This window comes from Kogia breviceps, chromosome 3, assembly GCF_026419965.1.
Source record: "Kogia breviceps isolate mKogBre1 chromosome 3, mKogBre1 haplotype 1, whole genome shotgun sequence".
Classification (NCBI taxonomy): domain Eukaryota; kingdom Metazoa; phylum Chordata; class Mammalia; order Artiodactyla; family Physeteridae; genus Kogia; species Kogia breviceps.
This window is the reverse complement of record NC_081312.1, coordinates 150,527,312-150,668,597: the sequence shown is the minus strand read 5'-3', so window position 1 is coordinate 150,668,597 and position 141,286 is coordinate 150,527,312. Positions and strand designations below refer to the sequence as shown.

General features: G+C 46.5%; 4 protein-coding genes and 1 pseudogene across 21 annotated transcripts; 3 read left to right on the top strand and 2 right to left on the bottom strand.

Moving 5' to 3' along the window:
- Nucleotides 1-4,953: 4,953 nt before the first annotated feature.
- ARPIN (actin related protein 2/3 complex inhibitor) lies at nt 4,954-17,126 on the top strand. The gene is made up of 6 exons (XM_059056643.2): nt 4,954-5,203; nt 7,752-7,827; nt 11,171-11,303; nt 14,443-14,649; nt 15,030-15,193; nt 16,048-17,126. The coding sequence occupies exons 1-6, from the start codon at nt 5,112-5,114 to the stop codon at nt 16,054-16,056; spliced, it is 681 nt and encodes a 226-aa protein (XP_058912626.1). The 5' UTR covers nt 4,954-5,111; the 3' UTR covers nt 16,057-17,126.
- A 3,935-nt stretch (nt 17,127-21,061) lies between these two features.
- On the top strand, nt 21,062-79,301 carry AP3S2 (adaptor related protein complex 3 subunit sigma 2). Of its 2 annotated transcripts, none has more exons than XM_059056642.2 (6): nt 21,062-21,269; nt 24,770-24,861; nt 25,267-25,378; nt 48,372-48,443; nt 76,604-76,711; nt 78,325-79,301. In XM_059056642.2, the coding sequence occupies exons 1-6, from the start codon at nt 21,090-21,092 to the stop codon at nt 78,451-78,453; spliced, it is 693 nt and encodes a 230-aa protein (XP_058912625.2). In that variant the 5' UTR covers nt 21,062-21,089; the 3' UTR covers nt 78,454-79,301. The 2 variants fall into 2 exon arrangements, with proteins under 2 accessions (XP_058912625.2, XP_066886011.1); XM_067029910.1 differs by having other exon boundaries at nt 21,095-21,523.
- Nucleotides 79,302-83,298: 3,997 nt separating this feature from the next.
- On the top strand, nt 83,299-124,178 carry ANPEP (alanyl aminopeptidase, membrane). 17 transcript variants are annotated; one of them, XM_067029895.1, is made up of 26 exons: nt 83,299-84,819; nt 85,410-85,610; nt 89,801-89,902; nt 90,356-90,439; nt 92,335-92,518; nt 95,494-95,577; nt 104,771-105,742; nt 106,289-106,431; nt 106,541-106,677; nt 107,105-107,231; nt 107,319-107,473; nt 107,736-107,849; nt 107,949-108,092; nt 108,273-108,338; nt 108,462-108,527; nt 110,109-110,284; nt 110,548-110,627; nt 111,927-112,060; nt 112,180-112,235; nt 113,155-113,302; nt 116,451-116,542; nt 117,000-117,110; nt 117,238-117,405; nt 118,139-118,279; nt 118,703-118,784; nt 123,567-124,178. In XM_067029895.1, exons 7-26 carry the CDS (start codon nt 105,129-105,131, stop codon nt 123,714-123,716), a joined length of 2,904 nt encoding a protein of 967 aa, XP_066885996.1. In that variant the 5' UTR covers nt 83,299-84,819; nt 85,410-85,610; nt 89,801-89,902; nt 90,356-90,439; nt 92,335-92,518; nt 95,494-95,577; nt 104,771-105,128; the 3' UTR covers nt 123,717-124,178. The 17 variants fall into 17 exon arrangements, with proteins under 17 accessions (XP_066885996.1, XP_066886003.1, XP_066886000.1 ...); XM_067029902.1 differs by having other exon boundaries at nt 83,299-85,610; nt 105,023-105,742; XM_067029899.1 differs by having other exon boundaries at nt 83,299-85,610; nt 104,902-105,742.
- Nucleotides 84,881-85,277, bottom strand: LOC136793845 (large ribosomal subunit protein P1 pseudogene; annotated as a pseudogene).
- Nucleotides 124,179-130,773: 6,595 nt separating the features above from the next.
- MESP2 (mesoderm posterior bHLH transcription factor 2) lies at nt 130,774-132,703 on the bottom strand. Its single transcript, XM_067029893.1, has 2 exons — nt 131,879-132,703; nt 130,774-131,043 (listed from the first exon to the last, which is right to left on the bottom strand). Exons 1-2 carry the CDS (start codon nt 132,701-132,703, stop codon nt 130,774-130,776), a joined length of 1,095 nt encoding a protein of 364 aa, XP_066885994.1.
- Between the last annotated feature and the right edge of the window lie 8,583 nt (nt 132,704-141,286).

The window sequence follows — 141,286 nt, the reverse complement described above, 5'->3', positions numbered from 1 at the left end:
GAGATGTTTGCTACAAAGGCACATCACAGATTTTCCTTCCAAACTAGGTTTACCCCATTTGCATGTATTGATGTAATGTGATGGATAGGTTTAGTTCTCATTCTGGCATCATGTTTTATGTTATGCTTTCTCTCTTGAGTGCTTCCTTTGTTTTGCATCTTTTCTCTGTGGTGTGTATGTGTGTTTTCTTCAGGCTATTTCACTGCATTGGTGGCAATTTAGCACACTATTTCTTCTGAAACCACCAAACTTTATCAGGACAAGATGTGTCAGATATGCTAAGATATGATCTGATGCATAAAAGCTAGGAGTTCACATGCATGCCTGCTCCTGGTTTTTTTACTGTTATGTATTCGTGCCTGACAGAAATCCTGATAAATTCTATTTTGCTTTCCATCAAAAGAGAAAAAGAAGTTGGTATGTTTATAATTACGTGCACAACTTTAGTGAGAACACTCCTGAAACTGCTTCCATTTTGACTAGGCTTTTTTTTTGGTCGTGCGGCATGCAGGATCTTAGTTCCCCAACCAGAGATTGAACCCAGGCCCCTGGCAGTGAAAGCATGGAGTCCTCACCACTGGACCGCCAGGGAATTCCCTTGACTAGAGTTAACGAGAATCAAATCCTCTGCTTACAGGTTTACCTGTCTGGTAAGCGGAAGAATTTTCTTCATAACAGCTTCGGCTCCTTAGTTTCACACCTTGTTTCTCCTATACTCCCCACACAGTCCAGGCACTGGGCACTGCAGGGCACGTTTCTCCTGTGATGTGACCCCTTGTCATGCTCTTCTGTGTCGCCCACTTTGTGCCCTACAACAGATAAGCCATCACAGAGGGTGGTAGGGCACTCCAACACCAGGATGGCTGGCGAAAACTGAATTATAGGTGGGAAGGACTACAGACCACATAAATCTATTCTGCGAGACCCAAACTAAATGTATCTCTTGTCAGCTTTCCTTCGCTCAGGTTCATTCCAACATCATCTAAAATGAGGCAAAGGAGAATTTGGGCAAAATAAGATAGTGGTCTGAATTGACTGCACCAAAACTGCCTTACCTATGAAAATTTTACAAAAACAAATGCCCACGTGAACACATTGTTAGGGACATTCAACCCCATCTTTAAAAGGGACCATGGAACTGAGGAAGCTTTAACTGTCTCCATGTTGTACCTCATGGTTTATAATTTAATGTAGAGACATCAATAATCTGCAAATAGGTGTAAGAAAGTCCAACAAAATTATATTTTTTTCCCCATGATGATTGATGCTTTTCTAGGAAACAAATATCAAAACCTTAAAAAAAAAAGTTTTCTTGTTCTTTTTAGTTGCCTGTCTTGCTGGTGCCTGGTTGGCCAATTGTGCTGATGGGGTGAAGTCACAGAGCCCAATAAGCAGATTACTCTTTTAAGAAAGGATTTACAGCAGTGCAGTCTGATAGAACTTTCTGCAATGATGGAAAGGTTCTTCTTGGCACTGTCTAAACTGGTAGCCACTGGCCACATGTTGCTAGCTTTTGAGCTCTGGAAATGTGGCTAGTGAGACTTTAGAACTGAATTTTAAATTTTATTTAGGTTTAATTAATTAAAATTTAAATTTCAATAGCCACATATGGCTAGTGACTGCAATTAAAGGAAGTGAAGATTTGGAGCCATTTGAGGGGAAAGATGACACAGAATGGTGAAGGAGGAGCAGGGTGTGCTGGCCATGAGGCTGTGACCACCCTGGGGAGTATTTTGGCTTGTTTTTGTTGTTGTTGTTGTATTTTAATAAATTTATTTATTTATTTACTTATTTATTTTTGGCTGCGTTGGGTCTTCATTGTTGCACACGGGCTTTTTCTAGTTGCAGTGAGTGGGGGCTACTGTTCGTTGCGGAGCACGGGCGCTAGGCACGTAGGCTTCACTAGTTGTGGCACGTGGGCTCAGTAGTTGTGGCTTGCGGGTTCTAGAGCGCAGGCTCAGTAGTTGTAGCACACGGGCTTAGTTGCTCCGCGGCATGTGGGATCTTCCTGGACCAGGGCTCGAACCCGTGTCCCCTGCATTGGCAGGCAGATTCTTAACCACTGTGCCACCAGGGAAGTCCCTGGCTTGTTTGTTTTTTAAACCATTTTATTCAGGTATAATTGACATACAAAAAGCTGTACATATTTTAAATTTATTTATTTATTTATTTTTGGCTGCATTGGGTCTTCGTTGCTGCGCGTGGGCTTTCTCTAGTTGCAGTGAGTGGGGGCTACTCTTCATTGCGGTGTGTGGGCTTCTCATTGCAGTGGCTTCTCTTGTTGAGGACCATGGGCTCTAGGCACGGGGCCTTCAGTAGCTGTGGCACACGGGCTCAGTAGTTGTGGCTCACAGGCTCTAGAGCGCAGGCTCAGTAGTTGTGACTCATGGGCTTAGTTGCTCCGCGGCATGTGGGATCCTCCTGGACCAGGGCTCGAACCCGTGTCCCCTGCATTGGCAGGCAGATTCTTAACCACTGCACCACCAGGGAAGTCCTCAAAAGCTGCTTGGTTTTTAATGTATACAACTTGATGAGTTTGGAGATAAGTACACACCCATGAAACCATCACTACAATCTATGCTGTAAACAAATTTATCATTTCCAAAAGTTTCTTCAAGCCTTCTTTTTTTTTTAATACTTTATTTATTTCGTTGGTTGCTCTGGATCTTAGTTGTGGCAGGTGGGCTCCTTAGTTGCAGCATGTGAACTCTTACTTGTGGCATTTGGGATCTAGTTCCCTGACCAGGGATTGAACCCAGTCCCCCTGCACTGGAAGTGCAGTCTTAAACACTGTGCCACCAGGGAAGTCCCAAGCCTTCTTTCTTTCTTTATTATTAGTGTGTGTGTGTGTGTGTGTGTGTGTGTGTGTGTGTGTGTGTGTGTGTGTAAGAACACTTAACGTAAGAACTGTCCTCTTAGTAAATGTTGAAGTATATAATACAATATTGTTAGCTACAGGCAGTCTACTATACAGATGTCTAGGTCTTATTCATCTTGTACACCTGAAACTCTGTGCCCTTTTACTACTACCTGTGCATTTCTCGCTCCCCCCAGCCCCTGGCAGCCATTCTACTCTCTGCTTCTATGAGTTTGACTATTTTAGATTCCTCATGTAAATGAGATCATGCAATATTTGTCTTTTTGTGTCTGGCTTCTTTCATTTCCAGGTTCATCCATGTTGTTGCAGATTGGCAGGGTTTCCTTCTTTTTTTAGGCCTGAATAATATTCCATTGTATGCATATACCACATTTTCTTTTTCCATTCATCCACTGATGGACATTTAGTTTGCTTCTACATCTTGACTATTGTGAAAGGACCATGGGAGTGCAGATATCCCTTTGACATCCTGATTTCAATTCCCTTGGACATATACCCAGAAGTGAAATTGCTGGATCATTTGGTGGTTCTATTTTTAATTTCTTGAGAAACTTCCATAGTGTTTTTCATAGTGGCTGTACTAATTTACACTCCCATCAATGCTGTAGAAGGGTTCCCTTTTCTCCATATCCCTGCTAACACTTACCTTTTGTTTTTTTGATAATAGTCATTCTAACAGGTGTGAGGTTTTCCCTGATGATTAGTGATGCTGAGCAGCTTTTCATATACCTGGTCATCTGTATGTCTTCTGTACGTCTATTCGGTTCTTTTGCCCATTTTTTTAATCGTGTGTGTTTTTTTTTTTTTTTTTTTTTCTTTTTCTATTGAGTTATGAGAGTTCCTTATATCAGCCTGGGGAATTCTGAAGAGACAGAGCCAAAGGACAGTTCTGCCCAGAGGGTCTTCTACATCCTTCCTTCTTAGAATTTAGGGAGCAGCCAGGTAGGCCAGATAGGGGTGGGGCTGACTAATCCATTAGGCACAATGCCTAAGGCACAGGAAAATATATTAATTTCTTTTAAAATCAGAAGAAAAAAAAGAATTTTTAGGCCAAAGAAAATGTCTTAATATATATTAATATATTCATCTTTATGTCAACCCAGTCATAAAATATAATTTAAACACTATTTTCATGGAGGAGGGAGCTCTTGAAAACAAAAATGCCAAAAATGCACAAAAGTCACAATGTGTGGTTGGAGGGGGTGCTTCTTCTACCACTGACAGCTCAGCTTAGGCCCCCAGGTATCTAACCTGGCCACCTCCCCTTTGAAGTCTCCCCCACAGGCTACACTTCGACTCCATGAATGGGCCCACCTGCCCCAGGGCTTGCCACAAAGGAGTCAAACAAGAGAAGCAAGGCTCTCAACAATCCCGGGGTCAAAACAGAGCCCTGCACCCGGGCTTGGGAAATGCATCCCTAGACTGTTACATACTTGGGCAAAGGGCAGTAGGGAGCTGGGAAGGGGTCCAAGAACTGTGCAGGAGACGGCGAGGGGCAATGCTCCTTTCTAGAGTGAGTTTATTAAATCCTTACAACCCCTCTGATACTGACCCCGTTTTACAGAGGAGGAAGCACGGGCTCAGAGAGGTTGAGGAACTTGCCCACGCTCACACAGCTGGGATTCCAACCTTGTTAGGCCCTAGATCTTTTTTTTTAGGCCCTAGATCTTGACACCCAAGACCAGGCTCCTTCGTTACAGATCCCTGGAACGCCTCCCTCAGCCACTGTGCGTTCCCGCGCGCGGGCATAAAGAGCAGCTCTGTACTTAGCACCCCACCGTCCCTGAGGGCTGTTCTCTTTTTCTCATTCCTGCTCTCTGGAAACTCATCCTTTCAGAGCTGATCCTATAGGCTCTCTGGGCCTCAATTTCCCCTTTGTGCGTGTGTGGGGGCAGGGGTCTCCTTCTAGTAACAAGGAAGAGGGAGAGAAAGAGAAGGGAGTGGCTCCCTTCCCCACCCCCACCCCTGGGGCTAAGGTCCCAGCCGGGTCTTCAGGGAAGCCCACCTCCCGCCTAGCAAGGTCCCGCGGCCAGGAGTGGGGCTCGGCCCCTTTAAATCCCGCGCGGGAACGCCCCGGGCCGGGCTGCGCCGGTCCCGGATCTGCAGCTGGGAATTTCTGGTCTCCGCGCGTCCTCCCGGCGCTTCCCCTCGCTGTACCCCACCTCGCGGTGCCCCCAGCCCCGCGTGCAGGCTCCTTGCGCCAGGCCTTGAGGGCGCCGCGGCCGTGGGGAGAATGAGCCGCATCTATCACGACAGCGCCCTCCGGAACAAGGCGGTTCAGAGCGCGCGGCTGCCCGGGGCCTGGGACCCCGCCGCCCACCAGGGGTAGGCTCCGCCCGCGTCTCCCCACCGCCTCCTGGGCCCGGCCTCCGTTGGCTCCCGAGGCTCAGCTTTGAATCCGGGCTCCCTGGTTGGCAGGGGGAGGGGGTGCGCTAGTGGGGTCGGGTGCGGGTGGGAGGAAAGGCACGGCTCGCCAAAGACCTCCCTGGCCTCCAGACCGCTCCTCCCTGCGGTCCCCTCGGAGCGCACCCCCCTGAGACACTGATCGGCGTAAAGCTCACCGAGGGTCGGTCCCGACTCCCAAGCCGGGCTCAAAAGGCGGTGCTTACTTCACGTCAGCCTTTGTCTCAACCCCACCCCGGTGACTCTAAGCTTCACCCCGCTGCCTTGCCTTCAGGCCTTTGCACAGGTCGCACCCCGCTCCGGAAGGGACAGTGTCCTGCTGGACGGCAACAGCGGGTGGGAGTTGGCCTGGCAGTGCTGGGGGAGGGGCAGGGCCTGTCTGGAGGGCGTGTTGGATCCCGAGGGCCAGGCCCTTCCATCACGGACGCCGAGGTCATGAGAACGAATGGACCATTCCATTTGCAATTACAAACACTAAAGAATGGAGGGCGTGGGGGGGCGGTAGGGGCAAGAAAGGTCCAGGGAGTTTTCGCTTTTCATCCCCATCCCTTCAGCTGCCCCCACCCCTCTCCCATTTCCGTGGTTCCAGAAAAGGAAGTCACCAGGTTCTGCCTTTATGAAAACTAGATTTGGGAAGCGGGGGTCCAATTCCTCTCAGTGAGGGACCCTGCGATCTTGGGGTCGTCACGAAACTTCTGAGTCTGGGTTTCTCCACTTCCAAAATGGATACAAATGAGAACAGGAATATGAAAGTGCTTTAAAACAGGTGCAAAGGGAAGATACTTTATAGCAGCTTAGACCCCGCCCCCCGCAACAAAAATTTGTTGAAATAAAAAAGTAAAGTCCTCCGGTCAGAATGGCCATCATCAAAAAAATCTACAAACAATAAATGCTGGAGAGGGTGTGGAGAAAAGGGAACCCTCTTGCACTGTTGGTGGGAATGTAAATTGATACAGCCACTATGGAGAACAGTTAAGGAGGTTCCTTGAAAAACTAAAAAAGAATTACCATATGACCCAGCTATCCCACTACTGGGCATATACCCTGAGAAAACCATAATTCAAAAAGAGTCATGGGTCTTCCCTGGTGGCGCAGTGGTTAAGAATCCGCCTACCAATGCAGGGGACACAGGTTTGAGCCCTGGTCCGGGGAGATCCCACATGCCACGGAGCAACTAAGCCGGTGTGCCACAGCTACTGAGCCTGCGCTCTAGAGCCTCCGAGCCACAACTACTGAGCCCACGTGCCACAACTACTGAAGCCCATGCACCTAGCGCCTGTGCTCTGCAACGAGAAGCCACCACAATGAGAAGCCAGTGCACCACAATAAAGAGTAGCCCCTGCCCCCTGCAACTAGAGAAAGCTTGCGCGCAGCAACCAAGACCCAACACAGCCAAAAATAAATAAATTAAAAAAATAATTTTAAAAAAAGAGTCATGTGCCACAATGTTCATTGCAGCACTATTTACAATAGCCAGGTCATGGAAACAATCTAAGTGTCCATCGACAGATGAATGGATAAAGAAGATGTGGCATATATATATACAGTGGAATATTACTCAGCCATAAAAAGAAACGAAATTGTAGTGAGGTGGATGGACCCAGAGTCTGTCATACAGAGTGAAGTAAGTCAGAAAGAGAAAAACAAATACTGTATGCTAACACATATATATGGAATCCAAAAAAAAAAAAAAAAAGGTTCTGATGAACCTAAGGGCAGGACAGGAATAAAGACACAGATGTAGAGAATGGACTTGAGGACATGGGGAGGGGGAAGGGTAAGCTGGGACAAAGTGAGAGAGCAGCACTGATATATATACACGACCAAATGTATAACAGCTAGTGGGAAGTGGCTGGGTAGCACAGGGAGATCAGCTTCGTGCTTTGTGACCACCTAGAAGGGTGAGATAAGGAGGGTAGGAGGAAGATGCAAGAGGGAGGGGATATGGGGATATATGTATGCATATAGCTGATTCACTTTGTTATACAGCAGAAACTAACACAACATTGTAAAGCAATTATTCTCCAATAAAGTTGTTAAAAAAAGTTAAGTCCTTTATATTTAGTAAACAATAGTTTACAAAGAGCCTTCATATACATGATTGTATGTCATTGTCATAGAAGCAGAGTGAGGTAGCTATTACTCTCTCATTTGGTGGATAAGAAGACTGAGGCTCTGGTTACAGTAACCCCCTGCAGGAGGGGCCGTAGCTCGGATTGCAGCCTGTCAATGTTCCTACCCTCCGGATGGTGCCCCAGCCTTTGGAACCCTCAGAGGAGTGGGGGCCCAGTGTGGGAGCCCAGAGAAAGGGGCTGCATCATACTGGGCCTGCCCAGGGACCAGGTAAATGGGAGACACACCTGGGACTTGCTTCTGTCCTGGTGCAGACCCTGACCTGGGCCGTCGCACTTGTGGTTCTTGCCTGAGGACTGACAGAACCAGTTGAGCCCTCATTTTCTCTCATCCTTAGGGGGAATGGCGTCCTGCTGGAAGGAGAACTGGTCGATGTATCTCGGCACAGCATCTTGGATGCCCATGGCAGGAAGGTGAGGATGTTTCCCTGGGGGCACCCGCAGGGCACAGGCTTCAGGGTCTTCACCCACCAAAGCATCTCTCTGCTTGGCTCTGCCAGTGCCAAGACTTGGGGTACAGCTCTTTTCTTGAGGGGCTCACAGGGCAGGTCAGGGGTGGTGGTGGTTGGGAGATTAGCAGCCAAAAGGGGCGACAGATGGAAGAGGGCAGTTAGGGCTGTGCTGGGTGCGATGGGAGGGCCTGGGTTCTTGCTGAGAAGACAGACCAGGCCCTAAACCCAAGGGGTGTATTTGGGGCCAGGACTGGGAGGGCTGAGAGCAGGAAAGGGTGAGGTGAGTGGTTCAGTACTCAAGCTGTGGGTTCTGAGTGGGCTGGAAGGCCTGCCTTCTGAAGAGGTCCTGTCACCTTCTGATGGAACAAATTTAGAGTGCTGGGAAGCTTGCTGGATAGGCAGGATGAGTGGCTCTTTATTCTGGGGCTGAAGGCCCAGCTCCTGTCCTCTGGCCTGGTGGTTCCCACTGCCTCCGGACCTGATGGACAAGGTCAGAGTAAAGTTATCTGCCTATGTGGATGCAAGGTCAACAGTGACCTTCCCCTTTAGGGGTACCAGCTCTGTAGCTGGGAAGTCATGTGTACTTTGAATTGTTTAAAATTGAATTACTTTATTTTTTATTTTTATTTTTTTTGTGGTACACGGGCCTCTCACTGTTGTGGCCTTTCCTCTCCCGTTGCGGAGCACAGGCTCCAGATGTGCAGGCTCAGCAGCCATGGCTCACGGGCCCAGCCGCTCCACGTCATGTGGGATCTTCCCGGACCGGGGCACGAACCTGTGTCCCCTGCATCGGCAGGCGAACTCTCAACCCACTGCGCCACCAGGGAAGCCCTAAAATTGAATTACTTTAAATGCACTGTTGGAGTTTGCTTTTAGAAGGCGCCTTGAAGTGACTGCATTTGCAGAGTGGTGAATATCTTAGCATGAGTTTACGCATCTTTTTTTTTCTTTTCTTTTTGGCTGAACTGCGAGGCTTGAAGGATCTTAATTCCCTGACCAGGGATCGAACCCTGGCTCCCTGCAGTAGAAGCGCAGAGTCCTAACCATGGGACTGCCAGGGAATTCCCTTACACATCTTTTAATATCACTGTGTGGCTGGGTGTTTTGGAATGTTGGATTTTTTTTTTTTTTTTTTTTGCGGTACGTGGGCCTCTCATTGCTGTGGCCTCTCCCGTTTTGGAGCACAGGCTCCGGAGGAGCAGGCTCAGCGGCCATGGCTCACGGGCCCAGCCCCTCCGTGGCATGTGGGATCCTCCCGGACCGGGGCACGAACCCGCGTCCACCTACATCGGCAGGCGGACTCCCAACCACTGCGCCACCAGGGAAGCCCTGGAATGTTGGATTTTTATTAAGCAGGTCACTGGTGTGGACCTGGACCTCCACGTGTGTAGGGGTGTGAGAGGGTTGAGGTGGGAGGAGGGTTGCTGAGTTCTGGACCTTTGTTTCCAGCCTGAGTGTGAAGTCCGCGTTGCTGATACCACCCGGGGCTTCGGTTCCCATGTCCATGCCCTTCTCCTCTTGTCCTCTCAGCCTCCTGGGGTTATGCCCTTTATCACCCGCCCATCTCAGATGTCCATGGGCACACCTGGCATTCTCCATCCTGTACTAGCCAGTGTTTCTTTCCTGAGCACTAATTCTAAATCTCCACCTCTCTCCCCCCAAATAACCCCACCCAGATGTGCTGACCACCTATCTCCTTGATCTGTAGAACTGAGCTCATTAAATCCCTTCTTGAGGCAGGCCAGAGGCCTGTGGCTACACACAGCTGGTTTCTCACCCACACCCCATGTGAACAGCCTCAGCTCCGGCTCAGCACTAGTTTCAGGTTAAGAGATGCTTTGCTGCACCCTCCCCTCCTGAGCACGCAGGTCAGCAGGCTGAGCACAGCAGTCTGGAACCCTAGCCAGCCTGCCCACGAGAGCCCAGAAGTAGCTGATGTGGAGCTGGCCTGCCTTGGCTGTCCTCCACAGGCAGAGTGTTTTCCAGCCCCTCTCCAAACTTGCCTCCTCTAACTCCTTCTTTCCTAATGATAGTGCACTAGATGCCCACCCCACGACCACCAGCCAGCAAACCTCCACTGTCTCCCCTCCCCCCTCCCCCAGGTGACTAATGCCTAGTCCTGCAGGCCTCCTACCTTGACCATTTCCCCCTCCCTTCCCTTCCTCTTTCCATGTCTGCTCACCTCACATGGGCCCTCAGGAACTCAGCCTGTCCTGACTAAACCTTGCACCCCCTCTCCTGCCTTCTGGCTGCACCCAGCGCCCATTCCTGCCCTGCTGCCAGCTTGTCTCCTGAAAGACGTCTCTCAGTCTCGCTGCTGTTCAAAAACCTTTCAGGATTCCTTCTAGTCTACCACATAAAATGCAAACTCCAAATTCCAACTCAAGGCTGATCCCCAACTTGCTTCCCCAGCCTGGACTCCCATGAGACCTCTAAGGGTCCTGCATTGCTCAAACATCCACACAGGACCTTGACTTTTATTTTATGTACTTGTCCAGGCTCTTAATATTCTTCCTATACCCTTATCCCACAGTTGCAGTTTCTCCCCACTCTGAGACCTTGCCTTCTCTGTTTCTCCCAGGAAGTGGTTTCCTTTTCTTTAATCTCCTGGTGTGTGTGTGTGTGTGTGTGTTTTATTATAATATTTATTTATTTAAAATTTTATTGATGTATAGTTGATCTACAATGTCATCAGTCTCCTGTTTTGATTAGGATAGCTGGCAAAGAGCATTTACAGCACATTTCATGCTTTATACTCTTGCTTGCTCCTTGAACCCTTACAATGTGCCTGAAAGTAGACATCACATTGTCTCCAGGCAACAGGGGAAACTGAGGCTAGGGGTAATTTGCTCCAGGACTCACATCTGTTGGAAGAGGCACAGTGGCTGTCCTCACTCAGAACTCCATTTCAGCTGCCCTTTCCATGGCATCTTGGCTGCTTCCGCTCCTGCTTCATGGTATTTGGACCCCTTGGTGCTCGGGTTATGGTTTTCTGTATATTCTTTCTGTCTCTGACATGTGGAGGCCTTGGGGACAGGCTCTGAGCCCACCCTCTCATGGACGTCTAGCCATGGTTCATTATGTGTGGCAAGTGCTCTACTAAACACATGAATGAATGAATGAATGAATGAATATGGGGAGTGGGAGCCTGTGGCCAGCTTGAATATCTTTTGGAGGTGGGGTGGGATTCTGAGGTAGAGAGTGAGGTTGGGGGGCTGCAACCGGAGCACGTGGGGAGTGTGTGTTGTGTTGGAGACTGAAGGGAATGAAGCAGCCCCTCACTCTCTCTCTCTGCTTGGCCCCAGGAGCGCTACTACGTGCTGTATATCCGGCCTAGTCACATCCATTGCCGTAAGTTCGACCCCAAGGGAAATGAAATCGAGCCCAACTTCAGCGCCACCAGGAAGGTGAACACAGGCTTTCTCATGTCATCCTACAGTAGGTACCCTTCGCCCTTTCTCCCTCAGAGTCTTCATACACTGTGGTCTTCCTTTGTCTCCAGGGGTCTCTTGGTCCCTAGAAAGTGTCTTCTCAGCATGGTTGGCCTTGAAGCCCACGTTTGGCCTGAGGCCCCCCTGGCTGGACTCTTCCTGCTCCCCATTCACTCAGAGGATCCCCAGTGCCCCACCTCAGTGCTGAGGACCTGGTTGCCATCCCAGCTCCTGCCATCTCCTGCATTCTGGCAGAATCGTCCATGAACCTGCCTTAGTGCAGAGCCCTGGCCAGGTGGCCTCCATTTTCCTGCCAAAATTCTCACTCGGTTCTTGGGCCCTTTGTGATCTTATTCCTCTTCCCAGTTTTGGCTGGAGAAGGACCTCCTTGCTGTCTGCCCTGTGTGAGAAGGTTTTGAGATTGAGTGGGTACTCATCATCCCTCTATCATTTTATCCATTCATGCTTTCAGTTGCTCATTAAGTATATGAACATTTAATGAGAATCCACCATGTGCCAGACCCTGAGCTGCATGTTGAGGGTTCAGGGACGAGCAAGGCTCAGACTTGCACAGAAGCTGTTCTCAGTCTGGTAGAGGAGATGGACAGGCCATGACTGGAGCCCTAGCAGGGGCTCTGAGCCCAGGCAGGTGTGGTTGGGGGAGGTGCCCTGGAGGAGGGAATGCCGATACTGAATCCTGAAAGACAAGCAGGTATCAGCAGGGTGCCAGGGCTTGGAAGGGTGTTTCAGAGAGGGGGCAGGGTGCCATGGGCATTCTGGGAACCGAGGGCTCCCGTAGGTGAAGAGCAGCCCTGCAGAGAGGGCACTCAGTTGAGGGTGCAGGGGAGCTCTGCGTGAGTGATTTTAAGTTAGGTGAGTGATATGATTAAATTTGCTCTTTTTTAAAATAAATTTATTTATTTTTGGCTGCGTTGGGTCTTCGTTGCTGCATGCGGGCTTTCTCTAGTTGCAGTGAGCGGGGGCTACTCTTCGTTGTGGTGCGCGGGCTTCTCATTGCAGTGGCTTCTCTTGTTGCAGAGCACAGGCTCTAGGCACTCGGGCTTCAGTAGTTGTGGCACATGGGCTCAGTTGCTCCGCGGCATGTGGGATCTTCCCGGACCAGGGCTCGAACTCGTGTCCCCTGCATTGGCAGGCTGATTCTTAACCACTGCACCACCAGGGAAGTCCAGATTTGCTTTTTAAAATCCCTGCGGAAGTGAAGAGACTGGAGACCAGGAGGCTGTTAGGAGGCCGTGATGGCATCTAGGAGGGAGATAAGAGGGCCAGGATTAAGGACTGGTCAGTGAAGATGGAGAGACTGGGCAGACTCAAGATAGAGGAGGGACCACGGCCTCCGTGTTTGTTTGGATATGGGGGGAGTCAAGGATGACCCCAGGATTCGGGCTCAGGTGCCAGGTTTGGGGGATGGAGGTGCAAGAGGATCGGGTTTGGGGAGAAGATATCTGTTTGGGACACATGGCATTAGCCACGTGGTGGTGCTTCCAGGTAGAGGTAGATGTGCACTAGGGACTTGGTACAGTTCTAGAACCCAGGAAGAGGGCTGGGCTGGCGGCAGGTATTTCGGAGTCATCACACATGGGTCATATTGAAGCTGTGCCAATGGACAGAGTCACCCAGGAAGTTGTCCTGGGGAACAGCAACAACGGGGGTGGACAGGGAAGGAGCCTCATAAGGAGCAGGGGAGGGAACGCTGGAGGGGTCTGAGCGGGGTGGGGCAGGTGTGTGTCTCTGAAGCCTAGTGAAGCCCAGGGGTGAGGAGTAGCGATGGGGTCAGGTGGTGCCCAAGGCCCAGTTAAATCGGGACTGCAGAGCATCCAGTGGCTTCACATTGACATGCTCCCCACTGACTGGTGGGGGGTGGACAGTGTCTAGAGTAGTGGGTGTCAGAGCCGGAATGCAGGAAGGTGGTAAGGAAAGATCCAAGAGCTGAGAAGGAGACGCATGTCCTGGAGGAGGTGGGAGGGGCTGAGGTCTGGGGCCCAGATGAGCTGGCCTGAGGCAGGAGGGGAGACACCTCATCCTTTGAGACAGATGGGAAGGAGGAGAGGTTTCTTGTGGTTCTAGGTAACTGGACAGGTAGGTGGTGGCCCCACCTCTGGCTTCTTTTATCTTGCGAAGTAGGAGATGAGGTGGCTTGTCTGGGGGACAGTGGGCAGGGTGAGGGTTGAGGAGGAAGTTCTCTGTGTCAGCAAGGTGTCTAGGGAATCCCAGAAGGCGTCTCTGACAGAGCTTGGCAGAGGTTTTACACCACAAATGGAGCATGGTCTGGTCTTCGGGACCCGTGGCCACCTGGGTATCAGTGTGGGGAAGGCAGCCAGTGGACGGCACTGGGGTTGCCATACTCTCAGCACTACAAGGTCTCACTTCTTAGTCTGGGACCGGGACTCCCCCCTCCATGCTGCCCCCACCCTGGGATTAGCAGATTTGGGACTTTCAGGGTAGGCGGGTGACAGGCTGTTGGAACCTTCCCTGAGCCTCTGCACTCTGCCCGAGCCAGGATGAGCAGGCCAGTAGAGAGTATGAGGACCACCAAAGTTTGCTGCTGGTTCCAGCAGACCCCACCCCAGCCAGGGAGTCCCTGAGAGCCCAGAGAGAACCCTGCCTGGTCACTGGGGTCTCAGTAGGAAGGCAGAATTGTGTGAAGGGCTCGAATCCTGCCTCCTCCACTGACTAGCTGTGTAACCTTGGGCAAATTACTTAACCTGTCTAAGCCTTAGTTTTCTCATCTGTGGATAGCGATAGTAAAAACATTGACACTTGCTGAGTGCCAGGCCCCATGCTAAGTGCTTTATGTGCATTCGATATTTCTTTCACACGTCAAGTCAGTCCCATTAGGTGGGTACCTCTTTTATCCCTATTTGTCAGGCACAGAGAGAGGTTAAGTAACTTGCCTGTGGTCACACAGCATGTAAGCAGATGTGCACCAGCCAGCCTGGCTCCAGAGCCCGTAGCCATAACTCCTCTGTGAGGCGTTCCTTGAGTACTGGCAGGATGGGAACTCAGAGCCCTACCTTCAGGTGGTTGTGAGCGTGTACAACACTGAGGCCTCACCTGCCTCCTAAAAAGCCCTCCTAGAGTGCTTGCTATTACAGTGATAATGACTGTCTCCTGCTGTGTGCCTACAGAGGTGGAAGCCAAGGGGAACACCGACAGACTCACGCCTGAGGCGCTGAAGGCGCTGGTGAACAAGCCAGAGCTGCTTGCGCTGACAGAGAGCCTCACCCCTGACCAGACAGTGGCATTCTGGATGCCTGAGTCAGAGATGGAGGCTGTGGAGCTCGAGCTGGGGGCTGGTGTACGGCTGAAAACTCGAGGCGACGGCCCCTTCCTGGGTGAGCAGGGCATCCCTCACTGTGGCCTGATGCTCCTCTATGGCCTGTGGGGGCTTCTGGCCTCCTGTCTGAGGCTTACCCACCCCTCCAGCTTCGAGTTCATGGAGCAGGCCACATCTGGCCTCCCCGTGGACAAGACCCCTTGAGATTTATTCCTAAGTCCCTGGGCAAGTGCCTTGGGGCCAATAGCTTGGACACTTTGGATCCTGGGGTGCTGCCCAATCCCATGGTTCCTGTGGGTGACCTCTCCTATCCATTGCCTTGGGGGTCCCATCCAGGGCCTCCGTGAGCACACTCAGGCCTGGGGGACCCCAGCAGAATGGGCCAGCCCCCACTATGTTTCTGCCACATGGAGAGAGGCCTTCAACTTCTCCTTTCAGATTCATTAGCCAAACTCGAGGCTGGAACAGTGACCAAGTGTAATTTTGCTGGTGATGGGAAGATGGGTGCATCCTGGACAAACAACATCATGGCCCAAAAGTCTTCAGAGGGGGCTGCAGTTGAGACCCGAGAGCAGGGGGACGGCGCCGAGGACGAGGAGTGGGTAGGTCCAGGGAGATAACCGTGGACCTGGTGTTAGTGTGGTTCATCTCCTGGCAGGAGTTTTGTATGCACTGGTTGTGGTTGGGTGTAGGACAAAGAGACAGCAGCATAAACTTTACTCCCCAGCTTTGGTGGAATTCCTGAGAGTGTGTTAGCATCAGGAAAATTCCCTCAAGGTATGAGGGGACCTTTCTTTTTGGTGGGTCTGAACTGTGCCAATCAACAAGAGAGCCCCAAAGATTTATGAAAGCAATGGAAAGAAGGATGCGCAGAGGGGAACCAAGGAGTCTTAACTCCATTAAGGCTCCAAACATTTCTACTTCAAGTGAATACATTAGCCATGTTGAGCAGCTGAATGCGCATTTTTTCCCCCCTTTGTTCTGGGCTCCCTGCCCAGAGTGGCTGGAAAATGGCTGACCTGGTCCTTAATCATTATTTTGGCCTAAAGTTCAGCCTCCTAGTTGATCCTCAGCCTACTCACAGTTGATTTGGTATTTTGAGGTATATTTCACCTGAAGATTTGAATTGGTGTCAAAAGGCCCCAGATTGAACGTTTAAAACAAAGTCTTAGAAAAATGGGCTCTTTATCTAGGTGATGAAGATGATGATATTTGCCAGAGAAAGCAGGGGCAGATAGAGGGAGTGGATTCCCTTTTGTCTTAATAGACTGAGTCTTGGACTAAAAAACAATTGGAGTTGCCAGGCTGGCTCCCTGAGCCAACACTAATGAGATGAGGCCAAGGCAGGTAGCCGCGGGCCCCACTGGTACCACTCAATCGAACTATTGTTTGTCTGATGACGGTAGAAGACTTTTACGAAATGTGCTCTGTTCATATCTCTTTACTTTACCTCTAGGACGACTGAGGTCAGTGAGAGATGGGGTGCCTCCGGGGCCCACTATTGAGCATTTCTTCCATCAACTTTCACTCTGGAGCTCGAGAGAGCAGGTCCGCCAAGCCTTACCTGGTTCTTCCTTACAGCCACTGTGGAATACCCTTTGAACAAGCTCTGCTAAAATCAAATGCAAGACCCTGACGTTAGACGTGGGGCCCCAGCCTGTGGCTCACGGAGGGTCCCTCCCTGGATGTGAGTCTAGCCTTCCTAGATATTTTCATGGTGGCCCTCACCCTGAGTGGCAGCCTTGTTTCTGGAGGCAGGCAGGGGGCAAGTCCCCCAGGGCAGTCAGAAGAACTGGACTTGGTTTTGGTGTAGAACTGGTGGGGAATCCCTCATCTGCATGCAGAATGGCTCAGAGGAGAAGTTAGCAGAGCCTCCTTCTTCTGTCCTTGTTGTATTTCCTGCTTTACTTCTGCAATTGCCCTCCTCCCCAGCACTCTGTGCTGTAGCCTCTGCCCTCCTGCTCAAGCCTCCTTGTCCCCTGGGCCCTTTTCAGTCCTCAGAGCTGCCAGTTCTTTATTCCTCCTCTGGTTCTCTGCCACCCTGGGGGTTCCTGTCTCCTGACCTCCTTTGGCTGCTTTCCTGGGAATGCTCTTTTCAGGGAGGCTGAGAGCATTCACAGATGTGGCCAGCTGGTCTCCATCTCTCTGACTCATTCTGCCAGGCCACATTTTGGACAACACCTTTTTTTCTTGTTTTGTACCTTGAGAACTTTTTACGAATGAGTAAATCTTCAGGAAGGATTCCTCTACACTGACTGTGTTATTATTAGGTATAAACTGAGCAACCTCCCTGTAAAAAGAAAGCCGTCTCTTCTTGGTCATGAACATTGCCTTGCTGGGTAGTATGCCCACACCCACATCTATGAAGAGATCTGGAGTTGAAATCTACACGTCCTAAGAATGGGTAGGGACTTGGTGGAATGTGGATCCTGCTTCTCGCAGGGAAAAGAGGGGTAAACTAACAATTATGGAGTCCCCTAATATGTCAAACACAGCACTAGATGCTTTCCATGATGATAATAGTCCCTGACTGTTGAGTGCCTCTTGGTTCTATTACTTGTGCCAAGCATTTCCAGTATCTTACTTAATTGTCACAACAATCCCAAGAGGCACATGTGATTATTATCTCCATTTTTTTTCACATGGTTTTCATGGTTGAGGTCCCAGCGTTTATTATCATGGTTCAAACTTTCATTTGCCTTCCTGCATATTTGAGCCAGGGCTCAACAATATGGCTGTGAGGCTTGGGGTTAACACTTCATTTAAGTCACCTGAAGTCACAGGTCACTGGACTGCCCTTGGGTCTCTTCTGTTCTTGTTGCCCTTTTCTTAGTTCACATCCTTGTTCTCTTACCTCGGCTACTATAGAAGCCACCTCGCTAGTGTCCTGTGTCTGAATGGGGCTGGCTCACTGTTGAGCATGCTGGGACCTCAACCATGTGGTGGCCAGGGGAGGGGTTAAACAGGAGGAGGACTGGGGACACTGACATGGGGAGAGGCACCCAGTGAGGGCATCCTGTTGCCCAAAGCACTGTGGCCAAAGGGTATGGCAAGCTCATGTGGGCAGGCCACCATTCTAAACAAGGAGGCACAGCGTGTCAATTGGGGAGCCCCTGGGCAACAACTAGGCTTGGTGTCTCTGGGGGGTGGGGATGGGCTCCTGCAAGGAAAAGGCCATTGTGGCTGGAGCTTAGAGAATGGTGGGAGGCTGGGCATGGCATCTTCAGCATGTTAAGTATTTTGGGACTTTATCCTTAATACCTTGGAAGCCAGTGATCCCAGGGAGAGTAATAAGATCTGATTTGTATATTTCAAAGATCACTTGACTGCAGAGAAACTGAAGGCAATGAGCCCAACTAGGAGACTTCTGCAGTGGTGGGGGTGAGAGCCTAGAGTGATTTAGTCTATAGAAGTGGCAGAGGAGATGGAAAGAAATTCAGGTAGACAGGTGGAAAGGGATTTTCCAGCAACAGAAGAGGACCTGCAAGGCCATGGAGGTGGGGGAGTGGCCTGATCTTGGAATATGCAATTTCTGTACATGGTCATTGCAGTTTTATACCAACACATAAAATTTGATAATCCTTTTTCAATTGATGTTATATAACTACTTCCTATCAATATATTGCTAGTCTTCATGTCATTGTTTTTAAGATTGACTACCTTAATAGCTCTATAATTTGGGTAATTAATTGATCCCTCTTTGGAGCTATCTGTGTCAAAAACATTGTAAATTACATAGTTCCCTCAATCTCACCTGCCTCCCCCCGCCACTATATTTTGGTTTTTTTTTTTAAGATTTTTTGATGTGGACCATTTTTAAAGTCTTTATTGAATTTGTTACAATATTGCTTCTGTTTTATCTTTTGGTTTTTTTGGCACGAGGCATGTGGGATCTTAGCTCTTGGACCAGGGATCAGACCTGTACCCCCTGTGCTGGAAGGTGAAGTCTTAACCGCTGGACTGCCAGGGAAGTCCCGGGGGTTATTTCTTTAGGGATGGATTCCTAGGAGTCAGATTACTGGGAATCTAGGAATTCTTTGTAAAGGTCTTGGGGTTTTTGTTTGTTTGTTTGTTTTATTTTTTTTTTTTTGGCCACGCCATGCGGCATGTGGGATCTTCCCTGACCGGGGATTGAACCCATGCCCCCCTGCATTGGAAGCTGTAAAGGTCTTGTTATATTGCCAAATTGCTTTCCAAAAGGGTTGTTCTAAATTATAATCTCACCGGCAAGGTAGGAGAGGACTATTTTCACGCTACCCTTGCTAGACTTGGGTATGATATTTTAAAAATTGATATTTGATAAGGTAAAAATAACACTTTAATTTTAAGTTAATACTTTAATTTTAATTAGCCTTTTCCCCCATTAATAGCGAGCTTAAGCATTTTTTTTCATGTTCATTTTCTAGATGTATTTCGTAATTTGTTACTCAGTTCCTTTGCCCATTTATTACTGAGGGGGGGAGGTATTTTTGGTTTATCAGTTATTTATATTTTAAATATAACCATTTGCCATATTTTAAAAACTTTTCCATTAAAAAATTGACTTACAAATGTAAAATTTTTATATAGCTATATCTTGACTTTTTATTATTTTTATTGCTTCTAAGCTTATATACTCTTTTCAGATGTTAGATTCTCTATCATTTTCTTCCATTCTAGTTATTACTTGGTTTTATATTTAACTCTGTAATCCACTCTGCCTTTAATTTGAGAGAGTATGAAGGGCGATAACTAAATTGCTTATTTTCAAATTGTTAACCAGTTATCCCAACACACTGAATTCCTTCCCACTGTCAAGGTATGATGTCTTCCACATCACATATTAAAATCACTTACACTTAAATTATCCATTATATTTCAATAAGTCTCATTTTAATGACAATGTGAACTATCATAGTAGGTTTTAATAGTTGGTAGAGCTAGGTCTCACTTATTCTTCTGTTTCAGAATGTTTTTTGGTATTCCTCCTCAACATTTGAAATATTTTGTCAAGTTTCATTGCATATTTTTTGCCTTTGGATTCTTTTAAATGAAAAAAACCCCTCTGGCTACAAGAGTAATTTTTTATTTTAGAACATTTAAAATAAGAAAAAAATATAATTCCACCACCATTTTAAAAATCACTTATGTAGTACTCAGTTATATACCATGCACTGCTCTGAGTACTTACAAATATTAACTTTTTTTTTTTCTTTTTGCGGTATGCGGGCCTCTCACTGTTGTGGCCTCTGCCGTTGCGGAGCACAGGCTCCGGACGCACAGGCTCAGCGGCCATGGCTCACGGGCTTAGTTGCTCCGCGGCATGTGGGATCTTCCCGGACCAGGGCACGAACCCGTGTCTCCTGCATCGGCAGGCGGATTCTCAACCACTGCGCCACCAGGGAAGCCCCAAATATTAACTTTTTGTGCTATAAGAACTGTCTTAGGTAAATAGAATTTTTTTTTTTCGAGTAGAAGTAAAGTAGTTTTACAGTAAAGGAAACTGATATTATGCCTGTTTTACAAATGATGACACTTGCCCAAGGTGCACAGGCGGTGGACAGAGCCAGGGTTTTGATCAAAGCAGTGTGGTTCCACCGGCCTGTGGTGAACACTATGATGCTGCCATTCCATCAGACACAATTATTATTCATATTTTGGTGTATATACTTCCAATCTTTTACAAAGTGGAGTGTCTCTCTACATACATATGCATGTGGATCAATGCATTTAACCAGTTTCTCATTTTGGAATAATTAGTTTGCTTCCCACTTTCCCCTGTAATAAGACTGCTGAGATGTACGTTCTTGAGGCTAAATCTTTTCATACACCCACATCGTTTTATTATAAATTCTAAAACTGGAAATGCTGGGTCTAATGTTCAATATATTTTAAAGGCTTTTGATAAATATTGTCAACTGTCCTTTGGGTAGGTGATTCCAGTTTGCTGCTTTGTGATATAAGGACGTGGTCCACCTCACCCGCACTAAGCCATTAAAAGAAAATACGAAAACTTTACTAATTTGGGGTCGCCGGTACCTTTTAAAAGGAATTGCATTAAAGATCCCTTAATTCCACCATTCGCTATCTACCTTGGAGAGAGACCCCTTTTGCACGAGGAGGCACATATATAATTCACTATAGCATTGTTTGTAATACTAAAAAATAAAAATGAACCTAACTTTCCCCAACAGGGGAATGGCTAAATTAGCCTGCATCTCCACACCGCGCAACGTCTGCAGTGTTAAGGGGAAGGTAAGACTGCATGTGTTTAAGGCAGACGACGATAAGGGGAGAATCCCGCTGCGCTTCACGTGGGAGCGCGGCTGCTGCTGGGGTTTCTGCTTCTTGATCCGCTTTTCCGGTGTGCTCGGCTTTGCGCCAGGCCCGGGATTCTGCGGCCCCAGCCTCGGTGTCCGCACCAGCCTTCCCCCCGCAACCCGCCGCCCGTCCTGAAGCCTTCTCCAAGGCGTGCCGGGAAACTGGACTCTTAGTGGTCGGGCCCTTGGGCGCCGGGACATGTTTCCGGGAGCCACTCTCAGCAGCGCACCAACCGGAAGCGTCCGTGTTGTGACGGAAGGAGATGCTCTCTGGAAGCTGCCGATGGTGAAAGGAGCGTGGCGGGCAAAGATGATTCAGGCGATTCTGGTTTTCAATAACCACGGGAAGCCGCGGCTAGTCCGCTTCTACCAGCGTTTCGTGAGTGCGGCCGAGCTTCGTCACATCCTTACAGGGCATCTGCGCCCCCTTTCTCTCTCTCTTTGTCCCGTACGGCGCATGCGGGCATCGCCCGCTGACCTCCTAGGGCTCCTGCACCGTATATGTGACCTTCCCCGGCTCGGGGCCCGTGTCAGGCCTTGTGTCCCACGCCCCGCTACCCCCGCTCTTTCCCACCCCTTCCTGGACCCCGGCATTTTTGTGACACTTCTCGCAGAGTCTCGGCACTATAAATGGTGTGTGTGTGTGGAGGGGGTGTGCCTCATGGACAACTTGAATGATTGAAATCAAATTAATCTTGTTGGTTGTTAAACGCAGTTTCACGAGGAGGAAGAAATATGCAGCTTTTTAATGATTTTGCTTTAGCTAACGGATTTGGAAAAGTGCTTTCTTGGAATTATTTTGCTTCAGTGTAGGCTGGGACTGCCCAGGAACTAGATACCTTTCACTACGTAGGGTTGAAGAAAGTCAGTTTGAAAGTGGGAAATGTTGAGAAATTATACGTGATAATGTGAATTTGAATTTTCCAAAGACGTTACTCTGGAAAAAATAAACATCATTATTTGTCTTCTGCCCCCCGACGTTTTATTTCTTCGTGGCTAGGTTTCAAAATGTTAAATACGTAATTGTGAAACCGTAGAGGGGGAAGTGTCAGAAAATTTATGTTCAGGCCTCAGCAACACCTTATTTTACCCTTGTGTCAAGTTAAGAAAAACCTCTTTCAGACTTCATTTCCTCTTTTATCAAGTAGAAATGAAAAAAAAATTTTTTACCTTTTTCATAGAATTTTTTAGCTAGGTTACATTTTATTATATCGATTTTATATTAACATTCAATAACACTGTTCAATTTGTATTTGCATTTGTGTGTGTGTGAATTTTTCTCTCAGGTTTTTTAAAGTGTAATTGAGATATGTTACATACCATATAGTTCACCTTTTAAAAATATACAGTAGAATGGTTTTTATTACTTTACAAAGTTATGCAACCATCACCACAATTTTAGAACATTTTCATTATCCCAAAAAGGTACCCACTAGCAATCATTCTGTGTTTCCCCCTCAACTCCCCCAGCCCTAGGCAACCACTAATCTACTTTCTCTCTAAATTTGCTTATTCTGGACATTTCATATAAAATGGAATCATATAATATGTGGTCTTTTATGACTGGCTTCTATTAGTGAATGTTTTCAGGGTTTATCTATGCTGTAGTGTATATCTGTTCTTTATTCCTTTTTATTGCCAACTTATATTCCATTGTGTGGATGCACCACATTTTGATTGTCCATTCATCAGTTGATATTTCCACCTGTGGCTCTTGTGAATAATGCTGCTGTGAACACTGATGTACAAGCTTTTGTGTGAGCATGTATTTTCATTTCTCTTGGGTGTATATATCTAGGAGTAGAATTGCTGAGTCACATAGTAACTTTATGGTGATCATTCGGAGGAACTGCCAAACTGCTTTCCAAAGTGGCTGCACCATTTTACATTCCCATCAACAATATATAAGAATTCCAATTTTTCCACCTCCCTATCAACATTTTCTATTATCTTTTTGATTAAAGACATTTTAGTAGGTGTAAAGTGGATTCTTGCGGTTTCAAAAATTTTTCTAATGTCTAATAATGTTGAGCATCTTTTCATGTTTTTATTGACCATTTGTCTTCTTCGGAGAGCATAGGATTTTTATAAGACCTAAATTAGCTCCTAAGTGAAAGTTACCTTGAAAACTGCAGAGTACTAAAAGATATGAGGGATTATTAAAATGATTGAGAGATGTAAGCAATTGGTAGTTTGCTCTTTTGTTGAATTAGAAATTAGGTAGCCTCACCATTTCATAGTGCTTACCCACTGACTATCACCACTTCCCTGTAGAATCAGATAAAAGGCTTTGCAAGATGTTTTTGTCAGTTTAAAAAAGTGCTGATTCTTAGCATGTTTTGTATTTCTGGGTACACAGAGTTAATTTTTTACAGCATCCTGGCGTCTGTGAGCTTTCTGAATTCTTTATATGGAAACCAGGAAATAGTGATTGATTTACTCAAACTTACAGTGACCAGTTATTAGCAAGTTTTCATTTATCCATTTGGTAAATACAGAGAGCCACTGTATACCAGTGTAAGTCAAAGTTATTAAAAGTAATTTCTCCACAATGACATTTTCCCTGTTTTTTCCTGTTTTGTTTAAGTAACTAACCATTTCAAGTCTAAGTTCAATGCTGTAGAAAGAAAGGGGTTAATGTTACTTGAATCTATGTTCTGACTCTTAAGGGAAGTCCAATCTGAAGGTTTTCTTAAGCTTTGCTACTCAAAATGTTGTCCTCAGACCAGCAGCATTGTTATCACCTGGAAACTTGTTAGAAATGCAGTCTCAGGAATTAGCCCAGACTTACTAAATTAAAATCTGCATTTCAACAACATTCCCGGGTGATTCATTACACATTGAGATTTTTTTTGGCCCTGCCACGCAGCTTGCAGAATCTTAGTTCCCCAACCAGGGATTGAAACTGCCCTTGGCAGTGAAAGCACAGAGTCCTAACCACTGGACAGCCAGGGAAATCCCATTATACATTGGGCACTGGTCTAGAGCTTTTAATTACTTTTGTCTTTCTTTATTTTGGCCATGCAGCATGTAGGATCTTAGTTCCCCGATCAGGGATGGAATCTGAATCCCCTGCATTGAAAGCGCCAAGTCTTAACCACTGGACCTCCAGGGAATCCCTACTTCTGTCTTAATGACTGATTTCTCCCTCCCACTATCCTTTTTTTAAAACCATACTTACTATGAACTTCATTTGTATAAATAGAAATCAAATGTGAGTTATCAGGAGATTCCATCACAGTTGAGCTTTCTGGAGTGTAGTAAGTGAAAAAAGGTGTTTATAGCTCTGCAATTGTTCAAGATCCTAATCTGTAAATAGAACATTTTCTGCCTTTCTCTGTAGTACTTTGTTGGTAACACAGCATCTTATGTGTAATGTCTATTACCAATACAAAAGATGGCAAATGCAGATCTTTAAAGCACTTATATGATTACATCTTGACTTCCTTAAAGTGTTAGACCTATTAACGTTTGTTATTTGCCCTGGCATAGATGTTTACTAGAGTAAGACAAAATATTTCAGAACCAGGCCTTCTAGTTATTCTTTGACCTTGTATGAGAGTTTGTCAGTTCTCCTTTCCTTGGTTATTCACAGTAAAGAAATATCAGCTTACCTATCAGGATGGTAATGGTTAGGGACTAGATATCTAGGTAAATATACCCTGTTTTAATTCCTGTAACAGAGCCTTGTTGTCAGTTTTTCCATAGATTCCCCTTTTACTTTTTCTCTACTCATCATTTCTATCTTTTCTGTAAACTGGTACCAAATGTTCAGATCATTCCTAGTTTGGAAGCCCTTGCCTTCCTGTCCATTCTCACTGATGGGATGTAGTTTTTCAGACTTTCCCACTGATTCACTTTATTTCTTTTATTCCATAGCCAGAAGAAATTCAACAGCAGATTATTCGAGAGACCTTCCATCTAGTTCTCAAGCGGGATGACAACATCTGTAACTTCTTGGAGGGTGGAAGGTAAATGATCAGTTTTCTCCCCATACATCCACTTTTGGGTGGCCTTCATTGTTATTGCTTTTTCAGGCAGTACTCAAGTGTCAGGTGAGTACCTGATGCAACTTGAGCTGAGCTGAGCTAAATCTGCTCAGGGAGAGACCCAGTTCTGTTTTGGAAGCTGCTAAATGGTTGTGCTTCAGATATTTAGAAGTTTGGTGCCTGGGAGGATAGGCAGAAGAAAAGGGGAGGTAAAATGGCTTTAGGTACCTCTGCCAAATTTGGTTGCCGTTCACCTGGTAGAAATGGCCTGTTGTTTGGCCTGTCCTCCCCCTTTCTGTTGGGCCCCTTCTCCTCCCTTGGCACAGAGTTTCTCTTTGATATATTCAGTTAAGATATAGACATTTAAATGTTTCCCATCTTCCACAGTTTGATTGGTGGCTCTGACTACAAACTGATTTATCGGCATTATGCTACCCTCTATTTTGTATTTTGTGTGGATTCATCAGAGAGTGAACTTGGGATCTTGGACCTCATCCAGGTATGTGTAGCAGGTGATGATGGCAGCCACTTCAGAGAGTTTGCATGGGATTTTTGAGTAACCATCTGTAGATCCTTTTGTCAGTCTCTTTTTTGATACTTGGTGAAAGTTGCTAGATGTCCACCAGATGGTGCTATGAGAAAGCTCCTTAGCAACCCTTAAAAACTCTTAGAGCTTTTGGATTCTTCTTCTCCAGCCCTCTCACTCCCTCGGTTTTCTTATACGAGGCTGACACCAGTTCCAATGTGTGTACTCACCCCCACCCCAAGCAATTAACTCAGTTCTCCATGGACAGTAACCAGGTGTCCCACAAATTTGCTCAATTCTGACACTGTCTACCTGGAGATAGATACCAATCTCAAGTCCAGGTTGTCTGTCACCTCGTGCTGCTGACAGCTTGAAGATTCCCATGATTTCCTCCTCAGGTTCAGTTTATTTGCTAGAGTGGCTCTCAGAACTTTGTAGAGAAACATTTTACTTTCTAGTTTACCAGCTTAATTTAAAAGGGTATAACTTAGGAACAGCCAGATGGAAGATGGGGAAAGGGCGTGGAGCTTCTATGCCCTCTTCAGGCACACCACTATCCTCGAATATCCACATGTTTACTAGCTTGGAAACTCTCCGAACCCTGTCCCTTTTGGGTTTTAAGGAGGCCTCTTTACATAGGCATGATTGATTAAATCATTGGCCATTGGTGACTGATTTGAGTTTGCAGCCCCTCTCCCCTCCCCAGAGGTCAGGAAGTAGGACTGAAAGTTCCCACAATCACATGGTTGGTTCCTCTGGCAACCAGTCCCCATTCCTGGGTGCTTTCCAAAAGTCACCTTATTAACAGAACAAAAGGCACCCTTATCACTTAGGAAGTTCCAAGGTTTTTAGGAGCCCTGTGCCAGATACAAGGATGAATACCAAATATTTCTCATTATAAATTACAGTGTCACATCATGTTTTAAGATTTTTTTCAAGTATCAAACTAAATGACATTAAAAAATGCATACTTTGTATTTTCACTTGTAATTCTAGCCTAAAGCAAAGAAACTTGATGTTTTATTTAGTCTGAGCAATCTTGACATAGGTAAACATGTTTTTTTAGGTTTTTTGAAAATTAGAAATGGCTTACAGATTTCTTTTCATTACCTTCATGGAAACTGAGATACGTAGGGACCCTATACTGGGAACTATTAATTTAGTACAATTCCATCATTTTGTACATGATATTCTAGATAGGCTTTAAGTGACTTGAACAAGTCACTTAAGTTGAAAGCACTCAAAAGGAGCATGCATTAAAACCTAATAACAACAATTATAGAAAAATCCAGCTATAGATTATAAACTTTACATGCTTACAACTATATTTTATTTTGTTAAGATAAAATTAAAGAAGCTAAATTTAATATACCTTGGGACAAATAAATGGAAATTTTAAATGTGTATTTTTATTTCAGATATACTACACTCTTCCAAAAAGTTATATTCTTGGACATAGCAACTTTTAAATTTTATTTTATTATTTTCTTTTAAATTTTATTTATTTATTTTTATACAGCAGGTTCTTATTAGTTATCTATTTTGTACACATTAGCGTATGTATGTCAATCCCAATCTCCCAATTCATCCCACCCTCTTTCCCTCCTTAGTGTCCATACGTTTGTTCTCTACATCTGTGTCTCTGTTTCTGCCTTGCAAACTGGTTCATCTATACCATTTTTCTAGATTCCACATATATGCGTTAATATACGATATTTGTTTTTCTCTTTCTGACTTACTTCACTCTGTATGACAGTCTCTGGGTCCATCCACATCTCTACAAGTGACTGAACTATGTTCCTTTTTATGACTGAGTAACATTCCATTGTATATATGTACCACATCTTTATCCATTCATCTGTCGATGGGCATTTAGGTTGCTTCCATGACCTGGCTATTGAAAGTAGTGCTGCAGTGAACATTGGGGTGCATGTGTCTTTTTGAATTATGGTTTTCTCTGGGTACATGCCCAACAGTGGGATTGTTGACTCACATGGTAATTCTGTTTTTAGTTTTTTAAGGAGCCTCCATTCTGTTCTCCATAGTGGCTGTATCAGTTTACATTCCCACCAGCAGTGCAAGAGGGTTCCCTTTTCTCCACACCCTCTCCAGCATTTGTTTGTAGATTTTCTTTCTTTCTTTTTAAAAATAAATTAATTTATTTATTTTTGTCTGTGTTGGGTCTTCGTTGCTGTGCATGGGCTTTCTCTAGTTGTGGCAAGTGGGGACTTGGTTGCGGTGCGCGGGCTTCTCAGAGCAGTGGCTTCTCTTGCTGTGGAGCATGGGCTGTAGGCGCGAGGGCTTCAGTAGTTGTGGCATGCGGGCTCTGTAGTTGTGGCTCACATGCTCCAGAGTGCACGCTCAGCAGTTGTGGCTCACAGACCTAGCTGCTCTGCGGCACATGGGATCTTCCCGGACCAGGGCTTGAACCCGTGTCCCCTGCACTGGCAGGCGGACTCTTAACCACTGCGCCACCAGGGCAGTCTCATTGTTTGTAGATTTTTGATGATGCCCATTCTAACCAGTGTGAGGTGATACCTCATTGTAGTTTTGATTTGCATTTCCCTAATAGTTAGTGATGCTGAGCAGCTTTTCATGTGCCTCTTGGCCCTCTGTATGTCTTCTTTGGAGAAATGTCTGTTTAGGTCTTTGGCCCATTTTCTGGTTGGGTTGTTTGTTTTTTAAACAAACATTGAGCTGTATGAGCTGTTTATATATTTTGGAGATTAATCCTTTGTCCATTGATTCATTTGCAAATGTTTTCTCCCATTCTGAGGGTTGTCCTTTCATCTTGCTTATAGTTTCCTTTGCTGTGCAAAAGCTTTTAAGTTTCATTAGGTCCCATTTGTTTATTTTTGTTTTTATTTCCATTACTCTAGGAGATGGGTCAAAAAAAGATCTTGCTGTGATTTATGTCAAAGAGTGTTCTTCCTATGTTGTCCTCTAAGAGTTTTATAATGTTCAGTCTTACATTTAGTTCTTTAATCCATTTTGAGTTTATTTTTGTGTATGGTGTTGGGGAGTGTTCTAATTTCATTCTTTTACATGTAGCTGTCCAGTTTTCCCAGAACCACTTATTGAAGAGACTGTTTTTTTCCATTGTATATCCTTGCCTACTTTGTCATAGATTAGTTGACCATAGGTGTGGGTTTATTTCTGGGCTTTCTGTCCTGGTCCATTGATGTATATTTCTGTTTTTGTGCCAGTACCATATTGTCTTGATTACTGTAGCTTTGTAATATAGTCTGAAGTCAGGGAGTCTTATTTCTCCAGTTCCGTTTTTTTCCCTCAAGATTGATTTGGCTATTCAGGGTCTTTTGTGTCTCCATACAGATTTTAAGATTTTTTTGTTCTGGTTCTGTAAAAAATGCCATAGGTAGTTTGGTAGGGATTGCATTGAATCTGTAGATTGCTTTGTGTAGTATACTTATTTTCAGAGTATTGATTCTTCCAATCCAAGAACATGGTATATCTCTCCATCTGTTTGTGTCATCTTTGATTTCTTTCAATCAGTGTCTTACAGTTTTCTGAGTACAGTTCGTTTACCTCCTTAGGTAGGTTTATTCCTAGGTATTTTATTCTTTTTGTTGCAATGGTGAATGGGATTGTTTCCTTAATATCTTACTGATCTTTCATTGTTAGTTAGTGTATAGGAATGCAAGAGATTTTTGTGCATTAATTTTGTATCCTGCAACTTTACCAAATTCATTGATTAGCTCTAGTAGTTTTCTGGTGGCATCTTTAGGATTCTCTATTTATAGTATCATGTCATTTGCAAACAGTGACAGTTTTACTTCTTCTTTTCCAATTTGTATTCCTTTTTCTTCTCTGATTGCCGTGGCTAGGACTTTGAAAACTGTGTTGAATAATAGTGGCGAGAGTGGACATCCTTGTCTTGTTCCTGATCTTAGAGAAAATGCTTTCAGTTTTTCACCATTGAGAATGATGTTTGCTGTGGGTTTGTCATATATGGCCTTTATAATGTTGAGGTAGGTTCCCTCTATGCCCACTTTCTGGAGAGTTTTTATCATAAATGGGTGTTGAATTTTGTCAAAGCTTTTTCTGCATCTATTGAGATGATCATATGGTTTTTATTCTTCAATTTGTTAATTTGGTGTATCACATTGATTGATTTGTGTATATTGAGGAATCCTTGCATCCCTGGGATAAATCCCACTCGATCATGGTGTGTGATCCTTTTAATGTGCTGTTGGATTCTGTTTGCTAGTATTTTGTCGAGGATTTTTGCATCTATATTCATCAGTGATATTGGCCTGTAATTTTCTTTCTTTGTGACATCTTTGTCTGGTTTTGGTATCAGGGTGATGGTGGCCTCGTAGAATGAGTTTGGGAGTGTTCCTTCCTCTGCAATTTTTTGGAAGAGTTTGAGAAGGATGGGTGTTAGCTCTTCTCTAAATGTTTGATAGAATTCAGCTGTTAAGCCATCTGGTCCTGGACTTTTGTTTGTTTTCTTTTATTTCTTCAGTGATCTCTTGGTTATTTAGTAACATATTGTTTAGCCTTCACGTGTTTTTTACATTTTTTTCCCTGTAATTTATTTCTAATCTCACAGCGTTGTGGTTAGAAAAGATGCTTGATATGATTTCAGTTTTCTTAAATTTACCGTGCCTTGATTTGTGTCCCAAGATATTATCTATCCTGGAGAATGTTCCGTGTGCACTTGAAAAGAAAATGTAATCTGCTGTTTTCGGATGGAATGTCCTGTGAATATCAATTAAATCTGTCTGGTCTGTTGTATCATTTAAAGCTTGTGCTTCCGTATTAATTTTCTGTCTGGATGATCTGTCCATTGGTGTAAGTGAGGTGTTAAAGTCCCCCACTATTGTTGTGTTACTGTCGATTTCCTCTTTTATAGCTGTTAGCATTTGCCTGTGTATTGCAGTGCTCCTTTGTTGGGTGCATATATATTTATAATTGTTATATCTTCTTCTTGGATTGATCCCTTGATCATTATGTAGTGTCCTTCCTAGTCTCTTGTAACATTCTTTATTTTAAAGTCTATTTTATCTGATATGAGCATTGTTACTCCAGTTTTCTTTTGATTTCCATTTGTATGGGAAATCTTTTTCCATCCCCTCACTTTCAGTCTGTATGTGTCCCTAGGTCTGAAGTGGGTCTCTTGTAGACAGCATATATATGGGTCTTGTTTTTGTATCCACTCAGTAAGCCTGTGTCTTTTGGTTGAAGTATTTAATCCATTCACATTTAAGGTAGTTATTGATATGTATGTTCCTATTACCATTTTCTTAATTTTTTTGCATTTGTTTTTATAGCTCCTTTTGTTCTCTTGTGTTTCCCACGAGAAGTTCCTTTAGCATTTGTTACAGAGCTGGTTTGGTGGTGCTGAATTCTCTTAGTTTTTGCTTGTCTATAAAGCTTTTGATTTCTCTGTCAAATCTGAATGAGATCCTTGCCGGGTAGAGTAATCTTGGTTGTAGGTTCTTCCCTTTTGTTGCTTTAAATATATCATGCCACTCCCTTCTGGCTTGTAGAGTTTCTTCTGAGAAATCAGCTGTTAACCTTATGGGAGTTCCCTTGTATGTTATTTGTTGTTTTTCCCTTGTTGCTTTTAATAATTTTTCTTTGTCTTTAATTTTTATCAGTTTGATTACTATGTGTCTTGGCGTGTTTCTCCTTGGGTTTATCCTGCCTGGGACTCTCTGTGCTTCCTGGAGTTGGGTAGCTATTTCCTTTCCCATGTTAGGGAAGTTTTCAAATGTAATATCTTCAAATATTTTCTCAGGTCCTGTCTCTCTTCTCCTTCTGGGACCCCTATAATGTGAATGTTGGTGCATTTAGTGTTGTCCCGGAGGTCTCTTAGGCTGTCTTCATTTCCTTTCATTTTTTTTTTCTTTATTCTGTTCCATAGCAGTGATTTCCACCATTCTGTCTTCCAGGTCACTTATCCATTTTTCTGTCACAGTTATTCTGCTATTGATTCTTTCTAGTGTATTTTTCATTTCAGTTATTGTATTGTTCATCTCTGTTTGTTCTTCAGCTCTTCTAGGTGTTTATTCTTTAATTCTTCTAGATCTTTGTTAAATATTTCTTGCTTCTTCTCCATCTTTGCCTCCATTCTTTTTCTGAGGTCCTGGATCATCTTCACTGTCATTATTCTGAATTCTTTTTCTGGAAGGTTACCTATCTCCACTTCATTTATTGTTTTTCTGGGGTTTTATTTTTTTCCTTCATCTAGTACATAGTCCTCTGCTTTTTCATTTTGTCTGTCTTTCTCTGCATGTGGTTTTCGTCCTGCATGCTACAGGATTGTAATTCTTGCTTCTGCTGTCTCCCCTCTCTTAAGTTTTATTTATTTATTTACACCCATTCACATTCAGAAAATGACTTAAAATGATTAGTTTTAAAATTTCATATAGCATATTCACTTATGTATAAAAGTATAAATAAATACTAGAAACATCCAAAAAAGATTCATCCCTAAGATAATTTAAAATTTTTTTTTTTTTTTGGCTGCATTGGGTCTTTGTTGCTGCGTGTGGGCTTTCTCTAGTTGTGGCGAGTGGGGGCTACTCTTATGAGTGGGCTTCTCATTGCAGTGGCTTCTCTTGTTGCAAAGCACTGGCTCTAGGCATGCAGGCTTCAGTAGTTGCAGTGCGCGGGCTTTAGTATTTGCAGCACGCAGGCTCAGTAGTTGTGGCACGTGGGCTCAGTAGTTGTGGCGTGTGGGTTCTAGTGTGCAGGCTCAGTAGTTGTGGTGGATGGACTTAGTTGCTCTGCGGCATGTGGGATCTTCCCAGACCAGGGATCGAACCCATGTCCCCTGCATTGGCAGGCGGATTCTTAACCACTGCACCACCAGGGAAGTCCCTTTAAATGCTTTCTTAACACCTGAGTTCGATTGGACGTTGAGAATCAATGTGGCCTAACAGAAAGAGCTCAAGATCTAGAATCAGAAAACCTGGGTTTGAGTCATGGATCCACCATCGGATATAGAAATACTAGGTTGTAAAAATGGAACAGACTTACAGGTACAGAGAACAAATGGGTGGTTGCCAGAGGGAAGGGGGATGGAGGTGGAGGGCAAAATAGGTGAAGGGGATTAAGAGGTACAAACCTCTAGTTATAAAATAAATAAGCCACAAAGGTATAATATAGGGCTTAAGGAATTTGGTCAATAATATTTTAATAACTTTGTTTGGAAAGAGATGGTTGCTAGACTTACCACGGTGATTGTATCATAATGTATGCAAATGTCAAATCACTATGTAGTATATCTGAAACTAACATAATATTGTATGTCAACTGTATTTCAACTAAAAAAACCTGAAATACTAGGTTGTAGAATTCAATTGTGACAGTGTATTTTATTTTATTGTACACTGTAGAATGCTATAGGAATTTGCATGTAATAAGTGTATTAGAAAATAAAGGTAAAATATATAGTGATAATATAGTTTTAAAATTGAGATGCAGTTATTAGAGGAGATGCACTTCAAGACAAAAGAGAAATGCATATTAACAAGACAAAAAAGTGTAACTTTATAATGTCGTGGACATTTATTAAATACTTAGCATGCATTGGATTTGGGAAGATAGATAAAGAAAAGGTAAAAATAATAGGAACTAAGAGTTTTCATCATTGAAAAGACAATAAAATCAGTAAATAGTTATCCTAATATAAAGAGGATAAAAGTCAGAAATAGAAAACATTAAAATGTTTTAACGGATGCTATACATAGTTATAATGCCAATATATTTGAAATAGCTGACCTCAAAAAATAAATATCCAAAGACACTGAATCCAATATCAGGATGAAATAAGAAAGGTAAAATGAAAAACTGACTCCCTAATAGACTCAGTAGATTTTAGTACAGTAAGACCTCTATTATATAAGTTATTTTTTAAACTCACACTAAAAAATCATACCGCTTGGGCTTCCCTGGTGGCGCAGTGGTTGAGAGTCCGCCTGCCAATGCAGGGGACACGGGTTCGTGCCCTGGTCCGGGAAGATCCCACACGCCGCGGAGCGGCTGGGCCCGTGAGCCGTGGCCGCTGAGCCTGCGCGTCCGGAGCCTGTGCTCTGCGATGGGAGAGGCCACAACAGTGAGAGGCCCGCGTACCACAAAAAAAAAAAAAAAAAAAAACATACCGCTTAAGTGTATTTTATGGAGTAAATTGGTTATGATCCAAAAGCTTCTCAAAAAGAAAATGTTAGTCAGATACTGCATTTTTTTAAAAAATGTATTTATTTTCTTTTTTGCTGCATTGGGTCTTCGTTGCTGTGTGCAGGCTTTCTCTAGCTGCGGAGAGCAGGAGCTACTCTTTGTTGCCATGCACAGGCTTCTCATTGTGGTGGTTTCTCTTGCTGAGGAGCACAGGCTCTAGGTGCGCGGGCTTTGGTAGTTGCGGTGCGTGGGCTCAGTAGTTGTGGCTTGCAGGCTCTGGAGCACAGGCTCAGTAGTTGTGGTGCATAGGGTTAGTTACTCTGCAGCATGTGGGATCTTCCTGGACCAGGGATTGAACCTCTGTACCCTGCATTGGCAGGTGGATTCTTAACCACTGCACCACCAGGGAAGTCCCAGATATTGCATATTTTTATTGGACAGAATTATTAAATAAAATCTTAGCCAATAATCAGTTGAACCAGGGAGTCATGAGACCTGGCTCTTGTTTTGGACTCTCCTGTTAGCAAGCAGCATGGTCTTAAATCATTTAAGTCTTGTTGGCATTAGAGTTTTTGTTTTATGTTTTGGCTCTGTGTGTGTGTGTGTGTGTGTGTGTGTGTGTGTGTGTGTGTGTGTGTGTTTATTTTGATTTATAAGTATACTAGGTGTTCTTTCTAGCTCTAAAATTCTTTCTCAGGAATACTGCATACTAGAAGAATTATTTATTATGTCCAAATAGTCTTTATTCCAAGGATACGAGTCAGTTTAACAATGACATATTCTTAGAGTCTCTGTTACAACAGTAAGAAAAACATAACTAATATAATTTCATCAGTAGATGCTGAGAGAAATGATTACCCAAATTATATTGCTGAAATACTCTTAAATTGGAATAGGAAGCATTTTTACTTGATTATTTAGTGCATGTTTTCTTTATTCAGTATAAACTATTTATTGTTGAAGAAATAATACACTTATGTGGTTCAAAATTCAAAAGGCATACCAAGAGTATACAGTGAAAAACATCTTTCTTCTCTTCTCTCCCAGTCACCCAGAAACAGCCAATTTTAGTTTTAAAACTAAGAGCCAGGGCTTCCCTGGTGGTGCAGTGGTTGAGAGTCCGCCTGCCGAGGCAGGGGACATGGGTTCGTGCCCCGGTCCGGGAGGATCCCATGTGCCGCGGAGCGGCTGGGCCCATGAGCCATGGCTGCTGAGCCTGCACGTCCGGAGCATGTGCTCCGCAGCGGGAGAGGCCACAACAGTGAGAGGCCCGTGTACCGCAAAAAAAAAAAACAAAACAAAAAACCAAGAGCCAGAGCCAGTGTTATCTCAGGGGAGAAATCTACAGACATTTATGAAAACAAGATGTCTCTTACTGTTTACTCTAATTTGAGCAAACGTTTGTAATGAGTGATTAAAAAAGAAATGAACAAGTAACATAGTAAAGGAGGAGAGAGGTAAGTTATTACTGTAAGAGAGCCTGATTATGTACCTAGTAAACCTTTAAAAAATATGGGGGGAGATTGTAGCAAGTAATGAATGATACGAGCAACATGGCAAAATATGGAGATCAATTCGTCAAAATTGAATTTCCTATTTTTTGTGAAAACAGCTAGGAAATTCATAATTAAAGAAATTTCACTTACAGTAGTGACAAAGGATATTTAGTGTTTGGAAATTAACTTAGTATGGAATACTTGATTCCAATAAAACTCTAAAATCTTTGTTTATTTATTTATTTGGCTGCGTTGGGTCTTAGTTGCAGCACATGGGATCTTTAGTTGCTGCATATGGGATCTAGTTTCCTGATCAGGGATCGAACCCAGGCCCCCTGCATTGGGATCATGGAGTCTTAGCCACTGGACCACCAGTGAAATCCCTAAAATTGTAAAATTTTAAAGGAAAAACATAAAGGAATACTTGAAATCAGTGGAGCTATAAGCCCCTTATTGGGAAGAGTTGAGCAAAGATGACAGTAGTAATCAATAGATTAAATGGGGAACCAAGTATAAATCCAGAAGATCTTTTATTTTTTTAATTTTTTTTTGGCCATGCCACACAGCATGCGGGATCTTAGTTCCCCAACCAGGGATCCAACCCGTGTCCCCTCCGGTGGAAGCATGGAGTCTCAACCACTGGACTGCCAGGGAAGTCCCAATCCAGGAGATCGTATAGAACTTGGTAAAGAGAAAGTTTATGAGGAAAAGTGAATGGCCAAGAAATGCAGAAGTATGTTTGTTCTGAGGGAAGAAGGGCAGTAATGAGTGATTGGCTTCACTAGGCTTCAGCGTATATAATGGTTGCAGATGAAATTATTATCTACCTAGAAAATCCAAAACAATCAACTGGAAAACAATTAGAATTAGCAATATAGTTCAGTAAGGGACTGGATACAAGTTTAATGTATAAAAACTAATAGCTTTCCCTTAGCAATAATAAGTTAGAAAATGTAATATTTAAAAGGGGCCCATTCAAAGTAGGAAAATGTTCCTTAAGACACCCAAGAATAAATGTAAAAGATGTATAAGACCTATATGAAGAAAATTTAAAATTCTACTGAAAATATTATAAAGGAGCAAAATGAATGAATAAAACATACCCTTTGCCTGTGGAAAAAACTTTTAAAACTGTTAGTACAGTTGACCCTTGAACAACACAGGGGTTAGAGGTGCTGACCCACCATGCTGTCAAAAATCCCTATATAATTTACAGTAGGCCCTCCTGTATACCCAGTTCCTCTGTATACACAGTTCTTCCGTGTACAGGGTTCCTTCATGTCCGTGGTTCTGCATCTTCAGATTCAACCAACTGGGGATTGTATAGTACTATAGTGTTTACTATTGAAAAAAATCTGAGTGTAAGTGGACCCGCACTGTTCAAGCCTGTGTTATTCAAGTGTCAACTGTACTTCCAGCTTATAAATTACTGAAAACCCAATCAGAATCCCAATAAGATTATTGCTGTTTTTTTTTTTTTTTTTTTTTTTTTTTTTTTTTTGTGGTACGCGGGCCCCTCACTGCTGTGGCCTCTCCCGTTGCGGAGCACAGGCTCCGGACGCGCAGGCGCAGCGGCCATGGCTCACGGGCCCAGCCGCTCCGCGGCACGTGGGATCCTCCCGGACCGGGGCACGAACCCGCGTCCCCTGAATCGGCAGGCGGATTCTCAACCACTGCGCCACCAGGGAAGCCCGATTATTGCTGTTTTTTAAATAATTTTTATTGTGAAACGTATATACAAAAACTACGGAAGACATGCCTATACAGTTTGAGGAATGCCAATAAAATGAAACTCTCACCCAGATTAAGAAATAGTACATTGCTAGTACCTCAAAGCCCCTGTATGTCCCTCCTCAATTCCATCCCCCTTGTTCATTGCATCCTTCTTCAGACTCTTTTTTAAATATTTATTTTCCTTTTCTTCTTCTTTTTTTTTTTTTTTTTTTTTTGGCTGTGTTGGGTCTTCATTGCGGCTCACGGGCTTCTCTCTATTTGTGGTGTGTGGGTTTTCTCTCTCTAGTTGTGGCGTGTGGGCTCCAGAGCTCATGGGCTCTAGTTTTTGCAGCATGTCGGTTCTCTCGTTGAGGCACTCGAGCTCAGTAGTTGTGGCGCGTGGGTTTGGTTGCCCCATGGCATGTGGGATCTTAGTTCCCCAACCAGGGATCGAACCTGCATCCCCTGCATTGCAAGGTGGATTCTTTCCCATTGGACTACCAGGGAAGTCCCTTTCTTCAGACTTTTAAGCTGATCATTGCTTTGCTTCTCTTTATAGTTTTATCATGTGATGTATATTCCCTAAATGATATTTTGTTAGTTTGGAAAAACTGAGTGTAAGTAGTTGTGCAAGGAAAGGATAATTTGCTACTACTAGATGAAAGCTCCTGCAAGAAGATAAGCTGAACACGTCACCATCTGGCTTCAGCGTCGCTGAGGGTTTACCAGAGGCCTTTCTGAGGAAGTTTGAGGGCAAGGTCATGTGAGTGATTCCAGGGAAGCTTAGAGCTCACCGTAGTTGGGGCATTAGCCTTTGGCTGTCTTGGAGGAACATGGACAGGAAGAGTGGACCACTGTGCATTTTCTGCTTCTCACCTTTCATAACCTCTGTATTTCGAGAGTAAATCAAAGCAGAACATTTCAATGGGGGATTGGTAAAATGAGTATTCTCAGCTGATCCAGGCAGCAGAGCAGTAGAACAGATACTAGATGGTTTGACTTGTTTCCATTTTCCTTTTTTTTTATTAGTTTGATTGTTTTCATTTTCCTTTTTTTAAATTAACCCAAATAGAACTACTGTAAGTCTTAATGCAAACTGTTGTGCCTCTTCACACCCCAATGAAATCCCTGGGTCAAGGGATTAATATTTCTAATTATAATGCATGTTGCTAGATAGATATTTGGGAAGGTTATATTAATTTATAATGCTTCCAGAACTATATGAGTTTATGTTTGTTCCTAACTCCATCATTGAAATACGTCATTTTTAATTTCTACTTGGAGGTGAGTGGTACCTCACTAATGTCTGAATTTTTATTTTTATTAATCATGCCAACTTTTCCCATGTGTGAATTTACAATGTTCTTTTTCATGTAAACCTTTTGTAATATAATTGAAACATTTGTCCAGTTAAGTCTAGTTCCTGGTTTATAATATTATATTTCATCTATTGTAAGATACATATTTTTTCACACTTTAATAACTAACTGGATATATATTACAGTAGATGACATCTTACAGTTAACAACTGACAGCATTTTTTTCCCTGTTAATACAAAAATAATGATTTGTCTTATAGTCAATGAAAAAATAATTCTTTGTATATTTTTGTTTATTTTAAAACTAACTTTTTTCTAAACGATTCTATTAAATGTAAATAATCCATTTATACCTCCCCTTGTTGAAGAAACCTTAATGTATAATATGTTAAGTTAAGAGTAAAATCCAAACTCTCTATCACAACCTGCAAGGCCCGACATGGTCTGGCTCCTTTGTCTCTCTCTGTGCGATCTTACCATATACACTGTCACCTTCACTGTAGCCATTCCAGCCGTCTTTCTGCTCCTCAGGTCCAAGTACATTTTTGCTTCAGGGCCTTTGCACCTGTTCTGTCCACTGGAGTGCTTTTTCCCAGGTTTTTCACTCTTCAGCTCTTCAAAAGACTGGCTTCTTCATTCGTGACTCAGCTCAAATGTTAATTCTCAGAGAGACTTTCTTGACTCTGTTTGAAATAACCCCCATCACATCATCCTATTTACTTCCTTCAGAGCACGTGTGACAATGGAAAAGATCTTGTTTATCTGCCTCATTCTTCTCGCACCCAGAACATAATCCAGACAAGAATGTGACTTGCTGACTGAGGTATCCCCAGAGTACACCAGTGTGTGCCTAGTGCACAGTAATCACCCGCTATTTAGTGTTTACTCTTCACTTTGTTCCCCTGAGTTATGTTTCTCTTTCTGCGTTAATTTTGCACTGTTTTACTTGTTGTTAATATAGGTTCACATCCCTAGTAAGACCAGTTATTCCCCTTGGGTGCGGTTCTTTTTCAGAATATTCGCCAATAGTTATAACCATTTATTCATCCTTATACATTTTTGAATAATTTGTAAAGGTCCCAAAAGTCCCTGTTGGATTTTAATTAGAAGTGAATTTAAAGTAGCATTTCCTTGCATTTATTCATTCCTTCTTTCAAATCTTACATTACAGTTTTGTTTTGTTTTTCAGAAAAGGTCCTAATATCCCATGATTTATTCTGGAGTTTTAGGATATTAAGCTTTTATTCATCATTATATTCACAAATATTTCTTTATCATTATACAACCGTCCCTCTAATTCTTACTTTACACTGTTCATTATTTGCACTTCAGCATAGTTGAAACTATCCACTTTTATGTTTATCTCCTCTACTTCTTCACTAGTCATAAGTTTATCTTCCAATTGGGACAAAATTCCAAATCATTTGTTTTCAATTAAAAAATGCTTTAATAAGTTTTTAGCACAAAGATTATTTAAATCTTTTTAACACACAAGATTTATTTCAGTATATTCTGAGATATGGAACTGAGTTTCTTTTTCTCTGTATCATGTTCCAGTTTCTTCAAATTATTCAGTCTCCCATTGTTTTGCTACTTCTAGTTTAAACTTAAATTTCTATATAAATGTAGGCCCCTTTTTGGAATTTCAAGTACATTGTTTTGGGTTTTTAAAATTATACAGGTAGTACCTGAATATATTCTTTTTATTTAAAAAAGTAAGGTTTTTTTTTTTAAACAGTTTTATTGGGATATAATTCACATACCATACAATTTATCCATTTGAAGTGTGTAATTGAGTGGATTTTAGTATATTCACAGAGTTGTATAGCCATCATCACAACCAATTTTAGAACATTTTCATCACCCCAAAAAGAAACCTCTTACTCATTATAATCACTTCCCATTTCCCTCCAACTGCCTCCTAACTCCAGCCCTAGGCAACCATTAATTTACTTCCTGTATCTATAGTTTTGCCTATTATGGACATTTCATAAAAATAAATTTGTATAATATGTGGTCCTTCTGGACCACAGAAGGACCACAGAAGACTGGCTTCTTTAGCATAATAGTTTCAGTATCCATCCATTGTTGTGGCATGTATCAGTATTCCATTCCTTTTTTATTATTATTAATTTTTATTGGAGTATAGTTGATTTACAATGTTGTGTTAGTTTCTGCTGTACGGCAAAGTGAATCAGTTATACATATACATATTATCTACTCTTTAGATTCTTTTCCCATATAGGTCATTACAGAGTATAACAGTAAATTTATTAAGTAAACTGGAGATGTCCTCCCTCTTAGCATTCATTCCCCTCTCATATACCACTCTCCTTTCGAGAGGTAGCCACTGTTAAGTCTTTTAATGCATGTACACATACACACCTGTCACATACATTATTTAACTTTTAAGTAAAAAGTAATCTCACTACAAACATAGCTCTGCAACTTGCTTTTTTAATCACTTAGAAGTCTTGGAGCTTTTTCCACTTCATATATGCTTTTTAGTGATGCATGATTTTCCACAATATTAATGTATCATAGTCTTTTATTTATAATCTTTTATTCAGTACCCTACCTTTGGGCATTCAGGTTTCTCCCAGTTTCTTCCTGTTGCAAATTATTGTGCAATGATATCCTTGCACATGCATCTGTATGCGTGTGTGTTAGTTTCTTTAGCATAGATTCCTAAAATTGGAATTGCTGCTTTAATTAAAAATGTGTGCTTTTTAAATTGTTAGATAGTGCCTGATTGCCTCTCCCCAAAGTCCTATTTCCCCATAACCTTACCAGCTTTAAATATTAGGGATATTTTCAAATGTTTGCCATCTTATGGGTGAAAAAATAGAAATTTGTTGTTTTCCCTAGCTTTCTTGAATACTAGTGAGGCCACATATCTTTTACTGTTTACCAGTCATTTTGTATTTGAAAATGTCTGACCATAGCATTTGTCCACTTTTCTAATGGCTCATTTGTTTTTGTTTTTTAAAATCTATTTATTTAATTTTTAATTTTTTGGCTGCATTGGGTCTTTGTTGCTGCGCGCGGCCTTTCTCTAGTTGCTGCGAGCAGGGGCTACTCTTTGTTGTGGTGTGCGGGCTTCTCATTGTGGTGGCTTCTCTTGCTGTGGAGCATGGGCTGTAGGCACGTGGGCTCAGTAATTGTGACTTGCAGGCTCAGTAGTTGTGGCACATGGGCTTAGTTGCTCCGCGGCATGTGGGATCTTCAGTTGTAGTGCATGGGCTTAGTTGTCCCATGGCATGTGGGATCTTCCCGGACCAGGGCTCAAACCAGTATCCCCTGCATTGGCAGGCGGATTCTTTTTTTTTTTTTTTTTTTTTTTTTTTTTTTTTTTTTTTTTTTTTTTTTTTTGGTGCTAGGCGGGCCTCTCATTGTTGTGGCCTCTCCCATTGCGGAGCACAGGCTCGGGACGAGCAGGCTCAGCGGCCATGGCTCACGGGCCCAGCCACTCCACGGCATGTGGCATCTTCCCAGACCGGGGCACGAACCCGTGTCCTCTGCATCGGCAGGCGGATTCTCAACCACTGCGCCACCAGGGAAGTCTGGCTCATTTATTTTATTCATTTGTAAGCGTTTGTTTTTTTCTTAACTTTATGGATACTAATCCTTTTCTGTTATATTTATTTCAGATATTTTCTCCTAGTCCATTTGTCTTTTAACTTTATGTAGTTAGGTTTGCTTGTCTTTCTTCTTGTAGCTTGAAGGTATATAAAAATATTCTCCAGTATTGCCATTGCTTTTTTTTTTCTTTTGAGAGAACCATTTTTATTATTATCACCACCCAGCTTATTTGTGCTTGATTATGTAGCACATTGGCCAGATTGTCTAAAGAAATCTACATAACATTTTATTTCTTTCATGTTTCAAGAGATGAAAATAACTGTAAAAAGTTAACAAAAGTACACAAGACAGTGGACACAAAAAAATCTGTCTGTGAGATTTTATCCCATCTGCAGCTTTTATATATTTGAAAAGTAGAATTCATGAGCTAAAAAATATTGTCCTATCAAGTTTGTTTTTTAAAATTTTATTTATTTTTGGCTGTGCTGGGTCTTCGTTGCTGCACGTGGGCTTTCTCTAGTTGTAGTGAGCAGGGGCTACTCTTTGTTGCAGTGCATGTGCTTCTTGTAGTGGAGCACTGGCTCTAGGTGTGCAGGATTCAGTAGTTGAAACGCGGGCTTGGTAGTTGTGGCATGTGGGCTCTAAGGCGTGCGGGCTTCAGTAGTTGTGGTGCGCAGGCTCAGTAGTTGTGGCTTGCAGGTGCTAGAGCGCAGGCTCAGTAGCTGTAGTGCAAGGGCTTAGTTGCACCATGGCATGTGGGATCTTCCCGGACCAGGGATCGAACCCATGTCCCCTGCATTGGCAGGTGGATTCTTAACCACTGCACCACCAGGGAAGTCCCCTCCTATCAAGTTTGATAGAAGTAGATTTAACCTGATTACAACACTAACACCAGTATCATTGATTTAATAGTTATAAAAAATGATGTTTTTCTTTTTTCCCCCAGCTTTATCTAGGTATAATTGATGTATAACACATAACATTGTGTAAAGTTAAGATGTATAGTGTATTGACTTGATATATATTGCAAAATGATTGCCACCATATAAAGCTAACGTCTCCTATCATGTCGCAAAATTATCATTTCTTTTTTGTGGTAAAAATCATATTTTTCAAATATGATTTGAAAAATCATGAATGTCAGCATGACATTCATGCAAATTAGAATGCTATGTGTTTGGTGTGCAAGGACCTGACTTCAGAACAAGAACTCTGGAAGTCTCATACTTTTTTTTTTTGGCCGTGCCTTGTAGCATGCGGGATCTTAGTTCCCTGACCAGGGATCAAACCCATGCCCCCTACAGTGGAAGCACGGAGTCTTAACCACTGGACCGCCAGGGAAGTCCCTCTCATACTTTAAATGTGTGATCTTTTTCAACCTGTATCCATTCCTCGCATTGAAGATGTGAGACCCAATCCTACTCGTCTTTGTGTATGAGTTTATGATCTTTTCATACTGAGCATCTAGATTTCCACATACTACTTCCTGTTGCTTCAGAGTCTTGTAACTTTCTTCATCAGCTAAACTATATCCAGTGTTTTCCTTTTTATTTCTGTTCAGCGAATTTTATTGGAGTTACAGCTGCTGTGTTGTAATAGCTAAATATGGCTATTCTGATCTCTGCCAAAGGTTTAGCTTGTGGGGCTGCCCTTTGAGCCTCTGTAGCTACTTGAGGAGTTACTTGTGTTCTTGATGGCAACAGGGCAGCAACATTGAGAACAGAATCTCCAGTAGCTTCAGCTGTTTCTTCTTGTTTATCTTTTTCCACCATTTCCTTTTCTTGTAATTTGTCTGCCCTTTCCAACCTTGTAGGATCAAGACCTTTTCCATTCCTTGCTTCTACTAAGGTGATGCCTTTTATGAGACTTAGATCTTGAATGACTTTTGCCTCTTGATGACTTTCATTCTTTGCATTTGTGTCTGTTCTCACCATTTTCAGTAGTTGCTCTTTTCCTTTGTGAGAAGAATGTTCTTTGTCATTTTATTCCCCAGATTTGTTTTCTTAATTTAGTTTTAGATTCATGTCATATTATTTTGCCATCTGAGTCTGTAGCACCTTCATTTCAGTCCCTTCATGCATTAGCATGCTGTTTGCTTATTATGTTCTGGCTCCTGCAGTTTCTTCCTACATTATCTGACTTTTGTTTCCTTTCTCTTGACCTTGATTATGATCTTGAATAATGATGTTTTGAGAAAGCTTTAGGAGAAACAGATACATCTGAGTGTTCCTTTTGATCTCTATCTGGGGATGTCTTTTCTGGAGCTATTCCATCTTATTCTGGATCACTAGCCTACTGGGAACCCAATTGTTACGGATTAAATTGTGTCCCCCCCAGATTTGTATGTTGAAGCCTTTAACCCCCAATGTGACTGTATTTGGAGATGGGGCCTTTAAGAAAGTAAGTTAAACTAGGCCTAAGGGTGGGGTTCTGATCTCATGCAGCTGGTGTTCTTATAATTATGAAGAGGAAGAGACACCAGAGATCTCTTTCTTTCCACATGCACAAACCAAGGAGAGGCCATTCAAGGACACAGGGAGAAGGCAGCTGTCTGCAAGCCAGGAGGAGAAACTGCCCCTGCCAAACCTTGATCTAGGACTTCTAACCTCCAGCACTGTGAGAAAATGTCTGTTGTTTAAGCCACACAGACTTAGTTACTACCATGTGGCATTTTGTTTTGGCAGCCCAAGCAGACTAATACACCAATCTTAATTTCATTAACCCTCTTTAATGAAAACAGCCCCTTGGCACAGTGCTGCTGAGAAATATGGGCTGCTTCTCCTCACGTGTCCTGGCGCTAGGCAGCATCTCCAGTTGCTGCTTTTAACAGTGTCAGCTAACCAGAAGCATCCCACAGAATGACTAAATCATTGCCAAGAGAGACCCAGATGGCATAAAATGGATCTGCCATTGCTTTGTTAGTTTTTTTTTTTTTTTTTTTACATTTAGCTCAATATCTTTAAGGTATTTATATGTCTGTATTGAGATAGGTACAATATTTTTTACTGCAAAGGATAGCCATTTGTCCTGACACTATTTATTGTCTATGTCATCTTTTTCCCATCATTTTAAAATATGACCTTTATCAAAAATTGTATTTTCTTGGCATGGGAGGCTCCATGCAAAATGAAGTGCCTCTACCCCCAGACCTACCAGAGCAGGGCAGAGGAGGGGACATCTGCAATAGAGGGAGAGGAAGAGGATTTGGTGGTGCCAACCATTGGAGGCTACATGAATGCTGGCACCCGGTATGGGAGCTACAGATATGGAGGCAACTTGGTGACAGCAGGCTATGGTGACTTTTTCACAGACTTGCTACAGCTATCATGATTCTGGGTCTTCCTAGAGCGTGTAAAAGTATTCCACACAAAATCAACTTTCTACTTCAGTTTTCTCAAACTTCAAAACCCAAAGTGTCTGTGCTGTGTCCCTGTGCTTCACTGAGTTTGTCAACTGTGACTTTTTGCTGAAACTTATCTGAAATTCATAGCCTATAGAATTTAAGAAAATGGCAGTTTTTAATCATGCCTTGTCTTTGAACTTGATCTATTGACATTCACAATAAGTGGAAAACAATTTTCAGAGAATGCATTTTTGTTCAGACTTGCATAGGATTCTAGAACCAGCGTTATTCAGCATTAAGGCAAAAGCCCACCTTTGCTTTTTATGGGAAGTATTACTTTATTTAAGAGACAGATGATGCATTTTAATCTACATCTTTTTTTTTTTTTTTTTTTTGCGGTATGCGGGCCTCTCACTGTTGTGGCCTCTCCCATCGCAGAGCACAGGCTCCGGACGCACAGGCTCAGCGGCCATGGCTCATGGGCCCAGCCGCTCCGCGGCATGTGGGATCTTCCCGGACCGGGGCACGAACCCGTGTCCCCTGCATCGGCAGGCAGACTCTCAACCACTGCACCACCAGGGAAGCCCAATCTACATCATTTTAATCTACATTACCTTAATTTACAGTAGGTTTTTTTAAATGAACTTTGACCTTTTAACAAATTTCCAACACTTGTTTATGCCTTTGATAGTAATGAAAATGATTTATCCTATCCAGAAAAAAAATTGTTTTCTTGTAAATATGTATATGTTTCAGTATTTTATATTCTGTCCCACTGATCCATACTTTTATTTCTTAGTATTACACTCCTTTAATTACCAAAGCTTTACAATGAATTTTGATACCTAGTAAGACCAGTCATTCCTTATTATCATTGTTTGTCCAAATGTTCTTGCTATTCTTTCACATTTTATTTTCTGTAAGAATTTTAGACTTTGTCAGTTTCATGTTTTAAAAAGTCCTCTTGGGAGCTCCCACACTTCTAAGTTCATTTTCTTCCTTTAAAACTATAGTACATGAATTTTAAAAGAACATACATACCCACAAGGACAGAGAGAACAGGAGAGAAGACAGTAGCGAGGAATTTTTTGAAAGAAGGAAAGAGTATGAATGCCTGGTATTGACTTGGCTGGTCCAAGGAAGTCACACCCCAGGCCAGCAGTAGAGAAAGCTGACAGCCAACCTGCTACACACCATGGAATCCTCAAAAGGCACAAAGCTTGCTGTACAGAGTCTCACTGTGGTGTGGGTGTGGAGTGGTCAAGGAAAGCTGAGAACCAGTTAGATCCCTAAGTCCTTTCTCCAATTCTAAACATAGTTGATGGTGCAAGTCAAGGGAATTAAGTGAACATATGCCTTGTGAATGTTGTATACTAATTTTCCAACCCTTTTCCTGCGACTCAGCTCCCAAATTTCTGACAGTTAGTCTTTTACTCTTTAGGCAGGAGATTGTAAAATTCCTCTGGGAAATCTGACCAATCTAAGGAAAATGAAATTAAAAAGCCCAAGGCGGTGGTGGAGGGTAGGATTCCCAGCAAATAGCCATTATTACAGAGCTTCCAATCAGCCTTTAATTCTTATGAATAAAAAACAAGGATAATCAGACATCTGAGGAAAGGCTCTGACATGGAAAATGGACACTAAAACAAACAGTAAAATTCAACTTATTTTAACAATAAAGCAAACAGCCCCCTATCTCTAAGCCACAGAGAAATAAAGGAAGACAAACAAAAATGGGCTCATAAACAGGAAACACAGAGCAGAATGATCTCTTAAAAATTAAAAACATGAGAGGAAAGTGAGACAGAAAAGATAAGAAAATGGGAGGTCTGATACCCTAATATAAACAGCTCCAAAAAAGAAAGATGAGGAATATGGAAGGGAGGAAATTCTCAACAAAATTATTTGATGAAATTACCTCAAACTGAAGGACTTGAGGAGTTGCTGGATTGTAAGGGCTCACTGCCCAGCACAGTGACTGAAAACCCATATTTATGTATGTTATCCTTACAGTGGATATTCAGTCATTGTTAAAAATGTATAGGGTTATAAATAATGCTATTATGAAATTATTATATGTGTTTTTTGGCATACATTTGTATGCACTTCTTTTGAGTATGTACCTAGGAGTAGAATTGCTGGGTCATAGAGTATTAGTAAATAATGTCAAATAGTTTTCCAGAGTGGTTGGAAGTATAGTTTCCATTTATATCAATTTGTACCCAGTCAAAAACAAAAAACTCAAATGTCTATAGGAGAATGGATAAATAAATTTAAGAATGAAATACTATACAGCAGTGAATATTGTACAAGATTTTATGACGTGCAGCAACATGGAAGAATTCACAAACATTGTTGAGTGAAAGAAGCCAAACAAAAAGAGTACATGATGTATGACGCCTTCTATGTAAATTCAAGGACAGGCAAAACTAAACTGTGATGGTAGGAGTCAGATGGTGGTTACCTTTGGAGAGGATATGGTCTGAGGGGGCATGAAGGGGGCTTCTAGGGAACTGGTAGTGCTCCATTTCAGTATTTGGATGGTGGTTACATGATATGCTCATTCTGAAAATTAATTAAGCTATACCCTTATAGCTTAATTATAAAGTGTTTATAATATATAAATTATAAAGTATTTACCCTTTAAACACTTTTCTGTTTAAATGTTATATTTAAAGTAAATTAAAATCGTAAGCATGTTAAGTTGATTCACGGAAAAGTGGTTTTTTTTGTTTGTTTGTTTGTTTTTGCGGTACGCGGGCCTCTCACTGTTGTGGCCTCTCCCGTTGTGGAGCACAGGCTCCGGACGCGCAGGCTCAGCGGCCATGGCTCACGGGCCCAGCCGCCCCACGGCACGTGGGATCCTCCTGGACCGGGGCACGAACCTGCGTCCCCTGCATCCGCAGGCAGACTCTCAACCACTGCGCCACCAGAGAAGCCCTGGAAAAGTGTTTTGAAGTTAATGTTCATTGAAATTAGCAGGACAGAGCTAAGTTAACACCATGATAATGAAAAATGTTTGTACATGTATACGTGGAGCTTGGGGAAAGGACACAGTATTATAAGTAGCTGTTACTTCGTTATTCTTTTATATCAGCTGGCATCTTATAAAGGGGGAAAGAAAGCCACATGTGTCTGCTGGTTGTGTTGCTATACTGAAAACAAGATTTTCCTGTCCTCAACTGTCCCCTTCAAATTGGGATAAGTAGGGTGATCAGCTAGTGCTGGGAGGTTTGCGGTGGGGTGTTTTTTTGGGGGGGTTGAGATTTATCATAAGGTAAATAGTATCTTGACTGCCCCCTTTACTTTCAGATGTGACGTTTATGAAGATGTGACTTGTGTATCTATTTCTCCTTGTTTCCTAGGTTTTTGTGGAGACTCTGGATAAGTGTTTTGAAAATGTTTGTGAATTGGATTTGATCTTCCATATGGATAAGGTAACCTTCTCTCCCAAACCAGGGTTACTAGGAAACTAAGAACTTTGGACATCACTAGCCATCTGTACACCTTCATGTTCTTTCTTTTGGTATTTTTACTCTAGGGATAGTCCTAGAACCTAAGTTATTAAACTTAATAACTTAAGTTTAATAGTTTTGGGAGTATTTTGCTGAGATTTGTTACCAGTTTTAATACACACAGGATAATTACTGGGCCTATATTATGGTTCGTGTTTTCACAGACGGACTTCTTGGTTTAGGGCAATGATGGCTACCAGGCCAATGGTGAGATAAAATAGTTTCATATTGATTTTGAAATGAGTTTCCCAGGCGTAGTCCAGTGACAGTGAAGCTTTGAAATAAATACAGTATGGTTTTGAACTTAGCTAGTAAAATGTACCCTTTTCCTAAAGAGTAATATAGTGATTAAGACATCAGTAACATAGTTTGAGGTCAGGTGATACTCTGTAGGGAAGCCTGCCAGGCAGAACTGAAGTGGTCCGAAGTACACGTTCTCAGTTTTGTGTTGCTCATAACTGTGACATGGCTTATGTCCTCATGTGCCAAATTAAATATGGGAGATAGCCAACAAGGGGATAGGATAGGATAGGATAGCTGCCACATTTATTTTATCCAGCTGGGCACATGCTGTACCCAGTGCTGTTCATTGGCGGAGGTTGGTGCATCTTAGGTTTGCTTGGTCCTGGTTTTTCTTCCACTGATTATTGTCACTATGATCCATGGCCCTTAGAGGGAGATAATAATGTTTAGGAGACTACTACACATTGCTATGCCATGATCCTTTATTAATCTGTTTTCATCATGACGAGGTAGGTTATTTTTAGATCCATCATTGCCATCTAGAGCACTTTTATTTTCCAATAGGATCTTCAGTTTCAGTTAACTCTCCCAGGGTTCTCAGATAGCATTTTCTGGGCTAATGCAATGGGTGTTGGAATGGAGTACAGTTTTCGCTCTCAACATGTGGCTTGGCTGTGTGGCTCCCTGAGCAGCTTGGTGCAAGAGAATCACAGAACCCCATTCCTTTTATAGATACTTGACTTGGGGCTCCCTGATAGCCTCACAAGGCTTCCAGGACTGACTGATACTTTTGAGGTGGTCACTCTCCCTTTTCATGTGAAAGGACTTTAGAAACTTCAGAGACCTCTCAACCTCCTCTTTGCAGGCAATTAGAGTGGTTTTAGGCTTGTCAGTTGTTAAAGGTGCTGCTCTCTGGTAATTTCTGTCAAGGAGAGCTATAGCTCTAGTTTCCTTCTGTACTAGTAGGGAAAAAAAGTTAAGACTTAAAAAGACTTGAGAATATGGAGGGAACAGAGGAATGCTTTCTATAGGCCTTATTATTATCTTAAAACAACTTTTTTAAAATTGTGAAATCCAAGATGTTAACCTTGGGGTTAACACCTGGTTTCAAAGTGGATTCCTTTGGGGATGCCACCTGTTGCTTACCAAGCCAGTCTCAGCTCATGGATTAAGGGATAGGCTTTGCTTGGGAATTCCCAAGCAAGAGAAGAGGAGGCACAGGTCTCCCATCCTCCCATTGTCCCCATGGCAAGGTGTGTCAGGACCTGTCTCTGGTAGAGTGGCTTTCCGCCCCCTTCTCCCAATGCCCTTTCTTTTTTTAAAAAAAGAAACTCTATGTTCTTTTTTATTAAAAAATTTTTTTTTTATTTTTGGCTGCGTCGGGTGTTCATTGCTGCACGTGGTCTTTCTCCAGTTGAGGCGAGCAGGGGCTACTCTTCTTTGCGGTGTGCAGGCCTCTCATCGTGGTGGCCTCTCCCATTGAGGAGCACAGGCTCCAGGCATGCGGGCTTCAGTAGTTGTGGCACATGGGCTTAGTTGCTCCGTGGCATGTGGGATCCTCCCGGACCAGGGCTCGAACCCGTGTCCCCTGCATTGGCAGGAGGATTCTCAATCACTGCGCCACCAGGGAAGCCCTGCCCTCTCTATTTATCAGACAACTGCAGGAGCAGACTTACCAGTGAGGAGATACACAAACTGCCTGGATACTAGGCAGTCTGTATTTGGGTGCTGTCTCTAGCAGTTGTCTCAGAATGCCAGATGCCTAACACCTGAAAACTTGGGGGCCTATGGGATGATACACCTGGAGGAGGCAGTTGTGGGTCCTAAGGGAAGTTGAGCTTGGTCCTTTGCATTTTAGTGTGCAATTTAGGGTCAATTTTTAAGTTACACATGCACACACACACACACCTGTTGGGAGTTTGATTGGAATTGCATTGAATCTATAAAACATTTGAGGAGAATTTACACTTTTACAATATCAAGTTTTATCCATGTTATGGTATAGCCATTTTTTCAGGTCTCCTTTGAGGTTTCTCAGTGAACGTTTACAATTTTTCCCATAAAGGTTTTACATATCTTTTATTAAATTTATTCCTAGATACCTGTTTTTTTATGTAATGATGTTTTAAATATTCATCTTCTGTTTATTGCTGCTATATAATATATACATCACTTTATTTCTGCAAGTTGATGTTGAATTCAGAGATTGTGTTAAACACATACTAATTCTGATTTTTATCTGTAAACATTTTGCCCATTTCTTTTCAGTCCTGTAGCTTTCTGTCTGTTTCTTGCTTTACTCGACTGACTAGGAACTCCAGTGTAATGCTGAATAGAAGTGGTGATAGTGGGCATCTCATTTTGTTCATAATTTCAAAGCGAAGTCTTCATCTTGTCAGTATTTGCTGTATATATAGTATTAGAAGTATAGCAAGTTTTTGGGTAAATATTCTTTATCAAGTTAAAGGAAGTTTCCTCTCTTTCTAGTGGCTAAAAATTTTTAGTCATGAAAGGGTGTTAAAATGTATCAAAAGCTTTTTCTCCATCTCCTGAGGTAATCATGATTTTTTTTGCCTTATCATTCTAATATTGTTCTTTAAATATTTGTGAGGTTATCTGCTAAAGCAGTAAAGTAATTCCAGTCCCAACTATTTTATTGCATGTGGCTTTTAAAGGAATTAAAAGGCCATAAAAATATTGTTCTTTCTCATATATCTTATCTTCAGATGAGTTCTATGAAGTGTTTTGCTGCTGCTGCACATTTCTTTTACAGTTTATAAAAATGTTTTTAGTTGCTCTATGACATCAGGAAATTGCTGTTCATATCTCCTAAGGTTTTTGAAAAGTGATGATGCAAGGGCTGAATCTCACTGTACTCGCCTGTAGAATGTCTACAGGTGTCTTCCAACAGCTGACTTTCTTTCAGTGGGATTTCCTTACCTTTGCCCTCATGTAGAGCAGTTGCTAATTCAGGCATATCTTCTATTGATAGTAGAAAATGGTCTTTTACTCAGATAGGCAAAGGACGTGTCATAAGACAGGAGGAATGTCACCTTGAATGCAGTCCTTCTTAATTAGTCTCCACCTTAAGTCAGGAATTCCCATGAGGCGGTTACACTCTGCATTGGGTTGTCATGGATAGCTGCCCCATTCCCCTAAGCAGTTGTGGCTGGAGTAGCAGCCTGTGTAAGGACCAGAAATGACTGAATTCCTGCTGTCCTGGCAATTTTTTTCTAATCTTGAGATTTCTTTCTCAGCTTCTAAATTATTTTTGTCAATGTCCTCTTTTTATTACTGCTGCTCTCTTCACCTCTTCACTCACCTTTTCTTCCTGTCTTAAAGGAAGGTTTATTCCATTCCATTTCTAGAACTAAGTCCTCTTCCTATCTCTCCCTAATATGCAGCATAATCTCGGTTCTTCAACTCGTCTCCGAGGTGTCTTTATTTGCTCCTTCTCCTGTAACTACAAATTTCGCCAGATTGTCCCAGTCTCTTACAGAGTACAGCACTCCCCATGCTTCTAGTGCTCCTTTTAACTGTCGTTTCATTTCTATCATTTCATTTAAGGTAAACCTCTTCATGTGTGAATGATTTATACCCAGTCTTGCATTTCTACTTTGTCTGTTCCTTTTCTGGAGCCTATAGCCTGGTTTTCACTTCTACCCCCAATTCACTGATTGTTTCCTAATTCTATTTGCCAACCTTCACCTTCTTTAATGTTTCTGCAGTATTTGATGCCGTTGATCATTCCATGAAGCACTGCCTTAATCCTTTTCCTACCTTTGTTTCTGTCACATAGAACACTCCTGGTTCTCTTATTCTCTTCCCATCTTCTACCAGTAAATTATGATGTCAGTCATCTCTCACTTCACTCTTTTCCCTCTCCTACTTCTATCTTAGAGCTCATCTGTTTCTCATACTTAAACTATTATCCACTTAGGTAGTTCGTAAATTGGTATTTCTAGTCCTGATGTGTAGCCTGAGTCTTATTTTTCCCAACTGCTCAAAGACATTTCTTTCTCATTTCATTCTAGTATCTTGTTTCTTCTTGCCACTTCTTATCTGTAGCCAGACTCAGCACATGTCTCCTGAAAACTGTTTCTTCCCTTAGCTTTCCTTTTCCAGTGGTGCTACCACTATTCTGTGTCATGTACATGCAAAACCTTTCCTCCTTCTTCCTTGCCCCCAACAGCCAGTCAGTCACTAAAACCTGTGCTACTTTCCATAGAGTCCTTCTTATAGCTTGTTCTTAGATTCACTAGTTATTGACATTGGTCACACTTGCTTTTATATCTCTCTAGATAGATACTTCTTTCCTGAACCATTTGAGAGTTAGTTGCAGACATCATAACTTTTCAACCCTAAATACTTCAGCAGACCTCTCCTAAGAACAAGGACATTGTCTTATATAATATGTTGTGCATAATTCTCCAATATACTTAATTACAGCATAATTAATTATTAACCACAACATAATTAATATTCAGGAAATTTAGCATTAATATATTACTGTTATCCAATATATAGTTCATATTTAATTTTCCCCATTTGACCCAGTAATGTCCTTTATATGTATATAAATTTTATAATCCTAGTTTCGATTATGAGTCAAGGAGAGCCACTGTCTTTAGTTATGGTGTCTCTTGATTTCAATTGTGTCTATCGGGCTTTCTAACCTTGTTTTCTCTTCATTTTTGTTGATCCTGCACACTGGAATTAGATTCATTTTCCAAAGCACACTTTAGACTAGCTCCCTTGATCACAGACCTGTTCTGGTCCCCCATTATCAAGCTTTGACCCCCTGGCCAGGCATTCAAGGCTGTTTACAGTTTGTCCCTATTCTGTCTTGTCCTCACTTACCATTACTTCTAGCCAGATACCTTCTGCTCTAGCCAGAGTGGACCAGTCTTCATCACTTTGTAATTCCTGCTTCAGAGCCTCTGCCTGAATTGCCTTTCAACATCTCTTTGTAATCCAGCCTGTCATTCAAGCTCAGCTCAAATCCTACCACCCTAAAGCTTGTCCTAGTTACCCTGGCCTGTGATCATCTCTGTGGACAATATGTAGTGCTATTTCTGACCTTATGTACCTTAGTTTATGTAAGTTTGTATGTTTTCCCTACTTGACTAGACTGTTCTTTTCATGGTGTTTGCCCTTGTCTCCCTCCCTGGATCTAGCATGGCCCCTCTTACTGAGTGAGGTGTCTACAGGTGAGTGTCACTAAAGAGTTCTCATGTCTCTAGCCTCATAAGCTTCTTCATGATTTAAAATGCTGCAGGTTGGAGTAAAGTTTGATTTGATAGTCTCTGGCATAGTCCTCAACTCTCCAGACTGTGCCATTTGGAGCTTATCTTGCCTGGGGCAGTTGGTTCCCTTCTGCTTTCAGAAATCCCCCAAACACAGCTCAATTTCATGGCTGAGGTGGGTATTGGTGTTGATTTTGGTGAATTGAGTTTTGTTCAAAGAAAGTCATGTGAGTAGCCTAACATTCTGTTCTACCAGTGCCTCAACAGCAAAGCTGGATTTGGAACTCAATTGGGCTTTCAAGATTTGGTCATCAGAGTCATGGTTTAGTGCCTATGTCAAGGGAATTCATCCAGCCTTTTTATAGATTTCAATCTGCAATGGGCTGTCTCAGGAGATTTGGAACATATGCTTTGGGGCAGGTCTGAGCCCAAGAAACCTTGTAGTATGGAATTTAAGTCTCTGCTAAGTATAAGCTGCTGAAATGGGAAAATGCTGAGGGCTCAAAATTGAAATGAACTGTTGAGACCTAAGATGAAAGGATCATAAATAAATGATCGTGCTTGTTAAATGTCCCTTCAGGGAACAGAGGTTGTGATAAGAAAGCTCATTAATGCCCTCCACACCCCAGGGATGTTTGAAGCAGACACCCTGATTTCTGTTTCAAAGAATGGAGGAAGAGTAAAGGACACACGTTTTGTGTGTTTTTAGTGAGGAAGTAGGAGCTGTTGGGGCCTAAAAGAACAAGACGTTCTGTTTGAGTTATAGTTCTTGTGAAAGGTGATAGTTGGCATGTCTAACCTTCTCTGGCTACCTGTGTTTCTCTCTCTCTCAATGTTCCCGAGAAAGTGGAGGGGAGCCGAGGCCTGCCTTTTGTCCCATCACACCCCAAGCCCTTCTCTGCTGAGGCTTGAGAGAGAAGAATTTTGTGGCAGAATATTTTTCAGAGGCCAGTATCTTATTCCCTCAGGACAGCTCAGAGATTAGCAATAATGATTTCTTAAATTTCTAACATTGCTATACTTTGTTTTAAAAAAAGGAAAGAAAAGCTCAGACTGCTCCAAACTACACTTAATACCTGCTACAGTACACACTCTCACTTTCCTTTGTGCTTCCTCAATATACAGTCTTATTGATTGCCACTTGAAATTACTGAGAACCTTTTTGGTTTGTTTAATCATTCCTTATTACTGGTTTAGGGTATTAGGATGATACTGTACACAAAACAGCAAAATTTGACCTTTAGAGCTGTTTGTTATCCAGCTTTTTCAATAAAACCTAGTGTTTGTCAAGACGGTAGTTATAGCAAAGCTTATTACCAATGATGTTATTTGGTTGTGTTGCAGATAAAACAAATTGTGTATCACTTTGATTGCGGATATGTGGGTGCCCTAAAAGGCTGGAATTGAGATTCAGTTCTACTGTTCATGCTATTATTATTTATGATGCAAAAGAGGACTGGCCTGCTCTGAGATAAAAAACAGAATTTCTTTTTTTTTTTTAATTTTTTTCTTCTGGCTTTATTGAGATATAATTCACCTAGGTCTTTATTTATTTATTTATTTATTTTGTGGTATGTGGACCTCTCACTGTTGTGGCCTTTCCTGTTGCGGAGCACAGGCTCCAGACGCGCAGGTCCAGTGGTCATGGCTCACGGGCCCAGCCGCTCCGCGGCATGTGGGATTCTCCTGGACTAGGGCACAAACCCGTGCCCCCTGCATCGGCAGGCAGACTCTCAACCACTGCGCCACCAGGGAAGCCCAAAAAACAGAATTTCTTGATCCCTAATTGAAAACCTTTTGCCACACTTGGTGTTTGTATCAATCTAGGTAGACTAGGTAATAACATAACTCCAAACTTTCAGTAGCAGAAAGGTTAATTTCTCACTCAGGCTGTGTGGCCGTTGTGTGTCTCTGCTCACTGTAGTCACTCGGGGGTCCAGGCTGATGGAAATCTTCATCAACATGTACTTTTCTACCTGGGCGCTTAAAGTGTGTTGGCTCTTAAAGTGACACATCCATTGCACTCACATTTCATTGGCCAAAAGCAAGTCACATGCTCTCAGTTAAAGGCCTAGGAAAGTGCAATCCTACCATGTACCCAAGATGGGGGAGAACCTGAAATAGTTTTGAATATTACTAATGACTACCACAGTTGTGTTTTTTTTTTTTTTCATTTATTTTCTTAGAGGCAAAACAAATATGACGTTTGCTTCAGTATCAATTTATAGGTGGAAACTTAGAAATTTTCATATCAGAAAAATAGAGGAACACTCTTGTAAAAAGGAAACGTGATTGAATCTTAGGAAAAGGCATCTCATGTAGCAGCTTTTCAGTTTCTCTAATGAAATACTTGGCATTTATGTCTTATATACTTCCCATATGAATTTAAGGTGACTTACAAAATAAAAATTCCCTAATAGAATAAATTGCTTCCATATCTGAGAGGCAGGTTCCTCTCTCCTTACAGAGGCTTTCTTCCAGTTATCTATCCTTACCTTGGTGGCTTTCTGACCTTGGTAAAGTACTGATGTCTGTTGAGAATGTTTTTGTCTTTTTTTCTCTGATTATCAAATAGCAAACATTTATTAATGAGGAGGCCACTGTGTTAGATATGGAGATACAAAGATGGAAAAGACAAATGTTCTGTCCTCAAGAGGTTCATGGTGCAACTATAAAGATGGGTCACATAGAGACATTCCTGGGTCTTGGACTAAAGCAACATTTTTGGAGAAGGAGCCTTAAGTTGAATGTAATTTTTTAGGAGGCATGTTGTTATATGAGGGATCTCTCATTTTGTACTACTTTTTATAGAAGTGATCACAAGCACTGCATTTAGTCAAATATATATAGTATATTATCTGCATATTGTACTTCATAAAACTAAAATGTATATACATTATTTATATAGAATAACATAGTACCTAATCGTGAGCTCTTTTTTTAAATGATATTTAATCAGAGGTAGAGAAAGAAGAATGGAACTTTAAAGAAATAGCTGTTTCTGGGGCTAGCCTCTGAAATGGAGGAGGGGCAGGATAGATGGTGGCCCATCTGCAGCTTTTGCCTGAGAGCCTGAGGTCCTAGATTTGGAGCATGTTGGGCAGCCTTACTGACTGAGTGCAGTGGCCCGTGCTAGGTGTGGCAAGGCTGGACCAGCACCACAGGCGTGACAGCCCCAAGTCAGGTAGCTGGAGAAAACCATTAGCAACTTGAGGTGGAAGATTACTGCCAAGTGAGAAGAGCAGTGAGGTCTGTATGAATTCCTGAGTAGAATACAGTTAGCCCTCTGGATCTGAAGGTTCCACATCCGCAGATTCAGCAAACCTCAGACTGAAAATATTTGGGGGATAAAAACATTCCAGAAAGTTCTAAAAAGCAAAACTTGAATTTGCCATGCTGCCAACTATTTATATAGCATTTACATTGTATTTGTAACTATTTATGTAACATTTACATTGTATTAAATATTATAAGTAATATAGAGATGATTGAAAGTATATGGGAAGATGTACGTAGGTTATATACAAATACTATGCCGTTTTATATAAGGGACTTGAGCATTCATGGGTTTCAGTATTTGGTGGCAGAGTCCTGGAATCAGCCCCCAACAGATACCATGGGTGGACTGTAATCATTCAAGGGGAGGGTAATAATAGAAAGGGAAATTAATGTTGATTGGGCAGCTGCCAAGTGCCGGGCATTGTGCTAGGTACTTTAAGCCCAATAATCTTTAATACAGTAGATAATAACATCCCTGTGTAACAGATCAGCAAGCTGAGGCTTAAAGTGCCTAAAACTTAAACAAACAAACAAACCAAAAAAAAGAACACAACATGTTCTTGCCACTATACTACAGAATTTGAGAATTAAAAAGCATGAATATTATAGTAAATATGATATGTAAAAATTTATAGAATATGTTGACTTCTGATTCCAAAACCAGAATTCCAGGAGACCAAACAGTAGGAACAAAGGCTAAAGGTATGGCAGGGGGTGGGGAGGAATGGGAACATTAGGGGTGAAGGCCACTGGAGATTGGGAACTTTGCATAAACTCCCACTAGACAAAGGGTCTGCCAGCTGAGGCATTAGTGACATTTTGGGCAGTGCAGTTGTTCATTGAACTGTGGATATCCCTGACCCCTTCTACTAAATGCTAGTAGGTCCTCTGCCTGATACATTTCCAAATGCCATCTGGGGTGGGAGCAGTGCTATCCTAGATGAAGAGCACTGAGTTAGAGTAGGGTGTGTGTATGGGATTAGGCCGAGAGAAGTTTGAAGAAGTAGATGATGATCAGACTGTGGAGAGCCTTGTCCTCTGTGTTTCTGAGTCCAATGTACTCTCCCCAGTGCCCTTCTCACCAAGCAGTTTTGATACTTCCTATTCTTAAAGCATTCTTTGTTTCTAGTTTTAGGTTTTATCTGCCTTTCTGGCCATTTCATCTGGCATCCCTCTTCTCTTTTCTTTTAGACACTCTTTTCTTAGGAAATCTCACACGATCCCATGACTTAAGTTATCCTTCCGCTAGTGATTCCTAAAGTACCATCCGAACTTACTTCATTTCAAACTCAGTTATGTCCAAAACTGAATCTCTGTCCCCCTGTATTTCCAGACTGACAGTTCTGGAAAGGTTTTAGGAAAACTTTTCTTGGCATTCCCCTCCCTGCCCATAGACTGAAATAGATATACTTATCTTGTTTCCCCCCCGAGCACCTTCAATTACCTTTGCTGTGACATTTAACACAGTGTGTTGTTTTTGCTTATTTGCCTGTTTAAGAGCACACACTCCAGATCCTGCATGTCTCGGCTTGATTCCTGGCTCTGCCACTTAAGAACCATATGGCTGGCTGCCCTGGTGGCGCAGTGGTTGAGAGTCCGCCTGCCGATGCAGGGGACACAGGTTCGTGCCCTGGTCCGGGAAGATTCCACATGCTGTGGAGCGGCGGCCGCCGAGCCTGCACGTCTGGAGCCTGTGCTCTGCAACGGGAGAGGCCACACAGTGAGAGGCCCGCGTACCACAAAAAAAAAAAAAAAAAAAAAAAAAAGAACCATATGGCTTGTGCCTTAGGAACTTATGTGTGGACAGGAAATCATGATAGCACCTAGCTTATATGGTGGATGTGAGCATTAAATATATGGAAAGTGCTTAGAACATAGGAAGTATTTATTTCATTCTTTTGTTTGTTTACCCCCTGCCACCTCCAAATACTGTTAAGGTAAGGATCAGACTGTCTCACTCACTACTGTATTTCCAGATATTAGCACAATACTTGGCACATACTGGTTATTCATTGTTGAATTCATTTGTCCATCTACTACTAGTGAAATAGTTAATCAAAAATTCCTTTCTTCATGAATCTTATGTCTACTAGAGGGAGACAAAATAAAATAAATGTTAGGTGGTAATAAGTGCAGGAGATAAAATAAAGCAGGCTGAGGGGTGGGTAGGTATGGCTTGATATTTTATATAGGGTGCTTAGGAAAGGCATCCCTGATAAGATGACATTTGAGCAAAAACCAGAAGAAAGTAAGAGAAGAGAGAGATAGGTTCTTCCCTGGAGAAGAACATTCCAGGTAAATGGAACAAGTCCAAAGACCTTGGGGCTGGTATAGGTGAATGGAAGTGAGAAAGGGGGGAGAAATAATAGGAGATGAGGTAGGGATGGAGAAAGAGGAGTGGATAAGTCATCACTGCCTCTGGAGAGGGGAGCTAGGTAAGTGTGGGGACTAACTTTTCAAAAATGTTGTACCATCTGCATATATAGCCTGTTTATCACCCTGGGTCTTCTAGGCCCAGTGCACTGAAGAAAGAGTACAGTCTTCTCAATATAAGCTTTATACAGTAAACAGTTTAAATTGCTGTCTGCTGCTCTGAGGCGAAGTCTGAGCTTGAAGCTAGGTAAGTTGTAGATTGTCTACACATTATCCCTTCGCCTTAGCCTAGGAACTGTGATTAACTCTGGAATACAAGTGGGAGGGCCAAGGGAGTGTGTGCCCAGCAGTAGTAATGGCCCAGAGTACACCTCAGGACACATTTATGAGTCTGAAAGCACATTGACCTAGATTGGGGAAAACAATTCGCTACATTGACGTCTTGGTCATTGGTAAATCTTTGTGGCCTTATCTGCTTATGACCTCAAGAATTAAGGTCCATATTCTGTAGAGAACAAGTTGCTCGATCTGTTTCTGAAGTTAGCCAGGTATGTACCGTGAGACATTTTTAGCGGGTTAGCGCAGAGGGATGCCCAGACCCATCCCCCTGCGGTTGAACTCCTGAGAGCACTGAAGGGAAGTCATCCTGTCAAAGCCTGGAGTTGAGCACTTCCTGTTTTTTTGCCCAGTCACTATACAAGTGCATCCCTTTAGATTTTCAGAATCCATATATCTGAATTTACCCTAGAAGAATCATGTTAATGTTGTTTAGAAACCTCAGAGAAGGAATGGAAGGTTCCTTGCTGACTGGGCCTGACCCCTTGGGCTTTAAGACTGCTACTTCTTTTCCTACCTACAGAATGAGAGAAATGGGCACATTACACACAGGTCTGTCCCTCGCACCCTGCTGGCTTTCTCTTTTTACATTCATCCTTGGGCACTCATCTCCTTTGATACAGATGGGTGACAGATCTACATCTCATTCTGACCCAGGCTAAAGGCTTGTGTTATGGGAGTGTACAGCACCTTTCCATCTGGATGACCTGCCATCACTTCCAACTTAATGTACACTAAACCGCTCATTTTCTCCTCCTTTCCTCACCTCCTCTCTTGCCTACCCCTTACACACTTACCCACTCAGCCATGGTCTTCTCTTCTTAACTTTCCTTATTCTGTCAGCGATATCATCTTTCTTCAAGGCATGAAATCTAAAGGATGTGTACTTTGCTTTTTATTTCCAAGTGGTCGCAAAATGGTATTGGTTCTTCTTTCAGGATCCACTTCAGTCCCACCTCTGCCTTTCCTTCTCTTTTCCTTTCCCCTTTCCCCTTTCTTTTTCCTTCCTGGGTAACTAATATATCCGCTCTAGGTAACTACAGCAGTTATATCCAGTCTTTCTCCCAACCTTTTTCACTCAGTCTAATCTTCCATAGAAAACATTTCTCCCATTTTTCCTTCAGTCTACATTCTTCCTTCTGGCCTCAAAGGATCTCTGGATTGTGGATCCTCTTGTCCCTCAGGCTGTCTCTACTTTGGAACCGAGACCCCTCAGGCCAATCAGACAGTCTTCCTCTGTTTTTCATACATACCTTGTCAATTCCCACCTCTTTGCCTTTGCCTATGCCTTGTCCCCACCCTGAAATACCCTCATCTTCTCCCTAACAAACTTTAAAGATTTCAGCACCCAGCTCAAGTTTTACATTTGATGAAGTCTTCTCTGAACGCCAGTATTGTAGATCTCCAAGCTATTTGTCTTCTTACTCTTGCTTTAAAGTTTTTATTCCTAATTGTTTCCAATAGGTTTTAAACTCTTGGAATAGTGTCAATATGTGATAGTTTGTTGGTTATCTGAACAGTACAGGGCACTCAAATATAGTTGGTAGGTTGATTGTTGCAGTTGATTGATTGTCCAAATTTTGTGTGGTTTTAAAATTTTTTAAATTTTCAAAGCACTTTTCAGATATAATGTCTGATTAGCACAGCTAGAGGCCTATTTTTAAAAACTAGATTCTAATTAGACCTCAACTTTCAAGGTTATGACCTGTGTACACCCACTAGTTTCAGGGCATACATCAGTCTATCACTTAGCTTTGTCTTTGCTCCCTTGGGAGATAACATCTGAGTGGACTCAGGAGGAGCCCTGTGTTCCTTGAGTGGGATTCTGCCTGAAATGGCTTCATGGGTTCTGGCTCTACTAGATTCTAACTTTGTGACTTAGGCAACCCTCCTAAAGACCTCCTTGTGCCTCAGTTTCTTCAGTTGTAAAGCAGGGATGATACCATATTTAATCGATTCTTAGACTCCCTTTTTTGGTAATATTTATAACTTTACATATCAAATCCAGATTTGCCTTATAATCAGTGGCATTTCACAGTTTAATTAGCATTTCAACATTTTCCTTTTTAGTGATACATAAAATAATGGTGTGATTTATAATCAAAGAGTCTTGGCATCTGCCAGTCACGGTTATTTTGAGGATTGGAATTAGTAGGTAACTGCTTAGCTCAATAAATGATGATTTTTGTCTTTATTTTTACTTTTTTCCTACAGTTCTCTCTGCCTTCAATATTACCCCCTTAACTTCATCCTTTACACACCTGCCTAATGACATATTAAAAGTGTGTTTTTGACTAACTCCCTTGTTTGAATTTTTCAGTGGCTCTGTATCCCCCCACAGCAGTGATTCTTAGGAAGACATGCCTCATTCCTTCCCCTGCCTTCCTCAAAACCCTTATGAATGCTAAATGACACTGGGTGATTGAGAGAAGTGTGTAATACAAGTGAATTTTCTTGAATGTAGTAAAAGAGGTGGGACCACTGACAAAAGGATGGAGCTAAGGCCCTTTAACATAGACCTCCAAGATCTTTCCCAGCCTGCCTCTCTAGCCTTACCTCCTGCCATTTCCTCCTTTGAACTTTGTGTTCCAGCAACACCGAATATTTATGTAACTTGTCTTTAAGGATGTTACAGCTTTGTAAATTTTTGCCCCAGCATGTAAAGGGCTAGAGAGGATGGGCAAGGTCCAGGGCCTTTCCAGGAGCAGTGCTTTAGAAGGAACAGGAACTATAGAGATGGAGATCATCTCCTTAGAAACAGGTTTGTGGATCTAAGCATGGCATTTGGAACTTTTTCTTGATAGTCAAATAAATTGTGCTTCACTTACCTGACTGCCTGCCATTTGTTCAGATTAAAGAGAATGATATAATCCCAGGGTAGAGGTCAGGGACTTATTCTTTGCTGCTCCAGAGGGCACAGGTAGGGTCAGGAGATGGAAATGGTCCCATGCACATTGTAGCTCAGTACAGTTAAGAACTTTCTAACAGCTATTACTGTTCCACAGTAGATGGAGCAGTTCAGGAACAGTTGTGAGCTCTTTTCACCTCAGTGAAGACTCTGTTCTGTCTCAAGAGCCAAAGAATAAATTCCTGCATTGGGAAGGAGGTAGGGCAATTATATCCACTACTAGTATTCATCAAGTACTTAAGTGTGAGGCACAAGTGTTTTAAATACAGTGCCTCATTTATTTCCTGCATCATTTTATTTTATCTTTAAATAGGTATGTCAGGTAAGAACTCTTGTTCTCCCCATTTTACAGATGGAGAAACTGAGCTTTAGAGCTAGGACGCCTCAGTTTCTCCAAAGTCACACAACTAGTAAGTGGCAGAGACAGAATTCAGACTCTGGACTCTGATTTCAGAGCCTGCACTCTCCACACAGCTATGCTCCCCTTAGTGTCCTCTCCCGCTTTAGCATCCTCAATGTGGTAAGAATGTATTAAGCTCATGTTTTGTTAGCAGATAACCAGCCAGAGAGAGGATAAAATTCAAGAGAACAAAGCCTGGACCATTTTCTTTACAAAGTGTTGTGCTTAGCATTTGGGACCAGTGTTGCAAACAGGCAGGAAATGAGGGAGGATGAAACAGTAGACAAAAAAGAAAGTCCTGCTAGAACTTTTTTTTTTTTTTTTTTTTTTTTTGTAGTACGCGGGCCTCTCACTGTCTCACTGCTGTGGCCTCTCCCGCTGCAGAGCACAGGCTCCGGACGCGCAGGCTCAGCGGCAACGGCTCACGGGCCCAGCTGCTCCGCGGCACGTGGGATCTTCCCGGACCGGGGCACGAACCCATGTCCCCTGCATCGGCAGGCATACTCTCAACCACTGCGCCACCTGGGAGGCCCCTGCTAGAACATTTTTTAAAAATTACTTCACAGAGAACTCTGACTCATTATAGGAATTTTTTTTTTTTTTTTTTGAGGAAGGAGTAAAATGCAATGAGTATACTTTGCTACAGTCAACAATACATACTTAGTAGCACAAAACAGGACTTCCCTGTTGGCGCAGTGGCCACCTGCCAATGCAGGGGACACGGGTTTGAGCCCTGGTCTGGGAAGATCCCACATGCTGTGGAGCAACTAAGCCAGTGCGCCACGACTACTGAGCCTGTGCTCTAGAGCCCATGAGCCACAACTACTGAGTGCCACAGCTACTGAATCCCGTGCTCCTAGAGCCCGTGCTCCGCAACAAGAGAAGCCACCACAATGAGAAGTCCGCACAGCACAACGAAGAATAGCCCCTGCTCGCCACAACTAGAGAAAGCCTGCACGCAGCAACAAAGACCCAATGCAGCCAAAAATAAATAAATTTATTTTTAAAAAGAGCACAAAACATAAAACCAGCAAGTGGTAATCCTTTTAAAAAGAAGAATTATTAGGAGAGCATAAAGAATAGATTTTTGTTTTGTTTTGTTTGGAGACTTTACCATGATTTTTTTCTTTTTTCTTTTAAAATTTTATTTATTTTTTGGCTACGTTGAGTCTTCGTTGCTATGTACAGGCTTTCTCTAGTTGCAGCAAGTGGGGGCTACTCTTCATTGCAATGCGTGGGCGTCTCATTGCAGAGGCTTCTCTTGTTGCAGAGCATGGGCCCTAGGCACTTGGGCTTCAGTAGTTGCAGCATGTGGGTTCAGTAGTTGCAGCGTGCGAGTTCTAGGGCACACAGGCTTCAGTAGTTGTGGTGCGCAGGCTCAGTAGTTGAGGTGTGTGGGCTCTAGAGCTCAGGCTCAGTAGTTGTGGTGCATGGCCTTAGTTGTTCCATGGCATGTGGGATCTGCCTGGACCAGGGATCAAACCCATGTGCCCTGCATTGTCAGGCAGATTCTTAACCACTGCGCCACCAAGGAATTCCCTAAAGAATAGTTAATGAGCTACTGGGTGATTTGTCATTTCCCCTGCCTGGATAGCTTCTCTTCCATTTACTGATTAGTTTAAGGCCCAGCCTTGTCTAAACTTCCACAGCATTTTGTACTTGGGTCACAGTCTTCCTTTTATTATAGTTTTAATTCCATACATGTTTTATCTTCCCTCCTTGGCTAAGCCCTTTGAGGCCAGGGTCCAAATCTTATCTTCATTTCTTCCTTCCAGCTTTTAACATTCTGTGATGTTAAGCATATTTAAAACCAGATATTGATAGGACTTCCCTGGCAGTCCAGTGGTTATGACTCAGCAAGCACTTCCAGTGCAGGGGTCACAGGTTCTATCCCTGGTCGGGGAGCTAAAATCCCACATGTGGTGCGGCGTGGCCAAGAAAATAATTAAAAAATTAAAAAAAAAAAAAAAAAAGACATTGTTACAGATCACATTCTTTTAGTGAAAATGAGTGAATACTTGAACCTAATACATTATCTTGTGTGTGTGGGTACAGTGGGCTCACATATACATACTTACTATATACAGATTCATCTCTAACCATTTGGCAAGAAGAAAGAGAATTAAATTCTAAATACAGAATGATTCTGTCCATAATTCTACTCCCTTAGTCTGTGCCTGGAATGAGTGTGAGAGGGAAGATTTGAATCCGCTCTTCTTTGCCTCTCCTCTCATGTGCCTGTCATGTGCCTGCCATGAGCATCTTACTGTGTTTAGAGTGATTTTAATGCTTAAAGATACAATACAGATTTAGGGACCACACATGGTCCCTAAACAAGCCAGCCACTTTATCTAGTACTTAACTGAGGACAAAAATCAAGAGGAAAGACTAGCCAGGTTGGACTGCATTGGTGATTTAAGGGATTTTGGCTATGCATAGTTTCCATCTTACTTGGTGACTTTAGAACTTAAACCTTATATAAGATGAGATTCCACTTTTTTCTCATTTTTTCACTGTGTGATCATGTGAGTGAAAGAGAAAGACAGAAAATCAAGGGCTAGGGATTGGATCTTATGGAATTTCATGACAAGACATCTGGGGAAAACTGTGGAAAATGTCTAGTCTAAAAACCAAGGAGGGCTTCCCTGGTGGCGCAGTGGTTGAGAGTCTGCCTGCCGATGCAGGGGACACGGGTTCGTGCCCCGGTCCGGGAAGATCCCACGTGCTGCAGAGCAGCTGGGCCCGTGAGCCATGGCCGCCGAGCCTGCGTGTCCGGAGCCTGTGCTCCGCAGCAGGAGAGGCCACAACAGTGAGAGGCCCACATACCACACACAAAAATAAATAAATAAATAAATAAAATAAAAAATAAAAACCAAGGAAGGGCTTCCCTGGTGGCTCAGTGGTTGAGAATCCGCCTGCCGATGCAGGGGACACGGGTTCGTGCCCCGGTCTGGGAAGATGCCACATGCTGCAGAGTGGCTGGGCCCATGAGCCATGGCCGCTGAGCCTGTGAGTCCGGAGCCTGTGCTCTGCGATGGGAGAGGCCACAACAGTGAGAGGCCCGCGTACCACAAAAAATAAAATAAAAAATAAAAAATAAAAATAAATAAAAATAAAAACCAAGGAAGGTCATGAAAGTGGTTCAGGAGACACTAATAGCAAGGAAAAGAGAAAAACAGAACTTTACAAAGCAGGTTGCTTTCTTTGCCTGCTCTCTTTACTTTAGCAGAGCATACAAGGTTTCTGGAAGGCATTTTTATGCCCTCTTCCCCTTTTCGTTTCTTTCTAAAATGGATAATTTGGGAACTAGAGACTTACTCTGGGCAAAATGACTCTCAGATGATTTTCTCTTCCCCTATTAGTACTGAGTCCACTTGAAGCATCCTCCTACCCTTTGGCCTATTAATAGCCACTACACCCCCTAGCATAGACAAAGAGATGATGCATACCTTATCCTACCAAGAATCTCTTTCCTCCTTACTCTCTGGAGGCCTTTCCTAGGAACTGATGAAACCAACCAAGCTTTTTGACTTGGGGTAGAAAAAGTTATTAGCACTTAGATTTTATATAGTAGACTAGATATTTTATGAGTGATTAACAGTTCTTTTTTAAAACTTGAATGTTGCAATATTGGCATCCTCCTGTTCCAGTACAAGCACTGTGACCATGCTCTTTTGTATTTGATGAGCGTTTTATTGTCTTCTCTGTGGTAATACTTGTTTTAAGAAAGATATGAGGGACTTCCCTGGTGGCGCAGTGGTTAAGAATTTGCCTGCCAATGCAGGGGACATGGGTTCGAGCCCTGGTCCAGGAAGATCCCACATTACATGGAGCAATGAAGCCCATGTGCCACAACTACTGAGCCTGCAGTCTAGAGCCCACGCGCTGCAACTACTGAGCCCGTGTGCCACAACTGCTGAAGCCCGCATGCCTAGAGCCTGTGCTCCACAACAAGAGAAGCCACCACAATGAGAAGCCCGCGCACCACAACCAAGAGTAGTCCCCGTTTGCCACAACTAGGAAAAAAAAAAAAAACCCGTGCGCAGCAATGAAGACCCAACACAGCCAAATAAAAATAAAAAATAAAATAAAAAATAAAAAAAGATATGAGAGTATGGATACGTAGTGGGGATGTGAGCCCTTGTCTTCTGTGATACAGCAGGCTTTCATCCTCCAATGCAGAATACCTGGAGAGGGATTGATCTAGTTTATAGATTTCTGTGGATATGATTGAGCTTGGAGTGTGGTGAGTGTTGACATGTCACTACCCTTTCTGCCCATGGAGTTCTGCTAGATGGGTTCCTGACATCCCAATATAGAACTGCATTTTACTATAGAAACAGTATTATTCTTGGTACCTAGTTGTAGATGCAGGGGTGCTTTATGGTATCACATTCTAGGTAACATGGATTTGAGTCAGCTTTTGTGTCCTGTTTGCATGAGAACCTTATAACTAGAAAAATACATTGTAAGTTTAATACTTAAAAGTAAACTTTTGGGACATGGCCAGCAATGTCTGGAGACTGTATTTTTACTGGAGGAAAAAGAGTGATGATGTTTGTTATCTTCAAACTCCAGGTCAGTTTGCTTTTAGTGATTGCTGGAGGACAGAGGGAACGAAAAGTGTCCAGTGAACTGAGAAGGTATCTTGAGACTGAAAGACAAGACAGGCAGCTCTGTATAATCAATGGATCAGTTTATTATAGGGTAATTCACTCACAGGGTGGGATCGGGCAGTGATCTGGAAGCATTTGGCAGCTACACTCCACACTGCCGAGGGGCCCTTGGGACAGTTTCATAGTTAACCTAGTGTAGGTGCTTGGAAATGGGACATGCATTCCTAAGTAAGATTTATGAATGGGTTACTAGTCTCATGGGTAACCAGGTATATGTCAGCAAAGGTCTTCATCATTGTTTGGGAACTAACAGAGCATAGAGGCTACCTGGTCAGAATGATTACTAAACAATATCTATTACATACCAGTCCCCTGACAACAGAGAAGTGATTACCACACAGCACAGTCCCGGGTAGGACCAGCAGAAGGACAGGAGGAACTGTATGTGCCCAAGATGGCATCAGTTATGCTGACAGCCATAGACAGTAATGGCTTCTGCTCACCTGGGATTGGATTCAGAACTTCTTTGTCTTCAGTGAGAAACATAACCAAGGATGAACTTTTGAAGATCCTGGAATCCTCTATTCTTGGATAGGTTTGTTAAAACTAACTTGTCTCCACCCCCTGTAGTTCCAGAGCTGTGTCCCTAAGGAGCACCTCTGTCCTTGAAGTGACACTTTAATTTTCCCTTTTAGACTGTATCAATCCTGACATGAAATGAGCAAGCTCATTTTAACCCACTTTTATCTATAGAGGTTAACTCTTGTGTTCCAGGCAGTAGAGTGTGCTTCTCAGTGCCAGAATGGGAAGCCAGGCCAACTCAGAAGGCCTGTATCTCCTCAAAATCAGGACTTGTGAACCAGGTGAGCCTCTTTCATCCATTCAGCCAGATTTATGAAGTACTGCTGTTACGAAGCACAGTACTTGGCACTGGAGACCCAGAGAGGAATATGACATAGATTCTGCCTTCAAGGAAAATCATGGTGGAGGAGAAGAACAGACAAGTGAAAAATATGACAGTGCACTGAATTGAGTGCCACAGGAGAGATGCATATTGGGCATAGCAGTTTCACTGAGAAGAGGGTGATTATCTCAGCCTAGAGAGGTCCTTAGTCTTTCTTGAATTTACTCGGCCCAAGTCTTAAGTATTCATCACCTCAAATCTTGGAAGAATGGTTTTGCAGTCTCTGATTTTTACAGAACTGCTTAACAGGATCAGCGTGAAGAATGGTAGAAGGTAGTGAGGGTTAGTATTAGCAATTCTCAGCAGAGTCGGCAGCATTACAAGCCCTTGTTCAATTAGAGAAGTGCTTTCTTTCCATCAGGAAGTCCCAGCAGGTTAAACAGTCATTTAACTCTCCTTCAATGCTTCCCTGTGTTATTTCCCCCTTTCTGTGCATTTTCACAGTGGAACTGCTTACTAGGCCTTTGCTGGCACAGAACCTCTGATTCAAGCTCCTCAGAACAGGAGAGTCATACCTTCCAGGAGTCCCAAAGCTGTACCTAAGCACTATTGAATGCTCAGCATGCACCAGATTTATTCTTCTTATTTCATCTGTTAGTTCACTGGGTCATGGGTCACAGGAACACTTCCTGAGGGAGCCCAGGATACAAACTTACAGGTCTCTATCCTGATCAGGACATTTCGTATTTCCTCTAGGGAATGAGATGGGGAAGGTCTCAAACAGTTAGCTTATACTGACAGAAAAGAATAGAGGGGGTTCACATTGGATGCCCAGTGGATCCAGTTATAGAAGCAAGTACCTTCAGCAGAGGGAGGATGATGTGACAGCTTCCTGGAAAAGAAAAATGAAGGAGACGGATGTCCAGATGTGTGGGGAGGAGAGAATAGAGTCTCGATAGCAGGTTAGATTGTCTTCAGAGGAATAGACATCTTGACTGGTAATCATTCCTACTTTTTGACTGTTTTGAGGGTCGTTGTTTTTCTCTTTAATTAATTTACTTCTTTAATTTTGGCTGTGCCAGGTCTTAGTTGTGGCATGTGGGATCTTTGTTGTGGCATGCGGACTTCTTAGTTGTGGCTTGCATGTGGGATCTAGTTCCCCAATCAGGGATCGAATCCAGGCCCCCTGCATTGGGAGCGCAGAATTTTACCCACTGGACCACCAGGGAAGTCCCTTTGAGGGGTTTTAAGGGACAGAATTATAAACACCAATTTTCGCTCATTAAAGTTTGGCCATAAATTTATGTATCTTGATCTTGTAAAACACAGTTTCCAACCAGCATTTTACCTGTTAACATTTCAGATTCATCACCCAAAGTATTTCCTCTGTTGCCTTCCCATCACATCAAGATAACCTATTTGTTTATTGGGGTTATCTTAATCTTTTTATTCAGATTAAACTCTTCCCTGTTGTGATTACTCCTGGGTCAAATTACCAGGGGATTTGCCAGGAACTAAGAAATCAGTAGCACTTTTGTTTAAACACTTCTGAATGAATTTTGCTAGAGAGCTATGAATTACTATTACTTGATAATTGATATTTGTTCAGCGCACACTGTGTTAAGGGCTCTTGAGGACCTTTACCTCTTTGCTATCTTCTATTCTTGTGGTTTTTATTGTCACCTACATGACTCAGGTTTCAGATTTCTTTTTCCCCCACCTCAGTTGGTTTGTTGGTTTGATCCTTTAACCCTCAGTGTTCTCTGAGGTACTTACCTACATTTCTGCTAGCATCCTTAAGATCAGCCCATCAGTCAGCTCCTGTCATTTAACAGAACAATTCTTTGTGATCTCTTTTTTCTAGTTTTTTAAGTACATGAGTTTGGTATTGATTCTTGGCTGCCTTCTCCCCACACTCATGCTTGGCAACCTCCAGCTTTCTCAAGGCCCTTCTATCTCCACTCAAAGAAATGTCACCCATCTTTCATGGTCCACTTCATAGTCAGTGGAAGGAAGTCTTCACTGACTTGTCAGGTTAACATGGGCAGCTGGTGAGCTAATCCCTAGTTGCTCATCCTTTGTTCATTTATACTGCACAAGTCACTGTGCTTACCAAAGGTCAGTTGTGATTGTTTCAGACTTGTTGATGCCAGTTATATTGGTATTGTAAATAAGTAACTTAATTATTAATATATAGATAAACCATGAGTGAGGAAAGAGACTTGTTCTGTGAAAACTTAACTTGCTTTGGAAAGGCAAAGTAACTTGCTTTGGAAAGGCAAGTTGCTTAAAAAAGGAAATGAAGTTGAATTAGGTTTGGACAGGATAACTATAGGAGACTAGAGGTGGAGGACTCCTAAAATCTAGAAAAATTCTGTGCTTCCTGTTTCACAGGAGTCTGAGTTCTCCCTCTCCTTTAGAGAAGCTGGAAATTGTGGATGATACCTTATGAGTGAATTTTATACAAGAAAAAAGGTATAGATCTCTAGCTAGCAGAGAAGATCTTTTGGGCTCTACATCAAAAATTTGATGGCTCTCAAAGTAGTGTTTATAGCAGATGATTGTGGGCTTGGACATTGGGGAAAAAGTCACAGTAAAAGTCAAAATAACTTATCTTTTTTACATGAGTTGTCGGTTTTAAATGCTGTCCATTGAGGGTAAGGAAATCAATGTTATTATTCTGCCTCCCTTTTTTTCCCCCCGTCTTCCTAATTTTTTGCTAGCTGTGGCTTTCTACATTGTCAAAGCATATAGCTGGGCATTCTGTTGTCACTCTAATCCCATTTGTCTTAGTCCTACCATTAAGGGGATTCAGTGCTCACCGCCAGTCTTTCTGCCACGGTTTTTCCAGTCACCTCTTGGTTAGCAGAAGTGGTTTCTTCTGTAGATTCCTCAAAAAAGACTCATGGGAACAATATTTCCTATTCTGTTACTCTTGCTTGACAGTCACCTAGGTGTAAAATTCTTGGGTTACACTTTGTCTCCTTGGGAATTTTTGTAAGTATTGCTCCTTTTTCTGCTAGCATTGAATTTTACCGTTGAAATTTTCAAGATTTTATCCCTCTTTTAAGTGACTTGATCTTTTTGCCTGGTTGCAGAAATTGAGAAATCTTACCTTCAAAGTCTATCTTGGCACTGATTGTTCTGGGTCACTTTTTCTCTGGGATACAATGTGCCCTTTCAAGAACATCTTGAATTATATTTTTACATCATCTTTATGAACTGAGTCTTTACATATTTGTTGTGTTTCTGTGTTACAGTTTTCTTTTATGCATGTTATATCTCCTTTGCTGTCTTCTGTAACTCATTTTCTCCCTCTTCCTTTTAATTCTTTTTTTCATTTCATTTTAGTTGCTTTAAAAAAATTTCTCCCCTTTTTGTTCCTCCCTATATTTTCAGCAGTCTCTCCTGCCTTTTGTTCCTTCCAGTTTCAGCTTCATTTCTGTATGTTTTTCCCCTTCTACTTATGTCTTCTCTTCTTGTCTCCCTGCCTCTCCCATAAACTCTTGCACTTCTGCTTTGAGCTCTTGCTTCATAGTTTTCTTTTTTCAATTTTATAAAGTATTTTATTATATTTTATCTGCTCTATCACAGCATTTTTCTGGTGTGTAGTCTTAGTCTGCCCTTTGGGTTTCCTGTTTCTTTCCTAATTTTTTTCTTGTCACATCTTTATATAGATCCTGTGCAGCTTTCATATTTATAACTCATCTTTAAATAGGTGAGTTTTTCAGGGACCAGCTATTTGCAGGATGCTTGTTTAGGGGAGGTCCCAGTTCTATGTTCCAGGCTGGCTGCAGTTGTTCTCATGATTTCAGGTTCCAGGTGAGTTCCTTTACCCTTTATTTCTACCTAGCCAAGAGAGATGGGCATCTGCAGTTTTTCCACCATGCAAAGGCTATCTTCTCCACTGCCACAGAGACTGGCTCTGTGAGGCAAATAGAGCTTGTTTGGGTGGTTTCTCATTTAGCCCCAACTCCAGGTCCAAGGAAGTTCCTGTCTTCCAAAAACAAGGAATTTGTTTGGTCCCAGAGGGTGTGTTCTTTACCTACAAAAAGTATATTTTTGCAGGTCTTCCTGAGCTCTCCAACTCCTGTGTCCTCTCTCGGTAGCATCCTTTCTTCTTCTTCTCAAAAGGAAAAGAACCCTTGCTTGAGCTCCCTGCCTTTGACAGTTTTTACACCTATTTTGGCGCCTGGGATTGTGGTTATCTTCTTTTTTTTTTAAATGTATTTATTTATTTATTTATTTATTTAATTTTTGGCTGTGTTGGGTCTTTGTTGCTGTGTGTGAGGTTGCGGCAAGTGGGGGCTACTCTTCGTTGCAGTGTGCGGACTTCTCATTGTCGTGGCTTCTATTGTTGCAGAGCATGGGCTCTAGGTGCGTGGGCTTCAGCATTTGTGGCATGCGGGCTTAGTAGTTGTGGCTTGCGGGCTCTAGAGTGCAGGCTCAGTAGTTGTGGCGCATGGGCTTAGTTGCTCCGCAGCATGTGGAATCTTCCTGGACCAGAGCTCAAACCCGTGTCCCCTGCCTTGGCAGGCAGATTCTTAACCACTGCACCACCAGGGAAGCCCTGTGGTTATCTTCTAATTTTGTTGAAAATGGAGTTTGCATTTTTACTTATTTCTCCTTTTTTGCACTTGAAACACATTTTGAATAGCACTTAAAAATTATGACTTCATGATGCAGTGTTCAAATCAGAAGTCTTAACTGACGTTATCTATTAACCAACCACTGGTCCCCATGATATCCTCTGTTAGGCCTTTTACTACACCTTCTCCATAAAACTTCCACCACCACACTGTCCTCCATCTTTTAAGCACCTGAAGCCCAAGGAAGATGCTATGAAGATGCTTTTCAGACTTATGAAAAGTCTTTTATTCATTCAACGTGCCTACTCCACACTGGGCATTGTTCTAGGCCTTGGGGATAAAGCATGAAAGACTTTCTACTAGACCTTTGACACACCCTGTTCAGATGAAGAGGGTGGAAGACTCAGTTTGCGATTTTGAGGGAGTATGGTGGAAAGGATAGAACATGAGCTCTGGAGTCAGACAGACCTAGATTCAGTGATCAGTTCTGCTACTAAATATTTGACATTGGAATAGTTTATTGACTTTTCCATGTATCGGTTTACCTCAGATGGATGTTATAAAATTAAAATAAGTTACATATAACGTGCTCAACACATAGTAGATGCTCAACAAGTACTACTTGCCCCATGAAGAAAGGGGTTCATCAAACAAAAGGAATAAATACTAGGAGTACTGGTATAGAGACTCTTTTTTTTTTTTAATTGTGGTAACATTTACATAAAATAAAGTTTACTGTCTTCATTTTTAAATGTACTGTTCAGTAGTGTTAAATGTGTTCACATTTTTGTGCAGCCCATCTCCAGAGCTCTTCATCTTGCAAAACTGAAACTCTACACGCCCATTAAACAACACTCCCCGTTCCCTCCTCCCCTGAGTCCCTGGCAACCACCGTTCTACTTTCTACCTCTATGATTTTGACTACTAGGTACCTTATATAAATGGAATTATACTATATTTGTCCTTTTATGTCTGGCTTATTTCACTTAGCATAATATCCTCAAGGTTCATCCATGTTGTAGCATGTTGCAGAATTTTCTTTCATTGTAATGCTGAATAATACTCCATTGCACGTATATGCCACATTTTGTTTATCTGTTCATCGATTGATGGACGCTTGGGTAGCTTCCTACTTCTGGCTATTGTGAATAATGCTGCTATGAAGATAGGTATACAAATATCTCTTTGAATCCTTCTTTTCAATTCTTTTGGGTATAAACCCAGAAGTAATATGGTAATTCTATTTTTAATTTTTTAAGGAAACACAGTACTATTTTTGGAAGCCTATTTCTTGATGGGGAAATATAAACAGTGTAGTCCCCAAGGGCATAATTTTAAGACCAGTCTTGTTTAACATTTTATAAATTATCTGTATATGAGAGTTTCACTATTAAATTGCCATTGCGTATAGATAATGAAATAGTTCATATTGTGTAAAATTTTAGAACACCTCATGTGAGTGTATATGTAGACATAAAAGTGGTTAATAAGGCTTAATTAATGTAGGCAAACATATTTTATTTGTATTTGAATGTATGCTTTATTACACTCCCTCCTTGAGGTCAGAAGAAATACCCTAGTTACATCTGTTAATGTATTCCCCTCACTTATTATGGGCAAAACTTGGAGAACTGATATGTCAGAAAACTTCATGTGTCAAAAATACACATGCACAAACTTGCAGACATGTCTTTTTTCTTGACTGTCCACAGCCTGTGGAGTATATTGGCCCTCAAATCCTCCATAGTTTAGTCTGGACTTTACGCCAGTGGGGTCTCAACTGAAGACAGTTTTTTCCCCCGGAGACATTTGATCATTTTTGTTGTCACAGGTGAAGGAGTGCTACTGGAATCTAGTGCACAGAGCCAGGGATACTGCTAAACATGCTGCAATGCACGGGACAGCTCCCCACAACAGAAAACCCTTCAGCCCAGATGGCAATAGTGCCCAAGTTGAGAGACCTTTCCTTAGACCCAAACTACCTTCTCAGCATCATCCTCAGCCTCTCTTTTGCATAAACCTGACCTTCTAGCCAGACCCGGGTGCTCCTCAGACCATACACCAGCTGAATTCCTTCCTCCAGTGCCTTTCACCTGAAATCCTCCTCCCTGCTTCTCTGATGGCAGGCCGAGCTTCAGTTCTCTCACTGTCTCGGTGAAACTGGCTCTGGTCTCTCTAGCCACTGCTCTCTTCCTTCTCTGACCTCCTGTAGGACTATCCCACTAATCTGGCACTTGGTTAACAATACAAAGTGGTACTTGCTCTCTTTCCAACTTAATTGAAAGAGCTTTGAAGGCCATGTCTATAGCACTTGATTTGAAATACGAAGTACCACCCCTTACATACCCCAGTGGGCACCTTGACCTACCTGGGGCTTCCCATGGCAGCTTTCCTGCCACTGTGGGATAGAGTGGTTTAGTCAGCACAATACTCGGCTGTCACAGCAGTCTGAGACTCAGCTTTGTTGGGAAGTACTAGCTAGATGGAAGGCGCACGTGTGAGCCTCATGACCAAAAAAGTATTCACCCTGAACATGGTTTCTTATCTAAAGCTGGAAGATATGGGATGAGGACGGGTGCCAAGAAATGGGCCTGTTTTGCTTCCAGCGGAGCACAGACTGGAGGATCTTATGAAGCCTGGGGGATAACATATTTCACATGGAAATGTGCGTGGACAGGATTTATTCTGTCATAGCTGGACTGACTTAATGCCAGTCGGTGTTTATGATGATAACACTAGTAATGAAAGGCATCATTATTTTTTTAGAACCCAGTGTGTGCCAGGCACCAGGTAGGTGCTTCACACAGGTTGTCTCCTTCAGCCCTCACCACAATCCTGGAAGGAAGCTGAAACACTGAAAGGATGATTTGCCCAAGGTCACCCAGCTAATAACAAAGAGCAGAGCTGAAATTTAAACACAGTCTGACTTCAAATGAAGCCTGTGCTCTCAGCCACCACCTTGAGTGTAGCCAGGCCCTTCTGCACTGCTTTTGGAAGAGATTTGTGTCTTGATATGCCGGCATGTGGGGGGAATCCCCTGTGGTCTCTGAGGCATTTGTTGTGAATCAGGTGCCAGTGTCAAGTATGATCACCCTGCTGCTGCAGGAAAGCCCACGAGGTTTCCTTTGGGTCCACACTGTCACTCCCACAAAGGGCTCTAACCCTTCTTATTTTTGTTTCCCCTTCAGGTGCACTACATTCTTCAGGAGGTGGTGATGGGTGGGATGGTGTTGGAAACAAACATGAATGAAATCGTGGCTCAGATTGAAGCTCAGAACAGGCTGGAGAAATCCGAGGTGAGACACAGCTGTAATTTTGCCCCGGCTGGTTAGAGAAGACATGGGCAGCAGGAAGAATGGCTGATGTGTGGGGTTGGGTTGCTGTGGAACCTTAGCAGTGTTTTCTACTCATCCTCTTTCTTCCTTGAGTCTATCGAAACTCACTGGTTTGAAGGCCAGCCATGAAGATTAAAAAGGTAAGAAAAAGGCTAAAAGTGTGAATGGAAAAGCCAGATGGCATGGGAAGGCAAACAGCTTCTGGCTTGGGAGGTTATGGCCAATGTTTGTGGTTTCTCATTCCTCCTTCAAAGCCATGTGTTCCCTGGAGGGACCCAGAATCCCCTTCTCTGATTCCAGTGTGGTTTCCTAGCTTGTGTGCCTATGAGTCTGGTCTCCCAGCAGGCACTTCACATGGTTTCAGACCTCAGAGTTGCCCAATTTCCTTATTTCCAGTTAGCCTTATAAAAAGCTACATTAGAGTTTGGGCTGGGTTTGAAAATAGCATACCCCAGGTCCACCCCCACAGAGTGCTGAGTTTGATACAAATGCTCACAGTAAATTCCCATCCTTTTCCCCTGAGGTCTCTCTATCGCCTTCATCAGCCTTACCAGGGAGTAGAGGTTACAGGCATACACCTTCACACGTGGCAGAACAAGCAGAACAAATTACCTCTTCAATTATCTGAGTGTCTTAAAGAGCTTCATTGCTTTGTGTAACGGAACTTGATCTTGCGAAACCAGGAATGCTTCCTATGAGGACTGGCAGTCCTGCTGAAGAAGCTTTTCCAGACCACAGCTATTGAGGCAACTATAGTTCTCTTAGAAATGTAGTCTGGGAAGCTTCCAGGAATAGTAAGTGAGTCAGAGGCAAGGGGTTTGGAAACTAGAAGCAATGGAGACTTGCTGGGCGAGGGTGGAATTGGAGTCAGGATCCTGAAAGTAGTCAAGAAGGACGAAATGGTTTTGAGAACATCCTCGTCGACCTCTCCCCCTCTCCGCACACCAGGGCCGAGCCTGGAGAGTGAGGGCTGACTGCAGGCACCTTTCCTCTCTGTTTTCCCAGACCTCTGTGTCTGTGGGTGCACTCCACCTCCTACGTGTCCTTCTTCCTGTCTTGTGGCCACATGACATTTCCAAAGCCAGCTCTTGTTCATTTCATGGTATTAGTTGGCAAGTGGTTGTCCTAAGCTGTGACATTCCTTTTCCCTTTAAGAATTTCCCTGTGACTGCCCTCCTCTGTAAGAGTCTTCAGTCTCTTGAGGAAAGGGTTTTGTTTTATTTTGTTTCATAACCCTGTTGCTGAATATGACTTGGTTAAACTTTCTTGGTTATTTCAACAGGCATCTACTGAACACCTCCTGTGTGCCAGGCACTGTTGGCACTGGGGCTATAAAACTGCATAAGACACAACCCACCTTTAGGAGTGCAGTTTGGGTCCCTGTACTATAGAACCCACTAACCTAAAGATTGTTGTGTTGGCCACCTTTGAGGCATAAGGAGGGAAAAATCAAAATGTGCATTGAATGTGCTCAGTTTGGACATTTTCTAGCCCTCTTTCACTTGTTTTTATTTAAGCCTTAAGCAGTTGACACTGAGGGTTTCTCTTCACCTTTTCCCTTCACGTCTCCCCAGGGTGGCCTTTCAGCAGCACCCGCCCGGGCCGTGTCCGCTGTGAAAAACATCAACCTGCCAGAGATGCCTCGGAATATCAACATTGGCGATCTCAACATCAAAGTCCCCAACCTGTCCCAGTTTGTCTGAGAGTGGAAGATGGCTGAACTGAGTCCTTGGAACCAGCAAAGCTGAGCCAGTCCTGCAACAAAACCCGCTCTGCGCCCTAGAGGAGTCCAGCCTCGGGCTGTGGCCCCTGCTGTCCCAAAGCGGGAAAGAGTCCTGTGCCCACTGGCAGCCTGTATGCTTGCTTCTCACATGTGTGGCCTTGCCCGTCTCTTGTACACACAGCCACTGCAGATGTGAGGGGCCATGGCTTCCTCAGTGGAGGTCAGGTGCCCAAGCCACTCGCCCCCTTTACCTGCCACATGCAGCCACTCCCAGGGATTGCAGACTGTAGTGAGAGGTCCCCCTGCTCCCAGAACCCCACCACGAGGATGTTCTTTGATGCGAGTCTTCAACCTTAGTACCACGAGGCTCCCTGAGATCCTGTAGCATTGACTTTCCTGGTGAGGTGCCGTAGCTAGAAAAGGGCTGACCCTCTAGATTTGGGGATGTGGTGAGTGGCAAACAAGGGCAGGATGTTATGAGATCCAGAGTTGCCTACTGACTACTAGAGTTGGCACACCCAGAATCCTTTTGTATAGCCACGCTGTCTCATCACCACCTCCTGCGGCATACACTCCCCACTGCCACAGTTCCTGGGCCTGCTCTCCCAGGTGTTTATGTGCAGGACACAATCCAAGTCATAAGCCTGTTGTTTGCCTTCCCCCCACATTTCTGCCAATAGGGAGGGCAACCCCCACAGCCAGAGGGGTCCCCCTCAAAGGGGAGGGGCCCTGTGTCTGTAGAAAGCAAAGCTGACAACATGTGGAACATCTAAGAATTATGACTTCCAGGTTTAAAATACATTCTCCCTCCGAGGAGCAGACGGGTCAGTTGCTGTGTTATGAATGATGAGTCTTCTTTGTACAGGAAACCCACTGCTGTCTACACCAATTTCTGGAGCATGAGAGCCTGAGCTGGGAGCATGTGTTCTGGACCTGGCACAGGGGAAGGCTGGGGACACGGGCAGCCTACTGGCTGAAACCGGTGGCAGTGCAACATCTTCTCCCCAGTGTGCGAGGGGCCCCTGCCTGAGCTTGCTCTGGGCACGCCCTATTCCCCTCAGATGACAGTCCTCTAGAGCTAGCTGTAGGAAACCTGTAAATGTTTACATTTGGTAAGAGCCTTTCTTCCTGTGGTTAACTTAGAGCTGAAGCTGCTCCTCGAAGTAGTGCCTCTTACTCCTGCGCTGCCTGGGGGCCAGGTCTCAGGTATGATGTTGAGCTGCCTTGAGATTAGGGAGCTCGCTGCACCATCATGGTAAATTCTCCCGGCCTGGGGACTTCTCGTGCCTGCCGGCCAGTGGCCCAAACTGTTTCCTCAGGCCTCCTGAGGCTGTTGCAGAGCCTGTCTGAGGTGGTGCCCAACAGGACCATGGTCAGGACCATGTCTTTTCCCACTTTGAACTGTGCTTCCTGTGGTTGGTGCCTTTTGCTCCCTGTAGCCTCTTAACTTCAGTCTTTTGGAACATCTCTGATAACCTCAGAGATGGGTAGTGTTGATCAGAAGGTAGGCCCTCCTATGTTGGAAGAGGGAAATGTCGGTTTATATATCTGTCTGATGTTAAAACCTCTGATATTCTTTTAAAGAGTTTAGTTTTTATTTTTAACAGACATTTCAGTATATTCACATCCCTTTCACATTTGCTGAAAGTGATATAGGAACAAAGAAGGAAAACGATATTTATTTTGCACCTCCTGTAAGGTGGCATGGAGAGCCTTCCACAATCCTTACAACAGACACTTATCTCCATTTTGCAAGTCAAGAAAGTAAGACTCAGAGAGGTCAAGTAACCTGCTTTAGGTCACAAGGGCTAAGAATTGAGACTGTCTGTCTGCCTAAATCCACAGTTCATTTTTTTTCACTGCTCAAGATGGCTTCTCCCAATTTTATTTTCCTTCTTTTGGATAAGGAAACCTCAAACAGTTTAGGTAGCTTCTCAGAAACTGTGATAAAAACCAGCTTGGTAGCCAGTGACAGCATCAAAGAGTGTGAGCTTGGGGGCCCTCCACATGCCTCCATTGAACTGGTGAGGAAGCAGAAGCCCAGAGTGTTGAGTGTTGTGTCCAGGGTCCCAGAGCTAGAACCAAGTCAGTTTTCTTTTTTAAAAATTTTTATTGGAGTAGAGTTGATTTACAATGTCGTGTTAGTTTCAGGTGTCCAGCAAAGTGAATCAGTTATACGTATACATATCAAGTCGTTCTTCTTGAGTTTGTTTCGTGGCTTATCGCATTGCTACCACATGTCCTGGATTTCCTGGAATAGTCTTTGAATGTTTTGCCTGCCAGAAACCAATGATTCCCAAAAGCCACTGACCGGTCCTAGAGACTCCAGCAGTGGGCATCCCCACATCATCCCTCATAACTGCTTCTAAAAATGACATAAAACTTGAGCCTGGTCTTTTGTTTGGAACACTTGATCCCTTTGGATGAGCCACAGTAATTGTTCATTAACTACTTGAGGTTGCCTGCAAATCCAGCTACCTTTCTTGCTTGTTATCAGCAAAGCCATAAACTTTTTTGAAAAATAAGAGGAAATCCTCATTGGCCATTTTTTGGAGAGGGATACAAATACTGCTGCTGAGAGATGTCAGTTATGAAAATAGGGGCCAGGTTTGAATTTGGGAGCCCTTGGCCCTGGATGGTTTACAATGAGGATTTCCTGAAGTGGTACAGAATACTGGGTTTTCAGTGTTCACTGCCACTGACAAAAATCTAATATTCCTTCATTATGCAATTTCTCAGTTCCTGGGGGACGCCAGGCTCAGTTCTGGGCACTGAAGGTTGCGAGCAGTGAGGCCCTGCCTCCTGCAGCTGTCTCTGCTGTGCATCTCTGAGTGCTCAGGTTGCATCTGACTGGCAGCCTGAATTTGTGGAGACTAGTCAGTGACTTTGTGTTTTATGGAATATTTAAAGGACCCATTTCCCAACCCCAGCTGACCCCATCATGCTCTGCTGTCTATGCTCGAAACAGCCTGTCTTCAAGCTGCTAGAATAAAAATACCGTAGACTGGGTGGCTTAAATAACAAACATTTCTCACAGTTCTGCAGGCTGGTCAAGATCAAGGTGCCAGCAGATTTGGTGCCTAATGTGGGCCTACTTCCTGTTTCACAGAGGGCCATATTCTTGCTCTGTCCTGAAATAATGAAGAGAAAGCTCTGGGCTCTTCATTCCTTTATAAGGGTGCCAATCCCACCATGGGGTCTCCACCCCTGTGACCTCATCCAAACCTAATTACCTCTCAAAGGCCCCATCTCCAGATACCATCACATTGGGGATTGGATGTCAACATACGAATTTGGGAGAGGACATAAACATTCAGTCCATACGTACCCACTTTTCTGCTAGGCCTGGTCATGGCCCTGTGCTTGTCACATTAAGGATTAAGTCAGCTATCTCGAGTCTTCTCAAGTCTCTGTTATTCAGGCCTCTGCCACTTTCAGAGCCAGCCTTTCCTCCCCACCACCTCCACCTCCATGGAGCCAACCTAAGGAAGACCTCTCGGGGCCCCAGCTTCACCAGGCAGGAAACCATGGGAGTATGGCTGAAACCAGGCTGCTGGCTAAGTCCTGTCTCGTGGACCAGTCTTTAGTAGGGGATTTCCTTAGTGTGGTCCATGGGTTTCCAAATAGGATGCAGCAGTGATCAGTGCCTGAAAATAAAGATCAAGAGAGTGTGATAGCCAGGACAAGAGCCAATGAGATAGGGGAGTCACCTGGGGTGGGGTGGGGGTGTCGGCTCCTAGCAAACATCCTGGTCTTCAGCTTCCCGAGTCTCCTGCCCTACCCATCTCCTTGTGGTCATCGTGAGCCTGGTGTCCACATATCTGTGTGTACCAGCACATGGCCAGTGCCCGCAGGTGGACGAACGGCTGATCTCATGGTTAAAATGTTGCCCACTGGGGAGCACTGGAGGATGCTCCATCTGTGATGTCTGGCAGCAGCTGGCAGATAGACAAAACAGGCCTTCTATAAGGCAGTAGTTCCATGGAAATGATTAATCTTTTCCAGAAGACTAAGTTCTTTCCTATTTCAATGAATTAATGTTCGTTTGTTTTTTTTAGAGGGCAGTTATTTCCTTCTGCCTCTTTTATTTTTTATTTTTGCTGTGTTGGGTCTTTCTGTGTGAGGGCTTTCTCAAGTTGTGGCAAGCGGGGGCACTCTTCATCCCGGTGTGCGGGCCTCTCACTATCGTAGCTTCTCTTGTTGCGGAGCACAGGCTCCAGACATAGGCTCAGTAGTTGTGGCTCACGGGCCTAGTTGCTCTGTGGCATCCTCCCAGACCAGGGCTCGAACCCGTGTCCCCTGCATTAGCAGGCAGATTCTCAACCACTGCGCCACCAGGGAAGCCCCCTGAATTAATGTTTTGAAAAAGGAAATTCACGTGGTTCAAAATTTAAGGTGACAAAAGGCTGTTCAGCCAGACTCACCCTGTTCCCCCAAACCAGGGAGCACCCACCCCCATCCCTGGAAGCAACAAGTGTTTCCAATTTAAAAGATTAAGAAACAAAGCCCCTGGATTTTTATTACTGAAACTGAGAGAGTGTACTTTCCTCAAAGAGTTCTGTTCTATTTGACCTTGGTTGACTTCAGCCCACTACAATCCTGCTGTCCTCTGTAGAGGGAGAGGCCTCCCAGACCACCCCATCCTTGCTCTGCCTCTCCGTTTTCCATGGCCCTCTGATGTCCTGTGTGTTTGAGTTGTAGTTTTTATCTCCCCTACTAGGATGTACGCCCCTCAAAGGCAGGGATTTGTCTCTCCTTGTTCAGTGCTGTGTCCCAGCTGCTATGACCAGTGCCTGGTATGTACTGCTCAATAAATAACTATTAAATGAGTGAATAGTTGAGACAAATGGTAACTCATTCTAACAGCAACTTGTAGCTTATGCTCTCCAGGGCCCCATGCTCAGTCAGCAATTGGGGAAAGAACCTGGGTAATGGCATTGGGCACAGTCTATAGAGAGGGACCAGGTGATGGCCTGTGGAGGATGAGGGAGAGGAGAAGGGCAAAGCTGATGACAGTGGAGGCCATGTGACCAGAGGACCAGTGAGGGAGAAAGACCAGAGTTTGGATGTGGACATGTGACACTGGAGTTGCCTGAGAGTATCTGGGGCAGATGTCCACCAGCCAGCTGGGAACCTGGGAGTGGGCAGAGAGGAAATGAACGTCCAGCCCAGAGAGATGGTGGTTGAAGCCATGTGGTTGAGTGATGTGGCCAAGAGGACTCAGTCTGTGGGCAGAGAAAGGGAGATGAGAGTCTAGACAGAGGAGCAACTTCAGGTCCACAGAGGACTTTCAGTGGGAAGGGCCCCTGCTGAGAGGCCAAGGGGTGGGACTTAGAAGAGATGACCTTTCTTGGTCTTGCCATTGCCCCACCACCCCAAGCCCTCTAAGAGAGGCAGCGAAATGAGGGAACTTGGAAGGGGTGGTTCTAGCCTAGTGGTGGGGTGGGTCTCACCCACAGGTGCTTGTATAAGAGTGTGCGTCACAATCTAGCTTTGTAACGTACAGAGCCTTCGGAAGGTCAGTGACCACATCCATAAAGGGGTACCAATAACTCCTGCCTTAGGGGGCTGTTTGAGGGTTAATTGAGAATTGATGAAGACCACAAAGGACTCCATAAACACTGGCTGCTGTCATCACTGGGATTTTTGCAGAGGGAATGGGAGCTGAAGTAGATGCAATTAGCTGGGAGAGGTTTGGTGGTGCTGAGAAGGAGAGATGGACGTCTGTAGTGCTCAAGTCCTGGCAGAAGACCTCAAAGGTGGGGCTGCAGAGGGATGATGGGGACAGTGGATGCTGGCCTGGCCCCACCAGTGGCCCATATCTAGAGGCCACTGGTGGATTAAACTATAGGGGAAGTGGTGGAATCTCTGGAAAGTGAAGCTTCACTTAACAGTGAGGAGGTTGAAGACATAGAAGAGCGCGCTTGGGATTGGTAGGACCGGAAGCGTGGGGGACAGAGCCTGGAACTCCCTTCCCCCAGAGTCAGGGGGAAACGGAGAGGTCCCAAAGACACAGTGTGAGGAGTCAGCATTTGGCTGGGACAGGGGTGAGGGCCTCTGGCCAAGCAGGCCTGGCCGAGGGTTGGGTTCCTATAGGGATTCCACGCTTCCTGTGAGAAATGGGATCTTTAGGCTTTCTCAAGAGCAAACCTTACATTTTTTTTCAACTCTGATATCAGCCTGGCCTGAGAGCGCTGGGGTATAGGGGTGCCCTCCCCTCCCACCTAGGATTGGACCACACTTTCAAGAGGGCAGGTTGGTGGTTATTTTCTTTATTGGTGATGATGAATGCCCTTTACAAACCCATGGGATAAAGGCACAGCTGAAATGACAGGAGGAGGTACAGGTAAATACTTACTCATTTATTATTTTAAGAGTTCAGCTATTGAACATGTTACAAAAGAGGTTCAGTCAAAAAGCCCAAAGCCCGTGTCATCATCAGACTCCTCAGTCTTCTTTCTTTGCTGCCACTGTCTTCTCAGCTGGGGCAGCAGTTGTAGAGGCGGCAGGACCTCCTGCTGGTGCTGCCCCAGCTGATAGGCAGGCCCACCAGCCCCTTTCTTGCAGATGAGGCACCCAATGTTGACATTGGCCAGAGCCTTTGCAAACAATCCTGGCCAGAAAAGTTCAACATTTACACCAGCTGTTTAATGAGGGCATTGATCCTCCGTGGCCATCACCTCATAGTTGTGCAGGATGAGGGCCGAGTAGATGCAGGTGAGCTCCAAGATTGAGGCCATGGTACAAGCGAATGTCAGGTGGGCGTGGTGCTAGTAGCCGGATGAAGTGAGGGCCTCACCCCAATGCAACCCAAGCTTCCTCAGAGGGACTGAGCATCTTAGCGGCAGCTGAGGAGAGGGAGGCAGGTGAATTTTTCAAAGACTGGGATCCATTGACTCCCCAGGCTCAGGTGATATTCAAAATATTTACCAACAGGCCCGTCTCAGGCACTGACAAGTGGAGGTACCAGATGGCGGCTTGGGGATGTTACTGGTGGTCCATGATGCTTCTGCCACCAGGCCCTACCTGTCCTGTCATAACAGAGAGGAGAACCCAGGAGGTTGCCACACCTGCAGCTGCTGCAGTTTGCTCCTCTGCTGGCCTGGTTGGGGCCCTGTTGATGGCAACTGTTGCTTGGTGAGTCATTGTGCCTCTTCCCGCTGGGGCCCTGAGGTGGGATGGGCAAGGAGCCTCCTCGTACCCCACCCCTAGACCCTTACAAGCTGGAAGTGAAAGTGGAGGCCAAGAGACACAAGCCCAGGGCACGCCCACCGCAGAAGATCAGCACCTTTGCCCTGGACAGCCTGGCACTGAATTTTTCCTCTAGCTTCCCAGTTCTGAGCCCTTGGCACTGGGCGCCCTTCCCTTGACCCCTCTCCAAGCCTCCAAGTGGCTCCCCAGCTGGCCACGGGCCACACGAACCTTACCCTGGCTGGCAGGCCTGAGGTCGCTGCATGCCAAAGACGGCAATATGCACAGCCTGGAAGGTAATCTTTTCTTGCTAGGAAAGTGCTTATCTAACTGAGGCAAGCTAGGATTTGAACTGCTAACTGCTAAGCCAGCTTTTTGGAACTTCTTTTGTGTGTCTGGGAGGTACAGCTGGTCCATGAGGAGGTGGCTTCCATTCAGATGCTGGACTGTGCACTCTGGGATGTTTTCTGCTGAAATTCCCTCTCGTTTTTTGCTGAGTTTCCCAGCCTCTACCTGCCTCTTCTCCACCAACAGGGGCCTACCTGGGCCCTATGAAGTGCCAACTGACCCATCAGCTGTTTATTGTGCACGATGATGTTACAAGATTGGAAGGAAATCCCTGGGTCCAATGTCTGTGCCAAACAGGCAAGTGATACGGTGATGCTACCTGGCATTGTGCTGTGCCTGGCACAGATTGGTGGCCTGCAGCGGGCCATCCTTTCAGGCCTCTTCCTGAGCCGCAGTGCTCAGGGTTACAACCCTTTCCTATCAGGTCATCCACTCCCAGCTCCAGCCCAGACCTGATGAGCTGCTCTTGGCTCCCGTGGCCCCAGAAAGGCCTCAGACTCCAGGCTGTGCCAGGCCCTGGCCCTGGCCATCCCCTCTGCCTGTTTTTAGGTCTTTCTCACTTGCTCACTTCAGGAGAGTCTCTGCACAGATGTCACTGTCAGAGGACTTCCCTGCCCTTTCCTATTTCTCATGACACTTATCACCTGACGTGATAGTGTTTGTAATGTCAAACTCTGTTCTTTTCACTATTTTTTGCTGCTATTTTACTGTGCCTAGCACAGTGCCTGACCCACTTTATCTGTCAGTTAAATAAATGATTGTGAATGAATGAATGAATGAATGAACACTTCTGCTGTTCCCCTCTCAACATGCATGGAGCTCCACACCTACTCCAGGCTTGAGGGCAGGAAGCTCTGTGGGGTGGGAGTCATGGGGCCTGGCTTCTCAATTCACTGTGTGAGCCTGAGTGAGTCATTTAGCTGCCTACTTCTAGTTGTAGGAATAGTGTATGAGAACGCACTTATAGAGACATAAAGCCCTGAATGGGATATAAACTTGGTTTGAATCCCGGCTTCACCACCTGCTAGCTGTGTGGCCTTGGGCAACATACCTAACCTCTCTGTGCTTCCATTTCCTAATCTGTGAAATGGGAGTAAAACAGCTTCCTTGAATCAGGCAAGGTTCTTGGTTGCAGACAATAGCACCAACCCAGAAGCTTACTAAAGGGCTATAGGGAAGCTCTCACAGGCTCAACGGAAAGGTGGAAAACCCCAAACAAAGCTGTCCAGGACACAAGGAAAAATATTCTCTGGAGCATGCCACCAGCACTGCCAACACTGGGCCACAGACCCTGCTGGCCTTCCCTGAATAGACAGACTCCTAGGCAGTGCCTCTGATTTGTGAAGCTCAGGTCCAGGGGCCAGGGCAGCAAGTAGAGGAGGCTGGCCTCAGCATCACACAGTGAGGAGCTTGCCAAGCAGGGAAGAGACGCCTGTCCACCACATCACATGCAGAGGGTTGTCCTGAGGATTAGAGTTAATCCAGAACCTCGAACACACCTAGTGGGAAACCTGGTGGAATCCGCTGGAGTTAGTACATGCTTATCCTGTGACTCAGTGATGTCAAACTAGTGTGCGTGTCTGGAAGATGGGGACAAAAATGTTAACAGCAGCACTATGTGTAATCACCAAAAACTGGGAACAGCCAGCTGCCCATCAGGAATGGAATACGTGAATAAATAAGTACCCTGGACTACTACACAGCCACAAGAAAGAGCAAACTACAACTACATGTAACAACGTGGAAAAGTCTTAACAAACACAACACCAGGCATAAGAAGCCAGGCAGAAAACCATGTCGGTTGTATGGTTTCATTTATTTGCACTTCAAACACAGGCAAAGGGGCTTCCCTGGTGGCGCAGTGGTTGAGAGTCCGCCTGCTGATGCAGGGGACACGGGTTTGTGCCAGGGTCCGGGAGGATCCTACATGCCGCGGAGCGGCTGGGCCCGTGAGCCATGGCCGCTGAGCCTGCGCGTCTGGAGCCTGTGCTCTGCAACGGGAGAGGCCATAACAGTGAGAGGCCCGCGTACCACACACACACAAAAAAAACACAGGCAAAGTGAATGCATGATTTTAGAAACTGGGATATTGGGTATCCTCCTAGAATGACAGAGAAGAAGGGGCAGGAGTGGGGCTCCTTGTGCTGAGAAAGTTCACTTTCTTGATCTGGGTGCTGGTTTCACAGTGTGTTCACTTTGTGAACCTTCATTGAGTTCTTCATTTATGATTTTGTATTTTTCTCTAGGCTTGTTATACTTCAATTAAAAAATCACATACGGGTTTAAGAAAAAAAGAAAGAAAGAAAGAATTTGTCTCTGGGAAGTACTGGGGATAGTGCCCATGGTATGAGATGAATAAATGTTAGGTCGTTGTTGTTACCATTGTCCTTTTCACTGGTTGGTCTCTCTCCTACCCCACACACCCCATCCTCACACACCGTCCTCCCAGGCTGGAAGAGACCCCTGTGTTCTCAACCCTCAAATGCATTCAGTAGGCAGAGCTGGTGCTGCAAGCATGGGGTTTCTGAGCTCATTTGTGAGTGGTGGGGGATGACCTCCTGGCTCAGCACAACCCATTCACTCCTCAAAGAATTAGCCACTTCCTGCAGAGGCTGGGAGGCCAGAGAGAGTGAGAACTGGGCAAACAAAGGGCCTGCAAGTAGCTGAGGACAGGAGTGGAGACAGATCAGGGAGGTGATGGAGAGCTGGGGCCTCGGAGGCGGGGAATGTGTTGGAGCCCATCCTGAGGACAGTAGGAAGCCAGGGTAGGAGTGGTCTGTGTGTGCGTGTGTTGGGCATGGGGGAGGTATATGTGTCCAGTTTTGCTCTGGCTTTAGTGAGGAGAATGGATGAAAAGGGAGAAAAAATCATTCCAGGAGTCCAATTAGGAAGACTTTGTTGGTGACCAGGTCAGGGTGAGACCATGGAGGTGGAGAGAATTGGAGGATTCATGGGGCATTCTAGGATTAGAACTGGTAGGACTTGGGGATCGTCATCCAGTGTGGAGGGAAGCATGGGGATGGGCGAGGCAGGTGATGACCAGGGGCTTGAGTAGCCCCACAGATGATAGGTCTTGCTCTATCTGGCACCATGGAGGAGCTGGATTTGGGGTAAGTTAGATTTGGGGAGCAGAGTCAGAAGAGACTGAGATGCAGTGGGCAATGCGTGTGGAGGGTGGGCTTGTGGGAGGGAAGGGAAGCCGTGTGCATAGAGAACCCCTGGCTTACAGGGACACTGCCCAGTTTAGGCAGCCAGCTCAGAGGAGAGGCCCAGATTAGGAGAATGTGAGCCATGGAACCAGGGTTTCTGGGGCTCAGTTAGAAGGGGGGGAAGGGCTAACAGGGATGGGATGGGTGCACAGAGTGAGCCGGGACCAAATATGACAGAGATGTGGGGCCTGGTGGGCTTAGCTAGTCTCTAAATTTCCAAGTCAGTGAGGTGGGCACTGGTGAATGGGAGGACCCTGACCCTTGAGAAGGAGAGCACACAGCCCAGGGTGGTGGTGCATCAGGGGACATCAGGCTAGATCGCATGTGTGGAGCCTCTGCATGATCTCCAACTAGAACAGTATCAATGATAATAGTGAAAGTGGCTCTGGTAGACATTATTACTGTTCAAATTATCTATTGCCTCTCCCTGGGGGAGCATGACACTTCCCATACCTTTGACATCAGGCTTGGCTACCTGACTTGCTTTGGTCAATAACCTGAGCATAAGTGAGGTGTGCCACTTCTAAAAAGAAACTTCAGGAGTCATGGTGCTGCCACGTTTATTCTTATCTCTGCCAGGAGACCTGCAGTGTCCCAGATAAGGGCTGCTCCTTCAACCTGGGTCTTGGAGTGGAGCTGACTTAGTGCAGAGCTGCAGCCAACCCATGACGGACATGTAATGTGAGTCAGAAATAAACCTTGTTGTAAGATGCTAAAATCTGGGGGCTGTTTGTTGCTGCAATATAACATAGCCTCAGCTGACTGCTACAGCAGCTCGTGGATTTGGAGTGTATACTCTGCACCAGGCACAAATGATTCCATTTGTATAAAATTCTAGAAAACAAACTTATCTATAGTGACAAAAAGCAGATCAGTGGCTGCCTGGGAACCGGGTAGGAAAGAGGGGGGCAGGAGGGAGGGATTACAAAGGGCATGAGAAAACTTTTGAGGTGACAGATAATGTTCATTATCTTAAGTGTGGAGGTGGTTACATGACTGTATATACGTGTCAGATCTTACAGACTTTATAAATATGTACAGTTTATTGTATGTCAAGTATACCTCAATAAATTATTTTTATAGAAAACTCTGTTAGACTAGAATTCTAATAAAATTCTTATCCTTATTTTACAGATGAGGAAAATGAACCTCTTTGGGATTAAATTACATGCTGAGGGTCATTCAGTTCTTAAAGCCTGGATCTAGAATCTGAATCAGGTGTGCCTGAATTCAAAACCTGTACCTTTTAACCCTAAAGGAGTTTGAGTGGCAGGCCAAGGGTCCAGGGGTGAGGGCCCCCAGGCATGAATATGAGCTACATATGGAACCCCAGAGACAGCCCCTGCTTAAACACAGTGTTCCCCAAGAGTCACCTGGTTGGGGGAGAGGAGGTGGGCTGATGCCAGGCCCCATGGTTTTCAGAGCAGCCCCACATCTCCTGGAAGAGTAGGCACAGCATGGCAGCAGTGGGGTTCTGGAGCCAGCTGGTACCCACATGGGAGAGCCGGCTGTTAAAATTTCAGGAATTTCACGAATCAGTTGTTAAACATAGCCATTATTAAAAATTAAATCATATATACTTACAATTAAACAAAATATGTAAAAAACAAAGATTATAAAACTCATGGCCTCCTAATTATATTTCCTCTTCTGACTGGTATTTATGCTCTTGTGGTTCTGCACACCATTGTGTCTATTAGGGGGAGATGGTCTCTTCACAGCTCCGCCTCCTGTGGTAGCTTGAATTCGGACTGGTGGGATTATTTACACCATGGAGATGGGAAATATGCGAAATCAGTGCTAACCCCTCAAGCCCACCCCCTGCGGATTGTTAAACATTGAATCATCACATCACTGAGCCCTAGGGTCTTGGGCAGGAGGCTCAGGTCCGGGGCTGAAGGGAGAGGCGAATACAGACAGAGGCTGGAGGCCCGGGGCTGCCTATAATGATGGTGATAAAATGGCTAGCCTGATTCGACCCTAGCTGCCTGACAAGTTTTTTGTGAATTCCCTCCCTTAATCCTCACCACAACCCTGAGCAGTAAAGTGCTATCGCTACCTGCAGATGAGGAAGCCGAGAAGATATAATACTTGCCCAGAGTTGCTCAGCTAGTAAGCGTCACAGGCAGGATTACAAAGCCTGACCCTTAACTGCTACTGTCCACACACCACCGCCCCCTGAAAGTAGCAGTGTTGGACTCAGGGTCTGGTGTAACCTTCTCCTGAAACCTCCAGCCAGGCACAGGCTCCAGGTCCCTAGGAGCCTGGAGTAGGCTTCAGTGACCACTGGGCCCATGGCCCCAGTTCTCCTGTGGGCAGCCTGTCTTGGGGGCCACATTTTGTGCAGAACTGAGTACCAGGGAGTGGACTGACCCATTTCCCATGACCGAGGCCAAGGGCAGGCTGACCCCTTTCCAGAACAATTTGCGGCTCTCAGGGGCCCTGGAGCACTAGGGGACAAGCTGGGCTGGTGAAAGCCCTGAAGCCTCCTGAGGCCTCTGAAGAGGAGAAATTCCAGAATGCTGCAGCCTGAGGGGCCTCTCAGATCCTCCTCTCAGATCTTCCTCTTCATATGTGAGGAAAGTGAAGGCTTGGGAGTGCAGATGTCCCTGAGATTGAGAAGGGGCTGACTGTCCAGAGTCGTGTTTCAGAGAAGAGAGTTTTGGAAAAGGTCTCAGGCTGCCAGAGCAAGAGGAGGAAGCCCTGGGAGGCCAGAAGGTTGGAGCAGGTCTCGCAGGTGCCATGAAGGCGGTGCCCCGAGGGCCAGCGGGAAGGATGACTGTGATTTTCTTTCTGATGCTGGAGGTGAGGGAGGGTGCAGTGCAGGGTTGGGGGTGACAGGTGGGTGTGCTTCAGGTGAGCCACATGGGGAGTGGACCAAGGCTGGCCTGGAAGAGATTGGGGAAGCTGAGAAGGGCCGCAGGGCCCTGCTGAGTGTAGTGGATTGAATGGTGTCCCCCCAGAAGACATGTCCAAGTTCTAATTTCTGGAACCTGTGAATGTGACCTTATTTGGAAAAAAGGTGTTTGATGTAATTAAGTTAGGGATCTGGAGATGAGATCATCTTGGATTATTCAGGTGAGCCCTAAATCCAATGACAAGTGTACTTATAGGAGATACACAGAGATGAAGGCCACGTGACCCCAGGCAGAGGTTGGAGTGATGCAGCCACAAGCCAAGGACCACCTGGAGCCACCAGAGGCTGGAAAAGCCACTGAAGCATCCTCTCCAGCACCTTTGGAGGGAGTATGGCCCTGCTGACGCTGTGATTTCAGACTGGTGACTCTCCATACCAGCGTGAGAATACGTTTCTGTTGTTTTTGGCCACCCAGTTTGTGGAAGCCCTAGGAAACCCATCGGTGGGGGGTGAAAATGGGCATGTCACAGAGATTCCTCCAGTGCATGGGGCAGTGCCAGGCAGGAAAGGAGGCCCACAGACAGGCAGGTGGAGTGCGCTGGGCTCGGGCTGGGTGGGCAGAAAGAAGGCCTGCAGAGGGGGACGGATGGAAAAGACTGTGGGTGGGAGGTGGGGAGAAGCTTGGGGCTCTCGGGGGGATAGGAGAGCCAGGGTCCAGCAGGGGGCTCAGGAGAAGGGCACTTTCGGGAGATGGCGGGTCCTGGGAAGAGATGCGTGAGGGGTGGCCGAGAAGGCAGATGGGGAAACCCCTAGAGCTGAGACTTTCTAGACAAAGAGGCTGACATGCCCAGAGGAGGCATGCCCAGAGAAGGCATGGGCTATGCCAAGTGGGTCAAAGACGAGCACTGCACCGATATCATCCACGAAGGCATCATTACTGGGGGCTCCTGCGGGCCGGACGTTGGTAAACACCGTGCACAGCGTTTCTCGTTTCTCGGGTAACTCTCACAACAGCTCCACGAGGGCTTGTTCCCATTTTACAGGCGAGGAAGGCGAAGGCTGGGGGTAAGGTATTTGCCCAGCTTGTAAGTGTCAGACCCTGACCGGAAGCCACGTGTCTGCCTGCAAAGCTGGCCTCCTTCTGAGTGTCCTGCCCTGCCCTCGGAGGCTCCTGGGGCAGCCTGTGGCCAGTGTGGGGTTGGGTGGGGTGTGGAGGGAGCACTAGGATGGGAGCCAGCCCAGGGGGGCGGCGCTCACCCTGCCTTCTTGCCCTGCCTGGCCTGTCGTCCCTCTCACCCCGCCTGAGGGACCGCTGTCCCTCTCACTAGGCTCCCAGTCCATTCTGTCCCTTCCACGCCTGGGACCCCCACTGAGCTCAACTTTGCATCAACAACAGGCTCTTTCCCACTTCCGGCCTTGCCAAGAGAGTCAGCTCTAAAACTGCTTTGTCCTTTTTTTTTTTTTTTTTTCCAAAAAATGTGTTCTTGATCAATTTTATAATAAAACCCAAACTGAATTCTTGAAAACAACAGCCATGAGAAATAATAAAAGAAAAAACTCTCAGCTCCAGGAAGTGCTGACTCCAGCACCATCCTCTCCAGCCCAAGCTGCAGCGCTGGTTCCCTCCCCTCTCTCCCCCAAAACCCTACCCACTCATGCACAATTCCTGGTACCAAGCCTCCTAAATATCCCCTAGCCCCTTGGTCTCTGCCTGCTGCTGAGATCCTTCACCTCTGGAGAGGCTCTACGCCTCCCAACTGCTCTTCCAGCCTCTAGTCTGAGTCCCCTCCTTGCATGCTCTCCCTAGAGGCTCACTCTGAAAGACAAATCTGACTCCATCAGTGTCCTTTACTCAGAGTTCATAGAGTCTTATCTCCTTACCACGGCATTCAAGGCTTCAATGTCCAGTCCCTGCTTGCCCCAGCTTCATACCCCACCAGGCACCTGACCCCCTGCCTTTGCATATGCTGGTCCCTCTCTCTGCTTGGGACACCCTTCTTCCACCTGTCCATCAGGATAATTCAACTCAATCCTCAAGACTCAACCCAATTAGTTGCCTCTTTTGATGGCCCTCTCCAGGCAACAGAGTGGCCCTCCTCCCCACTGTCATGACAACTGGGTGGAACCTGGTTCATTCATTCATCTGATATGTGTCCATTCCCATGCTAGGCACTGGGGCACAGCAGAAAACAGCACCAGCCTAGCCTCTGCCCCAGTGGACATTACTATCCCTGCTGCTGTTGCTCAGGTAGACCGTGAGTCCCCCAGGACAGGTGCCACCTGCCTGCACAGAGACGAGTTTGGTGCCCACAGGCAGTGTGTGCTCCTTAAATGTTTGTTGACTGAATGACCAACCGGATGAGTGAGTGAATAACCTTAACCCCTTCCAGCTCCCCCTTCCCCAAAGCTTTGCTATCTCCTTTTCTTTTTTAAGTAGTATTTTAATGGTTTTGGTGCTGGTTGCTGCTAAAATAGTACAGATGTATGTTTGTTCTAACGATTCAAAGAATGCACAGGTGTACAAGGAAAAAATGGTAGTCTCTCCCGACCCTGCTTCCCCCAGCCCCCTGCATCAAGTCGACCTCACTGAGGCCGATGAGATTAATCATTTGGCAGGTGCATTTCCACCACCCCAACACTCATGACTCTACACAAGTCTACATGCACCAAGAAAGTTCTTATGAAGATGAGTAATAGTAAATATATTACTTTGGCTCTTGCTTTTTTAACTTAAAAATATGCTAGGGACATCATTTCAAGGTCATATAAACAGAATTAACTTGATCTCTCCAACTGCTGTGTAATGTTCCCTGTGGATGTTTAATACTTTGTTTAAATGGTACTCTATGTACACTTTGGCCTTTTTTTTTTTTTCTGTAACAAGGAATGCTGCAATAAGCCTGCTTCTACACATCTTTGAGTTCTGGTTGGGTTTCTCCAGGGTTTAGGATAAAGCCCCCAAAGCAGAGTCACTGGGTCAAAGGGGATAGGCATGTGAATTTTTAATAGGTCTTGCCATTTTACTTTCTCAAACAGTCAGAGCAATTCACAAGAGCTCCAAGAGTGTATGAAAACGTGAGTTCCCCATACCCTGGCCAATTCTAGATGTTATCAGTAGTCTAAACCTTTGCCTGTATCATGGGCAAAAAATGACATCTTATTGTTTTGAAACTGCGTTTCCTGAATACAACTAAGGTGGAACATCTTTTTATGCGATGGTTGGCCTTTTTTATTTCCTCTTCTGTGAGTTTTTACCAGTTTTCAATTAAAAAATCACCTTGTAGGAACTTTTTAAACATTATCGATATTAATTCTTTGTTGTATGTGTTGCAAATATTATATTCCTGTGTAATAATCATCTTTTGCCATACAGAAGTTTGTATATGCTTAAATGATTTTTAACTCCTTATTACAGGAATTTGAAAACATACTCAAAAGTAATGAGAACAATATAAGGAACTCCCAGTGTACCTACCTCTGAGCTCAAACAGTGATCAAGGTAAGGCTAATTTTTCCCCCAGTATGAAGTTTCCCTATTGACGTTGCTTGTGGTGATTTTTTTTTGCCGAAAAAAAATTTTTTTTTTGTAGTCAAATTTATCAGTCTTGGGCTTCCCTGGTGGCGCAGTGGTTGAGAGTCCGCCTGCCGATGCAGGAGACACGGGTTCGTGCCCTGGTCCGGGAGGATCCCACATGCCGCGGAGCAACTAAGCCCGTGAGCCATGGCCGCTAGGCCTGCGCGTCCGGAGCCTGTGCTCCGCAACGGGAGAGGCCACAACAGTGAGAGGCCCGCATACCGCAAAAAAAAAAAAAAAAAAATTTATCAGTCTTTTCTTTTGAGACTTCAGGTTTTGTATAATATTTATAAAGGACTTCCCCACTCTGGGATTGAAAAAAAATTCTCCCCTGGTTTCATTCAGTAGTTATAAAACATGATTTGTTTTTCATGGTGGGATAGTATTTCATTATATGGGAAGATCATAATTTACTCAACCAATCACCTATAGCTGCATATTTGGGCTATTTCTGATTTCTCCTGAATTATAAATAATACAAGTCAGTAAAAGCCTTGTCCATGAATATTCTAGTTCATCAGGCTAAATTCCTGAAAGTGACCTTCATTTCCATCCCCAAACTGCCCTTCAGAAAGTCGGGCTGCATTTCTGCCACAGTGGCTTGTGTATTACTCTCAAAATGCCCTCAGAGCCTAAAGCAGAAAGGCAGGGACCCAGAATGGAAGATTCTCTCCTAGCCTGACTGAGCCTTTCTTGGGCTTGTCAGCCATAGAAAGGATTATGTCAAATATGCTAGAGGAGGGGCCCAGGCAGCATGAGACTAGAGGCCCAGAGTAGCTGCTAGGGTATCACTCAGAGCCAACTTTTACTTTACATACAATTCTATACTCCAATAAACTTGTGACCTGGCTTTCAAGAGCACAGGGACAAATGAGAAAGGGGAAGCAAGGCTGCTACTAAGAGCACCCTAGCCCACTTGTGCTGTTTCTAAAGGAACAGCAAGTGCATGTCAGTCAAAAAGCAACCACTTTGGACCATGGTGATGCAGTGCTAAACTGTCCCACAGATCCCAGTAATGGATGAGGGAGAGTCAGTTAGACTGGGTGATCTCTAAATTTGCTTCTAAACCTGAGATTCTGGAAGGTATCTTGAACTTTGTGGTAGGCAGAGTAATGCCCCCTCCCTGAAGATGCCCTTATCCTAATCCCTGGATTCTGTGAATATGCTTTGCTATGTGGCAAAGAGTAATTAAAATTGCTATCAGCTAACCTTAAAATAGGGAGATTATCTTGGATTATCAGAGTGGACACAATGTAATCACAAGGATCCTTAAAAGCAGATGCAGGAGGCCAAAGAAGAGTTAATGTCAGAGTGATACAATGTCAGAAAGACTGGATGGGCCACTGCTGGCTTTGAAAATGGTAGGGGACCACAAGCCAAGGAATGTGGGCAGCCAGAAAAGGCAAAGAAATGGATGTTCTGTAGAGCCTCCAGAAGGAAGCCCTGTGGACACCCTTGAATATAGCCTAGTGAGATCCATCTTGGACTTGACTTACAAAACTGTAAGATAATAAGCGCGTTGTTTTAAGTTTGTGTTAATTTGTTACAACAGCCATAGGAAGGGAATACAAATATCATCTGGTACTGCCCAGTAAAAACGATACCCAGAGGAGTGCCCTGTGCCCTGCCCCTGGCCGCGCAGCCTCTGGAAGCAACATACTCCTGGCTCTGGTCTTTTTTTTTTCCCCCTAGGTCCTGCTGCTTAGGTCCTCTGCCTTCTTAATGATGAGCCCCAGGTATCACGAAAGTGATACCATCTCCGGAGGATGCCCAGTTTATTTTTTTTGAATGGGTGGGGCTCCCCCCACCCCCCGCGCCCCAACTCGAAGGGCGAGGCTTTGTGTCCCTCCCCCAAGGGCAGATGCTGTCCAGATGGGGGGGCGGGGCCCCGGGGCTCCGGCCACAGCGGGGCTGGGGGGCGTAGCGGGGTGGGGTGTGGAAGCGGGAGACCTGGAACCGAAGAGCAATTACAGGGCCTGCGGGCCGGCCGTCGTTGGAGTGGCTCCCCATCGGAGTGCTTCTGGGAGGCTGCGGGCAGGCGGGGGAGGAGTCCGGGCGGAGCTGTGGGGGGACAGAGGTTCACCCGGGAGGAGTAGTGGTCGGGTCAGGTTACTTCCCTTTACAAAGAAGGGGAAGGGAGGAGTCAGATCCTGGTGGGCAGTGTCCGTGGCTGGTCCGGCTCGTCGTTCGGGAGAGGAGGCTCCGAGCAGGTCAGGATCGGGCGCCCTGGCGGCCACAGGCAAGTGGGGCGCGGTGGAGAGGGTCTGCGGGGCGCGGAGGGGCTGTGGGGCAGCTGCGGGGCGGTGCCACAGTGAGGAAGGGACATCGACGCGAGCGCGCGCAGAGACCCCGACGTCCCTGCCGACGCCCCGTTCTCAGACCGGTACACTGAGGTCCAAGGAGAGCGAAGAATTCTTTTGGCTGACATACCGCTATGATCTCGCAGCCGAGTTGGTTCCGCAGCGGGCCTATCAGCCGGGCGGGGGGCCGCCCACCTGGAGAGGTGGTCCCCAGGGCGGGGAGGGCGGCTGCCGGCGCCTCTGGGGGAGGACAGATGGAGAGACCCCGCTGGTGCAGCAGACTCAACCCTGCTGGGGTCTGAGGCAGGGTGGTGTGCGGACAGAGGTGCGAGCGTGGTGACTATGAGGCACAGCAGCTCAGACTCGTAGTGGGAGGGGCGGAGCCAAAGGTGAATGGAATCCCTGCCAGCCCTTGGGGTCTATACAGCCCCCAGAGGAGGAGGCGGGGGGGTCCGGGGTCAAGGCCGCAGCAGGAGTCCCCCTTAGCTAACCTTGGACGTTTTGCCTCCGTCCAAAGCCCTCCCCGTGACTGCTTAAAGGGAATTCCTATTTTTAAGCACCCATTGAACAATTGTCGTCTCCCTTGCTCCTTACAACCCCATACTTTGCGGGTTTTCCTGAGGCAGGAACGGAGTGCCTGCCCTGCTCCAGCACTCCCTGGCAGCCGAGATGATCAATGCTCCTACTGCAGCCTGCACTTGTTCTGGGGAGGGGTCCTCCAGATGGAGCCAGTGGAATCCTAACTCTGCACCTCCAAACCCCCAGCAGTGCAGTGGGCGGGGGTGCCCCAGCTGGGTCATGCCTTGGGTTTTGTAACTTGAATCCGCCGCCTCCCTCCAACCCAGCCCAGGGACTGCACCAACCAGGCAGTGTGGTTGAATGGTCAGAGCACTTTTCTCAGTCAGGCCTAAGGTATGATTGTGGCTTAGTCTCTGAGTTTCTAACTAACCTGGACCTCTCTGGGCCTTGCCTTATTCACCTGTAAAAGCAGAGTCTTGGACTAGATGGGCCCTCCCGTTGGTTGTTTGTTTGAGGAGCTGGCTGTAGATAGATGGGGGAGGGGAGAAATGAGGGCATGGTCACACGGAAGTGGAAATGGGCCTCCAATCCACCAAAGGTCCCTTTTGGACACATTGGGGGCAGGGGAGGTGGGGAAGGCAGGGTGCCTCACCCCTCTCTGGCAGTGAGCTGGCATCCTCCACTAGCCCACCTCCCTAAAGAGTCCTAGTGTAAGGCTAGACTATCAGTGGAAGAAAGCTTACCCCAGAGAGCTGCTCCCACTTCAGAGATGGAGAAACAGGCTCAACTGTGTGAGGCAGACCGGCCACCTGCCCTGTGATTCCCCCAGAGCCTTCTAGGGAGTGGGGCATCAGCTCCTTCCCATTTCCACAACGCTTAAGCCAAGTCCTCCAGCCCCTTTGCTTCAAGAGTTTTATTGCTAAGCATTCTGAGAAGACAGGTCGGGGTCCCCACATGGGAAGGCATCAATCAGGGAATTGGAATGGGGCCTAGTTCCTGGGCCTCTGGCTCTGGTGGAAAATCCAGGACCCCATGCTGGGGGCTATTCGAGAGTCTAGGAGGGATGGCAGGGACAGTAGGCCAGCTGTTCACACTGAGTCCCCTGGGTGCTTTCCTTCACACAGCCATCACCTCCAGCCTGGGCCCAACCCTGGGTGTCCATCATTGGAAACGCTACAGTGGTGTTGTTATGCTAAAAGGTGTGTGTCTCCTCCTGTGGTCCTTTAACCCTCCTGGGCACTGCATAGTAGGAAATGTGGGGAGCTGTATGAGAGGATGCTTTGGGAGGCATATATAGTTAAGCAATAGAACCTGTGACTAACTAGCTGTGTGACCTTGGGCAAGTCACTTAACTTCTCTGTGCCTTGGTTTTCTCAACAGCCAAATGGTGGTGATTATCCTGATGGTGATTATCTGTTCAGTTACACAGATGGGAGTTTCCAGACAGGATCCACAGCCCAGAATGGCCCTTCCAAGGCTGGTGTACTTCCCCGACTCCAAGAGGGCCCCTTCTGCTCCTTTGCTCCTGAGTGCCCTTGGATTGGGTTCCAGAGGCCAAAACAGGAGCTAACTTCCCATTAGGGCCTTCTGCGGTTCTCACAGGATGGATAATGTCCAAGGCTCCCAGAGGAAGCACCCTGGGGGCTGGCCCAGGCCCAGCCTCATGCAGCTGTGGGTGGAGACCTCAGAAGTCTGGGAGAAGGCCAGGGGCCGGAGGGGCCAGAATGTGCCCTGCACTGGGGCCCCAGCCTCCTCCCTGCTCCTAACTCGCTGCTCCTTCAGAGCAGACAGATGGGCTTCAGGTTGTTCCATAGCTCCCAGCCTGCCCAGCCCTGCAGCTGAGGAGAATAGGGCGGGGAGGTGTTGAATGAACATGAACAGCAGCTTACCCCTAGACCCAGTGATCTGTGAGGGAGCCTGGCTTGCACAGTTGTTTGCCGGACTGCTGGTCCTGGCTTTCCCCACTACAGCCCCTCCCAGGCTCCTGGCGTTGTCATGTTTGAATACAGGGAAACTTATACCCCCATATCTGAGATAAAGCTGACTTTTCCCATTCAATTAATGTCTTCTACACGAGTGGCTATGCCTCAAATATTCTCTAACATGATTGTTGTCAACCTTAATTTTTTTTTTTTTGCGGTACGCGGGCCTCTCACTGTTGTGGCCTCTCCCATTGCGGAGCACAGGCTCCAGACGTGCAGGCTTAGCGGCCATGGCTCATGGGGCCTAGCCGCTCCGCGGCATGTGGGATCTTCCTGGACTGGGGCACGAACCCCTGTCCCCTGCATCGGCAGGCGGACTCTCAACCACTGCACCACCAAGGAAGCCCTAATTTTTTTTTTTTTTAATTTAGAACTTTTGTTCCTAGACCAAAACATAGGCAGGGCAGAAATATATAAACCCATAGATAGGAAGGCTGCTTTGGTTGAGACTGGGGCTGGGTACTCAGCTTCTCCCCCATCAAGAAATGAATGGTAAAAGGAATGCACACATTCTGCTTGCCTGCAGAAATCTTCCACTCCAAAGACAGTCTGGCAGGTGATTCTGGCAGAATCATACAAGGTGGAGCAGTGATTCCTCAAGTGAGTGCAGCTAAACAAGATGATTTTAGTGGCTACCTAGATGAATAGTTTTAAAATCAATAGTCATAAATTGAAATGTGTATCAGAAAAAATATAAGGTAATACATCCAACCATGACTTCATGGTCGTTATTGCTCAGAAGGAGAGTAAGTAGTGAATTTATGTAAAGAAAAATGTTAACTAAATAATGTACAGGAGGATCACAGATATGGCAAAACTCACAAAAGTGGTTTGTATGCACAATCTAGGAGCCCAAGAAGGAACATGAGGCATAGAGGGGAAATCTGTGCTGAGGATCCAGGGTCTGAATTAACTCCGAGTTCGGTCTTTAACCACTGCCTCTTGTTTTCTTACGGCTGCTCCATTTCGCAAGCATGTCTTACCTGCCTGCTGTGTACTAGGTGCTTGCCTGGTATGGAGGATATCATCCTCATGGCGCTGAGTCTTGGGGGTGCTGGGAGGGCTGCCCCGGCATAGCATCGCTGAAGTGAGCTTCCAGGATGAGTGGGTAGTATGTGAGGGAAAGACAGAAGCTGTCCAGGCCCAGAGAGAAGCTTAGGGTGAGGATGAGGGTGGATTGGGGGTGGAGGAAGGAAGAGATGGTGGGCTTGAGAAACCAAAAGAGGCCAGTGGGGCAGAGCAACAGAGGGAAAAGGCTTGAGATGAGACCAGAGAATCACTGGAGGCTAGATCGCACTGGACCTATAAGCCAAGGCAAGGATTGTGGACATTGTCATTCATTTAGCCAGCGTTGAGCTTCTGCCCTTCGCTAGGCATGGAGGGGTGAACAAAGTCACAGAGGCTCCCCTTGAGGTGCCTAGGTCTAGTGAGAAGCTTTTGAACACGTAGATGGCTTTAAGTGCTGTGATAGGGGTGTGAACCAGAGGCCAGGGAAGCACCTGGGGGAAAGGGGCTGCCTGTTCATGAGAAGGCAGTGACGTTTGAGCTGGGTTTTGAAAGATGAGTTGGAGTTTGACATGAGGGAGAGGAAAGGCATTCCTGGCAGTGGAAACAGGATGGGTAAAGGCACAGAGGTATGAAAAAGTCCAGGGAGTTTGGGGAAATACCCACAACTGGAGCCACATCGGGCATTGGAAAGAGGAGAGGCCAGAGGGTCAAGTCCACAGAAGGTTTTCAGGCTCAAGCCAGAGCTGAGGTTTCATTCCACAAGCAGTAAGGAGCCAGAGACCAGGTTCAAGCAGGAGAGGACGATCCCACTGGCAAGGTGTGTGGGCAGGTTGGGTGACAGGGGAGAAGAGCATGGTTACTGCTACCCAGTGGGTTGTGGAGATGGCCATTCCTGGGCCTTGGCAGGGGCCTGGAAGACGGATCTCTTTTTATTATCAGAGAAGGTGGGGGCTGTGGAGCATGCCCTTCTATGTGCCCCCAGCCTGGGCTGGCACAGTACCCAGAACAGGGACCTTTCATTACAGGGCAATGGGCTGCCTGCTGTGCCAGCTTTGAAGACCAGAGGCCCTTTCCAAAAAGGTAAAGATCCCAGCCAGCTGGGTCCATGGGCTGTGTCCAAAGCAAAACAGGAAAAGGCCACGGTGGGCCAGGCAGGGCCTCTTTCTTTCTTTGGAGTAGAGATTAGGCCAATCAGGCTTATGTGTCTTTTTGCTGCAAAGGTGGGAGAGGGTTGCAGGTCCTACAGTGTGAAACTTGTTGCAAAGGGGTGCACGACCCCTGGGTGCCAGCCTTCAGGGGTACAACGGAGATGGCTTTCCTTGGCAAATTCTAGCCCTGATGAAGAAAGACTGGAAGCGCATACTTCTCACTCTCAGTCACCCTCAGGGGCTGCTGCCCCCTCTGTCACCATGCCCAAGTTGGAGCCCTCCCTCCGTACTTGGCTTCCCACTCTTGCCCCTTGGCCATCAGCCCAGGCCTAATAGGGGTGGCTGTAGGTCACTGCAATGGGAAGTCCGCACTGTCCAGACCAAGGCCCTGGAGGGCAGGTCTCTAGAGAGAAGGAGGGAAGTGCTGACGGCTCAGAGCACCCTTGAACCCAAAGATGGGCACCCAGGATTCCCCTGAAGAACCTGTACAGGGATGCCTGAATGAATTAACCTATGAATACTTACCATCCATGCATGCATTTGAGCCTCCAGGCAGGCTCAGGGGTCACTGGCCCAAGCCAGGGCAGGGAGTGGCCAATGAATGAGAAGCTGACAGACGAGATGAGGGAGGAGATGAACGTGGGCCCTGAGATGCATTTGGCCCTAGCAAGAGTCTTGCCTGTCTGCCATGGTTGGAGGAGGGCTCAGAGAACGGGGTAGACAATTCTCCCAGGGCTAAGTGGGAGTGGAGACAGGAGTGGAGATGGGCTGCCAAGACTCCAATAAGGAGTGACTGCTGAATTGACTCACTCATTCATCCATGCACCCATTCACGCCTGTGTGCATTCACTCGGCAAATATGTATTGAGCAACTACTATGTGCCGGGCACCGTGCCTAGTGCCAGTGAGTGGAAACAGCCAAGGACCTGCTCTCGTGGGGCCTGCCGTTGGTGGGGGAGACAGGCAACACTCCAGTCATCACCACACAGATTAAATGGAAAATTGTGCTGGGTTATAGGGCTTTGAAGAAGAGGTTTGTGGTTCTAAGGGGCCTGACTTAGTCACAGAGGTCAAGGTGTCTTCTCTGAGAAAGACTTGAAGGATAAATAGGAAGTAACCAGGGAAAGAAGGGGGAGAAGATGATCCAAGCAGAGGGAACTGCACATGCAAAGGTCCTGTGGTGGAGGGTCTGGGTGAAGGCCAGAGTGGCTGGAGTTCTGCAACAGAGGGGAGTGTGGTGAGAATGAGGTTGGGAAGTGGGCCAGCTGATAGCACTTGAACTTGTGGGTGTCTTTAGAAGATTTGGTCTGAATTCCAAGAGCAAAGGGAAGGTTTTAAGCAGTGGTGCAAAATGATCCAATTTGTGTAGCCAACTAGTTTGATGGGAGCCCAAGTGGAAGTGAGGAGTCATGAGGGTCCAGCAGTGCCCACATAAACAGTGACAGTGGCTTTGACCAAGGACATGGTGAGATTGGGGGGCAGGGTGAGTTGGATGTTGGGGTGAGGGTCAGGCAATGTTGAGGTCTGAGGAACTGGGCTGGCAGATGGGGAGGGTGACGATGAACGTCATATTCCTGTAAGAACATGTTATATTGAGCATGATAAGTAATATCTTCCTTTCTACCAAGGATAGAATGGTTGACCTCTGAGTAAGAAAGAAGGGAAGGATTTTCAGGTTCTACTATATAGTATTTTAATATGTTTTCTCATTAAATCTGTTCAACAAATCTGAGAAGTAAATACTATTATTTATGTATGAGGAAAGGGGTCTCAGAAAAGTAAAATTACCTGCCCAAAGGTCATGGCTGGGAAGAGGTTAAGCCTCCACCAGCCTCTGCTCTTAAAAAAAAAAAAAAGGCAAAACAACTTATTTCATTCTTCTCAGTGAGCTTATAATTGAGGAAAAAGTTTTTGGCAGAAGGGAAAGGGAGGGGAACCTGGAAGAACTCCCTGCTCTGAAAGAATGCAAGGGAGGCTGGGGCCATGTCACTGAGGAGCCCTGGGCATCCATCCAGCCACAGGGGTAAACCAATGTGTTCTCAACCCGAGACAGAAACCAACTCTCCCTTTCTTTTCATCTCCCACCTCCCTACTCCTGGGAAGTCCTCCTAACCTCCTGGACCTAACCTCGATCCTCCTGTTCCTGTGCCCATTGTCTCAGCTTGCAGGCAGATCCAAGCCACTTGGCCGCTACCTCTCCCTGCTGGGCACGAAGCCTGACGCCTGCCCTTCAGCCCTCGGTGGGCTCCCAGGAAGCCTGCAGCCTGTAACCAGACAGTTTGCTCCCAGCAGGTACCCCTGAGCTGCACTCCGCACACTGTTCCTGGATCTCCTCTCTGAAACCTGGGCAGAGTGTGTTCCCACCCAGTCCAGTGACCTTTGCCTGTCTGAACCCTGGTTAATTTTTGCCCAGTCTGCAGGCTGTGTGGCTCTTCCCCTTCAGGGATATAAGCCTGGCCCGAGGCTGCCCTGTCCTCCACCTGTCCTGAGCCTCCCCAAGCTCCCTCCACACCCTCACCATGGCCAAAGGATTCTACATATCCAAGGCCCTGGGCATCCTGGGCATCCTCCTGGGCATGGCAGCCATAGCCACCATCATCGCTCTGTCTGTGGTGTATGACCAGGAGAAGAACAAGAATACCGAGTGCTCCACCGTGGCCCTTACGAGCCCCGCGACCACCCTGACCACCACCATCACTGCGGCCACCACCTTGGACCAGAGCAAGCCATGGAACCGATACCGCCTACCCACGACACTGTTGCCCGACTCCTACAATGTGACACTGAGGCCCTACCTCACTCCCAATGAGAATGGCCTGTATATCTTCACGGGCACAAGCGTCGTCCGCTTCATCTGCAAGGACCCCACTGACGTCATCATCATCCATAGCAAGAAGCTCAACTACACCACAACCCACGGGCACATGGTGACCCTGCGGGGCGTGGGAGTCTCCCAGGTCCCCGACATTGACAGGACCGAGCTGGTAGAGCCCACGGAGTATCTGGTGGTGCACCTCAAGGGCCCTCTGGAGGCAGGCAGAATGTACGAGATGGAGAGTGAATTTCAGGGGGAGCTGGCCGACGACCTGGCAGGCTTCTACCGCAGCGAGTACATGGAAGGCAACGTCAAAAAGTAAGTCAGAGCCGGGTCTGCTGGATGGGGGCAGATCCTAGGTGCTGAGGGAGAGCTGGACCCTGGGAGCCAAGGAAGGGCTTGGGTTTGGGGCCTTTGAACCTTCGGGAGTCCTTGGCTGGCCCATCACTCCATCTGCAGCTCCAGTAGAGCAGCTACCAAGACAACCTACCAAGACAATCAACCCTTTCCCGGAGGGCTCCCCTGTACTTTATTAGGGAGTAGGGATGAGAGATGAAAATGCCCCTTGGATAGACAGGAAAACAAGCTCTGAGGAAAGAAATTTGCCAAGGTTTCCCAGCCAATACAGGGATGGGGCCTGTCAGGATTTTGACCCTGAGTCCAGAAGGAGCTCTGCTCTCCCATGTCAGCTGGCCTGTCGGCCTGGAGGCAGCCTGGGGGAGGTGGGGATGGCAGGGATTAGGCCAGGCAGCATCTGTGCACCCCGTCCCTGCAAACCCAGCAACGCCCTGCAGCCCCAGCCCCGCCCACCCACACGGGCACAGGCATTAAGCTGGCACACCCTCTAACCCCCACTTTGGGCAGGGTGCTGGCCACGACACAGATGCAGTCTACAGATGCCCGGAAATCCTTCCCGTGCTTTGACGAGCCGGCCATGAAGGCCACATTTAACATCACCCTCATCTACCCCAAGGAACTCACGGCCCTGTCCAACATGCCGCCCAAAGGTGAGCAGGTCTGGCTGGGGCCACACATCCTCGGAAAGCAGACCCCCAGGGCTGGGGCACAGGGCAGGGAGAGGGCGCAACCCCACATGCCTGCGTGCTCCCTGCCCAGGTCACAGTGTCCTTGCAGAAGACCCCAACTGGAGCATCACTGAGTTCGAAACCACTCCTGTAATGTCCACATACCTTCTGGCCTACATCGTGAGCGAGTTCACGAGTGTGGAGACAAAGGCACCCAATGATGTCCAGGTACGGAGCTGAGGCCACCTATCCTTCCTCAGGATTGGTCCTGGCCTGGGAGATGTTCCTATTTATCCTCATCCTTGTCCCAGCCCCTGAGTTGCTAGGCAGTGTTTGAATCCCAGTTCTGAGTGATCTTGGGCAAGTGCCTTAGGTTCTCTGACCCTCCGTCTCTGCATCTGAAAAGTGGGACCCTCCTCATGAAAGGAGTTTCCGACTCCTGGGTGCCAAACAGATGGTGGCTATGGCTATTGTTATTCTCCAAAGGTCCCTGCCTGTGACTCAAGGCTCTGAAGAGACACCCCTGCCCTCTCCTCCGCTGACCAAGCCTCCCAGTTTAACCTAGTTGGTCCCCCAGCCTTCCAGGCTTTGGGACTTGGCCCACCTGCACCAGGACCCAAGAAGGGCCCCTGACCTACCTCTGTCTTCTTTGCAGATCCGGATCTGGGCTCGGCCTAATGCAACTGCAGAGGGCCATGGTATTTATGCCCTGAACGTGACAGGTCCCATCCTAAACTTCTTTGCCAGTCATTTTGAGACACGCTACCCACTCCCAAAATCTGGTGAGTGAGGTGTCTCGCATTGGGGGGAATCAGATGGGTCTCCCCCCATAGCCCGAGGCCATCCCACCAACAGCCTGGACTCCCCAGACCAGGTTGCCTTGCCCGACTTCAACGCCGGTGCCATGGAGAACTGGGGGCTGGTGACCTACCGGGAGAACTCGCTGCTGTTTGACCCACAGGCCTCCTCCAGCAGCAACAAAGAGCGGGTTGTCACTGTGATTGCTCACGAGCTGGCCCACCAGGTAGCCCCCCAATCATGGGGAGTGCAGACAGAGAACGAGGGGGGCTCTGGGAGAAGATGGCACAAGTTGTGGCTCTGTCCTTGGCATCTGAGAAGGGAAGAGTTCCACCTAGCAGGGTGTCAGGGAGGAGTCATGATGATGTCGGTGAAGCCTTGAGCTCAAGACTGGCACACTGGGAGCACTTAGTGAAGGGTAGCTCTGGGTACCGTTAGTGACTGCAAGGCCCGAGTGGCTTGCCGGGCTGACCTCCCCTCCCCCACAGTGGTTTGGGAACTTGGTGACCCTGGCCTGGTGGAATGATCTTTGGCTGAACGAGGGCTTTGCCTCCTACGTGGAGTACCTGGGTGCTGACTATGCAGAGCCCACCTGGAGTCTGGTGAGCCCGCTGCCCAGGGACCTCTGGGGTCTGGGATGGGGGAAGATCTGGGTCACCCCCTCCCAGGCCAGTCTCCTGATGGCTGCTGGGGATTTGCAGAAAGACCTCATGGTGCCGAATGATTTGTACCCTGTGATGGCTGTGGACGCGCTGGCCTCCTCCCACCCCCTGACCACCCCTGCCGAGGAGGTCAACACACCTGCCCAGATCAGCGAGATGTTTGACTCCATCTCCTACAGCAAGGTGCTGCCCAGCCCCCATGCTGGTCCTGAGACAGTAGGGGTCATGGGATGGGAGGTGGGGCCTCGGCCCACAGGGGCCCACCAAAACCGGGGGCTCCGGGAGCACCTGTCCCAGACTGATGGGGACACAGGGTCTCCTGCTGGCTCGGCACAGCCTTCTGAGTCCCCTCTCCTCCGCCAGGGAGCCTCGGTCATCAGGATGCTTTCTGAGTTCCTGACTGAGGACCTGTTCAGGAAGGGCCTTGCGGTGAGTACACTTGGCCAGCCATAGGGTGGGAGGTGTTTCCTCCAAGCCCCGGCCAACCACAGAGGCTGAATGGTAGAGCCTGGGGCAGCAGCTTTACCCTCACTGTGCCCTGTCTTTCCACAGTCCTACTTGCATGCCTTTGCCTATCAGAACACCACCTACCTGGACCTGTGGGAACACCTGCAGATGGTCAGTAACAACCAGCCCCCCTGAAGCCATTCTGTGGGGATCCTGAGATGCTGAAAGTCCCTGGGGGCAGCACACGTATAAGAGAATGTGCCCAGCTCCACTGCTTACCCTCCCAGGCAGGCCATCTGGAGGCTTGGTTGCTCATCTGTAAAATGGGCGCAATGATGGCTCCTTGAAGGAGGTGTTATGAGAGCCTGGGTCACGAGCCCTGGCAGGCAGCACCCCCTCACGCTACAGTGAGCTCTGAGAGCAGCTGAGGAGTGCCATCATCTGAGTAGCGAGGAAACGGGCTCTTGTGGTTCCCAAGCCCAAGCCTTCCTCTCCCTGGAACTTTGGAGCCAGTCATTCACCTACTCAGCATTCCTGGCTGCCCTGCGCCCCGGCTGGCCCCTCCCAGACATGACTTTGCACACACCAGCACCCTCGGCGCGCTCTCTGACCCTCCTATCCAGCCTCACCTTGCATTCCTGTCCATTCAGACCCTGAGTGTCCCCTGTCTTTGGGCAAACCCTCTGACCACTCCCACCCTCCCGCCTGCCCCTCCCCCTCCCCGCCTCTCCTGAGACTCTCTCCATCATCCCCCATCATGTCCTCTCCTTCACGGCAGCCCCCACCCCTTCTCTGTGGCCCTGGTCAGCCGTACTGACCCCTCCATATGCCTGTGCTCCATAACCAGCCTGACCAGGGAGGGGAGGCCCAGGGCCTTATCACAGAGTCACAGCTGGGCTCCAGGGCCCTCCTGGCCAGTCTCCAGCCCGACATGCATGTGCCACAAGGCCGGTCCGCCTTCCACACCTCCCACAGCGTCAGTCCCTCCCCAGCCTCAGTTTCCAGCACCTTCCTTTCTTCCGAAGCCAAGCCCTCCTCCACACCAGCACCCCTCCAGCCCCACCTGCCCCTCCCTCTTTCCCTGAGCCCCTTCTCCCTGCAGCCCCCCTAGAGATGCCCTCCCCCTCAGCTTGCACCTTCTGACAGGGTCTTCTGCCCTCTGTTTACACTGTTCTTAGTTTTTTATTTTCTCAGTTATTAACAGATGTGGTTGGGTTTTTGTTATTATTGTGAAAGCAATGCACACACATGGAAAAAGATGAAAAAAGATTTAAGACAATAACAACCACCCTAAGCCCATCCCCAGACCCTCATCCAGGTGCGTTTCCTTCACATCGCCACGACCCTCTCCTTCGCGCTGCCTGTGACATGGGGACACTGGTTTTCCTTCCTCTCTGTCTCCTCTCCCTGCCAGTCCTCCTGGGTTTGTTCAGGCTGAGCCATGGGCATCCTGGGTGCCCCTCCCTGACACACACCCACCTGAGGTTGGATCACAGAATTGGAGGCCACATGGATTTGCTTAATCAAAGTGGAATGAACCGGAGGCTGGGAAGCTCTTGGCTTGTCCAGCACTGGGCAGCCGAGGAGACAGAGAGCTGGGCTGGGATCCCAGCTCCTGCCTCCCAGCCCAGTGCTCCTCCACTGCCTCCCAGCAAAGTGGTACCACTAAGGGGAGGCCAAGGGGGCAAGGGGAGGGTGGGTGGGTGGGAGAATGGCAGTCGCTGATGGCAGCACCATATTCCTCTGCCCAAGGCTGTAAACAATCAGTCGACCATCGAGCTGCCAGGCACCGTGCGTGCCATCATGGACCGCTGGACCCTGCAGATGGGCTTCCCTGTCATCACCGTGGACACCAAGACAGGGGGCATCTCCCAGAAGCACTTCCTCCTTGACCCCGAGTCCAACGTCACCCGCCCCTCAGTGTTCAAGTGAGCAGATGAGGTCACTGAGACAGGCGTCCTAGTGAGGGTTCTGAAGGGCAGTTGCTCTGGGACCCTCTGACCATAGCAGGGCCTGGTCCGCTGTGGCCCTGCAATAGTGGCTGTAGACAGTCTCCCTCCTGGGCCAGGAAGATGGGGGCGTTTAGTGCCAGAGTTGGGCAGAAACTGGAAGTCCGGGCAGGGCTGTTCTTTGCTGGCAGTGCCCAAGAGCTGCCATTTCTCACACCTGGCCTCTGGATCTCTTGTTGCAGCTACCTGTGGATTGTTCCCATCTCATCTATCAAAAATGGCATACTGCAGGAACACTACTGGCTGCGGGGTGAAGCAAAAAGTAATCCAGCCCTGCCCTAGTGGACAGCAGCCCCATCCCATACTCCCAGCTCCTGGCCCATGTTCTGGGGTTATGGCAGTCCTCAGCCAGGGCTTCCTTCATCGTTTCATTCAACAAATGGAGCCAGCTTCTTTGGTTCTGATTTCTACGCTGTGTGACCCTGGCCAAGTTACCATCTCTCTCTGGTCTCCATTTCCCCATCTATACAATGGGGCTAGGAACAATATCTACCCCACTGAGTTGTGTGAAGGTTAAAGAAGAGGATTCCCACGAAATGTTTAAAACAGTGCCTGGCACATAGTATGAGCAGTCCTAGTCTGCTAGGCACTGAGGAAACCAAGGTCAAGGCAAGTCATTCTCTGCCTAAGCCAAGGCTGCAGATGAAGGGAAGGAAGACAAGCAGTTCAAACGTTCCAGAGCTGTTCTGAGTGCTTTAACAGAGGCATATGTGGCCTCTGGGGTACTGGGGCAGTTGAGCAGGGAGCAGGGAATAGCTTCAACTTCATGGAGAGGTCAGGAAACACATCCCGGAGGAGGTGAGCTGAGACAGAGGAAGAGTAGGAGTTGGCCAGGCTAATGGCAGCAGAGAGGAGCAGTCCAGGCAGAGTCAATAGCAAGTGCAAGGCTTGAGGTAGGAGAGAACTCGGGGACTGAGTGTGGCTCAGGCAGAGGTGCACCCTTGGTGAAGCGGGTCCCTGCAGGCTGCAGGAGACAATGGCTATGTCCTCGGGCCAGGAGGAGCTGGGACAGGTGGAAAGCGGGAAAGCCATTGGGTCTGACCTGCAGGTATGGAAGGATCCCCTCTGGTTGCCAGGAGAAAGGGTGGAGGGAGAGCCGTGAGGAGGGGGCATGGAGCCCCCAGGAAGAGATGAGCAGTGCTGGGGGGCTAACTGGATGGAAGGCGCTGCCTGGGTGTGACGGCGCTGTTACAAGCGGAGAGGTGGGAGGAGGAGGGGGTGGAGGAGGAGAGACCGCCTGGGGAGTTGAGTCTGCGTGGCTGGGGGTGTGCCGATGGAGTTGTCTCGGTGGATGCCACTGGCCCGGCCACACAGAGCCTGTGGGAGGCAGGGCAGCCACTGAGGTTCAGAGATGGCAACTGGTCTGTCTGAGGTCCCCGGCCAGAGTTGGGCCCCGGCAGCCAGTCCTACCCCTTTTCTCCGCCCCTCTCCTTGGCATTGGCCCAGCGGTGTGAGGGCCGCATGCTGCCAAGCTGCAGGGGAGGCTGCTCTGCTGAGGCCTGGGTCAGGTCAGCCTGTGGCCTTCTGAGCAGCCCTGCCCAGCTCTGGTCTCTCCCCACAGACCAGAGTCATCTGTTCAAAACCAGAGAGGAAGAGTGGGTCCTGCTAAACGTCAACGTGACGGGCTATTACCAGGTGAACTACGATGAGGACAACTGGAGGAAGATTCAGAATGTGCTGCAGATAAGACCATTGGTGGGTACCTGCCACCCCACCCATCCCCTGCCCAAGGCCCAGCCCCAGGATGGGGTCGCAGACTGCAGGGCCTGCCCGCACTGCCAGCCCGAGATCACACGCTCTGTTGCCCCTTCTAGACCATCCCTGTCATCAATCGGGCACAGGTCATCTACGACAGCTTCAACCTGGCCAGGTGAGTGCTCAGCCATGGAAGCCTGGAGACTTGGCAAGTGCGGTTCCATAGTGAGAGCCAGTGCTGCCTCCCACCGTCCTCACCGTGTGCCTGGCTCAGCACCGTGGGCTCCCTGTGCTTCTGGATACCCCTCCCTTGGCCCCATGTCCCCGGATATTGTCGGTGTCACAGTGCATACTTCCCAGAGAAGGACTCTGAGATTCAGAGCTTGAGTACCCTGCCTGAGGTCACACATTAGCCCATGACAGCCAGACACAGTCCTGTCCAATTCCAAAACCACTCCACGGCACCAAGGTTTTCCAGAGGGCTACCTATGGCCCTGGCCACCATGCTCAGTGCTAAGAAAGATCCAGGAAGAACAGAATAGAAGAGATGCAGCATGGATAAACAGATATTTATTGAGCAGCTGCTGTGTTCATGAGCACCAGCAGGTGCCAAGTTCTTTGACATAAGTGATGTCACCTATAGACATGGACATTTATGAACCAAATATGCACAGATGACCTGAGGAAGTGGAGGGAGGAAAGACCAGAGAGCCAAGCAAATCAGAGGAGAGGTGGGCAGAGTAAATAGAACAGGTTTCTCATATTTTTGAATCTCTGATCTATCTCCTATGGGCTGTGTGGCCTTAGGAAAGGCACTTTACTTCTCTGAGCCTCGGTTTCCTCATCTGTAAAATGAGGATAATGAGCAAGGAAATGTGACTGGCAGTGGGTAAGGGCCAGGCCTGGGCTGGCCTCGTTTGTGGCACTGCCCAACATCCACATCCCTCACCCCTACCCCCAGCCCCACCCCTGGTGAACGCTGGAGCTGGCACAGTTGGGCCTCTGGGACCTCGGGCTCTAGGAGGAGGCTGGGGTTCCCACAGTGAGGCTGGACTGGGTGGGGGTGCTTACCTGAGCCCCTCTGTCTGTTCCAGTGCCCATATAGTCCCTGTCACCCTGGCGCTGAACAACACCCTCTTCCTGAACAACGAGAGAGAGTACATGCCCTGGCAGGCCGCCCTGAGCAGCCTGAGGTACTTCAAGCTCATGTTCGACCGATCCGAGGTCTACGGCCCCATGAAGGTACAGAGGGGCATGGCAGGGTTCAAGGACCAATTCCCCAGTGCCTGAAATTACACCATAAGGAAGTGAATAGAAATATTGCCTGGCATGGTGAAACACGCCAGGCCCTTGGCAGTGGTGAGAGAGCAGGAGGGATGTAGGGTGAAAGAAGCAAGGATTGAGAAGGTGAGCAGGTTGGGCACAGCAAAGAGAGGACACAGACTCTAGCAGAGTTTGCTACATTTGGAAATTAGCAAATCCTTCTCTCAGAAGGCAACAGAAAAAGCCACAGTACAGGAAGGGGGTGGGAGTCGGGGGGAAGGCCTTTTACCAGCTGTGTGGACTCAGCCAATCCTCTTCAGACCCAGAGAATCCCTCTGTGAAAGGAGGGGGCCTGTGCCTGCCTAGCCTGCCCTAAGGACCTGGAGGGGGATGCCGATGTTAACAGTTCTGAAGCTTGGGGCCGCGGGCAGGGAGGATCAGAGGGAAACTGCTTGCTCTGGATCCATAGCTGAACCCATAAGGATGTTCATTGAAGTGTGGTTTATAAAAGACAAGAAAACCAAAAATACTCAAATGGCCAACAGTTGGAGTTGGTTAAGTAAACTTAATATTCCATCCATTTGATGGAATATTATGTAGTCATTAAAAATGTTTTCCACATGATTAACTAACTGTTATGGTAAATGAGGTTTTAACTCACTTTAAACTCATTAACCTACCTACACCTTGGATTCACCCCATCCTCCTAATGTAGTAAAATCACAATATTTGGTCAACTCAGTATTCAGCATTTATGTGATTATTTAAATATCGTTCTCTGCTGAGCCACATAAAGTACCATGTTTGTGTCTCCTTTTTCATACATCTTATACAAATGTATCACATAATACATTAGTTTTACTTTTTCCTGGAGGCATCCCTCCTGGAGCCCTCTGTCGGCCTGCTCCCTTCTAGAACTGCTACTCAGCTCCCATGCTGGGAGGCTCGCCATTGTTGCATCTCTTGTTTCCTGAACCCATGGATTCCTCCTTGAGTTTTCTCTCTATTAGGGGAGCACATCTTCCAGTTTTGGAGAAAGGGTTCATAAGAGGTGGATTTTTTCAGGTAGATTGTCTGAAATGTCTTTATTCCACCTTCACACTGCATTGAGAGTTTGCTTGGGTTTAGAAGCTTCTAGGTTGATGGACTTCCCTGGCGATCCAGTGGTTAGGACTCTGCTTCCACTGTAGGGGGAATGGGTTCAATCCCTGATCAGGGAACTTAGATCCCACATGCCTCGTAGCATGGCCAAAAAAATTAAAAAAAAAAAAAAAGAAGTAGTTTCTATTTTGGAAATTATTCCTCAGGAAATTTCAGGTCTTGCTCCATTGACATCAAACCTCTCATGTTTCTGCTGAGAAGCCCAGGGCCTTTATTTCCAGTTCTTCGAATGTGGCCAGGTTCCCCTTCTGGAAGCTGTGGGCTCTTCTCTCCATGCTGGTGGTCCTTCATGCAGGCCTTTCTTATCCTTCTACATTTTCAACCTGGACAACTTTGCATTGTTCCTTTAAACTTTCTTCCTCTCCTTTTTTTCCCCTGTTCTCTCTGGGACCCTTGTTAATCCAATTCACTGCCCTTACATTGGTCCTCTAGTTTTCTTCTCTCCTATTTTCCAGCTTGTTGACTTTTTGTTCTGCCCTCTGGGATATGCCCTCAGTTTAGCACACCACCTCTCCTCATTTTTTCTATCATATATTTAAGTTTCCAAGTGCTATTCCTGGCTCCAGCGTCCTATGCAATATCTTCTCTGAACTCTTGGAAGATATTTATCATAGGCTTTAATGAAGTTTTCTTTTTCTTTCACTGACTTGTTTCCTCCAAGTCTCTGTTTGTTTTGATCTCCTCTTTCAAGTTGGAAGCTGAGCTGCCCCTTTGAATTTGAGAGTGAGGCAGTGGTTGAAAGCTCCACGGGGAGGTGGAGTTTGTCACCTGCAGTCTTGTTATGGGGTGACCAGGTGGCCAAGTAACTCCTCGTGGGGAACCTCTAAAATTAATATCTGTGACTGTGTTCCCTTGAGACCATTCAGTCTCCAGAGAGTGATCCTCTGTCTTGTGCAGTTGAGGCTCACTTTCTGGGATCAGGGTGGGGAAGGAAACTGGGGTACCTCCATTTAGGCTGTAAGCTTTCACCTCTGGCCCTCTCTGCAATTCAGCAACCCTCCCACTGTGTCTGGGGACCTTAGTTCTGAGCCCCTCTGATTCAGCCTTGCTCATGGGGGAGGGAGGGGTGTTGCTTGAGGCAGGGAGGGAAGTGGGTGCTTGAAGGTTTAATTAGTCCCTCTACAGACTTTGACTCCATTGCCCTTTCACAGCCCAGCCTCATTCCTGTCCCCTGCACACCCATCCCTCTAATCCTGAGCCTCGTCACAGCAAGTCTCCTTGCTTCTGTCTTCATCTCCTCCGTGGCAGGTGCTCTGCTGCAGACCCCTGCCTTGGCCAAGCCTGTTCCATCTCCCTCTCTCCACCTCCCAGCTCCTACACTGTGTGGACGTCTCATCCACTGTTGTTTCCTTTCCAATTCTCTTTGCTCTTGGGGGTTTATTCCTTTTAAGTTTGGATGTGGATTCTGGTTGACACACATGATAATCTACTGTATTGAACTAGCATCTGCAAAGGATTTTAATAACTTGGGTTGAGCCTTACATAACAATGCCAGCTAAAAGAACAGCATGCAGAATTGTAGATATGCTGGGTAGAAAAGAGAAAGGAAGGGGCAAACTCACCAATTTGGAAGTCATGCATTTGGTAAGTTCTGGGATGGTTAGTATTTTCTGCCTATGCTTTACAGTGTTTTCTAAATTCCCCACAATAAAGGCAGAATACTTATGATCAGGTGGTGGGGGATGGTAGGCCCTAAAGCTATATTAGGAAATGGTAATACTTAGACATAGAGTGTCAGAACTGGTTGAGGAGAAAGAATCTCAGATCAGTCATCTGAGACCTGGACTAGCACCGGCTCCTTTGACCACTATCTGGCCTTGGGTGAGGCCCTTAACCTCTGGCCTCTTGCTTCTGTAGCCATTAGCCCTTGCTACACTTACCCACCCACATCAGAGGCTCCATGGGGTTCCAGGTGGGTCAGGCATGAGTCTCCTCTTTGAGGCTGTTCATGTTTTCTTTTTCCCAGAATTACCTCAGGAATCAGGTTGAACCCCTCTTCCTATATTTTGAAAATATCACCAAAAACTGGACTGAGCGCCCAGAAAGGCTGATGGACCAGTGAGTATGACCTCTCTTGGGTCTGGAGATCACAGTTGGCCCAGGCACCCTGACCTGGGAAGTCCAAAGCAAGTCCCAGCAGCATCTTCCTCTGAAGTTCCCAACTCCTGGCCGGACCAGGGCCACCAGTCAGGGAGAGAACCCTCCACCCACTAGGAATAGGGAGCCCTGCCCTGAGGCTCTATGTGGCCTCTTTGTACAAAGGACCAAACTGAAATTTCAAGGTCCCCTCACTGGCATTGTTATTCAGATTCTAGATGTTGAAGGTGGGGCTGGAGTCTGTGCCCACCCTCCCTGGGCTGCCCAAGGCAGGAAGCAAAGAGGGGGACCCAAAGGGCGGGTGGGCTGCAACCTTAGAGCCCCAGACCTGCTGCCCTGCCTGGAGTTGTGCGTCAGCAGGGGAGTCTTTGCCAGAGTCAGAGCCAGGCATGCTGACAGAGTGTCACCCCTGGGGCAGGTACAATGAGATTAATGCCATCAGCACTGCCTGCTCCAATGGGCTGCCTAAGTGTGAGGAGCTGGCCAAGACCCTTTACAACCAGTGGATGGAGAACCCCGAAAATAACCCGTGAGTGTGTCCCCTGCTTGTCTCCTGATCTTTATCTGTCCCTCAAGCTCAGAGCCCTGTCCTCATCAGACCCCCGTCCTGCCCTCCCTGCTGCTGCTCTACCCCTGACACCCTCACCCCACACCAGGATCCACCCCAACCTGCGGTCCACCATCTACTGCAACGCCATCGCCCAGGGCGACCAGAAAGAGTGGGACTTCGCCTGGAGGCAGTTAAAACAAGCCCAACTGGTTAATGAAGGTGACAAACTCCGCTCAGCGCTGGCCTGCACCAACCAGGTCTGGCTCCTGAACAGGTGAGGACCAGAGCTGGACGGGGCTGGGTGAGTTCCCCTCCCCGCCGGGGACCAGGGTCCCAATGTGGGGGAGAAAGAACCAGCCAGGCATCGACACTCCCCTCCGTGGGATCCTCGCAAACCTGCGCAGTGGAGCAGTGCAGTGTGTTTCCCAGTTTTACAGATGAGGACACTGAGGCTCAAAGAAGCAAAACAACTTGCCCAAAGTCTAGAAGCTTTACTAAGTGAAAAAAACAAGATTTGAATCTGGATCTGGGTCCACGTTCTATGCCTTTAACTGCTGCAGTCTCCTAGCCTTTACCTCTCTGTCAAGGGCTGTGGTGCATCTGGACCTGAGTCCTTCTGGACATCCAGCTGGGCACCCGCCAAACCCTTGGATGAGGGCTCCTGGCTCCCACTGTGTGCCTCATATGCCATCTTCTGTACTTCAGTAAAGAAGAGCTACCCTCAATGTCAAAGACAGGAGTGGCCACCCTTCCTGGTGCAGGGTGTACCCCTTCCTTCATTCATTCATCATCAGATATTTATCAAGCACTTGGTCTATGTCAGTATGATACCTGGCATAGCCAGTGACCCTGCTTAGGGGACTCAGTGTCCCATCTACAGGAGGCAGGTAGGATCAAGGAGTTTTCAACCCGCAGCATGCTGAAGGGATGTTGAGAGGTTGCAGGAGAGGTGTGTGGGGTGGAGGGCAGGGTCCTTTTACTTATTATGCAGCATGCTGTCCTCACAGGTACCTGAGTTACACCCTGAACCCAGACCTCATCCGGAAGCAGGATGCCACCTCCACCATTAACAGCATTGCCAGCAACGTCCTGGGGCAATCTCTGGCCTGGGACTTTGTCCAGAGCAACTGGAAGAAACTCTTTGAGGAGTGAGTCTGCTCAGAGCATGTTAGGGGAAGTTTACACCAAGGCTGCGTCCCCTGGGGGTGGGCTGTGTGCACCAGACACTGCAGGGTCGGGAGTGGAGGGTAGACACTGCATCGGAGTGGTCCCAAAAGAACCCAGCTTGAGGTCGGGAAGGGACAGGAATTGAAAGACGTGGCAGCCGGGCACAGCCGTCCCTTTTCCCACTTGGGGGAAAGAAAGTCTGGCTGGTGGGAGTGTTCTCTGAAGAGTTGGGAGCAAGGACACTGCAATCAAACCTGTGTTCAAGTCCCTAGTGGTGTCTCCTTGGACGTGTCATTTCATCGCATCTACGAGATGGGGACAAGTCACAGGGTCCTGTGTCGCCTGCCAGTCACTGAATGTTGGTTCCTGGCCCCCCTCACGGTTCCTCTCTCCCTACCCTGCAGTTATGGCGGTGGTTCCTTCTCCTTCTCCAGCCTCATCCAGGCTGTGACCCGAAGATTCTCCACTGAGTTCGAGCTGCAGCAGGTAAGAAGCCCAGGACCTTGGGGTGGCACCCAGAGGCCCATCCCCAGTCTCAAGGGACAGCCACCACTCAGCTCCCACCGCATGTGTTCACAAGGCAGCGGGGCTCCATGTGGTCAGGTCTTCCTCATGTGCAGGCGAAGCTGGGTATCCAGACTTTCTAAATGTCACAATTCAATCACAGATATTCATCTTGGAATTTTTGTACAGGCAAAAGGTAAAGAGAATAATATAATGAAATTCCATGTACCCATTACTCAGACTGAACAATTATTAACATTTGCCAACATTTTTTTGGGGTGGACAGTTTTCAAGCTAATCACTAATATTATATAATTTCACCTATAAACACTTCAGTCATATCTAAAATAAAGGAATTTTAAAAACATAATCTATCATTAGCAAATACAAGAAAATTAACAATGCCTTACTATCGTCTTATACCCAGGCCATTTTCAAATTGTGTCTTTTTTTTTTTTTTTGGCCATGCATGCCACAGCCTTTGTGGGATCTTAGTTCCCTGACCAGCAATTGAACCTGTGCCCCCTGCATTGGGAGCGCAGAGTCTTAACCACTGGACCACCAGGGAAGTCCCCTATGTTCACGTTTTTGAGTGAACCTCTGCTTTTACTTCTCTTGGGTGTACACTTAGGAGTGGAATTGCTAGGTCATTTGGTAACTGTGTTTAACTTTTTGAGAAACTGCCAAAATGTTTTCCAAAGCAACTGCACCAACTGACATTCCCACCAGCAATGTATGAAGGTTCCAATTTCTTTATGTTTTGGGGAAAATTGTTATTTTCCTTTTTAAAAAAATTATAGCCACCCTACTGGGTACAAAGTGGTATCTCATTGTGGTTATGAGTTGCATTTCTCTGATGACTAATGATGTTGAGCATCTTTTCATGTGCTTCTTGGCCATTTGTATATCTTCTTTGGAGAAATGTCTATTCAAATCCTTCACTCATATTTTTTAAAAAATAAATTTATTTATTTATTTTTGGCTGCATTGGGTCTTCATTGCTACACACGGGCTTTCTCTAGTTGCGGCAAGTGGGGGCTGCTCTTCATTGCAGTGCACTGGCTTCTCATTGCGGTGGCTTCTCTTGTTGCAGAGCAGGGGCTCTAGGCATGTGGGCTCAGTAGTTGTGGCTTGTGGGCTCTAGAGCACAGGCTCAGTTGTGGCACGTGGGCTTAGTTGCTCCACGGCATGTGGGATCTTCGCGGCCAGGGCTCGAACCCGTGTCCCCTGCATTGGCAGGTGGATTCTTAACCACTGTACCACCAAGGAAGCCCCCTTCACTCAGTTTTTAGTTGGTATATTTGTGTTTTTATTGTTGAGTTACAAGAGTTCTTTATATACTCTGGATACTAGGCTGTTATTAGACAAATGATTTGCAAATATTTTCTCCCATTTTGTGGATTGTCTTTTCAGTTTCTTGATAGTGTCTTTGATACACAAAGTTTTCAATTTTTAAAAAATTATTTATTTATTTATTTATTTTTGGCTGCATTGGGTCTTCATTGCTGCGCGTGGGCTTTCTCTAGTTGCAGCGAGCTGGGGCTACTCTTCGTTGTGGTGCATGGGCTTCTTGCTGCGGTGGCTTCTCTTGTTGTGGAGCATGGGCTCTAGGCACTCGGGCTTCAGTGGTTGTGGCACGTGGGCTCAGCAGTTGTGGCTCGCAGGCTCTAGCGCACAAGCTCAGTAGTCATGGCACAGGGGCTTAGTTGCTCCGTGGCATGTGGGATCATCCCGATTCAGGGATCAAACCCATGTCCCCTGCATTGTCAGGCGGATTCTTTACCACTGAGCCACCAGGAAGTCCAAAAGTTTTTTATTTTGAAGAAGTCAGTCTAATTTTCTATTTTTCTTTTGTTGCTTGTGCTTTATGTGTCATATATAAGAAACAATTACCTAATCCAAGGTCACAAAGATTTATACCTATGCTTTTTACTAAGATTCTTATCATTTTAGCTCTTACATTTAGGAGTGGTCAATTTTGACTTAATTTTTGTACATGGTGTAAGGCAGAGGTCCAATTTCATCCCTTTGAATGTGGCTATCCAGTTGTCCCAGTACCATTTATTAAAAGGACTATTCTTTTTTTTGTAATATCATTAATTTATTAAAAAATTTTATTGGAGTATAGTTGATTTACAGTGTTGTGTCAGTTTCAGGTATATAGAAAAGTGATTCAGTTATACATATACATATATTCATTCTTTTTCAGATTCTTTTCTCATACAGTTTATCACAGAATATTGAGTAACGCTCCCTATGCTATACAGTAGGTCCTTGCTGGTTATCTATCTTATATATAGTGGTGTGTGTATATTAATCCCAAGGTCCTGATTTATGCCTCCCGGCCCTCATGTTTCCCCTTTGGTAACCATAAGTTTGTTTTCGATATCTGTGAGTCTGTTTCTGTTTTGTAAATAAGTTCATTTGTATCATTAAAAAATAGATTCCACATATAAATGATATCATATGATATTTATCTTTCTCTGTCTTACTTCATTTAGTATGATAATCTCTGGGTCCATCCATGTTGCTGCAAATGGCATTATTTCATTCTTTTTTATGGCTGAGTAATATTCCATTGTAGATATGTACCACATCTTCTTTATGCATTCCTCTGTTGATAAAAGGACTATTCTTTCACCCATTGAATGATCTTGGCACCTTTGCTGAAAATCAATTGACTGTAAATTTTAGGGTGTATTTCTGGACTCCCAGTTCTATTTCATTGATCTGTTTGTCTTTATGCTAGTACACGTTGTCTTAATTATCATAGATTTGTAATGAGTTTTGAAATCGGGATTGTGAGCCCTCCAACTTTGTTCTTTTTCAAGATCATTTGGCTATTCTTTTTTTAAAAATTATTCTTATACTTGTGGTTTTAAATTTTATTTTATTATTTATTTTTGGCTGTGTTGGGTCTTCGTTTCTGTGCAAGGGCTTTCTCTAGTTGTGGCGAGCGGAGGCCACTCTTCATCGCAGTGCGTGGGCCTCTTACTATTGCAGCCTCTCTTGTTGCAGAGCACAGGCTCCAGACGTGCAGGCTCAGTAGCTGTGGCTCATGGGCCCAGTTACTCCACAGCATGTGGGATCTTCCCAGACCAGGGCTCGAACCCGTGTCCCCTGCATTGGCAGGCAGATTCTCAACCACTGCACCACCAGGGAAGCCCCCATTAGGCTATTCTGAAGCTTTGCATTTCTTTATGAATTTTAGGATCAGCTTGCCAATTTCTGCAAAAAAAATACAGTTGGAATTTTGATAGGGATTGTATTGAATCTGTAGATCAATTTGGGGTGTATTTCCATGTTAGTAATATTAAATCTACCAATCCATTAACACAGATTTACTTGTCATTTTTTTTCCTTTTAGTTAGGTCTTCTTAATTTTTCTCAACAATATTTTATAGTTTTCAGCATACTGGTCTTGCACTTCTTCTGTCAAATTTATTCCTAAGTATTTTATTCTTTTTGATGCTATTGTAAACGGAACTGTTTTCTTAATTTCATTTCCAGATTTTTCACAGCTAGTGTATAGGAATACAATTGATCTTTGTATATTGCTCATATCCCGCAACCTTGTTGAACTCATAAGTTTTGATAGTTGTGCTTCTTTTTTTTTTTTTTTTTTTTTTCCTGTATGCGGGCCTCTCACTGCTGTGGCCTCTCCCGTTGCAGAGGACAGGCTCCGGACGCGCAGGCTCAGGGGCCATGGCTCACGGGCCCAGCCACTCCGTGGCATGTGGGATCCTCCTGGACCGTGGCACGAACCTGTGTCCCCTGCATCGGCAGGCGGACTCCCAACCACTGCGCCACCAGGGAAGCCCAATAGTTGTGCTTTTTTATTTTTCGATTCCTCGGGATTTTCTGTATACAAAATCGTGTCATCTGCAAATAGAGATAGTTTACTTCTTCCTTTCTGGATGCTTTTAATTTCATTTTCTTGTCTAATTGCCCTTGCTACAACCTCCAGTACTAATACATCTTTTAATCTGTAGCATCTCTTTAAAAAAAAAAACCACATTTATTTGCTCAAGCAACTGGGCCATTTGTACTATAGAAATGGCCACATTTTGAATTTGGCTGGTTGCTTCCTTGTGGTGTCTGTTTAATTTGTCCCTCTCTCCTCCCTTGATTGGATTGAGATTGTAATTCATTTAAAAACTGAGGATCAACTCAATAAGAACCTCACAATGAAGGTCAAATACATGTAGGAGCCAGGCTGAACCTTGGGGCAGTCATTTTTAAAAAAAATAAATTTATTTATTTATTTATTTTTGGCTGTTTTGGGTCTTTGTTGCTGCATGCAGGCTTTCTCTAGTTGCAGCAAGCAGGGGCTACTCTTAGTTGTGGTGCGCAGGCTTCTCACTGCAGTGGCTTCTCTTGTTGCAGAGCGTGGGCTCTTGGCGTGCGGGCTTGCTTCAGTAGTTGTGGCTCATGGGCTCTAGAGAGGAGGCTCAGCAGTTGTGGTGCACGGGCTTAGTTACTCCGAGGCATGTGGGATCTTCCTGGACAAGGGCTTGAACCCACGTCCCTTGCATTGGGAGGCAGATTCTTAACCACTGCACCATTAGGGAAGCCCAGGGCTGTCATTTTTGACTTCTGCCAGGGAGAGGGAAGGACTGGCCCTCCCTGTCCTGGAGAACAGGCTGTGGTCCCTATCCCCAGGGGCCCTAACATGGAGGGGGAGGACAGAGGAGCTGGCAGCCCTCTCCTCAGGGCTGTGTTAGAGACCTAACCTGGGGCTCAGAATTATCCTTTTCCTCACAGCTGGAGCAGTTCAAGAAGAAGAACATGGATGTAGGCTTCGGCTCAGGCACCCGGGCTCTGGAGCAAGCCCTGGAGAAGACCAAAGCCAACATCAAGTGGGTGAAGGAGAACAAGGAGGTGGTGTTAAACTGGTTCACAGAGCACAGCTAAATAGTCCCTGGACCTTACAGTCACCTGGCCCCTATGTGAGATGCCCACGTGTGTCTATCCAAGTGGCTCACGGTAGGGCCCCCATTCCTGAAGCCTGAGGCACCCGTGTCCTCCCCTTAGGAACAGAGTCTCTGGCCCATGTTCTCTCCACTCTGCCCAGGGGGCCAATCCAGTTTCTGATGGCCAGACTGTCCAAGTGCCTCCCAGCCCCTGCCCCTCATGCCAACCCCACCCCAGGCCTGGCATGGCTCTTGTCACCCAGGGCCCTGGGGCTGATCTCAGGGAAGTCCAGCTCCAGGGCCAGATGAGCAGAGGCCCTCGATGGATGATGGACTGCCTTGGGGGGCTGCCCTGTGCCCTCTCTCACCCTCCCATAAAGACCCTGAACCTGAGGAGTCAACAGAGCACCAGATCTGTATATTTTTTTCTAAGATAAAATGTAAATAAAGGATTTCTAGATGAGCTTACAGACTCATTACTAACCTAGAGCAGGAGTGGGTCTGCACAACAGCTAGAGAACCTGGGGTGCATGGGGGCCTTGGACCCCCAGGAAACATAGGAGGGAAGAAGTACCCAGCCTGCCGGTCCTTCCTAGAACACCTGTGTGGCAGTGTCTGCCTGCAGTGTTCATTTCATTGGCAGGATTGAGACTCTGGGTGCTGGAGAACCACTGAAGGTGGAAGGAATGGGGACACAGCGGTCCCCAAGGTGGAGTGGGGCTTGGTGCCAGACACAGAGCAGGTCCTGACAGTGGAGGGAGTGATTTTCCAGAAAGCAGGAGTTTCCATGGTTTCAGAAGCTAGGATTTGCACCTGAACTAGCGTGAGGCAAGGGAGCAGGGTGCTGGCTGGGCCCCTCTTCCTGCCCTGCAGCCAGCACACCTGGGAGAGTGAGAGAAAAGGGCTCACGGTAAGGGCAGCAAGCCCCGGGTCCAGGCCTGGTCACACCAGGGTGTGACCACTCACTGGCCAAGGCCGTGTCCTGCCACCTCTCCAGGATCCCTGGGTGGCATATCAGTTTGTAAAGTGGTTGTTTTCAAGAGTAGCATACAGAAAAAGGCAGATGCTCTCCAGATCACCCGGGGCAGCCAGTGATCAGGGCCAACTGAGGAGAAGGTCTGGGACCAGCAGGGCTCCACGGCCCACATCAGCCTTGGTGGAAATTTCTTGGCAAAGGAGGGCCAACTGAGCACCCAAGGCTGGTGGGAGGGAAAGAGGGAGGTAACAGATAGCCCAGGCTCCTCAGGGGTTGCCTCCAGTTGACCCCACCTGTGAGCTGCTTCAGCTAGAGTCTTTTTTGTTTGTTTGTTTTGTTTTTTATTTTTTTAACATCTTTATTGGAGTATAATTGTTTTACAATAGTGTGTTAGTTTTTCCTTTACAACAAACTGAATCAGTTATACATATACATATGTTCCCATATCTCTTCCCTCTTGCATCACCCTCTCTCCCACCCTCCCTATCCCACCCCTCTAGGTGGTCACAAAGCACAGAGGTGATCTCCCTGTGCTATGCAGCAGCTTCCCACTAGCTATCTAATTTACATTTGATAGTGTATATATGTCCCTGCCACTCTCTCACTTCGTCACAGCCCACCCTTCCCCCTCCCCATATCCTCAAGTCCATGCTCCAGTAAGTCTGTGTTTTATTCCCGTCCTACCACTAATCTCTTCATGACATTTTTCCCTTAGAGTCCATATATATGTGTTAGCATACGGTATTTGTTTTTCTCCTTCTGACTTACTTCACTCTGTATGACAGACTCCAGGTCCATCCACCTCATTATAAATAATTCAGTTTCATTTCTTTTTATGGCTGAGTAATATTCCATTGTATATATGTGCCACATCTTCTTTATCCATTCATCTGTCATTAGACACTTAGGTTGCTTCCATGTCCTGGCTACTGTAAATAGAGCTGCAGTGACAATTGTGGTACATGACTCTTTTTGAATTATGGTTTTCTCAGGGTATATGCCCAGTAGTGGGATTGCTGGGTCGTATGGTAGTTCTATTTGTAGTTTTTTAAGGAACCTCCATACTGTTCTCCATAGTGGCTGTATCAATTTACATTCCCACCAGCAGTGCAAGAGGGTTCCCTTTTCTCCACACCCTCTCCAGCATTTATTGTTTCTAGAGTTTTTGATGATGGCCAATCTGATGGGTGTGAGATGATATCTCATTGTAGTTTTGATTTGCATTTCTCTAATGATTAATGAGGTTGAGCATTCTTTCATGTGTTTGTTAGCAATCTGTATATCTTCTTTGGAGAAATGTCTATTTAGTTCTTCTGCCCATTTTTGGATTGGGTTGTTTGTTTTTTTGTTATTGAGCTGCATGAGTTGCTTATAAATTTTGGAAATTAATCCTTTGTCAGTTGCTTCATTTGCAAATATTTTCTCCCATTCTGAGGGTTGTCTTTTGGTCTTGTTTATGGTATCCTTTGCTGTGCAAAAGCTTTTAAGTTTCATTAGGTCCCATTTGTTTATTTGTGTTTTTATTTCCATTTCTCTAGGAGATGGGTCAAAAAGGATCTTGCTGTGGTTTATGTCGTATAGTGTTCTGCCTATGTTTTCCTCTAAGAGTTTTATAGTGTCTGGCCTTACATTTAGGTCTTTAACCCATTTTGAGTTTATTTTTGTGTGTGGTGTTAGGGATTGTTCTAATTTCATACTTTTACATGTTCAGCTAGAGTCTTGAAGTCCACCCTGTTTCTTGACCCCTGGGCTTTGGTTTCCTCATCTGCACAATAAAGACGATCTATTGTAGGGTTGGTGTGTGGATCTAAGGAGATTCACATACTTAGCACACAGTCTAACACTTAAGGAGAGCAGGGTGTTACTATCATCCTTAGCATTGTCTCCTGCTCAAGGTCCCATCCATCCTTTTTCCTCCCAGCCTCTTCCTTCTTGTGAGAAGCGTGCCAGCAGGCCTGGGGCCAGGAAGGCTCCTCCACGCTCCACTGCCTTCCACATATCAAAGGGTGGGGCGGGCCAAGGGGTGGGACCAGCCTTGGGTATGGGTCCCTCCACCAACCAGGAGGCTCCTCCCAGCCCAGCCTCTCCAGACCAGCCCTTCCTGTCGCCAGGGCCCAGCTGCTGGTGGCTGGCACTTGACCTTCGGGGGACCAGAGGGCAGGCGGCCTCCTCAGGTGGTCCCAGCTGGGGGAAGGACCAGCACCGCCATCTAGGGTCCCTGGGGGAGAGCTGGCCTCCAGGTAGGAGAGTCAGCAGGGACCCTAGTCTCTGTGCCTGGCACTGGGCTAAGTGTTTATGTGCATTATCTCATTTGGTTTTCAGCAGTCCCAGGAGATAAGGACTGTCTTCATCTCAGTTTTGCAGATAAGGAAACCCGAGGCGCAGGGAGGTTAAGACCCCACCTCTAATGCCCGTGCAGGAGTGGAAGCTGGCCCTGCGTTGGTGGCTGCGGGTAGTTAGGCACTCTAGGCACTCGTCACCTGACAGCCCACAGTGCAGGCATTCATGGCTGCCTGTGGGGCTGGAGGAAATCGGTACCGAGGATGCAGCGAGGACATGCAGAGCCAGAGACCTGCTTGCAGAACCTATAGCTCAAGGTCGGATGCAGAACAGGAGCTGCCTAGAACTCCGACTGCTCATTCCCTATCCAGCGCTCCATCTACAGGTGGGTTGACTTCTCACGGCCAGTGGGGGGCCCTGAGGACCAGCCAGAAGCAGTGGGGGCTGGGGGGGGCTCTCCCACCTCCCTACCCTTCAGGAGACTCCTCGGGAGGCACGTCCTCTGCACTGCAGGGTCATTGAGAAGCCCCGGGTGAGGTACTCAGTCCAGTCTCTTATGGTTGGTGACTGGGTCCCCAGGAAGGTGTAGGTGGACCAGTCATCCCAGGCAGGGCACCAGCATCAGCCCCTCTCCCTCCTCTGCCAGGCACTTAGCACAGAGGTGCAGCCAAGAGCAGCCTGTCTGGGATGGAGCCATACATGAGGGTGAGGGGCTGCTGCTCCTGAGAGGCAGGGCTGAGCCTGCTCTCCCAGAGGGTGAGGCCAGGGGTGGGGGATTAGCCCAAGCCCCTGGCCCTGCTCCCCGCTCAACGCCAGCAGCATCTAGGAAGTGTCCCAGGAAACTCCAGCTGGGGTGATAGCACCCTTTTGCCTCTGCCTTTGCATCTCCCAGAGGAGCTGGGAGAAGGCTGCCAAATTCCAGAAGATGCTCAGCTCTGGCTGGCCCTTGCCGTGGCCATCAGTAACTGGACCAAGGACTGAGCCCAGATAGGTGGGAGCCAAAGGAAGGAGATGGGCAGCTGTTCAGTTCCGCCTTAGGTGCAGGTGCCATGAAACTGTGGAGCCAAGTCCTTGCATCTTATTCAGAAGGAGAGAACACTGGACAGGGAGTCAGGGGCTTGATGTTCCAACCTAGCTGGAGGGCTACAGAAAGTTGCTCCCCTCCCTGGGCCAGTTTCCTCAGCTGTAAAATGAAGGAGCAAAAAATAGCCATTGCTCCCAAACCTGGTTGGGCCTCGGCTCCAGGTTCCCAGGTCCCGGCCCGATGCACTGAATCGCACTCACAGGGTGGGACCCTGGAACCAGAGGGCTCAACATGCAGTCAGGTGCAGGAACCACCGGACTGGATCATCTCTAAGGTCGTGTGATTCTATCAGCTATTATGTATTGAGCAATTACTACGTGCCAAGCCTAAGAACCATGAGAGGTAGGGTCTATTATTGTTGCTACTGCACAGCTGAGGAGACTGAGAGTCAGGGAGGTTTTGTTTGTTTTTTGTTTTTTTAATTTTTTGGCCGCGCTGTGCAGCATATGGGATCTTAGTTCCCCAACCAGTGATTGAACCTGTGATCCCTGCATTGGAAGCTTGGAGTCTTAACCACTGGACCACCAGGAAAGTCCCCAGGGAGGTTTTGAAGCTTGCCCACAGTTACACAAAGAGCTGAATGAATGTGCAACCAGGGCAGCTGTGCCCTGTATCTGTCTCCCTGCTGCATGTAACCTTGTGTGAGCTTTTACCATCCTCCGCTGTGGCAGGCAGCCCCTACAGAAGGTCCTGGGGTAGGAACAAGAACCCACTTCTAAAAGGTTGGGGGAAGAAGGCACTGCAGTGGTCACCTAATCCAGCTCCTCTTTAAGAGATGGGGAAACTGAGGCACAGAGATGGAGTGACTTGCCTGGTGTCAAAGGGCATGTCAGCAGGCAGTGGGTCAGATGGGAGGCCCTGCATGTGGCAGCTCACGCTCTGGTCTTCCTCCTGCCTCTGTTCTCGCCCTGCACCATTAACAGTGGCCCCCTGCCAGGCTCCATTTCTATAAAGGCAGCCCAAAAGACCAAGAGTGGCTCTGACCAGCCCACCCCCTACCCCGCACCTTCACTGCCCCCTCCACCCAGGACACAGAGGCCAGATGCCTCCCCCTGCCGCCATGTGGGGCTCCCCACAACCCTACCTCCCAGCTCCTTTTCCAACTCAATTTGTCACTTTACCCCAATCAGTCCTGTACTTCAACCACCTGTTTCAACTTGGCTCATGCTGTTTCTTCTGCCTACTCCTCTTGGCAAACTCCACACATCCTTCAATACTCAGTTCCAACATCCTGCAACTCTCCCCTCTCCGAGTCAGAAACAGAATGAAGTCACCACCACTGCTGGCTCCCAAGCCTATAGCAGCCTTTGCTAATGGATCATGGTGCCCTTTCCCCAAGATCCTGGAGGTGCCTCTTAGTCTTGCTCAAGGCCACATAAATCAATGCAGCAGGACTAATGGATCAGGTAACTCAAAAATGCAACAGCACTGTCAACCCCATCTCCCACCAGGCTGGCATATCCTCTCTGGTCCCAAAGTACCTTGTATAAACCCCCATCTTGACCTGGGCTCTGATCATTTCCTTCCCTGTAATTTACCCCATCAGTCAGGGCATGTTTTCTCCGGCACCTAATACTGGGTATTGTGAGCTGAACTGTGTTCCCCCAAAACTCTTGGTGAAGTTCTAACCCCCAGTATCTCAGAATGTGAATGTATTTGGAGATAGAGCCTGTAAAGAGGTACTTAAGGTAAAATGACTTCATGTGGGTGGGCCCAAATCCAATATACTGGTGTCCTTGTAAGAAGAGAAGATTAAGACACAGACACAGAGACTGGACCATGGGATAACCATGCGAGGACACAGGAAGAAGGTGGCCATCTGCAAGCCAAGGAGAGAGGCCTCAGAAGAAAATAAACCTGCTGACCCCTTGGTCTTGGACTTCCAGTCTCCAGAACTATGAGAAAATCAATTTCTGTTGTTTAAGCCACCCAATTTGTGGTATTGTCTTATGGCAGCCCTAGTAAACGAATACACTGGGCCTAGCACATGGGAGCCACTCACAAGCACCCTTTGGAAACAACTTCACATAACTGTGAAAGAGCCCTATGGGTCAGCAGGAATGCACCCAGGAGAATGCAAAAGGGCAATGGTGACGGGCTTCAGGCAAGTGAACAGGCCCGAGCATTAACGCACCTGTGTCACCTGTACAGCAGGCCAGGTGGAGCCTCGGCGCAATGATTACTGTCAAATTGGCAAGTGAGGGCCTGGATTCCAGGAGGGGAAAAGCAGTATGATTTGTTCCCTGCAGGATGGGAACGTTTTTCCTTTTCCAGAAGCAATAAAAACCCAGGTGGATAGAAGAAAAACAGACCAAACCAAATTTGGGGGTTTCTTTTGGATTTTTTTTTTAAGAAGTACAAAATCTAAGCATATACTTTTCTTCCCACTCCCATCCCCAGCCCCCCAAGCCCACTCCCCCACCAGTCCCAGCCTGTCCAACCACTGTGGTCAAACAACCCATGTTACTGCAGCTCAGGATGTGCTCTGCAGAGCACTGGTTGTTCTGGGGGGCATCTAGAAGTGGAGGGACTGCCCCAGCCCCGACCTCAGCCAGGGAGGCCATCCTTAGCTGTTTCAAACACTGCTTCCATGAAAGACATCATTTGGAAAAGGGATCCTTGGCTAAACAAAGCCTGAATACTAGTGAAGTAGCAGGTGAGGAGGACACCCCACGCTACAGGCCTGATTCCTGGCTGGAAAGGGGGCAGCCAAGGCCATTAGTAGAAGATGCCCAGGTGAGTCCCCTCCAAATCTTCTTGCCAAAATTCAGGGCAGCCACTGAGCTGTAGGCCTGAGCTCTGGGGAGGGCTTTCATCACTGAGCTGGAAGGCGGGGCCTGGTCCCTGGTCCTCCGAGCTGGGCAGCACCTCTGCACTGTGGCTCCAGCATCCCCACTGGGTCTCAGACTGGAGTCTCTGGCATGCTGGGCGGGGCAGGACAGGAGGGGTTTCTGGCAACAGAGAGGGCTCCGGAGACACAGAGATACCCTGTGAGAGAGAAGAGTAGCGGGTTAGTGGGCCACTGCCTCATGCCCTGAGATCCTGAACCTGGATGTTCCCCATAGTGTGGCTGGCAGCTGCTGAACTGCCCTGGTGCCATGGATCCAGTGAAGCTTGTACTCCAGAGTACAAGCTCTGGAGATATACTGCCAGGGTTCAAAACCCAGCTCTGCCACTCACTAGCTATGAGAACTCAGATAACCTCTTTTAGTCTCAATTTTTTCGTCTATAAAATGTGACGATGATAATAAAACCTACTTCACAGGGTTGCTGGAGGGCTGATGAGTTAGTTAATTCATGTAAAATACCAAGAATCGTGTTGAGCACACAGTAAGCATTCAATAAATTTTGGTTATTAATATGCTCTTTTATGGAAGCTTGAGGAAAGCATGAAGGTCACCAGCTCCAAGCCCATCTACTTAGGAAGCCCCTACCCCTGGGGCAGCCAGGCCTCCCTCCCCCTCAAACCTTGATGGAGCACTTGCAAGGAATTTCCTGAATTACCTGAAGGCCCCTGCTACCTTCCACCCTGGACTCTGAAAGCAAGTCTGAAGATTCCCCCCTCTTCCACATGACTGTGAAGGCTTCTAGGTAGAGGTGGTGGTGGCCTTAACTTCCCAGGGCCCCACCTCTTTCCCCAAGGAGGTTAGGGTCTTCTTCATCCTCCCTTCAGCTTTCCATACCTAACCAGGGTTGGATTAGGTAACCCGGGATCTAAAAAGCATAAGATTCTCTGCAGACTAGAGCTTGCTCACCCACTCCGTTTCCAATCGAAGCCTGGGGGCCACTCCGAGGGAAGCGGAGAGAGAGCCTGGGCGCGTACCTGGTACACTGCAGCCAGCTCCATCGCGGGGAGCGAGGTCCAGGGCGTGGCCTGGTTGTGGGGCTCTGGGGGTGTCTGCGTTCCGGAACAGGCTTGGGGCGGCATCCAACGGGCCGCGTCAGGGGCTCTCCCCTGGGACAGCTGCGGGGGCGACTGCATCCCGGGGCAGTAAGGGGGTGTCACCCAGGGACCCATATCGGGGACGCTGCTCCCCAGGCGCTCGGGCGCTGCTAGGGCTCCGGGACAGACGGGCGGGGAACCCCAAGACACCGCGGCGCTAGCGGCTGAGCCAGGACCGCACCCTTGCGTCTGCGCCTGCGCGGGGCCGCCGTCGGGGCACAGCGGGCAGCCTCGAGGGAGCACCGCGTCGCTGTGCCGCCGGCGCCGGCGCTGCAGGCTCTCCTCGCTGACGCCCAGCACGGCCGACAGGTGGCCGATGTAGCGGATGGCCAGACGCAGCGTCTCGATCTTCGTCAGGCTCTGGCCGGCGGGAGCCACGGATGGCGGCAGAAAGCGGCGCAGCTCGTGCAGGGCGCGAGCGAGCGTGCGCATGCGCAGCTTCTCACGCTCGCTGGCGCTCTGCCTCTGCCCGCCTGCCGGCCGGGTCCGCGCACGTCCGGGGGCCGTCGAGGCGGCCTCTGAGGCGCTGCGGGCTGGGGGCGCCGGCTGCGAGGGGCCGCGGGCACGGTCGCAGGGGCAGGAGCCCGACGAATCCGAGGAGGAGGCCGGGGACGTGGAGTCCGAGTGGCCGGTCCAGCCCCAACCCTGGGGGAAGATCCAGTGGTCGTGGCCGAGGAGGCCCTGCAGAGGAGGGGACTGGGCCATGGCCGGGGCTGCGGGCTCTGGGAGGCTGGGCCGTCCACCTCCAGGACTGAGCTTTTATCTGGACCAAAGGTGCGAGGTGGACCCCCTGCCACGTTACAGAGAGGTGTCAAAACCCACAGAGCCCAGGGAAGGTCTGGGCAGGGGGTGCCCTGGGAAAGCGGGCCCATTTGCGGAGGTGTGGATTCTGACTCCTCAGGGGCTCTAATGGAGGCCCCTGCAGCCGGGAAGTGTGGGAGAGACAATTCGCATCTGGATGGAGCTGCTAAGCTTCTCACTGTGTTCCCACCCACTCCGCCTCATCCACTGCTCCGGTGAGTGCCCGGGACCCTGACAGTGGTGGGCAGGGCCATCGTCTGGGGGCAGCCAGGCTGTCCCTCAGGTGACTCAAGGACCCCCGCAAAGAGTGGCCGTCTCCCTCATCACCACCCTCCGGGAGGCTGTACCCAGTAACTCCCACCCAGTGCCTACAAGTGTGCTGGATAAGGCGTCAAGACAAACCCTGAGGGACTTGCTCACAGTGATGGCGGGAGAGGGGTTGGGGAAGGAGGGGATATGCAGGTGGACCGTTCCTGGGTTCCAGAGCCCGCACTTGCTGCTTTGCTGAGTGACACCGTGAAAGTCATCTCACTGTTCACAGTTAGTTTCTTTCCCTGAGAAATAGTACAGAGCAGCCTGAAGAAGAGGCATGGAGTGTAGTGAGTGATGAAAATGGGGGAATGTGGGCCCCCAGGCAGGCCTGAGTCAGACCCTCTTTATTTGCTGTGTGACCTTGGGCAGTTCACTTAACTCCTCGGAAGCTCAAGTTGCCTCATTCCTGTGGCAGTAATAATATAAAATACTCACCACCTAGGATGGTTGCTGGTACTAAGTGGAACCATCCATGGGACCACTTAGTATGAGCCTGGCAAGTGGGCTAAATGTTTGCTGCTACCATTTTATTAAGAAAATACTTACATTTCAAGATGCTTGTAGGCATTATTCATTTAATACATATTTATTTAGCAACTGGTAAATGTCATGCATACCAGAGTGAACAAGATAGTTGTGGTCTGTGCTCTCATGGGATTTCAGTCTTGTGGGAGAGAGAAGTAAACTTTATATAATTAATAGCTCCACCACTAGCTAGCTGTGTGCCCTTGGGCAGCTCTTGAGTCTGAACTACAGCTCTTAAAACAGGAGTAGTAATTATAGTATCTGCTCACAGGACTCTTGTTATATAGTCTTATAATATAACCTTTGAGACAGTGAAGTTTAAAAGTAAAAGCTCCCACCCCTCAGCAATAATTACAATTTAAAGGAGGCATCAGTGTTCTTCGTAATCTTCAGAGAAAAGGCTGAACTCAGAGGGGCTGTCACGCTCTGGCCACAGAGGCAGAGAGGTCACAGCTGGGCCTTGAACAATGGGTAGGACTTGGGTAGGGAGAGGGGCAGGTGGGGAGCATTCTGAATGTGGGAACTGCATAAGCAAAGGCCTGGCAGTGGGACTTCCCAGTGTGCTTCAGGAATGGTGTGCAAGGGGGTGCTGATGTGGAGAGCAGGAGCTCACCTGGGCTGGGGCCAGGCTGAGAAGTTGTATTTTACTGCCAAGGCAATGGGAAGCCAAATGGACTTTTCAGCAGAAGTGTGACATTAGAAAAAAAAAAATCAGGGCTTCCCTGGTGGCGCAGTGGTTGATAGTCCGCCTGCCGATGCAGGGGACACGGGTTCGTGCCCCGGTCTGGGAAGATCCCATATGCCGCGGAAAGTGAGCCATGGCCGCTGAGCCTGCGCGTCCGGAGCCTGTGCTCCACAACGGGAGAGGCCACAACAGTGAGAGGCCCGCGTACCGCAAAAAAAAAAAAAAAAATCAGTAATCAGTAACTAAAGGTTAACATGATTCAGGAATAGATTAGCCCGCAGCAGCCTGAAGTAATAAATGGCCTTGTAGTATTTTTGTGACTGTTTTTAAAAATTAACTCTTAGGGACTTCCCTGGTGGCACAGTGTGGTTAAGAATCTGCCTGCCAATGCAGGGGACATGGGTTTGAGCCCTGGTCTGGGAAGATCCCACATGCCACGGAGCAACTAAGCCCGTGCGCCACAACTACTGAGCCCGTGAGCCACAACTACTGAAGCCCGCGTGCCTAGAGCCCATGCTCCGCAACAAGAGAAGCCACCGCAATGAAGAGTAGCCCCTGCTCGCTGCAACTAGAGAAAGCCTGCACACAACAACAAAGACCCAACACAGCCAAAAATAATAAATAAATAGGTAAATAAATTTATTTTAAAAAATTAACTTTGTTACACAGATTACATAACTAATATGTTCTCTTTATAAGAAATGGAAACCTGACATGTAAAGCTGGAGTCCCTGTAACCCCTCCCCAAAGGTCATGTGTCCTTCCAGACTTGGTCCCTGTGCACTCACATAAACATATGTATCCTTAGAAAACACATAGTATAAATGAGGTAACATTATGGCAATTTGCCTGTAACTTGCTTTTTTTCATTCAACATTGTATCTGAGAGCATTCCATATCAGGATGTGTTTAGCTGACTCATAATTGGTCGTAGGTGATTTAAATGTTCATCTATTTAAATTATAGTGGATAATTTTAACTGGAAAAAAAAATTAAATGGCAGGAGGTACAGATAAACCTTCAATAATGAAATTACATCACTTTCTCCTCAGAACTTACTGTTTTAAATATTGGAGAAAATATGCCCAAGTTACTACTCTAACGTTATGATGAAGTAATAATTGACATTGAATAAGGTTGGTCAGGGCAACTGTTTTTAGTTTATTCTAGCTGCTGTGAATGAGGAGGGGACATATTTAATTTGTCCATCACACAAAAAGAAGGTGGAATCAATCAATAATGGCCTTTATTTCAAACAGGAAAGAAGCAATTAGTTATGCAATATTTCATGATCTGAAAGGGTTTAAACCAAGGTTAAAAAAATAATAATCCTTTTTCCTAAGGGGAGGGAGACTTAGAAAACAGTCAGGGCTTCCATGGTGGCACAGTGGTTGAGACCCCGCCTGCCGATGCAGGGAACACGGTTTCGTGCCCCGGTCCAGGAAGATCCCACATGCTGCGGAATGGCTAGGCCCGTGAGCCATGGCCTCTGAGCTTGCGTGTCTGGATCCTGTGCTCTGCAACGGGAGAGGCCACAACAGTGAGAGGCCTGCGTACCAAAAAAAAAAAAAAAAAGAAAAGAAAACAATCAATCCCACACTTTTTAAGATTAAAATAATGGCAAATCATTATTTGTCCAAGGCTGCACAGTACTATAAAGACCTTGACATATTGTACTATCAGGAAATTTATATATATGTAATTGACAGTTGTAAACAAGATTCATCAGTTTTCATGTATATTTCTTTTAAAAAAAATTTTATTTATTTATTTGGCTGTGGTGGGTCTTAGTTGAGGCATGCAGGATCTAGTTCCCTGACCAGGGTTGAAACCTGGGCCCCCAGCATTGGGAGCACGGAGTTTTAACCACTGGACCACCAGGGAAGTCCCTCATGTATACTTCTTCATCTGGATTCTGAAGTGTCAGATAGCTGTGCTGTTGATACTGATTGTTCCAACTCACCCATTTTCTCTGCAGTATAATATTCTATGGAGCGCTCACACCATAGTCCCTTATTGATGTACCTTTAGCGTGGTTTTAGTTTTTGCCAAAGAGTGCCACCTTGTGCACAGGCAGCTAGATATGGAGTGGTGGAATGGCCTTGTGATTCCCAGGAAGGTTCTGAATATCCAGAATCATTCCTCCTCTCCCCCTTACCCCCTACTCATTAGAGCAAGCCTGGAGGGATTTCCTGTGAAAGGATTTGGTGAATTATGAGAATTCACTGTCAGCAGAGCTCTGCATACTACCCTTTTTTCTCTAGGATAGCCTGGCCTCCTTCTGTCTTAGTTTGGGCTAGCCCTGGCGCCCAGGCCTCAGGCTGACTGTGGGATGGCAGAGCATAAGTTCTTGGGGGTGAGGCCCTGGAGCTGGTTTGCTGTGGCCCCTGGCTCTTCACTGGGCCCCTCAGCCAGGCTCCGGGTGCACAGGGGCACACTGTCACCAGCCCCACTCACTTAGCACAGGGAGACAGTATGGCTTAATGGTTAGGAGGCTGGCCTATGGAATCAGACAGATTGGGTTTAGAGTCCCAGCTTCATCCATTCCAAGCTCTCAGAACTTGGGCAACTTAACCTCAGTTTTCTCATCTATGAAGTGGGGATTCTGATTTCCAGGGCAATTGTTGGGACAAAGTAAGATAATACATGTTGTAGAGCTTAGAATAGAGCTTATAAGTCTTGCTTATAGTAAGTTCAGGGGCCGCAGAATGAAGTGGGTAAAGGACTAGATTGGATTGTGGGTAAGAGGGACGACATCTTTAGCCTTGGCCCTACAAGATGATTCCTTCCTTCCTCACTCTAGCACCAGGCCTCAGGCCTCCTGCCCTACCCCCTCCTCCATCTTCAGCCCTTCTTCTCCGGGACCCAGCATGGGGGGTCCTCCTTAGCAGGGCACTCCAGCTCCTGGCCTGTGGCAGGGGTCACCAGAGCTGCAGTGCAGACGCAATGGAAGAGCTCCAGGTGCCTGGAGCTGGAGCTGGAGCTGCAGCCAACTGGCCCAACCAAGGCTAGGAAGTGGAGGATCTGAACCAGCTTCTCCTGGTGGGCTGGGTCCTGGCCCAGGTGCTTTTCCAACTTGTCTCTGGACCTGGGACCCTTAAGCATTCCTCCCTGTGTGCTCAAACCAGCCCCAGGTGCTGCACAAACAAGCTAGGTCTGGGCCCAGGCCGCAGGGGCTTCCACTTGAGCAGTCTCCACTTCTCTTTCTTCTGACTCACCTGGTAGAAGGAGGGATATTTATGGCTGTGTGCTATTAGATAAGGTGATTAACTTCTGAGCCTCAGCCTGATAGTGACACCAGGTTTACCCACCTTATCACTTCCTGTGATAGGAGGAGGTGGAAGCTAGATCCGGGAAACATGGTCAGTAGAATATTCAGTAGTGTGGCAGACACTTCTGGTTGCCCACACAGCATCTGTTACATCTTCTATTCTTCTTTCTCCCTTAATAACAGGGCTCTGTATTTTCATGGGTGGTGATATGCCCAGCTGAAAAACTATATTTCCCAGCCTCTCTTGCAGATGGAATGGCCAATGAGATTTATTAGAATATTGTTTGGGGCTTCTAGGAAAGCTCTTTAAAGCAGAGAGGTACACTCCTGTGGCTCTACTCCCTTATATTGTCATCCTGGAAAACGTGATGGCTGGTGCTTCAGCAACCATTTTGTGACCCTCAGGCAATCTCAAGGACAGAAGTCACACCTGAGGATGGTGGAGCAGAAGGAAGCCTGAGGCACTTATAACAACATGGAATTGCCATACTGGCCCAGAACAGTCTAACTCTAAATTTCTTTAATGTGAGAGCTAATAAATTACCATCTTGTTTAAGTCAATGTCAGTTTGGGTGTGTGCTATGAGCAGCCAAACATAATTCCTGTCCACATAGTAAAGAAGTTCAGGGCTTCCCTGGTGGTGCAGTGGTTAAGAATCTGTCTGCCAATGCAGGGGACATGGGTTTGAGCCCTGGTCCAGGAAGATCCCAACTGCTGCTGAGTAACTAAGACCGGGCACCACAACTACTGAGCCTGCACTCTAGAGCCCGTGAGCCACAACTACTGAGCCTGCATGCCACAACTACTGAAGCCCATGCACCTAGAGCCCATTAATTAAATAAATAAATTTATTTTTTTTTAAGTTATATAAAAAAGTTCCTAGATTATCCTTGTCGACAAATGGAGTGAGGTGAGCTTAAGTTAAGTGAATTCGTAACAGATTCAATGTTCCCACAGTTGAATGTATGGATGTTCACCTAGAGGAAGGTCTCTAGTGATGTGCCACCAACTCTATTCCCAGCCTCGTAATGGGCAGCATTAAGATCTTTTAAATTAATTAATTAATTTTTTATTTGTTTTTAAAATTTATTTATTTATTTTTGGCTGTGTTGGGTCTTCATTGCTGTGTGCAGGCTTTTCTCTAGTTGCGGCCAGTGGGGGCTACCTTCGTTGAGGTGTGCAGGCTTCTCATTGCGGTGGCTTCTCTTGTTGCAGAGCATGGACTCTAGGTGCGCAGGCTTCAGTAGTTGTGGCTCACGGGCTCTAAAGTGCAGGCTCAGTAGTTGTGGCGCATGGGCTTAGCTGCTCCACGGCATGTGGGATCTTCCCGGACCAGGGCTCAAACCCATGTCCCCTGCATTGGCAGGCAGATTCTTAAAAACTGCCCCACCAGGGAAGCCCCAGCATTATGATCTTGAATGAAGATATGAACTGATCTAATTGGGGGTAAGATTCAAACCCAAGAAGTTAACTAGGTAACAGCCAGGATCTAAAGAGATTCTGGCAGGCTGGAACAACTGATCAGATCTCATTACAATAAGGTAGAATCAACAGAGCCCAATGTACCCTCCCTCTAAGTTGAGGGTTAGGAGTCATCATGTAACCAGCAGCAACTGTGGAAAGGGCATGGTGGTCGTTGCCTTCTAGGCACCAAGGGCATGAAAATCAGATGTGATCCCATTCACGTTTGCAAGAAATGGGATCTTCAGTGAAGGAGGCAGTGGTCTCTTATTGCCTATGCGGGGTAAGTGGTCAAATCTGGGGGCCGCAGTTTATGAGGGCAGGTGATAAACCCTAGCTCAGGAGAGGGAGGTTAGTGAGGGGCTTGAAGCCGGGTCACCAGAGAAATAGCTGAAGGACTTGGGAATGTTTCATCCAAAAAGGAAAAGACATAGGGGATGTGAGAGTTGTCTCCAGATGCCTGGAAGGGATACTCCAGGGAGAGTCTGAAGGACTTTCTAAGATCACAGGGGCTGTCTTGTGAGGGGGTGAGTGGCCTGTACATGGAGGTGGTCGAGAAGAAGCCAGCTGAGTACATGCAGGAGCTGGAGGGGATAGCTGCTGTCGTCTCTGCCAACACTGACAAGTACCATAAAACAGGCGTTTGGACCTGATGATCCCTGAGGTACTTTCAGAGCTGAGGCCAAGAATCAGGGAGAGGACAGGAGCTGCCCCCTAGGGAGTCTCAGGGCGAGGGAGCCACAGGAGACCTTGGCTTCAGGACATCTTGGGTGGGGGGAGGGCAGAATAAGGCCTCACATGTGCTTCAGCGCTCATGACACCCTGTTCTTCTGTGTGCCAGCAGCTCAGGCTCAGCTGGGCCTGCTCTCAGGGATGGAACCACAGGGCCATGTGACCTTTGGCTCAGCTCGCCAGTGTCACACCAGTCAGCTTGGCACTACGAGGCAGGCAGTGTCCACATCAGTATTCCTATTATACAAGTGAAGAAGCGGGGGCCTCCGTCCCATCAGCCCCCGATCGACTTCCCAGGATTTTGCCCCAGACCAGCAGTCAGATGGGAAGGGCAGAGGCCCAGGTTGGGGTCAGAATGTTCTCCCTGAGCCCTGGCCCTGAGAGGAGCTGCAGAGGGCATGGCCTCTGTTCAGCCTGCTCTCAGTGGCTTAGCGCAGGCCTCACCTGTGTTTGTTTACCCCCAGCCCTGCTTCAGGAAGTTCTCCACCCTCTCTTTCTCCCTGGGCAGGTGGTGCAGGGCCCTCGGGAACAGGCCCAGGGACATGGAGCCAGCTTAAGGGCTGGCCTCTTCCCCGTAGGTTTTCTTTCCCTTCCTTCCCCTTGGGTCCCTGCCAGGCCCTGGGGGTAGTCAGGCTGTGGGAACATGGGAGGGAAGGGGGCTGCATGCAGGGGCATGGTGTGGTATTCTCATTACCAGCCAGCGACGAGGGCCAGCCCAGCCTCCCCCTTGGCCACTGTGGCTGCCTTCACACCTCCCGTCTGCCTGTTGACACAAGGCCACCTCCCCCAGGGCAGAAGGTGTCGACTTGGGAACGAGGGTGTGCAGGGGCCTCCAAAACAGCCCGGCAGTAGGTCCCCTCAGAAACCCTGGAAAGCCCTTCTGGGGTGGGGGTGGGAGGCTGCAGGTCCCCATCCTGGGAGGCCCAAGGAAAAGGCAGAGCTTGTGTCCCTGGAACAGGGAGCGGGGTGCAGGGGGGCCTGCATGGGCCCCTCGCTCCGGGAGCCCTGAGTCAGTCAGCCTGCCCGCATACTCTCCTCCCCTGGCCCCAGGGGCTGGTGCGTGACTCTGGGCACAGCCAGGGAAGCCCGATGACCAGGCCCTGCCAGGCAGGTACCATCAGTGTCACCAGAGGCTGGCAGCCACCAGGCAAGGTCACAGAGCAACCCCTGGAGCTGAATTCACCCTGACCAGGCCTCAGACTACTGGTCTCCGAGCATTTCCACACCACACGGCACCCAGTGCTGTGCCTGCAGCAGCCTGTTCAGTGCTCAAACCCCAGGCCTGACAGCCTGCTCTTCCGCGTTGCTGAGCTAGGGAAACTGGGCCCAGAGAGGCCACTTCCTTTGCTTTAGGTCCCCCAGAACCAGAATTCAAACCCACAAAGGCTATGCACCCCATCATTGGGAAACACTGTTCCGAACCAGGGGGCTGAGGCTCCAGGGAGGGAGGAGTCTCTGCTGCCCTCTGGGAGCTGAGAGTTGGAGGAGGAAAAAGACAAAT

What these genes read in the sequence shown, in the direction of transcription:
- ARPIN (XM_059056643.2), top strand. Translation starts at nt 5,112, where the DNA reads ATGAGCCGCATCTATCACGACAGCGCCCTCCGGAACAAGGCGGTTCAG. An exon ending in TGGATGCCCATGGCAGGAAG is followed by an intron (nt 7,828 to 11,170) that starts GTGAGGATGTTT and finishes GCTTGGCCCCAG; the next exon opens with GAGCGCTACTACGTGCTGTA. An exon ending in AGGCGACGGCCCCTTCCTGG is followed by an intron (nt 14,650 to 15,029) that starts GTGAGCAGGGCA and finishes TTCTCCTTTCAG; the next exon opens with ATTCATTAGCCAAACTCGAG.
- AP3S2 (XM_059056642.2), top strand. Translation starts at nt 21,090, where the DNA reads ATGTTTCCGGGAGCCACTCTCAGCAGCGCACCAACCGGAAGCGTCCGT. An exon ending in TCCGCTTCTACCAGCGTTTC is followed by an intron (nt 21,270 to 24,769) that starts GTGAGTGCGGCC and finishes TTTATTCCATAG; the next exon opens with CCAGAAGAAATTCAACAGCA. An exon ending in GGATCTTGGACCTCATCCAG is followed by an intron (nt 25,379 to 48,371) that starts GTATGTGTAGCA and finishes CTTGTTTCCTAG; the next exon opens with GTTTTTGTGGAGACTCTGGA.
- ANPEP (XM_067029895.1), top strand. Translation starts at nt 105,129, where the DNA reads ATGGCCAAAGGATTCTACATATCCAAGGCCCTGGGCATCCTGGGCATC. An exon ending in CCAGAAAGGCTGATGGACCA is followed by an intron (nt 116,543 to 116,999) that starts GTGAGTATGACC and finishes CCCCTGGGGCAG; the next exon opens with GTACAATGAGATTAATGCCA. An exon ending in CAGGTCTGGCTCCTGAACAG is followed by an intron (nt 117,406 to 118,138) that starts GTGAGGACCAGA and finishes CTGTCCTCACAG; the next exon opens with GTACCTGAGTTACACCCTGA.
- MESP2 (XM_067029893.1), bottom strand. Translation starts at nt 132,703, where the DNA reads ATGGCCCAGTCCCCTCCTCTGCAGGGCCTCCTCGGCCACGACCACTGG. An exon ending in AGCTGGCTGCAGTGTACCAG is followed by an intron (nt 131,044 to 131,878) that starts GTACGCGCCCAG and finishes TCTCTCTCACAG; the next exon opens with GGTATCTCTGTGTCTCCGGA.